General features: G+C 42.7%; 2 protein-coding genes across 5 annotated transcripts; one reads left to right on the top strand and one right to left on the bottom strand.

Annotated features, from left to right (window-relative positions):
- The first annotated feature begins 31788 nt into the window (after positions 1 to 31788).
- Positions 31789 to 49847, top strand: C5AH14orf180 (chromosome 5A C14orf180 homolog). Of its 4 annotated transcripts, XM_030452023.1 has the most exons (6): positions 31789 to 31930; positions 39316 to 39416; positions 40191 to 40302; positions 44033 to 44156; positions 46000 to 46026; positions 48358 to 49847. In XM_030452023.1, the coding sequence occupies exons 3-6, from the start codon at positions 40285 to 40287 to the stop codon at positions 48558 to 48560; spliced, it is 372 nt and encodes a 123-aa protein (XP_030307883.1). In that variant the 5' UTR covers positions 31789 to 31930; positions 39316 to 39416; positions 40191 to 40284; the 3' UTR covers positions 48561 to 49847. The 4 variants fall into 4 exon arrangements, with proteins under 4 accessions (XP_030307883.1, XP_030307884.1, XP_008502550.1 ...); XM_030452024.1 differs by lacking the exon at positions 39316 to 39416; XM_008504328.2 differs by lacking the exons at positions 31789 to 31930; positions 39316 to 39416; positions 40191 to 40302 and adding an exon at positions 41518 to 41654.
- Positions 49848 to 52787: 2940 nt separating this feature from the next.
- On the bottom strand, positions 52788 to 71204 carry TMEM179 (transmembrane protein 179). The gene is made up of 4 exons (XM_008500000.2): positions 70777 to 71204; positions 66595 to 66732; positions 64977 to 65055; positions 52788 to 61718 (listed from the first exon to the last, which is right to left on the bottom strand). The coding sequence occupies exons 1-4, from the start codon at positions 71076 to 71078 to the stop codon at positions 61539 to 61541; spliced, it is 699 nt and encodes a 232-aa protein (XP_008498222.1). The 5' UTR covers positions 71079 to 71204; the 3' UTR covers positions 52788 to 61538.
- Between the last annotated feature and the right edge of the window lie 63611 nt (positions 71205 to 134815).

Genomic DNA, 134815 nt, shown 5'->3' on the forward strand with positions numbered 1-134815 from the left:
AAAAATGATTTACTGTCTCACTGTAATGGGACATGAAAGGATAATGCTGTTTTTCAACATGCAGACAAATGACATAGTGGAACTGACATTTTTTACATCCATTTATACATCTTGATGCAGCTGTCTCCCTTACCCTGACAAAACTCCCAGGGAAACAAATGGCATTTTTACCTGAAAGTGACTGCAGGATTCACCCCTCTTTTACGACTGTTAAAATATATCGACTCTCTCTGGAAACCCAGAATTATTTTGCAGAAGTAGAGAAGATGATTCAAGTATTTCACTAATTTTAAGAAGTACTAAATCATAGTAATTATTTCAGAATATGTCTTTAAGGAGTTATCCTTAATGCTTTCTCATATCTCTCTCAGACTGAAATACTATAAAAATCCATTGAAGAATAATAATTGTCACATTAGATGTATTCTTTTATTAACAGCACTATAAAAATTCAATTATGTAGCAAAGGGCTACGAAAAATCTTCATTTAAATTATGCAGTAAACAAAGCAATCAAAAAAATATATCATTTACTCATGTCATATGTTAAAAACCTCAGCTCCTTTGACTGAGGTATTTTAACTAAATGCTGTCTTTGTGTTTAGAATCAGATTTCCCCTTTCTTCTCCCCCTACTCCCATTTCTCCAAATGCTTTTCTGGGAGAGGTTTATTTAGCCAACAATCTGTGCCTTCCAGACATAGTATTTCCTCTGTCCACTCTGCAAATTCCCATATCTGACATTTACCGTGGGGGGAAAATACAGCTGTACAGATGGATTAATAACAAAATCAAGATCCAAGAGCTCCCACAAACTGTTTCTCAACTGATAAATTTAGAAGTAATTACAGGCCACAGGAGAGTCTGCTGGTTATCAGCAATATTAAGGAGATATCGAAATACACCTCTGTACTGTGTTTAAGTGGTTTTGCTCCTATCATACAGAGAGGCAGAACCATTTTACTTTGCACAACAGGAGATGATCTGGCATAAAATGACCATTTTTTATGCTTATCATGCAGAACTAGATTGTTACTGTCTTCATTTGGGTGCATGGTAGAGCAGTAAGCAGTCCCCTTCCTCATCTCAAACCCAGGCTCCACCACAGAGAAAAGACAGGCACTTAGCAGAATTTTTCTATGTCCTTGTAAGCAAATAAATGCAAAGGGAAAGGTACAGTTAAACTTAGATTTTGCAATCGAGTGGAAGGATGGAATGTGGTATTCTGACAGTATGTAGGCAGATTTTGTAAATTTTTTTAATTCTTTAAAATTTTTTACTTCCAAACAACAAAAAGAGAAGCAGGACAACCTGGGAGCTGGAGCATGCAGTCACTGCTGCATCCCAAAACCAAGCAGTAGCACCCTAATTCTCCTTCCAAAAGAGCAGAAAACTATTTGGAAAAATCAGGTCCTGATTGATGACCACAGTGATTTTAGACACTGCTGTGAAACTGCCAGCTTTTCACTTCATATATCTCTATTTAAAAAATAGACAAAACCAGTTTCTGCAGGTTTCACTGCCACTCTTGGGTTTTGGGGGAGAGATGTTATTGCTTCAGCAGCCCCGACAGCAGTGACAGGAGCATCAGTCTTCAACCTCTGGCTGATTTTGTCCACTTGCTTTCTTCAGCAGTGACATCTGCTATGTGTGTCTTGGGACCACCAACCAGCCCCAGCATTGCACCACTCCCTCCCGTGACCACCTGCACCCCGGCAATGCCTTGGCACACTTCATATGTGCTCCTAAAACCCACAGATTAGACCTGGAGTTCTGATTCTTCTACAGTCTTGTCCCTGTGCTCTGAGCCAAAATCCCAAAGTGACTGACAGTGTTGACCCTTAAGCTAGCACCAGGCACCACTTTCATAAAGCTGCTTTCCCTCAACCTCTGTTCTTCTTCAGGAACACTGAGAGTAAAACCAGACTGCCAGCAGTTTCCCATTGCTCCCATCCCACCTTTCAATCTGCCTCACTTTCTATTTATCACGTGCAATTTTTTCCTCCTGTACCTATTCACATCTCTGCTTCCCGGAGGTGACCGCTTGCTGGAGGCGGAGATGTTCACCCATGTCTGTGCTTCATCTGTGAGTCCTGAATGTGCCACCTGAAAATAATTAATGCATGTAACAAGGAAAGGGAGGGAAGACTAAATGATATGCAAATTTAATCAAGAATCTCCACAGAACTAATTATATTGTATAGGGAACCTGACAGTGGAACAGCCACAGAGACTTCTTCTCCTGCTTTCTAGAAAAAGTCTTGCTCAGATGGACTTTATAGAGCCTGGTGCAGAGCAGCTAGCTGTAAATTTAGGTTTGCACTTAAATGTCACACATACCATGGACCAAATTCCTGCACAACAATCTTATTTAATGGGGGGGACTATTTTAAAAAGTTGAAAACAAAAAAAAAAGCAGAAGGTGTCTGTATACCTCTATGAGCAAAAGCCAGTCTGAGCTGGTAGCACAGATGGAAAAAAACTTCCAGTAAGAGATTTCCACCCTGTAGAAAGGGCTGGAGAAACCCAGTGCCAAACGTCTTCATAAAATAAAAAGGAGGGCAGAAACATAGCCACCATATTTAATATCCAGAGACACAAAAGTCAGTTTCCACACACACAAAGTTTCTGAAGCCCAGTTTTGAATGCAGAGGCAGAAAATGAGCCTCAGCCCCTGCCTTCACCCTGTGCTGGCTACACACTCCCTGCCCCAGCTTCTGCTTGCAGGGTGCAGCCAGGGATTGGTGCATCCCTGCATGGCTGCTCTACTCCAGATGCCTCAAGGATTAACATGATCCAGGCAAGAGCTGTGGTCCTGCAAGAAGGACCTTTTTCTGGTTACAAAATTGTGCCTTGGAGCCTTTGCAGAGCTGATTTCAGCCCTGGTTATGAATTCCATTAATTCCCAGCACATGAGGTGACCTACCCAGGTGTGAACCATGGCTACTTGCAGAGGTACAAGAGCTTCAGTATAGGGTCAGAAGACATCTGTGGTACCTGAAGGACCTCTGTGAATCAACCTCTATCCCTCACCTGAAAAAAGTGAAGGCAGAAGCATTTCTTTATCTTGCAGAAATGCTGGGGAGAGGATGCTATTAAGATTATGATGTGCTCAGAGTCTGAAGCAGCATGTACCATGAAAACATCTTAAAAAACTGAGGTGTGACCTGCCTCTTGTACTGTGTCTGGGGTCATGCACAGCCACCTCCTCTAAATAAAAGGGTCATTATTGGGGGCTGAAGTTTTCTGCATGGGCCTTGACTCACACGCTGATAAGGATGGAATGCCATGGGGGTGGCTGACTGAGATGGACTCTTCAAGGGCACAGTGATGCCATTTTATCAGTTATTGTAGAGAGGGAATGTGAAAAAGTCTGCTATTAAAGACTGAAAGGACATTCACTGTAGAAGCTGCTCTTTCCACACCGCCTCAGTAATACTGTGCACATCATTGGCACAGCCAAAGGCAACTTCCCTGCCTTTATTCCTGCCACAGAAAAATTTCCTTCCATGGTCAGATATCAATTCCCCATGAAGAGGCCACACTCCATTAACCTTCTCTGCTCACCTCCCTTCTTCTCTTTACCCTCATCAGCATCCTGCAGCACCTTGGGTGATTGCAGTTTAATTCACCAGGAGCCCAGGTTGGTGCAAGCATACAGGGAGCCTAGGACAGCTGTGCCATCTGCTTTATCCTGAGGGTATCATGCCCCCTCTAAACCTGTATTTCATGTGTGGAATTTCTCTTAGATATTTCTTTACACTAGATTTACTTGTTTCCCGCTCTCTAATTCTTTCCTCTTACATCTACTTTTCCCCAGACTTCTCTGTTCTCAGGCCTCTACTTAAGTCTTTATATTCCCTGTTCCCATCTCTAAGTCTCCAGACAGGAGACATGATCTGACCCACTGTACTATTCCTCCACTAAGAAATACTTCTCTGTTTAGCTGTGCTAACCCTGGGATTTGCATTGAACTGGTTCTATTCACCCTGTGAGGAAGCTGCAGAGAGGCTGGTACCCACACTGCATGGGTGCCTTTAGAAAGCTGAATGCTATATTCAGAGTACAACAGAAAAGAGTTTTCCCATACACAGATGTGCACAGCCCACTCCTTATCCCAAACACCACCCATAATATATTTTTGCCTAGTGTGCATTGGAAGAATGAGGACTATAATTCATTGTCAGCTAAAATCCAGGAAAGGCAGCAGTCCCCTGTGACTCACTTGTATTTCACATCTGTCACCTTCCTGAACTTTACCCAAACTGTGTATCCTAGGAGAAAAGCAATGCTCTTTCGGGTCAGTCTCTGTCCTCACCACTTACATTATGTGACACAGGACCCATCACCTGGCCTTTCTGTGCCTCAGTTTCTCTGGCAGAAGAATGCAGAGAATAATCATGAGCACTCCTTACACGACTAGTGAGTGCTTGCTAAGCTCCCTGATAAAACAGTGCTGCTTCCCAACTGAGAGTCTCAGCATCTCTGCAGGGGTAAATAAAACCAGCCTTTTCACTCCCCAGCCACATAGCCTTCTCACTGACACAGGAACAGAAAATCAGTTTGAAAATTTCTGTTTTATTTTAGAAATGCCTGGCACCAAGAAGAAATCAAATGAAGAAAGATAAAGCCCTTCTCGGAATTGTCTCTCTTTCTCCCATTCCTATCGTCTTCTGATCAAACCAGCATGAGACATCAAGCAATTACAATGCCATTTGCTCCCTGCTGGATGCAACAATTAGCCTAAGATATCTAATGAGAGGAATTAAATTCTACATGTTTTATACCAAATAGCTTTAATTTTAATTACAAATCCCAAATACATCATCTTCAATAATGATCAGTCCATCACATCTGCTAGGCGCTGGTGAGGATTTGCCTTTTGCATGGTTTGGACTGAAAATGAAACCAGACTCCCTGCACATAAGGGCCCTAGTGAAGAAAATGGAAATTAGGGTACAGCAAGAATCAGAGCCCACAAAATCCCTGCAGAGTTTCCCAGAGACTGAGGCTGTTACCAGAATGCTCTTCATCTGCAGCTGTGAAAAACATCCTTACACATCCAATCTGTAAGAGTTGCTTGGGGATATAATTCATTGCCGAGTGCCTATAACATTTCCCCATTTGGACTCCATCCATATAGTCCATTGCATCTCCAACTAGAGCCCATTTTAGCAATTTGCATTATTCCAGGTACCTGTCCCTGAGCACACCACCCATTGGCTTCCAAGTAACAGCCCATTAAGAGAAGGAGGGGGCTCAGGGCCACTCATTTCCTAAACCTCCTCCTTTCTCTTCCTAGCTGGGGAATAGTTGGTAGTGACAGAAAGGCAAGGAAGAGCCCAGAGCCAAATTCTGCCAGCCATCCCTGACTTGGAGCCAACCAGCTTATGAGCACACAGCAGGGTCTCCAAACCCACACTGTTAATTTTGGATCTTCTGTCCCACCAAACAAGGAAGTCTCTGACAGACTTTACTTTTTCATCCAGTTTAGCTTTTTTTCTGATATCTCTGCATCCATCTTTATTGCCCTGTACATTCCTGGAGGTAACTGCCAAACAACCCATGTCCCTTCTGAAGAGAAAAACCTAATTTCCTAAATCTCTTACACACTTCTGAATGTTTTCCTGAGAAACATTTGGAAAAAAGGTCAATTCTCCCTCACCACAAAGCTGTGACTGTTTCTCTTTTGAGCAGAGAACAAGTATTTTTTTTAAAAAGTCTATCTGTGTGGTTGAGAAATAAGCTGTGGTTGAGAAATTTTGTAATAAAATCTTTGCAAATGCTCTATTGCTTTTTCTGTTTTAATATTTTTATTCCAAAATGCTTTTGTGAAATAAATTAGTGAAAATAAGCTGTGTTGGATCACTGCAACTAAGTCAATATTTTTATTTTTTACCCCAGTTTGAATATAATCATTGCAGAAACATTTGGATTTCATTGCCAAGGGAGATTAATGAGCTCCCTCTGAATCTCCTGTTCTGTGTTTATTAAATCCCAGGGAGTTATACTACAGTGAAAAAAACCCCAAAGCAAATTCTTCCTGCCTGACAGCTACAGACAGACTGAACCCCCCAAGGGGATTTGGGGCTCTGCCCTACCCTGAAGCCATCCCTGGTTCCCATGGGTGTTTCTGAGCATCCCTCTGATCTTCAAGGGCTGCAAAAGGCTGGTAAGTTTTGCTAGTTCCTAAAGACCCTATAATATAGAATTGATCACTCCATGTCCACGGCATTGCAGCTGACTTCCTTGGTGTGTTAGGATATCTCATTCCCACAGGGCTCCTTACTGTTTGCAGGGGCTACAATTTATACCCATCAGTTACTCACAGCTACCCCTGAGAGTCCTGCTGTCACACAGCCTTGTATTTTCAGTTCCATTTGCTCTTCAGAAGCAGCAGGAAATCAGAAAATAAGAAACCCAAGTGATGAATGGTGGTCTTTGCATATCCTGATATATAGCCACCCACATAATGCCACCAGATCTGCCCAGGTCTTGTTTCCATGGCCAGGAGGCTGCCTGACCACACGCAGATTTTGGACAGTGCTGCGAAGCTGGAGAAATGCAACACTAATCCATCATACCTAATCTTCATACCACACATCTATGCTCCATCCACACCAATTTGTCTCCACCAGCACCCCAGCACAACTAATAACACCAGCATTTATAACAGCAGTATCGTGCCGTGTACCTCTTCGCACTCCATAATTCATACAACATGATTTATTTGCAGTGGACATGCCTAGAAAACATATCTGCTGCTCCTCTCCCCTCCCACACACAGTGTAACTTCACTGAGGGCTGGGGTTGTACAACAGAGCTGTCCAAGTCAGGGAAGGGAGCTGAGCTGGTTAATCCTTATGACACAGCTCCAGGCAGGCTCAGCTCAGGGTCAGGAGCCATGTAGTTTTTTGCCTGCATGCCACAGCAAACAGTCTCTGGTGGGACCTGAGTATGCTCCCTACATTTTGGGCAAATGCTGTCCTGATTTGGAATTTTATAGTGCAATGGTTTGCTGGTTGGAATGAAAACTTCTCAAAAAATCATCAAGACATAGAAACAGGGGGTCAGGAGAAGCTTCAGGAAATCCTCTGGTCAGAACCATTGCTGAAAGGATCTTCACCAATCTCTGGAAATCCTTCACAATTTGCTTTCTCTGACAGCATTTTGATCTCTTCTGCAAAAGACACTCTGCAGTCCCTAGCAGCCTCTTTTAGCAGTGTTTGCCCTCCCTCCATTTCAGTTCAAATACCCAGCACTCATCTTCCTTGCTGCTCATTTCTTCTGCTCATGTATAGTAGCCATGGGCAACAGCTAGCCACCATTATGAACATAAGTTTATATACATAACATAGAATATATTTATTTTATGAGTAATCAATTCCTTCTCTTATCTAAGCTTCCTCTTATCCTTTCTTTTTTTCCCAGTAACTACTGAATGAGAATCTACAGTGAGCTGGGAAACATTACTCAATTCCTCACCACAGTGATACAGGTAGAGGGACCACAGCAGCAGTAACTCAGAACAGGAGATGTAACAAAGCAGATGGAATATGAAGTCAAATTTTGTTTCTTAGTCTTACATTTGTGGGGCTCTCCTTACTGAGCTAACTAGTACAACCTCCATAGGAGAGGCTGGCTCCTCAGCTAGAACATCAGCTGGCGGCTGTGCAAGGAACTGACCCTCCATCACCTGCATCTCCTCTCTGGACTTATCAGCTTGCACATGGCAGGATTCCCTCCTTTGTCCTACACTCACACCCACATAGAGTCCAATAGATAAACTATTAATTCAGAAATCCTCAACATTTCTTATTAAAGTGGAATTTTCATTTTAGAAATAATCCTGTTCACAAGAATGTCCAGAACAGCACACATACAACATGGTGCCTTGGTACTGTAATTTGTCCCTCAACTTTCTCTGCTTTGACCATTAATACAAACATTATATAAGCACAGAGCAGGGAGTGTTGTAAGATGTAATAGCTTTACCCATCATCACTAGAAATGCCTGTCTCAGGGAGCTGGGATGTTAAGATTTCTAAAGATATAACTGTCTCCAGAAGGCTCTAGGGGTTTGCTGGATCTCAGGCCTTAAGGCTATGACAGTGATCTATGGAAAATCTATCTCTGATGATTTAAAGGTTTTTAACTTTTATTCTGTTGTCCAACACATATAGGTAGTGACTAGGTCAGAGTGGGTTATGGATGGGTGAAGCTGGAAAAAAGGAAAGATCCAGTAAAAAGATTCTTCAGTTCTAAAGGAAAATATTCCAAACTATTATGTATACAGATACTTACTAGCATGTGTTATTACACATGTGTTATTACATATGTGATTTTGACCTACTCTTGGAAATGAGTAGTTGGTTTATACTGTGCCTTCCATACTGGTGTCTAACAAAATAGAAAAATGTATCACTTTCCTGGAGGCTACTCTACTACCTCCTGTATAACTTTCTTCGATGAAGCAGATCAAAGAGATGGATTTTTTTTAAAAGAAACTGGTTATTTAAAACCCCTATCTTCATAGATTTTTTATTTTTAAAAAAAGACAAGAAAATATTTTTTAAAAATTTGAACAGTTTGACAGGCATCCTATGTGAGTGAGCTCTACTGACATGTGCTCATGGCAAGACACTGCTTCCATTTCCCTCCTGTCCTCTGTTTTGTCTGATAAGACTAAAAATTCTTTGAGAAGATTCTTCCTCAGTGTGGGAACTCACAGAGTCAGGATCTCCCTGCATGTATATGCACTGCCCAGCACAATAATTTAAAGTGCAATTTAAAATTTGATTGCATTTCATTTAGAAGATAACCCCTGAGTGGTAAAAGGGAATAACTTTAAATATTTGCCCTGGACATACTGACCTTGGCAAGCTGGCCACTGGAAAAATGGCCATGTTTTCATTCCAGTGGCCAAAAAGCCATCCAAGGGATCTGGCCACAGAGTAGTCAAGAATGGGAGTGTGCTTATCCAGGTCCAGTGAGATGCAGCCTGTGTCCTGCTGGAAGTCTATCTAAATTAAAGGATTGTTGATGATGCTATATCAAATAAACTTCAGCAAACAGTTATTTCTGATGTTTCTGACAATGTATATAGACTACAGCTCCCTGATCCCAGAATTCCATGGCTTGGGGGGACAGAGACAATATTGCTATTACCTCATGCAGCTGCACAAAATCTTCACTATATGATTCACTCAACCAGAATAAGGTCCTTGAATTCAATAAGCTTCAGCCTGTGCCATTATTTTTACCTGTGTTTCAAAGTTTCTCTGGGTTTCTTTTCTTTTTGTATCCCTGCATGTGCACCAACACAGAGAAGCCAAGCACTGTTTCTCTCTCCTGTACTGCATGGCAATGCCAAAGTGGGCACTTTCTGTAGGTACGATGCCTGCATGTAACGATTGTTCAGGAATAGTCTTTATATATCTCTTTTTATGCGACCTTGATAAATGTGGCCTGCTTAATAAGGCTAAGATGAATGAGCCAATAATTTCTGGGCAAGACACCAGACAGGCAGGCTGTTTTGATTTACAAGGCTATGTTAATAAATACTGGTGGCATATTTTGTTTTTCAGGTTTCTGTATGTGTCTTTTTGCTTCTGGGCTGTTGTCAGTGCAAGGCTGTGAATTCACCTGCTGCTGCTGAGTTATGAGGGGTAGATGGTGTAGGACTGGGAGAAAAGATGGTGAGAGAGCTGTTACCTGGGCCATGCTGCAGATGGAGTTTCTGTCATGCAACATGGGCACTGCATAGACCTGCAATTGGTAGGAGAAATTGTTGGGGAAACAGTTCAGAAATATCCAGGTTGTGAGCAATCCTGACTTACTTCAATTTAGGCCACATTGGGTTAATGGTTATTGAGGCCTAGTTAGAGGCTTTCTAAGAATGAGCTACTGGGAAAGAGATAACTTAATTGGCAACAGAAGAGGAAAATAATTATGTGAGAAGAATCTTTCCGTGAGAATGGTATGTGTAATTGGAATACAAAGCCACCTGCGTGATAAGATGGTGTAAACAAGGCTTCTCTATATAAAGTGAGTGCAAGTTGCTAATAAACGATTTCATACAATCATATTGATGTGCACATGGAATCCTTAAGCCTCCGCAGACTGTTTTCCCACAAGAAATCAGTTACAAGGATTTCAATTCACCACTAAGATGCTTAACATTCAAATACCCCAGTGTCTCAGGAGTGCAACCCTTCTTGTCTTCTTCCACATGATTTTTTTTCTCTTTTATGAAGGGCAGTTGATGTTGGCTTGGATTTTGAATCAGTTATGTCCATCAAAGGTCAAGTTTCTCCGTGAGTTTCTCTCCAGTGGGAAGTACCAGAGGCACTAACTCTCCAAGGGCTTGTGACTCTTCAAACTGTTCTGTGTCAGGCACAGCCACCAGAAGCAAGTGAGGATTTGGTCTTCTGTCAGTAATGGAGACCTCTGGCAGGAGAGAAAACCTGCACCTCAATTAACTAACTATACTACATGCCAAAAGTAGGGTAACATCAGCACTTACCCTCTTCCACAAATGATAGTTTGGTTCCCAATGCTTTTGTAACCCAAACTGTAATAGTTTCAGCCAACTTTCAGTACTTGGAGGTCTCCAGTATAGATTATCAGTCAATGCAACTCTAAGCACACAAAACATAAGTAAATTAATACTGGGTCAAACTAGACATAGGGGAAATGTTCTATGCAATGAAGAATATGACCAGATACCAAACCTGGCAAGACTCTGTGAAAAATCCCAGCTAGCAGAATTTCAAAAAGAAAAAAAAAGAAAAAAGAAAAAAAGAAAAAAAATGCCAGCATATTATTTCATTGGCTTAGTATTATTTTATTCCCTATATATTATGCCATACACCAGCCATAAACTTTAAACTTTGAACTGTGTCATAAAACTGAATTTTGGGGCTGGTGGGAGGGAATAACCGGACAGAACAGGCAGTGAGCGTGACCTCTCTGCTCTTTTCTCCCCATACATGGTGTCAGCAAGATATTGCTACACAAGTGCTGGTAAAAGTTTATAAAGACAAAACTACAGGAAGAGAACTATAATGCCTGAAAGCCAGAAGCACATCAGCAGCATCATTGCACAGGTTCATAATTCACAGAAAAAAATAGACACTGAGTTTTATTTCTGTGCTCTCTTTGAAACTGAACTTTGCCCTTTTTTTAACTACAGTCTTATTTCCTTTCAGCCCTCCAAAATTTCTTCACAGCCTCCATCTCTGTAACATTGATGTGCAATGGGCATTAGGGCAATTTATTGGCAACATCAACCTTTCACTTCTTAGTAAAGCTAACCGGGAACAGGAGACTATGAATCTTGGTTTGGTCATAAAAGCAGGAGTTAAAGAGGGTGCTGTGAAATAAAGGAGGCCCTGTCAGGATGGCACTTGCGTTTTTCTACTCTTCTTGCTTCTCTCCAGTGGCTGTGTTTGACGTGCTATGAGTGGATTTGAAAGTAAGTTAATAGTTCATCCAAGTGGCTTCTCCTAGCAGGTAATTAAACACTTCTACTACTCTGCCTATGAATGACAGCTTGTCCCACATATTTACATTGCCTCTGGCTTTAGCTGAGGCTCAGAGGAAGAGTATGATGACATCTCCATCACTCTGTTATTGAACCTGACATTTGGAGCATTTCCACATTTCCACCTTTGCATTTCTAAAGGAATTGAACGTAGGCTGAGTTTGTAGAGCTAAAGTCTGGAAGATTGTTTAAACCTGTCATATTATCCCCTGCCTCACCCCAGCTTATTTTTTACAGACTCAGGAATTTATCCACAGCTCTGCAGCAGTGGGTCACTACACTAGCATGTTTTCCACCTATGTCATTGACCTCTGGGTCTGCTTCAGGTGCATTCCTGAGCATTGAATGATGCTGATGTGGATTGCTCTGGTACTGTGGCATCATCTTCCTTGTCTGCAGAAATTATATATGTTTTAAGATCCTATAAACCTGCTGCTACTTCTGCAGGGCCTCCAGAGAACCATCAGCACACACAAGGCATCCCTTGGTGCTTCCACTGTTGCTTCACCTCCTTGGTACTTCACTACCATCACAACATACCTTTGTCTGAATGGAAATTGCCATGTAGAAATCCTAGCCTTGCACATTCTGGCTCTCTGGCTTGCTCAGTTCGGCAAGGAAAAGCTGTCACCTGGGTCAGAGAGTAAGGAGATTCTTGTTACCTATACATAGAAGCAATTGGAGCAAGGACTGAAGCAACCTACCTGTCAGCTGAAGTGCCAGAGGAGATGTCCAGGAAAGGAGGACATCTGATAGAGGCAGAGCCATCCTTCTCCAGCACTTCCCTGTAGGCACAGGGGTATAGAGGAATCAGAACTGCTATGCTGAGCTCTAGTCATTCTGATATGGAGAAAGTGATATTCCCATTTCAGCAGTTCTTTCATTTATTTAACTTCAGTGGGAAGTACTCTAATTAACTTTTTTTTCCAAAAGCAAAATAATCACAAGGCTCTTGCTAGAATTATATCCAGATAGCTAGACTTAGCTCTTCAGCCTGCTAAACTTAGCTCCTAACACCAGCAGTGTAGGAAATTCAAGCCTTATGGATAAATTTGAAGAATGTTTATTCTATTTTTCTTAATCCCCAGCTTCAGGCAAATGACTGCACACTATCCAACATCATTTTAGAATAAATATGTTAGTTCTCAACCTTTGCAACTGAATTAAATTTATGCTTTAAACCGGGATTTTTAAATTTTTTTCTACATCCTGAAAATTAATCTATAGTAAGACCAGACAAACTCTTTCACTACAGTCATACACTTGGTCTCTGACAGAATCTCAGCTGAACCCCACAGAAATGGGGCATATTGGGAATCGTGGTCTGCTCCCAGTCTGCACAGCAGAGATGAACCAATTTCTGGCAAAGGTTCCTCTTCCTAAGGTAACTGATCGGCCCTAAGCTCCCACCAAATGCAATTCATTTCTGTTTAAGGCTTAAAAATCTCTGCAATCTTGGTGATTTAGAAGTGTTACAAGTATGCATGGAATCAGTGCTGGCTTATTTTCCTTTTCACAGACAGGAGGGCCAGTGACTCAGCAACAATGAAGGACAGTCAATGTGACCAGGGTGCTGGACCAGCTAATGCTATGGCAAGAGCAGTCTGGCATTGGGCCCTGTTTACCAAGGTTTGCCAAGCAGAGTTTGTTCAGGCAATTACTTGTCCCAGGCCCATCCCGAGTAAAGCAGTCAAAAGTACAATATCCATTTTACCATGAAAACATGCCAGTAGCCAAAAATCTCACTTCTCTTCTTCTCTTCTCTTCTCTTCTCTTCTCTTCTCTTCTCTTCTCTTCTCTTCTCTTCTCTTCTCTTCTCTTCTCTTCTCTTCTCTTCTCTTCTCTTCTCTTCTCTTCTCTTCTCTCTGATCAGGGCTTGACTGGCATAGGGGATCAAGCTGTAACAAGAAATTGGTAGGGAGTTACAAACTATCAGAAGGAAGGAAAGAATCCTTCAAAGCCAAGAACAAAGCAATGTCTGTCAGGAGCACAGTGATGAGCTGATTGAAGCATCTCTCTTCGTTCTTCTCCTCTTTGGCTAGAGGAGCACCTGCTATCACTTAAAGGCAGCTCTCACTGTCACTTTCTCCTTTGGTTCATGTGCACTTGTTCATCCTTTGAGCTTTAATCTTTTGCTATTGATTTCTACCCTGTTAGCTGAAATATTGTCCTGCTCTTTGAGAAAGGCAATCGCCCAGACCACACTATTGCAAATAATATGTACTTTGGAAAACAATGATTGAATTCCCATATTATCCACTGAAGCAAAAAACTCTACCCTGCCAAAGAGAAAATGCTGTGCAGAGATAAGATCATAGAAATTCATCAAACTGCCTTCAGGGGTTTTGTGTGTGTGCGTGTAGGGTTTTTTTAAATTTGCACCACCCCAGAGAGATTCTGAGATTAAAATGTATTCTCCTTAGATATGAGGGCTAACCAATCCAGTGAGTCCTGTTACTCAGAATTCAAACTATAATTCACAGTCTGGAAATTATAGATCCACCCTGAGATAAATTTTAGCTAGAGTGCAAAAGAGCCAGCTACAGTTTGACATGCATTTTTAGTTTGTAACCATGTATATACAAATCTTCTGAATAGCTGCCATAAATATGATACCATATGTTTCATTGATCTAAACGAGAACTGTGTGAACATAAGGGATTTTTTTCATCCCTCAGAATGTCACATGAAAAATAAAATGTATAAATGCCTTATCTGGGTGATCTGTAGAACTTTTTAGACCATAGATTAATTTTATTATTATTATTATTTCACTAAAACATGGCACATTTGATAGCAAAAGCTACTGTTAAATATGAGTGTCTCAGATTAGGTACCTAAATCCTCTGCTAAAGGTACTTCAGTAAACTTAGCCCTTCTGAATGAGTACTTCTGAATTCACTTTCTGAATGAGTACTCCCTGTTTATGGTGCATCTTTACTTTCAGATGAGTGTTCTCCAGATTTTCATGGTGAGACACATGGTGCTCCTCTGCTCAGATGTGCACCAGCTGCTTGCCCTGGTGAGGATACCCCAGCATAACCTTAGATGCTAATGTTAAAGACATTAGAATGAGCAGAACAGACTCCAGGGGGAAAGAAGAGCCATTCAAAGAGCTTCCAAGAGGGACATACTCAATACAACATTAGTAGCAGCAGAAGTGAAATAAGTGAGCTCAGTCCATTCCCCAAGCCCCGTGTTTGTCAGTGAAGAAGCAGCATTTGCAGTTACACGTGTTCTGAAGGCACCGTCACAAGAAAATCAAAGCCTGGGTGAGAATTTCATGATTCTCAAGGAGACAGCATTGCTCCATCCTGCTCTTCTGAATTCTATTTGAAGAAATAAGAAGACAGAAGAATGTCCAGCCCAGGATCTGGTGACATCTCTTACTTGTTTTCCTTTCTGAGGTATTTTCCCTCAGTTGCAGGTCACTATTTGCTCTTGCTTGTCTGTTCTTATTTTGTTAGCATTTGCCTCTTCCTTGTGCCATTTTCTGTTTTTTCTTTCATAATTATGTAGTAGTAATGGCTCTTAAAGCTTCCTACAAGAGTATTACATCCATTACAACAGCAATTCCATTTTAGTAGCAGTTCAAGTATAATAGAAAGAGATATTAAATTGAAGGTGATGTTACAATAAAAATTACACGATTATAAAAACAGTATAGCATTAAAACCAGTATTATAACAGAAATATTTTAATAAAGTCACTAAATAAACCCCACAAAAGAAAACCAGGGGTGAAACAGGAACAACAGGAGTTTTTTACTACCACACTGATTTTGCTTTGTTTTAATGTATTGATGGAATATTTCATTGCAACAGCTCTATAATTTTATCATAAATGTAAGTCGTAAACCCCATTTCTTGCAGGCAGGGTAATTATTGCATTTCCAGCGGTAGGAAAGAGCAAGTGCAGTACATGGAAACTGTAAAGAGAATTGTGGACTGGATGGAAATCCATTTCTGCTTCTCAGGAAGCTGTATTTCCTGCATTTTCTCATCCAGAAGAGGGGCAGGGAAAGCAAGGAAAGCTGGCCTATGGGGACCCCACTGGGAGAGTGCATGGCATGAAGGAAAGTGCTGGTAGCATTGAGAGGAGTCCCCAAAGTGCACAATCTACAGCTATATTGCAAAAATTAAATAAGTCTGGGTAAAGAGATCCCTTCTGGAGAAACAAATGATTGCTAAAATTCTGCTCAGTTCTGTGAAGACAGAGCCATAAATTGCAGTATTGACTTAATCAGCTGCATCTTCAGTTTTTTCTTTGGGAGCAAAGGGCCTCCTCCTTTGGCACAGAAAAATGCAGAGAAAAATCTCTGATTTGATTCACATGCACAGCTTCTACCCAGCATGAAGATGTGCTCAGTGTAAGAGGAGGGATGGGAAGATTTGTTGAATTGTTTCAAAATCATCCCAAATTTTTATTATGAAATTTTGTGAATGCAATTGTGCCAGAGAGATCCAGGAATTCTACCTCAGTTTTGGGTTCCTGTTCCTGGGAATCACAGCTAAGGTGGGGGTCTGGGAATCTGAGGCTGAAGCAAACTTTTCTGCCTCCCTGGTCCAAACTCTCACATCCCCATCTGGATTTATCTCCTTTATCAGCTTCTTTACCCTGCTTTTCCTGCAGCCTCCAGGGACTTCACTACAGTGCTGGGGTGAATGAAGAATTTAAGACATGCAAGTCATACAAATAATCTGTTCACAGATAGTGTTTTTCAGCTTAGCAATGGCATGTTCTTTGCTTATTTAATAAACAATGGAAATAAAGGCAATCATCGGTGAATGTAACTGTGGGAATGAAAATCCTTGTGATAAGCTTTATTTTTAATGAACTTCATTCCACCTCAGACCCTAAATTTTTGATTTCAGAGTATTTTATAAGAAATACTAGTCCTTTAAAATCCTGGAAAGCCTAAGAAGCCACTGAAATCTGTAATTGAAATGCAAATGGAAAGCCCCTGGCACATCAAATCAATTTTGCTCTTAATAAGAAACGGAAATAGAATGTGACACGGAAAAGTCTTGATGCCCTACACAAAGGCAGGGTCTTTTAAATGGTCTGGTGCAAAACAGAAATTCCTGGTTGCTGTAGTCACACTTTTAAATCGCTCCATTATCAAGTCATAATGTGCTACAATTAACAGGCTGCTCTTTGGCCACAGAAACCATTTTCTTTAAGATACCAATCTCCCTTGAGGCCACAAAACAAGCATTTCCAAGCATCTGCACTATCTGGCTTCTCTGTATTTATAATTGCTCAGAACAAGTTTACTGTGGGGTGTCAGCTCTGTGTCTCATTTTACCCTGGTATTAGGTAGGATACCTGGGCCAGACATAACCTCTCTGTGCCAGATTCATTATCAGTGACCAACTCTTATCAGTGTTTGATACAAAGATGATGGAAGTTACTGAAAGATTCACCCTGACTTCCATCCATAATTAGGGTGGAAGAAAGCAGAGAGGATTGACTTGTCAGGAGCTTGATGATTCATGTGATCAATAAATTTATAAATTTGGTATAGTCAAATAAGTTATTCTCCTGAAAAGTTTTAGAGGGAGCTTAACTTTCTATACAGAAATTCCCTAGATAGAAAATGTTGAACCCAACACAGTTTTTTTTACATGTTTTATTTTCTTTTTTTGGAACTCTGTTCAGTTTTATTTGAACTAACATGACATAAATTGATCTACTATAATTTCATCCTGAACACAAACATGAAGCTACACAGTGATATAGATTTTCTGATGCTTCCAATCATAGCATAGATGGTTCACTTCTGAAAAAAAATAAGAAAACAATTGTTTAACAAACACAAAATATTTTTTTTCCAAAATGCCTTCTGCTGTATTGATGTAAGAATCAGGAGGCTGTGAGGATGACAGTCCTGACAAAAAGGACCATGTTTAGTCAGACCAGGGTCGGTGAAGCCATCATGGTGTGTGAGAGTTGCCATAGAGTCAGTCCAGCAAAGTCTTCCCAATTTCTGTCCCTTGCTCTTAATTTTGCTCAGGTCAGATGTGATGCCCCCTCCCTATGTGCCCTGATGATTGTTCTGCCTGAGGTACAGAGCATCTTGTCTCACTTCTCAATCAAAACTCACCTTGAGTGGCAGGAGGGAGTCTGTGGCATGATGCATTTCACCTATACTTTTGTCTGGAAAAGAACAAAATTACCTCACAGTGCTACTTAAGATGCTGAGAGCTGTCTGACATTTGTGACCTTGATGCATAAAATGCCATCTTCACTTTTCCATTTTCCTCGTTTAGTAGAGAGTAATGACATTAGTGGGAGATTTCAATCCAGGAACAGAAATATTCTGGAGATTTCAGTGGCTTTTGGATCACATTTGGGAGTCCTATTTCTGCATGATGCTGATTTATACTTCCCATGAGGAGTCTGGGAAGCTCCACAGCTTCTTGGACATCTGTCTCAGAAAGGGTTGCAGGGGGTTGCTGTGGAAGGTGTGAATGCAGTGCTGGGAGCCACATGCCTGTCTGACCCATAAATCACACTGGCACAGATTTTCAGATTTCAGTACATACCAAGAGTGTCTACTCAGTTGAGCAACATAAGCTGAAATCCAGGCTCTTATCCTGAATCCAGTGAGATGAAGCAAAGCTAACAGCCCTGATTTTATCCGTGTGATCATGCCTTTCCTTGCTTCATCCCCCAAACAGTACAGAAACAATCTTTATTTATTGATCCTGTCTCATACTGATTTGTTAATTATAAGGTTTAGCAGGTATATTGAGTTTATTTGTATAAATTGCATGGAAGTGTTATGCAGTAGAAGAAAAGAAAGAAGGGACTGAAAACACCTTTGTTTCAATGCCACTGCATTTCCAAGATGAGCTGTGTTTTACTTGCTAAATTACTGTCTATTATGAATTGTGTTACATGTCTGTCCCCTCTTAGTACCCATTCAACAAACTAAATATCTTGCTGTGGGTTAAATGCAATGTCAGATCATGCTGTCTCTCAAGAGAAATATATAAATGGGTGGTTATTTCACTGGAAAAAAAATATGCCCATTCCCAGGCCATTAGGGAAATACCAGCAAAAGTTATATGATATAAAAAATATAGGAGCTGGGTTTGCAAGCCAGTGTTCAATCACTGTAGCCTTGAACAGCAGGTTAAAGTCAGAGAGGGCAGTAAATTCAGACATGGCTCTTTATCCAGAGACCCAGAAGCATGGATCTTGTGCCAAGAAATAATTCAAAGGTGAGGAAAATAATTTCCAAAGCTTATTCAAAGATAAATAGGAAAAAAATTACTTTATGAAGAGATTCCAGTCCTCATACATTGACAAGTGTGGATGTGGCTCTGAACAGGCTCTGGGATGTGTGGGTGTGACAGGGAACCAATGCCCTGTGCTTAGCATGATGCCATCGTGGCTCTGGCTTCTCAAATCTTCAGAACCTGGGGCAGACAGTTCATGGGAGAGAGATATTTGGAAAGGGTAAATCTCTGCCATTCCCAAAGCAACCTTTAGCTGAGATACATGTGAGTACTTGTTTCTTCCTCTACCACAGGGAAAGATCACAGGGGAAAGAGGAATAAAACAAAACTACAGCTATGCTGGAACCACTTTGTAATAAGTCTTGAAAGCAGGTGTTAAGTATGACTGAAAGCCTTTCAGAAAAAAAAATCCATTTATTTAGCTAAACCCCATAAAAAGAGTAAAGCTCAGTTTTAGCTTCATAAGCATCCAGACAGAAAACGTAATTATTTCTCTGGCAATACTTGGAAAATCCTGCAAACCTGTAGCAGGAAAGCAGTGCAAACTCTGACCACAGAAACAAAGGCAGGGCTGCAATAACCACCAGACACCAGCAAGGGGAGATGAGGCTACTCTAAAGCACTTTCATACTGCTTTCCAACCACCAAGGTCAGGTTTTGTTTGCTTGCTTTTCACTAAGAAAACAAAACCAATGGTTTGCACAAAAACTCCCTCTTGCACAGGCATTTGGCAGCAGTTTAGCTGTAGCTAATAAGGAATAAAAACAAGTCTTTTTCTCTCCCATTTCTGGGATCCTCTTTCTCTCTCTGAGTGGAAAGAAAGATTGTCGCTTCTGTTTGGAGGGTGACTCTAGGACAATGTCAACCCATACATCCCCACCATCCTGTGCATCTGTGGAGGAGAGCTGTTGTTCCTCCTGCATACTGGAAGTTCTTCTGGTGCACCCAGTGGGACAGTGGGTCCTACATCTGCAGTTCTCCTCTCCAAATAATAGGTCTTGAAGCACATGTACAGCCACACAAAGTAGTTCAGGGGGGTGCCCTCAGACACTGTCCCTCCATGGGGAGCAGTTCCTTTGGACACCTGCAAACAGAGCCCCAGCCCCTGGTCTGCGCTTCCCCAGCTTGGCCAGGAGCAAAGAAGTTTGGCTGGTCCACAATCCCTTCCCTCATCAGCACAAACCTCAGTCCACCTTGAGCATGTGAATAAGAGAAGAACAACAAGGCAAAGAAACACCCCATAAAACCTTTGTAACCTATGAGGGGCTCCTCTGGGTCAAGCAAAGCCAAAGTTGTGGCTGGGCTATGGGTCAGTCTCCATTCCACCAGTTCACACTGCTAAGCAAACCAGGTGAAGGAAGACATCACCCACTAGTGACACATCTCTTTATCAAAGCACATAGGCCAAAATCTCTTCTGGGTTCAGCCTAGTCACAAGTCACACTCTTCTGCATCACCCAACTCTGGTGTCACAAAACAAGTATCAACAAACCAGCAAGAGACAGGACTGTGACCCATCCATAGAGTTTATTGTGCAATAGCTGTCTAAGGACTTCAGTACTTTCTCTCTCACTGATCACTTACAGGATCTTAAAGGCACAGAGGGGCCTGAATGATTTGAGAACAGGCACACAGGATCTTAAAGGCACAGAGGGGCCTGAATGATTTGAGAACAGGCACACAGGAGGCTAGAAACAGCACAAGATCTTGAACACAGAGCCTTAACCTTTATATGCTAATCAGAGGAACCAGCACTGGATCAATTCCTCATAATTGAATTGCACTGAAAAAGTATCTAATTCCATGGCAGCTTCCACAATCTTTGTTATTTGGTTGGTAATGATTGTGTACATTATTGTTAGACAAAAAAAGCAATCAGTCAAGGGTATATCTTTGTTGTCTTGCTCACATTGGTATCACTTCATCTCTCTCAGTGCTTTTATGGTTTTCATAAAAATAGCATATGAGCATCTTGAAATCTTTAATGTGCATGTCTTACAACTGTCCAGCCAGATGTGACAATACTATTACTACCATTGGAAAACTAAGCACCAAAAAAACAAAGTTTCATATTCAATGAAACTGTCTAAAGCCTTACCCCTCACAGCTAACCCCAGGGATAACAAATAAACCATCAGCAGAAAAGTGACATCAGTGGACACACTTTCTCAAGAAGTTCGGTGCCTGAATAGGTGGACGTGACTTTCACAGGCCTCGATAGCAGGTTTCTGAGGGACCAAGACTCAGCCCACTGCCACATTTCAGGTCAATATCTTGTCCCCCAAACCATTGTTGGAGTGCAGGGTTAGCAACCTGCTCCAGTGAGAAGGGGAGGAGAGGGCATGTGGGACTTACTAGGCTTCTGGTGACACTCATGGCTGGAATGGGATGAATATCTCCAGTGATTTTAGCTAAACATCTGATGATCTCCTTTTGCCCAGCTAGCATCCCCACTTGCTTGAAATCATTGGGGAACAGAGGAAACTTCATTATTATTCAAAATCGTCACCATTATTTTAAAAAGTGTCCTCCTGTTGTTCCCAGAGCCAGACCCTGCCATGCTGTTCTTGCAACGTTGCCTCCTGGCTGCCTCACCTTCCTGAGACAATTTGGTTTCATCTGTGAAGCAATTACCCAGCATGAGCATCGGGGAGGGGGGCACAGGGGCAAGGAGCAGGTTCAACAAGTCAGACCTGAAACAGGAGGAGTACAGCTCCTCATTCCTATAAATGAAAGGCAGCAGGGTACCCACCTAATGGGACACCAGAGCCACCTGAACCCCCAGCTAAGCCCTGTTCTCATGGTTTGCATAAAGCAGCATGGCAGAGCAGCCTGGTGTCTGTCTCATTTATTTGTATGGCATCCATTGTAATAGTAACCAAGGAGCCTCATGATCTTTCATGTATTTGTCCATATAGCAGCCAGGTACAGAGGTCTTACTACACTTCCCTTTTATAGGAAGGAGTATTGAGGGTAACAGAGACTGAGGATATGTTCCCAGCAGTAGATTCGATACACAGGCAAGTTTGCATTTTCTAAATCAGACACTTAAAATTATAATTTCAGGGATGGGGTTTTTACTTACTGAAAACCTACCCAATGCTTCAGGTGGAAAATACATTAAGATTTATGCTTGGTTGTAATGCCAGTAATGCGAGAAGCATGGAAATACCTTGAGTTGGATAGATATTGGAAGAGTCTTCTTTCCAGCAGGCATGCTATTAGTAGAGTCCAAACTGCTACAGCCACCCAAACCAGATTAAATCTATTTACACCATCCTAATCCACCTCTGGCAGAATGGAGACAATCGCTTGCCCAGGACAAAACTAAAATTTCCAATAAATTGGAGAGCTGTTCCCAAAATTTCCAAAATACCCAGATACTGCATCTCAGCAGAATCAGACAACCTTTTATCCATGTGCAGTTGGAGATAAGAAATTCTAGAGGTTCAGGTATTTTGAATTCTCCTTGCTGAATGAAGACATATTCTTAAATGTTAAACATTTACTAGATATCCTGTCCAGATCACACATCTGACTTGAACTTTTCCCTTGGTTATAACCTTAAATAGTATAAAAACACTTAGGCCTTCTTGACTGAGCTATATTGTTTAAGGTGATAAAATGGGAGCAAAAGATGTAATTAATAGGCTGGTTGATTACGTGGATATTCCTCCCTGAAGTATTATGGTGACATTTCTTCTCTTAATGCTTGAGTGATTTTGCTGAAGTAGTTTACTATTGTGTTATGCATTAATTGAAGTCTTGAGGGAGGAAAATAAATGCTAAAAAATGAAATTGATTTCCCATTCAGGCCCCTAAAAAGCTTTCTGCAGAAGCCTTACCTCCTCTCTGAGGACTTTACAATATTTAAAGAAAAAAAACATTTTGTGGAGTCTCTAGTTTAAATCCAGGCGGAGTCTCACTGAGTTTTAAAAAGATTTTATGAGGAACAACCCTGATTATAGAGACAGCAAAGTTCTGGATGAATATTCCAAGTCTATAGTTAATCAATTCTGAACACGTATGATATAAGCAGCTCCCCAAGCTGGTGCATGTATAGAATCCAACCTTAATTAACTGTGTGTGTGAATTTTGGATCACTGAAAAACCATGTGTTGTTAATTTAATAAATCTTCATTAATGTTACAGGTAGCAGTGACCGCCACAAGGACTATTACAAATTGACCCTTTTCAAATCCTCATAATCCTGCACTGGAGACATAGACCTAATTGGGCTCATTAAAAGTAAACACTGATTGACAGGACCACTGGGATCTTTAAAAGGGCTGTCCAATTGGAAAGAATCTCTGCATTCCTGATCTCCAGAGCAACATCTGATTGTTTGGTGCTTCTGCCATGGTCTACAAACCCAGCAGGAAAACTGCTGACAGCAAGTGGTGGATAAGGCAGCAAGGGGTGGTGCAGGTTACATCTGATTTGAATGGCTTTGAATATGGAACATTCCCACTGTCAGGTCACATTCATTTCCATGGGGCTTGTGGGGAACGAACTCCTCAAATAAATATGGAGATAAGGGAATTATGGACCTTTGAACTGTGATTGACTCTTGTTAAGACTTTGGAGCCGTTTCTCCAGTGTTTTATATTTTGTAAGTCATTAGCATCTGTGCAAAATGAGAGTGGGAAGACACTGACAAATCAATATTGTATTACATAGGCATCAGTAATTACACAGCAGTGGGGAATTGGGCCTTGGGAGTTCACAATTATTTTCTGCTACAAATGATGTTTAGATACCTTTTGGGAAATCATGTTTTGGTAAAACATCAGGTATTTTGCTCAGTGAGAGTCAGTGTCATGGAGGCAATCAAACAATATGGATCTTTCTGGGCTTAAAAAAAAATCTGTCAATCTCTAATTCTTAATTTCTGAGTCCAAGACCAAAAAAAATTGATTGGCTTATTAAATAGCTTGAATGCCATTTGACTGGAACACCCATGTAATCTTGCATGCTCAGATATTGCCCTGGACATCTAATTCTATTCCACTTTCAAGTGTGCAGTTTGCCTGCTTTCCAAGTCAGTCTCCAACGTTTTCTTCCACAGGATGTATAAACTCATTTAATCTTTCTGTATTCCAGAACTACATGGGCACAATAATGGGCATTCTGATGACATCTAAAAACCCTACTGCACATTAGGGGAGTTCTGGAACAGTCTGTGTAAGCGTTCCTGATGTGCAAGAGATGTACAACAACATGACCTGATGTAGCTCACTCAGAGTAGTGTAGGTAAGTTGAATTACCTCCCATTGCCATGATTGGGGAGAGCACACATGAGCTGTTACTCTGGACCCATGATGTGCAGCCACTTGCTCAGCTGCTGGTGTGGCACAGCTTGTTTGAGCCCTTTGTTTCATCTGTTGCCTTTAGTTCTTGTGCACCAGAAGCCTCTTGGGTGACCAGGAGGCAAAGGAAGTTTCCTCAGTTTGTTCCCTTGCTGTTTGCCCTGGTTTGACCCAGGTCCATGAAGCCCAGGTTCAGAGACATACCCACACATGGATACAGCAGCTCTGCCTCCTCCAGGACAGGGAACAAACACTTCTGAACACGCTGCAATGGAAGCCTGGGAAACACTTCATGTTTCATTGCAGCCTGAATGCAGCAAAGAAGTGCAAGTGTCAAAAAAGATTAGGGTGTCAGTGGTTAAAATGATTGTGGCATGAAGGAACTGAGGGCTGCCAAAACCAAAATAACAAAGAAGTGTCTCTGAAGGCACTCCTGAAGTGTCATTCTGACAGATGTGCACCTCCTCATTCACTATAAGTAATGGGAGAAAGTGGAATCTTCTGCAACAACCTCCCTGGCCTGGGACTGGCAGGAGGTTTGGGATAAACTGAGCAGAAATTGTATTAAAAAAACACTATTTTGATCAGATCAGAGATGTTAATGGTAGTCTGTCACTGCACCATTGCAAGCTAAAGAGATGGGGATGAAAATGCAACGAATACATCTTTTGCAGCTTTAGACTTTAGCAGGACCCAGGGAGATGGATATAAGTGACTATGGCTTTCAGCACAGGAATCCAGACTCCCACTGTAGAGGGGTCTGCACCTGCACTTGAAAATATTTGGACTCTCACATATGGCAAGTTTGGACATTTGTTGCCAGATGCTCACAAAGCCACTGCAAACACTTGTGTGAGGCCAATATTCCCTGGCTCCCTTTGCTGATGATGGGGAGGAGAGATTTTTCAGAAGAGAGTTTATTTCACCCTCTGAACTCAACTCTTTCTTCCCCTGCTTGTGTGAAGAGCACCAGGAGAAGAGATTTCCACCTTGAGCATTCAGAAATACTCCTCTATTCCTGCTCTTTCCAGTTCACTGCCCTTCCAAGGATCCCACTACCAGCCAGCATCTGCTTTGACTCAGACTTACCTCTCCTTACTCCTTAGGCAAAGAGCTGTGGGACTGCAAAGTCTATTTGACAAAGGCACCTCCATATTTCTATTACACTTCTGATGTGCACTATACCTATTTCTCCTGTTGTCTGTATCTCCAACTGCCCGGCAGGTGAGCTCCAGACCACTGACCAAGAATGCAATAGACTTGAATGTCCCCCTCTACTCAGCACTGCTGAGGCTGCACCTTGAATACCTGTGCTCTGTGTTAAGCCCCTCATCAAAAAAAAGGACATTGAGGTGCTGAAGCATGTCTGGAAAAGTGCAACAAAGTTGGTGAAGGTCCTCTTGAAGAACAAGTCCTACAAGGATCTGCTGAAGGATTTGGTATTGTTTAGTCTGGAGAAAAGGAGGCTGAGAAGTACCTTCTCTCTCTCTACAGCTACCTGAAAGGAGGTGGTAGCATGGGAGGCGTTTGCGTTCCAAATAATAAGTGCTAGGACAAGAGGAAATGGCCTCAAGTTGCAGGAGGGGGGGTTTAGATTGGAGAGTGATCGTCACCATCCCTGAAGGTATCTGAAAGACCTATAAATGTGGTTCTTAGGGACATGGGGTTTTGTTGGACTTTTGTTGGTTAATGGCTGGACTCGGTGATCTTTAAGGTCTTTTCCAACCAAAACAATCCTATGATTCTGTGAAATAATGCAAAAACATTAAAACCAAAACCATAAATTTAGTTCATTATTATTGTCACTTGTATTTCTGCCTGATTTATTGGGAGCTGGTTTCCTGACAAAACAGGGTGAAACCACTATGTTAGATGTGCAGCAGAGCCTGTGCAGTGCGCAGACTTTCTGCTGCTTTGTACTTATTAATTGAAGAATCCTTGGGCAAATTGCCATTTGAGCCACAATATTTTTGACAAATTCAGCATTTGCTGGTACTCCAGCAGCATGCAAAGAAGCTGAACAAGACAGATTACACTGTGTAGCTATATCTGCAGAAGGTTGATTATATGGTTCGCTTCCTAATTAAACATCTAAACACTGGTTTACTGAGGAAAGTGAAATTGAGGAATCATTGTTTACAGCAGTCTTGTAAAAGAGTCAGTGTGAAAATTCCTGGACCACAAAGACATTGCACCAGCCAAACCCTCTCAAAAAGCTAGTTGGAGCTCAGGTGCAGTTTAGCATACAGAACATATCCTAAAACTTGTCACTTTTTCATGGGAAAGGGTGAAATGAAATCAGATGTGGAAGAAGCAGTAAAACCAGCTTCCTTCTCATCTTCTCTGAATATAGCAGAGAAGTCCTGAAGCACTTGAAAATATAAAAAAGACCCAGAACACACCCCAGAACACCTCAAATCTCTTGAAAAAATTTATTCTTGGGTAACAGCCAGTTTGTTTCTTCTTTGTGCCCATGGCAAACAGTGAGAGGATGGCTTAGCCTTAGCTGGCTGCTCTGACTGACTGTCATCCTCCCCACTGGCCATTGGAGGTCATCTACTTACTCTGTTCCAGTCCACATTTTAGCTGTGCATTTAAAAGCTAATTTTCTTCCTAGTGTTTCTGAGATAATTTTTATTCCATTCAGGGCTGGAAATGGAAAATTTGCATGAGGCACTTCAAGATTATGTTCATATCCTCCAGCAGACAAAGTCTTATTTAACTACAAAGAAGGAAAAACAGGTTTTCAGTTGCACTTTTTTGTGTGTTTTGTGTTGCTTGGGTTTTGGTTGGTTTGTTTGTTTTTTTGTGATCATACTCAAGTTCATGTTTGGAGATGTTGATCTAAATTTGCACCTTTCATTGCATTTATTGAAGCAACTTCCATTTCTAGTCAAGGCCAGAGGAGGATCTACTGAACTGCTTTTCAAACGTACACCTCCCACTTCAAATATACAATTTAACCTCCATTTTCCGTGTAGCTCTTCATTAGAAAAAAGGCCGCTGTATAAACACAGCCCATCATTACAGTGTCTGTGGCACAACAGATGGTATTTGCAAAATTAAGGGCATGATATAAGCATCGCATGATTAGGACAAGGCACAGTCTGGTCAAGGGAAATGCATGCAGTTTTGGTCCAAATTAATTGGTGAGAAGAATCTGTTGAACATCAGAGATGAAAAGAAATTACAAAAAATAATGAAACAAATCGCAAAGTATGGGACTGTTAAATAATATTACGTTATCAGGAGCCCAAAGTAAAAAAATATTAAGAACTGATTGTATGTGGCTTTCTGTAAATGAAAAGCATATACTTTAAAGGAATCTATAGCCACTTAGAGTTACCAGATTTATGTAAATAAAGAAAACAGATGCAATAGAATCTTAATAGCAAGTTCCTCTAAGAATAAAGCAGGCCACAAATTGTTCAGTAATTCCCAAGGAGCTGGTTGGAGCTGATTGTGCTATTTCAGGGATGTGTCTCGTAGGTTACTAATGTGAGCAACAGTCTGCCTGCTGCATTTTAAATTACCAGCCACTGCCAGCCCATTGTTTTAGGCAATTCCCCCACTGAATAGATACATTTATTCATAAATAGCTGGCTGTTCAGTGAGTCTCCCACTGCTTTATGGAACTCACTAAACGGTATAATTATTTAGTCAACGCAAACGAAACATGCCCTGTATGATCTTCTGTGAGTTTCATACAGCTGCATCAACCATAGGTCACTATTGACAGGTAAAGCAAGAAAGAGAATCAAAAACTGGTTGCTAAATGTTGTGGTTGGTCACCAGACCTCTGTCAAGAGCAGCAGGGCTACAGGGGAGTAGAAAGAAGGAGGAGGATAATAATCCAGCTTGAGACAAGATTCTCTCCAGGTTGAGGGTTCTGGTTAAAAACTACCCTTGGGGACATGGCTCAGTTTGCCACAGGCTAGTGGCACAGTGATGGCACCAGCACAGTCCAAAACTGACAGCATGTTGTAAAATGATTTTGTCTGAGGTTGTTTCCTGCAGTACAGGTCTTGCTGACATCATAAAAAAGAGGACACTTTTGGCAAATTAATGGCCTCAGTGAAGGAATGGGTATGCTACAGAAAAGACCTGATGGATCTCCACAAATGCCCCCATTTTAGTGGCATATTTTAGTCAGTGACCTGCACGGTGTTAGCACTGTAGGTAGCAGTGACATTGATGATACAGGGACACTGGAGCAATGTACTGAGGTGGAGGTGTCTGCAGGGCAGTGAATGTCAGAGCAGCTGAATCCTCACTCTGCAGTTACTGAGAGAAAGCTTTGTCAGGGGGGGTGGGAAATCCTGCCCAGGGTGAAAGAGCTTGTGTTGCTTGTGTTTTTACTCCAGTCAAATGAGTATGGATTTGCTACAGACTATTGCCAATTGACTGAAATGAAGAGGGGGTGACAGGACCTTTTGCAGCTTTTCCAGCTTAGGCTGGTGAGCATGGGAAGGAGGAGAGGGAGGGGGGAGGAAGAGGATGCTGCACTTGGAGCACACTAGTCAATGTGTGATAAATAGAGTGGGGAATAAATCAGAAGTCCTGTCCCATGCCCAGTTCCCCTGCCTGTGCAGCAGAGTAGCCAACCCCTGGGTACCAAGGCAACTAAGCCTTATATGAACCCAGCAATGAAGCCACAGACACTGGCTTTTGAGGTCAACCCAATCTGACCCAGGAGGGGACCCAGTCCATGTGTCTTCTCAGCCACATAAAACTCAGATATTTGACCTAAGGTAGTTACCATGGCTCTCTGGAGAAAGCCTGTCAGGATGTTACTCATTTGTTCTAGAGCTCTTAGGAATGGACAACAGCTGTCTGGGACTGCCTACACCTCCTCTAGCTGCTTGTTCACCTCATTTACTAAGGAGAATAAATTCCCCTCAATAAAATGCAGCAAAATGCTGAGAGCAGTTTGACTCCCCCTAACTGTTCAGAGCAGACTGAGGGCAAATTTAGCCCATCTACCTACAGCACTGCAGTCCTTGTTTGGCAGGGAAAACCTCTGTTCCTTCCTCTTCTCCCAGGCCTTGTGGGGTGCCCGGGAGGTGCCAGGGGCTCCCCAGTTCTCAGAGAGGGAGTTCTTAAGGTACAAGCACAAACAAACAGCACAAAAGGAAAGTAGGCTGTGTTAATGTATGTGGAGTTCCCATCTCTCCCTAATTCAGCATTCTGTACAGTCAACCAGTCTGCTGGCATGTTAGTATATACCAAACCCAAATGAAATTCTGAGAGAAGAGCCAAGTCTCATGCACTAATTCAAGAAACAGCCTGGGTAAAGTAACGTCAGACTAAAGCCCCTTCTTCCTCCACCTCCCCATTTCATCCATCTCCCCCATTCCAGGAGCAAACTGGAGCACAGGCAGCTTCCCATAACACAGGGGCAGGGTATGCAGGGGCAGGGGTGATGTTTGGACCCAGGCTGCGAGCCAGGCATAGACAGCTGAAATGCAAACCCCCATCCCCTCCATGCGCTGGCTTTGAGTGGGTGAGGAGCTGTCGAGCGTGACAGATGAGAGCTGCAAAGCAGGCAGGTCAGCACTGTGGCGAGGGTCAGGGCTATTTTGATGGCTGCAAGATGCTCTAATTATAGTGTTGGGAAGGCTGGAAGCTGCCAGATTTGATAAGAAAATAATGTGGCACAGGACCCACGGAGTAAAGACACTTGTTTTGTTCTTGGTTGCTTAACTCAGGGACAAGGCCTCTGAGGAAGGAAAAGCAACTTTAAGGTTATAATTGAGCCCCAGGAACTCAGAACATATATATAATTAGACACAGAAAAAAAAAAAATCAAGGCAGCCTCGTGCTTATTACAATGGCTCCGTCTCCTGTGCTTTTGGCACTGTGGTTTCTCAGCTGAGCTTCAGCCAGTTAACTGGGCTGTTAAATATCCTTCTCCAGGATAAACAGCTGAGGAAGCCCTGCAGCTCACTCCAGCACAGTGCCTTTGGTGGGTGCTGCTCTTCGAGAGGGTTCAGGCAAGTACACAGCTTTCCATACACTGCAATATTTCTCTATGCTACCTGCTCCATGCTCTGCTTTGCCTCACTACAAAACTTTGATGGGGCTGCCCTTCAGTGTTACAGAATTTATAGCAGCATTTCCTGCAGTTTTTTGCTCTGGTTATCCTTAGCATGCTCTCCTGGGATAGCCGTGAGCTATGCAGCCTGAAGAAGATTCTGTTTGATGCACCTCAGCTGTGCTGATCCCCCAACTGGGGATTTTTTGGCAGGTGGGATGATGAGCAGTTACTTGATCCCAGCACTCAGTTCTGCTAATGGCTTGCTGAATGGCCTTGGGTGAGTCACTTTGCAACCTGTTGCCTCAGTTTCCCTTTCTCTACAGTTGGGAAAAGCAGCACAGAGCCAATTCTGTGAAATGCTCTTGGAGACTTTGATGAACACAGAAATCAGAAATTGCAAGTGGATTCCTCATTATTTCTAATGATACCCTCCTGAAATTGCTGCCTGCTCTTTTCTGCCCCATCTGTCCCCATGCTTTACTGCTACAGTGTCTGCCAAACTGTTTTAGAGACCCTCATGCCTCCACCACATACCTCCACCTCTCCTGTGCTTCAGCAACCTCTGCTCCAAAGCTCAGTGGAAAATATTACCTTTATTTTCCCACAGCAGCTGGAGCACTGTCCATTCCTCCGGGCCAGCTGTAAGGGGTTCCCCCTAGCTATGCCTGCCTAGGACAGAGGGTGTTTATTTTTTTTTTCTCTAGTTATGCAAACATTCACATCATGCACTGTGATTTCTTTTTTTATTTAGATTTTATTAATTGTTTAATTAAATTTAAGCAATGGGAAAGAGCTGGTGTAACGCCAAAGCACCAGAGAACCATTAAGGACACATTTGAATCTATTTGCTGTACCTCTACTTCTCAAGCAGATATCAATCCCCTAAAAACAGAGACACTGCAAACAGTGTGCTGTAAATGAAGCTCAAATCAAATCCATGGATACCCTTTATTTTTATCCCAGACTGAGTTTAGTCAAATCCGGGTCAAATTTATCCTGGCTGTAACTCCAGTACCAGCAGTAAACATTGCACTGGAGCAGAACAGTCCATTTTCTCTTCTTTGCTGACAAATGATTTATGGAAAATGCAAAACTGCAGATGCAAGCCCAAGTAAGAGAGGGTGCAAATGCACAGCAGCCCCTTCTCACTGGTCACTATCCCTGCAGTGCTTTGTTCCACTCTATTTACAAATTATCAAACATATTGACCACAGTTTCATGTTTTGAAATCCAGAAGACAAAGAATCCATTTTTACTACTTTATTAACCTCTTTTATTTAACTGGGTAATAAAACTACTCAACTGTGTAGAAAAATCTCAATTAAAATTTGCCTTAGCTCCAGGAGCCACACAGGGAAATGCTCCAGCAGTTACTTAAGTTGTTTCTCAGTAAAAGCTTTGCTCTGCTATCAGATTCTGTTATGCAGTACATAGATCCCTGCTTTACAGCCAGCATCATTTCAGGAGGTAGTTTGAAAGCTTTCAGGCTCTCCCAATGATTGCTTTGCTTTTATTTCACAGCAATTACAGTCCTTTCATTTAATTTCAATGGAAACTTTAGTGTTTTAGACCTTGCCCATGTAGCTGAATGCTCATCTCTGGATCTTATTTCCAGTCCTCAGGAGGACTGGTTTTGATGACCTAGTCTGATTACAGCATCTTTGACAGCTTTAAAGGAATTTGCTCAGGTGAAGGAGACAACTGCTGCTCTGATGAAGGATTTTTCTGAGCAGGCCTCCCAAGCTAGACATGTCAGTATGAGATGCTGTCAACGTTTTTCTTCATGACCAACAGGTACGTCTAAAAAATGGTTTGTGTTCTTGCCTGCATAGGCCAGTGTGGAGAGAGCCTCTGTCATAAAACTGATTATCCTGCTTCTGTAAAAATGCTGTGACTTCTTGGCTTCTTTTCCCTTATACTCTATATTCAGCTTCTCTGGAAATTGTGGGCCAAATCCTTAGTCTGGTGTAAAACAGCATTACTTTTTTAGTTTATACAGTCTTCAGGGAAGGAACAGTCCCTTTACCAGTATTTCTAGGTTTTATACAGCCATGGACTTACAACAAGACTTACAAAAATGAGCATATTATCTAGGATCAATAATAACCATTATTATGAGCTGCAACAAAATCTCTCAGAGTATTTTTATAGTACAATCAAAATGAAAACAATATGACAACCTGTTGCTCTAGAGCCTGTTTTTGCCATTTATGTTGAAAATTAAATGGACAACATTTCAGGTCCCAAACAACCTATTCTACCTTCCAAAAGGAAGTCTGAACTTCTTAAACTTGTGTGTTCTTCTTAAGCTATATGTTCCCTTCCTAATGACATTCCCAAGCTCAGGAATTAACCTCCAGTTTTCTCATATAAAACACCTAGAGTGAATGGGTCAGACAGGAATGTTTGGCAATAAAAGGTTTTGAAAAATTTACAAGGTCTATATATGCGTCCTGGAGCAGCTACTTTCCTTTTTCAGGGAGCAAATAAAGAAAATATTTCAGACAGGAGGAGTTTGGTTGCACATGCCTAGGGCCAGAGCTACTCAGGAAGAGCCAAAATTCAGGGGGATTCATCCCCAAGACATCTCCAGTCTTGGCTTTGTAAAAGATTCCTGTGTAAGCAGGTTGCTCAAAGGACTGAGGGCACTTGGTACTCTAAGTGCTAGCTTCTCCTCTGCAGGGCAATGTTCATTTCCACCTCTGCCTGCTGCCCCAAAGCACAGCTCTGAATTGACAAGCAAAGGTGACAGCCACCAGTGCTACCTGCTCCAAATTCTCCAAATTCCCTTTCCCTGCCTCCTCTATATTTCTTATTTATGCTGCACATCAGCAGAAAAAAGGATGCGTTGCCACTTTGCTGCCTCCTGGGTGTTTGGTCTCTGGTAACTGCAAGGAGCTGTGGGTTTTCTTTCTGAAATAGCAGTGGGGAGCATGGAGCTGATAGTGTATCAGGGCCACCCAATCCCACCAGCTTTGATTAGCCTGGCACTTAGTCTCCTTATCCAACACTGATGCCAGTTCACACCAGATTCTTCTGCAAGACATGATGGACTGGTGGCTCTAGGATTCACCTTCCTGTGAGTTAGTCTGAGGAAATCCTCTCCTCATCTCAGATGTGCTTTTTGTGCATGCATTAGCCAAGGGTCATGTTTTGCACTCCAGGAAAATTTGCAGCCTTCAAGAAAGCATGTCTTTCTCTATATAACCACCCATCTGAAACAGACCCATCACTCTCTGGTAGCAATCTGCAGCCAGGTCTGTGGTTGCTGCCACCACAACAAATGCCAAGTCAAGACACCCAGCACAGCCTGAAGGAACCCAGGCTGGAGGAGCAGGTGGGGAGTGGTCACTGGGCTTTGAAACATGAGCCAGATGTCATTGTACAGAGATAGGTGGATGTGAGGAAAATTAATTCAAAGAGAGGGAAGTATGAAGCAGAGAGATCCTTTTTTACTCATGTACTGTGGGTGGAATATATTAGTCAGAAGATTAAGATGTGTGTGAGTGAATTGAGAGTGCTGAAATGCTGAAAATTCACCTGTTGTGGATAGCAGACAAGGCAGTGGCAAAGCGATGAAGGAAATTACTTGGCCTTTTGTCAGAAGACAGAAGAGCAATAGCTCAAGAGAGAATAGTGCCAACCTCAGTCAGCTAATGCCGCCCACAGTAGTGTTACTTTAACCAGAGGAAAACATAAATTATTGCTCTAATCAGACAAGAAACTTGTTGTAGAGAGACAGCTTGGCGCAAAGTGCCCTAAGAAATTTAAGTTTTTCTCACTTAATGGAGATCCATCTGTACCATAGATGTGCACAGCAGAGGTGAAATCCTGTCTGGGTTTCGCATGCAGAACTCTTCACTGAAGCCAGTGGCATGCCACTAGCTGGGGAACAAACAAATGTCCTTTTATTTTCTTTTGGAAATATTGCACAACAAAAGACTTGTAAAGAAAATATGTTAGTCAAACAGAAGACAACTTTTCCGCAAAAATGTCCTATACCATGTGTTGTTTAATAACGTTTTGGACTACGAGATACATATCTTCAAAGAAGTTTAAATTATTTCCCAACTCTGGAATATCAGCAAGTGATAAATTTTGCCTGAACCAGAAGTGTCAGGCAAATGTGTTTCATTTATACAGCCTCAAGTTAGTCATAGAAGCAGGAGAGGTATTCTTCTGGGAAGGAGGGGTGGTGGTGTCACCTTTCCATAGTCCTCACTTTAGAGATGGAAAGAGGTTTTTGGTCCATTATGGTCCAAAAAGGGATCTGATTTTTCCCAGCTCTCCAATACACAGAGAAATGCTGACACTGCTAATACTAAACAGAGAGCATAAGAGCACACTAGTCTTAATACTTCTCCCATAAATGCTTCCTAGAGCAGGTATAATGCATGGATGAGAGAATGCAGGACACTGAACCAGTTCTCTGTACTCAGAAGTTTTCCCTCTGTCAGGAAGCAGCCAAGTAGCCAGAATCATACAATAGATCAAGAGCCCAGTGTCAATTCTGCTCCCTTCAGAGGTTATTAATTCACCATAGCTGCCCTGTGAAGTTTATTCCTTGCCTTCGCATTTTTCTGTCTTTAAAAGAAAAGGCAATGTAATTTTCATTGTTTCATTGAGGATACTGATTGAAAGGCTCATACATTTCTGATGATGAAAAACATGCTGATGATGAAAACACTCAACATCAGAAACAGCACATTTGTTGAAAGAGAGATGATTCTAACCAACATATTAATTTAAGCTGAGAGGTTTCCTAGTCCTGAAACAAATTTCCAATAAAAATGAAGGAGAGATAAGAGGACAAAAGAGAGGGGGCTGTGACTGTTACCAGGCAGCTAGTAACCAGCTTTATCCTATGGGCATTGCATTTTAAGGATCTGATCCAAATTTGCCAGGGATCAGAGCGGGACATCGGTTAACCACTTTCCAGCACAAGCTCATCCTTTTCCCCACTGCGCCCCTGTAAGACACAAATTGCCCTGGAGTAAGCAGGTCCCTCCAGCACTCCCGCAGCCATGTCAAAGGATGCTTTGATTTGAAACAAAAACATAACTTAAATCTTCAGCTTGCCTGTGCAAAGCATAATTGGCTTTCAACATGACTTATCTGTATATCCTGATATCCACAAGCTTTGTTTGATGTGCTGCCTGAATTTTCCCTTGGTTTATTTCCTCGCCTCAGTATAAATTAAGATGCAATTGAATGAAGGCTCCAGAAGCAGCTGGCCAGTTTGGGAAATTGTACCGATTACTCTTTGTTAAACCTACTTGTTTTACTCTGTAAACACAAACCTCCAGGGCTTGGAGAGGTGGAGGAAAGAGACTTACCTACTAATTACAAGAAATTAAATCCAGAACAAATATCAGGATTAACAGACTTAGCATTAATAGAAGGTGGCTGACAATGACAGCAGGGTTTGAGGCCTGCTTTTTATATTGTTCATCATCCAGTATTGCTGTCCAAACTCTTTCTAATCCATGCATATTTGACTCATTTGGGTTTTTCTCACACTTCAATCTGCTCTTCTCTATTTTTCTGTTCTTCTTTCATGCCATTAATCTAATCCAATCCCCTTCCAAGGTGACACTGCATACAGTTAGTATTTATATCAATGCCTTCAAATCATTTTATGCAACAATGCCTGCATCTAGGTACTTTATGATTCCTTTAGCATCTTCCCTTCCCATTCCCATAGTTCCCCCTTGCTACCCTTCTCAGTACCAGTTTGGCATTAGTAGCTACCAGGTTTCTATAATCCATTAAGGATAGAGTAGTGGCTCACAGAAGTCAACAAGAGCCTTTTGATATATGGGATTTAGACAAGAATCCTAATCCCTTTTTTTTTTGGGCTTTGTCCTGCAGTCATCCCAGCCTGAATTCTTCTCAGGTCAAAATTCACCTGGGGAAATGAGGAATCATTACAGAAAGCCCCAGCCAACACAACAGAGAGCACAAAGTGATTACGGCTAAAATGCAGTTCCTGAAGATAATTCTGTTTTGGCTCTTTCTGAGATTTTTTTATTTCATGCTTTTCTTGCCTCCCTTTCTGCTTTGTGCTAGCTCAGACATCCTCTTGCTGAAAATAGATTCATCCTTCTCATTCATCTCATGGTTGGTAGCAGCTCTACCATCAGCAGCAGCCTGGATGCTTTAAGCAGAGACTCCAGTTCCACTATTTTTGGTTCCTAAAATACAATGAGTGAGTGATAAAAGCTGACTCAGAATGACCTCACTCACTCCAGCCCTGTTCATCTCCTATATCCCACATCAACAGACAAGAGTGAGCCAACAGCAGATAGTAGCATTTGGTTACTTGGTAACTCTTATTCAATCAATACATACTTTACATTTTAGATCCCAGTAGCAGGATGAACAAAATGAATTAGAAAATCTCAGGTGGAATAAACCTTATGGCTTATGGGACATTTCCGAAATAAAAATGCATGCTGAATCAATAATGATAGCTTGGCTGTAATCTCAGGAGTCTAATTATGAAATGGATGTGGAGTCATTCTGTAATTATTTAGAAAGTTCATTTCAGCAGCCCAGAAATTCTCTCTGTGTTTACTATGTATCACCACAAGTACTCTGTGGTTATTTGTAACATTTACTTGGAAAGATTCATGAATAAGAGAGGCAATTTTAAGAAATGGAGATGGATCCATGGCTTTTATAAGGCAATGGATTTGTGCCAGGGATGAATTGAGACCAAGTTCCTCAACAGAGTTAAATTATCTCCAGGAAGTCTCAGTACAGCAGAAATCACTCTGTCCTGCAGTGGGGATATTCTTACCACAATGCAAAATCCTGCCACGCATTCTGCTCAGTGCTTAGGTCTGTGCCTTAGAGAAGAACTCATTTCTAAACCAGTACAAACCTCTTCACACTGTGGATTTGAAACTGGTGCCTCAGCTTCAGCAAGATGATCATCACTCAGGTGCTCTATATCCACAAATAAAGGGCTTTTCCTTTGGCAATGGATTCTGTTGTGCTGGGTCAGAAGACTGCAGGTGAGATTTTTGCAAACAGCAGCAATCCAGGCCTGCAGTTCCTGAATGGATGGCTCCAGGTCTGCCTACCTGCTTCAAAATGGAGCTGATAAGTCTGTGTGATCCTGAAAACTTCCAGTGCAGTGCAGTAATCTATAAAGGCCAAAGAGAAGGTCTCACTGGGAGAATAACCTTGTGGGTCCACCATGGATCACCACAGGGGCTGTCGATGTTAAGCTTTGTCCTGGTCACAGTGGGACGAACATTCTGTGGGAGCCAACATACCTGAGGACATAGGTCTCTGGGCACCACAGGTATTAACAAATATATAGAAAAGAAAACTGATTGTTTTGGGCCTAGCTGGCTACACAAAGCTAAGTACTACCAGAACATCTTCCCATTCATTGCTCTGTCTCCAGTATGCTTTGTTATTAATCTTTGTTTTTCCCAACTCAACAAAAACACCCCATTTTGGAGAGACCATCAGATGAGAGATTAATTTCAAACCCTCTGGGCATGGAATACACATGGAAATGCACAATCCAAAGAGATGGTCTTTGAGGTTGGGATTTATTCAGTGCTTTCCTTCCCGGATGACTGAGGAACAGAGATGGTGCTGTGTGACACCTCATGGGAGTCCCAAACCTTTCTTCAGTAAATCTGTTTCCCAAGAGGCAGAAAATGGAAGAAGGCACACAGCTAATTATTGTCTGCGGAGCAATTTGCCTTTTTATTTCCTGATGTGTTCCCTCACTGGTGGAAAATCACTCTTGGCAAACACAAAGCTTACCTTGCTGCCAAAAGGCGTGCCTCTACATTATTAATCAAGAGCATACAGAAGCACGAAAGGTGGAATATTGAACAAAGGCTCAATTGACACCCTGGAAGTTGAAGAAGATATGGAAGACTCCCTTCTGATTTATTTATTCCTTTTCTGTTCTGTTATCCTGATATGCTGCTTCCAGTTACCACTGCACCCCACACTGTATGGTATTACGTGATTTTGTTTTCAGATTGTTGGAGATAAAGTTACTTCATTATTAATATATATGAACTGTGCATATCTATAAATATTGAATTTATATGTGTGTGTAAACCTACGGGAAGTGTTAATAGTTAAGATAAACTAAGTCCATTATCACAATGAGTGACTATTTCTATGACCCTATTTGCAATAAAACCAGATTCAATGATATGAGAAAATTGCTAGGTTTCAAAATAATTGAACCAGGCCAGACAAATCCCCACAAAGGCATAATTTACAAAGTACTTTGCTTGTCTAAAATACTTATTCCTGCAGAAGGAAATGGAAAAAGAATTCATATGTTTACACAGCTATCTTCTGAGCATAAAATTTTTTTATCATGTTATGTTTATTTCCTAGACATCTTCCATTGGGGTATTGCAGGAAAATACTGGCTGTGCTATTAGTTCCTTTGTGTGGACTGTTTATTCACTGGGAGTCAATCATGTTTTGTTCATGTTTGCTTTGTTTTTCTGCTGAGCAAACACTCAAGCAACCCTTTTCTTGCAAAAACTTATTTGTATATGCAATGTGAGCCATTCAAAGTCAGCGCTAAGGGGATTGAGATTTCTTTGCTTTCCCTCATATGTATCACTGGAAGTAGTGGGATTTTTCCTGAAAATACTGGTGGTGCTCATTAAGATTTCAGTACATTATTTGTGCTTAACTACCACATCACTGCTTACAGATATTTTCAGTTTGTCTTGTATTGAAAGCCTGGATAGATTTTTACTATTAAATGTTCACAGTGAAATGCTTCCAAGCAATCTACAGACAAAGAATTACTCCCAGCAATTATCCACTGAATAAATCTGAATAATGAATATGTTCACAAAAGTCACTATCTATTTGTGAACAATTAGCTGAAAGAAATAGAGGTGACACGCATCAGCTAAATAATTCATTTATGAGTTCTTTGTCCAGCTTTGCTTCTGACATATGTTGCATGAAATGAGATCAAAGCTTAAATGAAAAATGGCTTTGTAAAGAAGGGCAATGTTAAAGGAAATTCTTCCATCTTCCAAAGCAGAAATTATCTGACTATTGCAACTATTATTTATTACCAGTGATTTCAGAGGCTAGTGAAGTTATTTTCCTGGAATCCTTCTCTTCAGGCACTAAACTGTGTTTTATTCCTAATGCATATCCAATTTTAGGTTGTTAAACTGCAATCAAAAGCACTTATTAAGGATGGATCTCTCCCTTTTTTGAGATTTGAACTACTGACATCTTCATCCACTGGAACTTTAGTGCCCAGGTAACCACTAATTATTGAAGCATTTACAACCCTTACTATGAATACAATTACCACATTTCAGGATAGAAGTGAGAATGGCAATATGAAATGGTCATAAGCTGCCTAGTTATTTCTAGTGAAATGAACAGAAAAATTCTTCATATTTCAGGAGAATCTAGAACTCAAAAGGAATGGTTTGTGGCATAAAAAATAATAAATGTTGTCTCAATAATGTCCATTTCTTGACAGCAACAACTTTTCTTCAAGGATTTTAAATAAAATACCAAGAGATTTCTGATGATTTGTTTAAAATTTTAAATGACACCTGTTTAAAAAGTGACACCTTTTTTTCAATATAACCAGACTCAATGAAAAAAACAGGAACAAGTTTTTCATTCAGGTTTAAAAGCTTACGCTCACTGCTGCTCTCTGCAGGAATCAGAGGCTCCAGATTTCCTTATGTGTCTTGCTGGATGACACTTGTAAAAGTAAATGAGGAAACTCACACAAAGAAAGTGAAAGCTAGATGAAGACTAGAGTTTAATTTCCCTCTTCCCAGCTCCACCAGTTTGCTGGCCAAAGTAGGCAGGTGAAATCCTTCCTTTATGAATGATCAGCAAGAGATCATCACAATGGGAGCCAGGAGAATCCAGGGGAAAACCTTGGGACCCCAGCTTGAAATGCTTTTCACCTTTCTGTCTAGGATCTACTAAAAGCAAAGTTTTGAATAGTGGGTTTTCCCCATTAAAAGCTCATGTTAGATATCCCAAAATAACTTCTGTAAAACACTTGCAGGAGACACCAGAGAGGGGATTTTTGAGAGAGTTTCAGAACAAGCCCTGCAGCTGTGAGCTGGTTGCAGCATGAGGAAAAACCTTCCATCACCCCAATGTACAAGAAAAAAAAGGTAAGGTAACTCTCTCCAGGTGGCTTCTAGATATGATGCATTCAGTAAAGAGTGACAGTCTGCAAAAATGTGTTCTTCTCCATGTTGACACAGCTTTCACCTCTGGAAAGGGAAGGGCTTGAGGATGGCAGCCCTGGCAAGCCCTGCACATGAGTAGTAGGAGGACAATGAAGCCCCAGCTGACCCCACATCAGCTGTGGATGTCTTCCCTTCTGGGCTGGCCCAATTTGTTCTGGAGAAGCATCCCAAACCTTCCCACTCCCTAAATCCCTGAAAGGATGATTAAAATAGTGAAGCCCACAGAGCTGCTGTGCTCTCCAGATCCTAGTGCTGGTGTAAGCATCTTGCAACCCTTACTCTACAGGGTAGGTGCAAAATGGGCCCAGTCTGAGCATGCCATGGGAGAATCCACCCAACCACCTGGAAAATAACACAAACCTGGAGTATTTTAGGCCTGTCACAGCAAATAAATAGTTCCAAGAAAAGAACAACCAAAAAAACCTCAAGCTTGTGCTTGTAAAGACAGTAAACCACCATATTTCAGCAGTCACAGCAGGTATTTCTGACTGGAAATTGTATATTTGATGATGACCAGCCTTCAGCATTTGACAAGAGGCTGTTAAAGCCTCTTGAACAGTAAATCACCTCTCTTCCTATCAGTAAGCTTATTATAATATCTGTAGAAATGTCTAATGTTAAAATCCCACTTTATTACTATAATAATGGATCTAATTTGTAAAACATATAAAGCGAGGCCATTACTGTACTGGAGGGAGATATATATGATCCCACTACATCTATATTATTTCCTGCTGCCATTACCCACATATTTTGAATGGAAGAAGGTTTAAAAGCAATCCCACTTGAAAGATTCTTGAGATTGGGAATGGCTTCTGGAAGGGAGATCAACATGATCACAGGCACACAGCAATCTTTATAAAAAGAACAGCCTTGGCTTCACTCTCACATATATATAAACATGTAGGTGTTTGTGATTTGCTCCATTCAGTCCCTTCCCAGTTGCTTTCCAGCACCACAATCCCCGTTATCACCATGTGCTATTTTTGGCTACCAAGTCCATTTCAGCCAACGTCATCCTTTCCAAGCCAACATTGGTATGAAGGGCAGGAACTCTTCTTTCCAGTCCTCTGCCACTTGCTGCTGCTCCCATCTGCTCAGTGGCACTGCCTGCTCCGTCCTGGCAGGAGAGGGATCTCCAGACACTTTCCCCATGCTCCTTCCCATTTTCTTAAGCAAGTGGTTTTCCAACTAAAGCTTCATGTTGGCATACAGAATATATGTCCCAAGTATGTCCAGCCCCACCTTCTGATCCTAGTGCAAAGGAGCTGATGGTAAGTAATTTCTTGAGGGGCAATAGAGTCCTTGTGTCCAAAGTTTGGATTTTTTCACAAATGGGTTGTTTTTAAGGGCATGTAATTCTCCAGGTAAGACTTTGATAGGTTTCAAGCTCTGTTCACCATATGTTAGCACTGAGTTTCTGTCTGAGGGGAAAATGCATCTTCATCTTTTTTTAGTTTGATTTGTTTTGGTTTTGACACTGTGTATCTTTGATTTGTTAATTTGTTAAAACCTAGTAAATATTGTAAATCCCACTTAATTTTTAAGGTCTGCCATGGCCAGGCACTACTCAACCAGCTACTTGTCTAATGCTTTTCTCTTCTGATGTGATATAACTGCTAGTTCTTTGCAACAGCTTATATGTACAAGAGCTGCACTCAGTTATAAATCTCTGCCAATATAAGGTTCAGTTTCCTTAGCTGTGCCACATGAGGAGCCCTCCCAGCTAAAGCTATAACCACTGCTAGTCTGAGCTGGACATCTTCTGTGTCTCCCTAAAGTTGTTTCATTTTACACAGAATAATTAAATATTCATTATGCCACAAAGTGTGTGTATGGCTGTAACAGAGTGATTAGGGTACTCACCTGGTAGATGAGAGCCCCTGTTCCCAGTGACTACTCCAATGAATATTTAAGCATATCCCATTAAGTATTAATAGGAGCAAGAATAGGGGCAGACTTCTCCCACCCTCAAGGGAGCACCCAAACACCAGTCTGTAAAGTCATTCTTTCTTTCCTTAGCTCAATGAATATTTAATTATTTGAGGCCAAACAAGATGACTTCAGTGACAGAGACTGAGATTCCCTGCTCCCATGTGTGTACCATAGCTCTGATGATGAGGGCATGCACATAAGAGATGTGGGTTCATCCCCTATAGGCCCCTTTGGACTCAAGAAGAAATTGAATCCAGGTTTCCTATACCCTGGATGGGTATTCCAGCTTCTGAACTGCTGTATAAAATCTCAGAACTCTAAAACACACTGTGCCTGGTTGTGAGAGAGAGGTGGTGTGGATGCCTGTATCCCCAGGCTCAGAGAACACATTCTTTTCAATGATAAATTAAGACACGATCTGGTTTGTAAATCCCACAGGAGAGTGTATCAAAGCTGAAAACGTTCCTCGCTCCATGAAAGTTCCTGTTGGCTATGTTATGTGACTTTCTGAGCTTATCCAGAGTATGAAGCACAGATAATCTACTTATTCACTGTACTTTGGGGTCAGACATCCCCAGACTATAATTAATGGGAATTAATCCTGCCCCTGCAACCCAGGGAGTGGGTGTGGGAAATGGTGAGTGTGAGGAAGCATCCAAAGTTAAAAGCTGTAGAGAAAGGGTATTTGAGTTTAAAAATGGAAAAAAGTTCCAGACGTAGAGGAACAGAAAAGTTAAAGCAGGAAGAAAAACATGGAGGAAGTAGTGTGAAATCTCTGTGTGGGGAGACCCCAGGTGAGGGGAAAAAAAAGGAGAAGGGACAGGGAAAAGAAGGAGAAACTGACCATCCAAGAAATGGTCATCCTTTTACTTAGCAGAGGAATAGAGAGAAGGGGGAGAAAGGATAGAGAAGATGACTTCAGTGTTAAAGTGAAAATAAAATGTCAAGTCTCTGCCACCCACCTAGGTCTTTGAAAAGCAGAAAAATTTCCATGTGCTCTTTGCTTTCCGTGGGTGTCTCTGAACCAAGATGCTTTGGATTCACATTGAGGAGTTGACAGTGGGACCATTCCTATGCAAAAGAGGGACATTTTGTCATTATTGCAGCTGTGTTTCTTGTTAGTGAGCAGAATCCACAACAATAGGATTCCATTAGCAAAGACTGAGTGTGGCTTCCAAGCAAAAACCAGAGCAACAACATAATTGCGATATCAAAGTGCAAACAAATTGCCTTCTCATACCCATCAGGACAATGTCCAAGCCCAAGACTGATGCATATATTCAGTTGTCAAAATGGCAACTCTGCATTCAGAAAGGATCTGCTTAGCTCAGAACATTTCTAAGGCCCTCCCAATGACATGGATCATTTATTTCATATCATATTATGCCCATCTATCCCAGGGCTGCTGAGCAGCCACCTTCAGTAACTGTTCACTGTAGTTTAGAAAAATTCTTTCTGAACACTCTGCTGTGTGTTAATTTGAGCAACCTTTTTCTTAAGAAGACATCTTTAAAGTACTGAAGATCCATAAAAATGAAGGAGCATCAGTATTATCTTGCTATAAATATTAAAGTGCTCTTACTAGAGATGTCAATCCAGATACAAACAATGTCCTTTGAGGGACATTTTAACATCGTGACAAAAGCTCAAAGCTTTACCCAGATGCATTACTCCAGTTTGAATAGCCATGTGTTCTGTGTTTTGATCAACCCTTCAGAGAGATGACAGTATCTATCCTCCTTCAATACTGAGGAAAAGGCCACCTGTGGACCCAGTGGTGGGAGAAAAGCGAAAACAATGGAGAAGGGTTCGATTCCGTGAGCCAGAAGTCATTGAACATGGTAGGCTCAAGCCAGTAAGGCTTTTGGTATGACCTTTCTAGCTTGTTACTGTTCACCCTGTCTGCCCACATCAGCTTCCTCCTTTGATAATGCATTTATTATTTTGATCTCAGCACAGAGCAGCAGCCATATAATTTTTGCTCTGTGCTCCACAGAATATTGTCTGATCCATTTTCCTGCCTCCCCTGAGAAGAGAAAAGCTCTGGTGTCAAGTTAGAGCAGTCTCAGGGCTGTTCTTGAGGTGAACTCCTGAGTCAACCCCCACAGGGGTTTGGCTGAGTCCCAGGTCTATTCTAGTAAAAGATCTCTGACCAATCTAAACATGCTTATGTCATTCTGGGAAATCAGGATGTAAACCTTTCCTGTGTCTGAGCAGCATGCATGCCAAGGATACAATAACAAAAGTCTGAGCCTGGCTGGCCCATGTGGGTTAAAAGCAGCTAGGATGTAACCATTTCTGCCAAAAAAAGGCACCCAGATAACATAATGATCCAGATAGCATAACCTCTGGTCTTTCATACATGAGCCAAAACAACAGTTTGCAGGTAGGTCAACCTTTAACAGAGGTCTAGAAAAAGGACCCAGTCTGCACTTTTACACAATATATACAGTTGATAACCAAATAAGTATTGCTTCATTCTGAATTTACAGAATTAAATTTGGTAATTTACAAATTACCAAACTAAAGAAAAATTGTATTTATTGGTAGGAAACTAAAGTTGTATGTTTGATACATCAGTCAGTAAAAACACAGTTGACAGAATGGAAAAATTTCTATGTCAGCCACCTGTTTGGACTGCTACTCAGCTTCTAAAAACAATGCTTGGCATCCACTACTGTGTTTGTACACAGACCTTGCACTGGTTTTGCAGTGCTTTGTTTCTGGTGACTCCTAAAGCAGGAGTGAAAAGCTGTTTCTTGATGAGGTTGTTGACACGGCCTGGGCTTTCCCATCAAAACTGAACTCCTGGAAAGACTCAGTGAGTCAGCCCTACATTCTTCAAAGCTCATCTGACTGCTCAGGAGCAGGATTTTGATGAGATGTAACACTTCTTTCAGCTCCCTGCCAAAGTCCATGCTCCCACATTAGATAATGATGCAGTCAGTCCAGCTCAGGGGACCTGGTTCATAACTCACCAGCTCTGAATTCAGCACAGCCACGATCCAGCTCTAGGGAGCTGCAGGAATGGAGTAGACTCTGTCTCTTTTCTCTGAAGATATGACAAATATCCCAGCCCATAGTTAGTATTCTGTGTTGCAAACCGCTTGTGATTTAGCGAATTTGCTGTTTGGCCATCCAACATTATTAATGTAGAGATTGGCTGGCTGAAGGTCGTTGGCACCACAGAAATTTTTCCATTCTCTGGATTTTTCATCCTGGATTGTGTCTGGATCCCAGCTGCCAAGGGGAGGCAGTTTCAGGGTATTGTTAGATGGTAATTGCATCTAATAGTGGGCTTTGCCTTCTTCACTTTCATTTCTCTCTCATCCTGCTGATCTATCTCCTTTTCCTCCTAGATACAGTGTGGAATTTGGAGGTCTCTTTTCTGAGACCTCACTCCTGACCTCCCTGTTACAGCAACAATCTCTGTCTCTGAAGTACCCCAAACAGTATTTTTTTCTTATTTTTCCGAAGTGCTCCCACATCTGCATTGCTTGCAGGGAGTGGTTGGAGATCATCTGGCATAATTCTTTATAGAAAAAAGGGGTGTAAGAGGGAGCCCAGAGACTATAAGGAGACAGGCAATTTCAGAGACACCACCTGGTGTTTGCTTTTTCATTCATCTGCTGCAAAGAAGCCTTCCCAGGCATGTAAGAATATTTTCCTTTTTTTTTTTCCTAGCCATTTCCTGCTGTGACTACATAGTAGGTAAGTTGGAGCTTCACATTACAACTGTGAGCCATCCATGGCACTAACCTGAGTTTGCTTTGCTGCTGCTGGGATGTTCTGTGCTGATATATCCTCCGAATACAAAGCATTTGATAGTGTCAGTGGTTTCTTTTGCTTCTCAGCATGTGAAGCACAAGGTGTTGAGGAGGCCTGGTGCAGTATTTTAAACAAGACATCTCATAAGACAAATAGCGGGAAGAAAAATGAAAGCCCTGAAGCTATTTTTAATTTAAATATAATTAATATATTTTATGGCAATAGAATAGGCACAGGTTTTTCGCTAAGATATGCAGGGAAAGCACCTCAAGCAAAACAATACTTCTACCTGCTGACTTAGACGTGGGGGGGAAAGACAATTCATTTATGTGCTGGCAGCAGGGTAGAAGTAATAAAAATAATCTGGGGTTTTTTTCTCTTTTGGTTTGCAAGGCTGTTTGAGGCCCTGGCCAACATTCAGCCCCTGCTCTTTGCAGTGCAGTGAGGGGAGAGGGATACACAGACACTTGCGTGTACACATGCACACAGAGCCCTGGCACTGGGAGGCTAAAAGGAAGCAAATGTCCCCATGGACCCCAGCTGCTTCTGTTGCCCAGGGAAAGGAGTTGTATACTCGTGCCAATGGCAGCATTAGCTGAGGCTGTTATTGGGCAAGGAATATGGTACCATAGGAAGGAAAGGTGGAAAAGGAGACAGGTGGTGGGTGGTGTTATTCTTCCTCATTATTTTTATAATGTTTCTGGACTGAACATACTCCCTGATTCAAAGGACATAAGGAAAAGCCAATTTTCCTTGGATCACCAAGAAATTTCACATGGAAAGTAACTTCTGCAAGACTGGAAACAGTTCTAAGCACTTCATAAAGCTGTTTAGCTTTTACAGAGAATTTCACTATTACCAGGTAGGCTTATTAGCCAGATCCCATACTTTGAAAGGTCACCCAGTCAAGACCTGTATCTTGTGGTGTGGAAGATCACACAAGGGAAATATCAACTTTCAAATCACAAATTTCTGCAAAAGCAGAAAGTGGCATATAATTCACTGGCTAAATACCTTTATATAAACCATTCATAGAATAATGCAAAATAAACAAATTTAGAAAAATGCTCATGGATAATTTGTAAACAGAAAGAAGGGATAAATTCAAATGAATAAATTATTTTCTGCAAATAAGTCACTCAGATCTATTATGGGACATTGATTTGGTTTCTGGTTAGCTATAAAATGACTGCCTATTAATATTTTACCTTTTCCCCATACACTTTTTGATACATTATTATGTGTTTCTTGCTTGCTTTTATGACTTTTACCTTCCTCTCTGTACATCTGGATGACAGTTTAATTGACTGCTGTGTATTCCAGGGCTCATAGTAGAAGCTAATTCAAATATGTTGCAGCTAATGTTGGCCCTTTACCCATAATAATACACACCTTGTTTTTATATTCTTACTGATTATGTGCATATGGCAGAAAATAGCTGCACAGTCCACGTTTTCATTCAGGCATGAATCAGGCTTTTTGCTGCATGTTTAATATTCAAAGTGCCTTATAAAATAATACTGATTATGCAATGGCCATGCAGTCACACACAGCAGCCACATCTGAATCACAATGGCTCCCAAGGCTCATGGATGGGTCCACATGGGGCATGTTAGCCAGCTATATGTACCCCACTGATTTCCACATGTGTACTGTGCCTGATCTACAGCAGTTTAAACATCCTTGAGCTACACTTTAAAGGCAAGTGCTGAGGATGTTCCAACATAATCAGCACACCTAGCACTTAGGAAGACTTTAAACCTGCCACAGCTTTCTAAAAATGTCTCTCAGTTAATGGAGTCACATCTCAATTCTTACTGTAATTAGCAGGATTCCTAAACAAGCTAAGTTACCAGAGAAAGAATAGAAATCTAGACCTTCTCTCTTTCATAAAGCATTTGTGAGCATTAAATAATTAGACAAGATAGCTTAATATTGTCCTAGTATTTAACATAACATTTAGCTTAAAGGTATAAAAATTAATTGCTGGAGGGCAACTTGAGATCATGTATTAGGTATGGTAATCCTGCTCTTACTGTATATAATTAAACTCTCTAAGTGCTCCATTAGATGTCATTTATAGTCACCACCCTCCTTTTGGAGGTCTGATTCCCTATCACTTACCTGATGCCTACACAAGTTCTCAGACCGGAGCCCTGTGTGCCCTGCTGTTCCCAGAAATGTTGAACAAAAGCATCAGCAGGGGATGAATTTTTGGAAATGTTTAAGATGACACTAAAACAATGCTTTATTTTTCTTCTCATCACTGCTCAGCAGATGACAGGTCACCATCAGGACTGCCTCTGTTCCTTTGGCTCTCGTTTTGTGCAGTGCTGATCCTGGCTGTAAGTCTCTACTACACCAGCATGAAGCAAGACATCAAAGTCCTGGAGGAATTTCAATCCCAACTTGTTATCTTCTTTCTTCAGCTAAGACATGTTGCTCAGAAATGTTGGACTTGGTTTGTGAGGCAGTAGCAATGTCCCCCAGCCTGAGAGACATCTGCTAACCAGCACAAAGCTCCCAGTCTACTCCAGTCACATACAGAGAACACGTGAGGGTACACCTCAAAGAGCAAGAAAATCACCCCTGTTCTGCACTGTCCAGAAGCCATTTGTTCTCCTTTCTTTTGGTTTGGGTTTGTTTTTTTTTTTCACATTACTGGGCAGTCATAGTAGCACCTAGATGTCCCACAAATCTCATGCTCATCATCCATCATCTATCATCCATCATCAACAGAAAAAAAATAACAGAATTTAGACCCCCAAAGATCTTACAAACTGATGAAAGGAGCAGAAGTAGAGACAGAAATACATTGATTTGTGCAGGCAGCAGACAGCTCTGAATAAAAGTATCTCGAGTCAGGAGGTCAAAGCTCTACATACCAAACCATCTTTTTCCTCAACTCTCCTAAGAGCTATTCTGGAAAAGTGGAAATAAAGCTGAGCTATTGCACAAATGCTGCTCTGGTGGCCAAAGGTTTGGCAAGCTGCTATATTTATGCATCTTAAATGATTATTAGTAAAATCTCAGCAAATGTCTTTCTTGTTTCCCTTCATGCATTTTTTCCTCCATGGGGAAAAGCTGCTTCTAAATGTTTTACTTGACTCCCAGGTGTGAAAAAGAACATGAAAGCTCATTTAAACAGTAAATAGTTTATTTGCCTAACATAATAAATAGCAGCATTGAATCCCAAGCTAATTATCAAATCAGTAGTTTAATCCTCTGGGTTTGATTCAGTCTATAAATGCCATGAGCTGAGCTTACAAAATTTAAGAGACTGCTGGTATGCAGTCAGAGTTCATGCATTTACACCTCGGTGTTCAAGGCCTTATTAATGGTAACATGGGCTAGTTAGGAAGGTGTGGGAGGCAAAGCCCCTTTGTCTCTCCACTGTCCCACCATAGCATCCACCTCTCAGAAGGGAATCCTTTTACTGGAGACCATGCAATATATGTGGAACAGTGCTCTGGGTATCTAAGAGGACTCAAGCAAGTGCAAGCTTATGAGATTCAGCCATGTTTTCTTCCTAGACAAAATGAGTACAATCAGCTTTTTAGGCCTTAGATCCTTGTCAAGAAGCACTTGATGTTTGAAGAAGAGGAAAACAAACAAACAAATAAAAAAGAGAACAAAATCACTGCAGAGAAGATGGAAGAGATGCCTGCAAGACCTTGTCTCAAGCTCCCCTGCCATTGCTGCCCACCAAAAAGAAAAAAATGGTGCTTTATTTTCAGTTGTTTGGGGTTAAAAAAAAAAAAAAAGAGAGAGTAAAAATGAGGACCATTTCACTCTGCCCCAACAAACTTCTTCCAACCAGCCCAAGGGCTTTCACTAGGCCGAGGATAAACAGAAAAATGTTATGCAGCTTTCTCTCAAGGGGAGAGGGAGCAGCAATTTAACTGAGAACAAGTAAAAAAAAAAAAAATTAAGTCAGAGATGCTGAGAAATGGCTTCAGTGGCCCTCCTTGTGCTCCTCCTAAAATTTCAAATGCCACAGCAATTGTGCTCAGCACGCTGCCAGTCTGGGAAGAAGGAGGAGTGTTTAGCTCAGTGGCTCTTGGGCAAATTGGTTTTGTGCCTCCTTTCAGAGGGTAAGTTTCATTACTGCTTCACTTCCCTCTTCCCCCATCTCAGCCTTGCTGCTTAGGTAATAAAGAAAAAAGGTTTTAAACTTGTGTGCTGGTGAATCTTTGATGAAAAGGTTTGGATGGGTTCATGCATGGAGACAGGGGGTCATTATAACTTCTGTTTTCATTTTTTAATGTCCATGTTCAAACTCTGGCATTCCTTTTTTGTCTCTGGACTGGCACATCATCCCAGCATGTAGCAACCAGCCCTATCAAAATAGGAGCCTTTTCTGAAGGGATGGTTCCCACACTACAAGTCATGGCATGTTGCAACAAGAAAGCAGAGCATCAGCTCTCAAGAATAGAGTCATCTCAAGAGGAAGATCAGTAGGGTGAGTCCTTCCAGAACTTAGCAACCCAGTTTGGGTAACTTTAAAACAAGTCAAAGGGTTAAGGTAATATAGGAGTTATTAGGGAGTGTGAAATCCATATGTGTATTGTCTCCCTACACAACTTCCCAGGAGATGGGCATGGGACAACCTTCCCCCCATGCCTGCTTTAATTGAAAATCAGCCACATTCTCCTCACCGGGGCCCATCTTTATCAGTGCAAGTGAGAATGGTTATCACATTTGGGCTGTTGGGGAAATTAAGCAGGGGAACATCTATTCTTGGCTTCAGCCATAGCCTTTGGTTGGAATGGTTTTGGCCATGGTCAAAAGCAGCACTTGACTTGTCTGTTGAGAATTTTCCTTGGCCTTCCAAGGCCTCCTGAGTCACAATTGTGTCCTGCACATAGTCAGATATGTGGCAGGCTGCAGAAAGCCAAAACAAATTCATTACAAATCCAGAATATTTGAAATAAATATAAGCTAAATCCTATCCCTGAGAAAGTACATTTTGCAGGTGAAGAAACTGAAACTGAGAAAACCAATGTGCAAGTGAATGAAGCAGGTCAGTAACAAGGCTGGGAACAGGAATAAAGCAGTCCCAACTTATGGTCTGCAGTTTAATTACTGCTGCACAGCTTCACTGTGGACTTACAGACTTACCTGCTGTATTTCCTTCTCTCACCAAAGCTCTTTTCCAGTTCATTCATCCTGCTTACATACATGCAATCTGCCCCTTCTTTCTGTTCTTTATTCATCGCATATCTATGCTCACTACTGTGAGCTAGCTGGAATTTTTCCTTATTCTTGTTCTATGCTTTTTCCTAGGTGTGACACCTTTGTGAGTTTGGAAGACCTGATAGGAGCTCTAAAGTTACACAAAATTGATTGGGTTAAGTAACAACTGCCTTGCTAACCATGCTGGGTAATACTTCCCTCCAGTACAACTCCTGATAATTACCCATAACAAGGTAAAAAGGAGCTCACAATCGATTACAAATGGCTGAGGTGCTCACCTGGATTCACACTGGTGCCAGTGTGGGGAATAGCTTTACAAGTCAGGAGCCCTGCAGCCAACAGGCTGTAAGAAATTATTTAATCCAACTTGGAAACGACCGTTTTATCTTCAAAGGGCTGAAAGAGGGAGTGATGGAGGGAAGGACTATTGCAGCAATTTTTGACACACAGATAGATTGCAAGTAGGCAGGCTTCCCAGGAGCCATGTCCCAGTGGCAAGGGTCACAAGACAGTGGAAGGAGTCTGTGTGAAAATGGGCCAGCAACAGGGTCTAAGGGTAGAAGTGCCACCTAATATCACTTATGCAATGGGTATTAAATTATCGCACAACAGAAGTCAGCAGACCACCCCCCTCCTGGATAAGTGTTGTTTTGACAGTGTTCAGTACACTCCTGCAGCAGGAACAGAGGGCAGCTGCCAACACTTTCTGCAGGCAGGCTCACCACATCAACAACACCTGATTGCACTTGGAGGAGTATCCCTACCCAAACAATTAGAGTAGATAGAAAAGGATATGGTGAGATGACACTAGATTTTTTTACAATAACATTTTAATGCACTCAGCATTAGTGCTGGTAAAAGACAACCCCAAAGACTGCTCCTAGTTCTGCTCCCTCCATCTCTTGAACTCTGCTGGTCTGGAAACAAGTTAATGGAGCAGGAGAAGCCTGCAGCAGCAATTTTAATTGTCATTTCTGCCTTTTGCCACTTTGAAATAAGCAGAAAAGTTGGCAGCATGTGACTAGAAAAAGGGTATTAACAGCTGCCCTTGAGAAATAAATCAGGAACCTCTAGGATAATAGCATGGACTTGCTTCTTATTAATTTCTCATTTCAGGATAGGTGTTGGGAACCTTTAGGCCCACCCCTGAAGAGGATGATGACACAAGAAGAAAATTAACCAGCTGGCATTTAGAAAATGATCTTCCCATGCAGCCTGTGATCCTCTTCTGCCCTTGGTAACAAGCTGCCTTTCAGCTGCAAGCTACATGGGAGCATCCTCTCCTTGCCTACTATAGCACCAGGGTTCACTGCTGGAAGATGGTATCAAAAAGGCTCAGGCAGCTTAGGATGGTTGGCAATATCCTTGACCAAGCTGTGTTGTGGAGGTGTTGGGGAATGAGTACACAAACTGAAGGGCTACCACTGACTTTGAGAACTGCTTTTTATCTTACATTGCAACAATTAAAATTCACCTTCAAAAAACAGGCACGGAAATCTTGACTTTTCAGATAATTTATTTATATATATCACCAAATCATAAAAAGCCAATGCACTGTCCAGCAAAAAGCATCAATATATAAAACACAGTAACTCATTATCAGTAACACTGAGTGTATCACTTATGCTGAACCCAGTCTGGATCCTGCTAAAGCCAAAGGAACCTTTGTCAGTGACTCCATTAGCAGAAGGACTGGACTCAAAATTTTCATTTACTGGGTATTTACAAAGGGCTATATTAAAATGCTAGTAAAAAGCTTCCCTTTTGAGACTGTATCAAAACAGTAATAAACTTCACTCCAGTTTTGTTTCTGTCAAATGCATGCAATTAAAGCTCCAAGTCAGCAGTCATTATGCTGCAAAAGCTCATAGAAATAATGAGAGATAATATTCAACACAAACTAGGCTGTACTCTCTGCATGTGTGGACTGGCCTGGCTCCAGCATGGCTCAAAAAGCTCACCTATAAACACCAGCAAAAGTTCTCCCCCTCTACTGCTTTCAACAGAGAAAACAATTATGAAAAAGTGTTCCAATTTTTCCCCAATACACAGGATGTGGGGACCTTTTAGCAGTGTAACCCAGCAGTTAATCAGTTGTAGTGCTGCTGGATCTGCCAATGTGGAAAAAAGAGGTTTCCAAAGCACCCCCTGAAAATCTGGCAGCAATGCCAACACCTTTACACTAGCTGCACACAGCTGACACAGATGGTTCTCTCCAGGAGCTGATCTTAGGCAAACATACACTTCAAGGAGATGCTCTGCTGTCTGGGAAGCCACATGAGCAGTCTGGGACTAAGTGGGCCAAGCAAAGGCTAAAATTAGTGTTGGAGCTGCCAGTGCAGGCACTGCCACTCTGGATTCCTCACATCACAGCATGAAAGCTGAAATGCCTCATAGGGAATTCACTAACAGTTCTCCTCACTATTTATTTCTCTCCTGGCTTATGGCAATCTCCGGTACCCCTCAGCAGTCCTTGTCCCTTCTAGGAAGAGATGAGAGATATAAGACCTGATCAGCTTGATGTCAGTACAACCCTCTTCATGCAGCAATGTTTTTTGGAGATGAAAGGGTCTAGGGGACGGAGATATAAGTGTAACTGTTGGGGTTTTGTTTGTTGCTTTGTTTTTCTCATAAACATTCAAAACCCTCTCAGCAGTGTACTTCAGATAACAATATATCGGTGTCTCAATTATGTCACTTGGGCTGAAAAAGAGCATTAGTGTCATTCAGAGAGTATTTGACCAGAACTGCTCTGATGCCCTCTGTCTGCACTGGCTGTGGATGTCATTGCAGTGGTCCTCCCCTTGGGAGGGTGCTGTTCAACATTTAGCAAAAGGAGTGCTTTAAAATTCTAAAACCTGAGGTTTAATATGGAAAGCTTTAGCAGCTTATGAAGCCAAAGGTTGAATACTGTCTAAACAATAATGGTTAAAATTCTTGCAGAAGCTTAAAAAGTGGAAAGGGTTAACTGATGTAATAAAAATCCAGTGTGTTGCAAGAAGATGCGCTCTGTTTCAGACACAAGGTGCTGGGCTTCACAGTGCTAGCAGCAAATAATAATTCCCTCTGCTGCAGGAGTGGGTGGGGGAAGAGGTCTGGACTCTGTTACATGGGGTAACGTGACATATTATTTTCAAACACTTCCCTGCATTAAAATCTATGGCTTAACACAGCACTCATTTAATTCCACCAGGTTCCTCAGACTACTGCTGGCACCAACCTTGGGAACCTCTTAGAGCAATGTGGCACCTGAGTCAAGCCTGGTTTCTGTAAATGGAAGGGTTTGGTGTCATACCTCAGGGAGCCCAAGTGAGAACAGGGAAAATATGCAACATTTTTTCTTATGTTTTAACCAAAGGTAGTTTGCCATAGGAGCTCCAGTTTTTCTCACATTCATAAATACACTTTAGAACCTGTATACAAACTAGAGTCAAATTTGCCCAAATTTGGAGATGAGGGGGGAACACGGGGAAAGTAAGGAGGAAATAAAGTAGTTTTGTCACAGGACTGTTTACTCACTCATGTGAGAGATCAACCAAGATAATAATAAATAACATATAATACTAACAATGAATTTTCATACCTATCTCCTGCAGGTTGTGTCAGCCCTTGCTTTACAACATAGTCAAGTGGAGAGAGGTGAACAAAAATATCTCAGATTTGGTTTCCACCATATACAAATAATTCAAGCTATTTCAGTGAGCAGTTCTTGCTGCCCAGTACTTTATCTTCTTGATAAACACCAGAACCACAAGAGTAAAGCATCACTACTTGGGAGTTTCAAGCCAAGTAGAAAGACCCCAAAAAGAAGATTTGAAAGGGATCCAGGATAACACCATGGTGGCAGCATTTGTTATACAGATGGAGGTTGGTGTTTCATGAGGCAGAGTGGGAGATTAAATGTGTGTTTCTTGGTAACCTGTCTGTGGAGAGGGCTGGGGAAGGCCCATTACAGACATTTTGACAATAGCTCACTGCTCTTTGCCACCTCTGTGAAGTGCAGCTTTTCAGATAATATATAAACTTCCATGCCTAACAAATCACAATTGGTGGCTTTTGGTTTTGGTGAGGAAAAAAAAAAAAATTTGGGAAAAAAACAAGAACAAAAACACAAAATAAAATCAGTATTTGACTAAGCACAAGGGGTATTCACACAGCCCTTCTTGGGTGCCTATGCCCATTTTTCAGGAATAAGAATCTGACAGGAAGCTAATAAGAATTAAATGCTAAATCTTTAAGCCATATATGAAAATAGGATTTGGACTCTCACATGGATTCAGTTCTCTTGACTACTGTGTGCAATAACAGTTGCTGCAGCTATGAGAGGTAGAAAAGTTTAAGCACTCAGGTGAATACATTCATGTTCAACTGCATTCTTTGGCATGGACAAATGAAACTAAAGAGAAAGCGTTGCTATGTAAATACTATTTCCAGCAACAGAATGGAAAGATACTATCAATTACATCTCTGTACTGAAATAAGCACTACTTGCTATATATTAAGTAAGTTGCTGTCTAAACTCTCAGAAACAAATGTTTTCTGACAGAGTGCTGTTGGTTTTTTTCCCTTTTATGTGATAATAAGTGCTGTCTTCTGTGCAGTTGTTAGATTCATAAATAATTGAGTGGAATTTTGTCACTTCAAAACTTTTAAAATGTCTTATGTGTCTATTTGTACATACTAAAATACAGCTCAGATCAAATTTCCTATTTCTTAGGTAGGACAAAAATAGAAACATGCCTTTCAAGGCATGTTTTCTTGAAACAGAAATAATTCTAAAGCTATTTCACTGCTCATGAACCTATATGAGTGTTTTCTCACCACAGGCAGGTGTGGCAACCAGCCAGGCAAAACCTGCCTCTCTTCCCAGATTGCCTAAGCATAAGGAAAGGACATTCATGGTCTCCAAAGCAAACATTCCAATGAGAGAAAAATGGACTATTTCCATCAGCATAGGAAATAGTCTGAGACACAAATTTAGGATCTGGATACAGACAATGGATTCCCATTAGTACTAGGATGTTCACACCCAAGTCACTGATTTAGAAGAAAAGACAAAAGTTTTGTCAAGATCTAGATCGTTGTTACAAAATCCTGTTAAGTTTTACCAGTAGGAATGGCTGTCTCGATTTCTGTTAAATTTATCATTTAAATAGTACAAGTGATTTTATACACAAAATGCTTTATGTGAGGCTTTGGAGAAGGGAGATGATCTACATTAGGCCAAACACCAGGTTTCCACTGAACATTTTACAGGTGGCATCCTTTTTGAATTTGCACATTTGATACTGCATTTTCTGAGACCCCTCACATGGATCAATGTGTGATTTGAGGTTGTACAGAAACCTTGTTTCCAGCATAAAGCCTGTGCAATGTCCTGTGGCTCACACTTTCCTAGCAAGTGGACTCCCTGTCCTGCACCCAGCTCAGCCAGCAAAGACTCCTGCCTCAGCAAGTCCCCCATTTCTCAGGAGATGGTGTCCACCTGTCAACCTAAGGGCTAACCTACACAGCATTTCACAGGTACTAATGCTAAGTAAGAAAAAGCAGCACAGAAAGTTAAGGCAACCTAACAACTACTCCAGCATAAACTGCCTTTCAATAGAGCCTATATCCATACCACAGAAGAGCAGTGGAACCTTTTCTGGCATCTATCTGTGTACATTGTGCATACACACATACACTGAATGCTTTTGTGACAAGGTCTGTGTACTCAGGCATCCATCACTGGTTAATATAGCAACCACTTCTCTAAGGAACCATAGAAACATCGCCACATGTGTCCTGCAGTTTTTAAAGTAAATCATCATGCTCTTATTTTTGCAATTCCTCTTGAGAGTTCACAACTGAAAGATGGCTGACATATTAGTGGGGTAAGAAGTTGTGAGCACTTACGCCCTCATGAGGAAATTCTGTTCCAAAAAAATGGCTTCAATTGTTTCTCTGTTATAAAAATAATACCAAACAGGATTGATGTAAAAGCTCAGATGACACTTGTTAGATCAGATTTTTTCTAAGCCATTGTGGACTGGTGGCAGAGAATTGGCAAGGAAAATAACTGAAAATGGTAGCCAGGACATGGGGATTACATTTTATATAAAATAACAATTGTGTGGCAAATCCCCAGTGCCTTGGAAAGCAGTATCCAGTTGCATTCAACCAAGTAAGGCTCTGCCTGCATTGCTAGCAGTTCTCAGGTCAAAGCAAAGACTTTTTGACTGTGGTTTTAGCATCACAGGGAATACAGTGACTAAACAACTGACTAAACATTCTGCACCAGAATGGCTCACAGCTTCAATGGGCAACAGCAGGAGGGGCTGAATGGGCAAATGCCACAAAGTCTTCCTCTTCCACCATGTGACAGTGAACAATACAAGTATAAATAATACAGGGTCCTAATTCTTTGAAAACACCTCTTGCTAGGGTATAGTTGCATCTTGGAGATGGCAAATCAAAGAAGGCATTGAAATACTGCAGAAACACAACGTTTGACTCAGAGACACTCCTACTGCTGCCACACTCTGCTGGCTGGCAATGAATGACAAAAAGCAGGTTAGAAACACATAAAAGAGAGATTAGGGTGAGAGACAGCATAGGTATGGATGTGTGTGTGTATAAATAATACTGAGCAACAAGGCTGTGAAGGGACTCCAGCACAAGTCCTGTGAGGAAGGGCTGAGGGAGCTGGGGGGTGTTCAGTCTGGAGAAGAGGAGGCTCAGGGGAGACCTCATCACTCTCTACAACTCCCTGAAAGGAGGTTGGAGCCAGGTGGGGGTTGGTCTCTTTTCCCAGGCAACTATCAGCAAGACAAGAGGGCACGGTCTCAAGTTGTGCCAGGGGAGGTTTAGGTTGGATATTAGAAAGCATTTCTTTATAGAGAGGGTGATCAGACATTGGAATGGGCTGCCCAGGGAAGTAGTGGATTCTCCATCCCTGGAGATATTTAAAAAGAGACTGGATGTGGCACTCAGTGCCATGGTCTGGTAACCACAGTGGTAGTGGATTAACGGTTGGACTTGATGATCTCAGAGGTCCTTTCCAACCCCGATGATTCTGTGATTCTGTGATCCTGCTAATCTAACATAGTTTCAGCCTGGAAGCATCGTGTTAGCCTGAGTGACCAAGCTGTAGGAGCAGAGGTTGAATGGAGAAAGCTGAACGAAATCAAAAAGCCCAGATGTGTCCTTTAGCTGAGCACTGCATGATAAATACCCTTCCTCTCCTCAAGTCAGCCAGAGACCTCACTGTGAGCTCTGCTTTCTAATAGGCCCAAGGGCTTCTTGCAAAACTATCTCTGCTTTTAAACATCACTGATGCTTGCAAGCTGGGTGCCAGCCTCACCCCACCTGATCAAGTGAGGATAGCAGGGGAGAAGAAGCCAAGATGCTTGTGGGACACAGAGAAGAGCCTCAGCTTCTTGAAATTTACACACCAGCTCCAACAGCCAAGATGCTTGTAATCATGGGCACTGAAATACAACTGGGGTTAAAGGAATTAACCCAGATGAACAAATTAGAGAGGCTGAGCTTTGAAGCAAAAGTTAACAGGTGAGTCTATATATGTACTTGTGTTTATGCTGGACTTTTCAAAGGCTGAAGTATTTTATTCTTACTGACTGATCTGGCTACCCTCAGTGCTTTAAAGAACCCACTTTTTTTCTATTTAGCTTCAGAATAATGTTGATAGTGTCAGGGAAGTAGTGTCAGGGTTACAACTGCTAATGAAGATGCTACAGGACCAGTATTTGCTGCTTCTCATGGAAGGAGAAAAGAGGAAGACCCTGAGACAGGAGAAAAGAGAGGTAGAAGAGAGTATCAGTTCCAGACAACCTCATTGATGAGCAGCATCTTCTTCCTCCTCAGAACCAGAACTTGAGCCCTAGTACCTCAGAGTAAGGATGAGGAGGAGACACTTGGTATCTTCTGCTTCCTGGTTCTTCAAACCCCCAGGCAAGAACAGGAATGGTGGTCCCATCCCACATGTTACTTTAGCCTATGCCTGATTTGGCACATATATAAAATGTATTATACAAAGCAGCAGCATGGCTCCACTTGAGTTGTAAGGCATGCACTGAAGTAATTTGTAGGAAGAGAGATCACTGCTGAATATAAAATTCACAGTAAAACTGGAAGGAGAAGTAGTGTCTTTCCAAGTTAGATAAACAACTGGGGAAACATAAGCAGCAGGCTGACTTTCAGGATCAAGACTTTCTTCAGGCTATGAAGGGGAAGGTCATCCCCAGGCAAGGGCTTAGGGACCTGCAAGAGTGTATTTCTTTCAAGACCAAATAAACAGAAAAAGGCACTCCAACAGTCCTGATATCTGAATTTGAAATTGGTATTAACTAACCTGATCTCTGATTCCCTCTTCAAGAACTCCTCTCCTGATGTCACCTCACAACTACAGAAAAGCACTGCTGTAAACTTTCAAAAGAATTGCATTCCCTTGTGGACAAAAATCATGCTCAAAAGCAGGACCTCTCTAAAGGCATCTGTGGCCACCTGGGTCTATAAGTGATATTCACAGGACTAGATCACAGTTTAAAGCCCATGGAAGGTTTGGGGTTTTTTTTTTCTAAATCTATTAAAATATTTTAGATGTTAAATGTAATATTAGTTTTTAAGTTTTTATGCCCTAAATGCTTACAAATTTAGGGATTTGCTATGACTTCAAATTCTCTTTCTGCTTAAGCAGGTACTTCAAGAACAAGATAGTTTCCCAAAGAAAACAGTAAATCTGCACAGCTGGGCTAGCCCCAGGCTCCAGCTCTGATGGAGAAGCCAGCTGTCTTCTTTCCCCAGTCTCCCTATTTTCCAAGCAACATAGATATATATGGTTTGCACTCATGTTGCAATAATTTGAATCTCAGTTCCAAAACCAGCTTCCTCCCCAAAAAACCCAAAAAAACTGGACTTTAATGCTTGCTTAGGGTTTCTGCTAAGTCAGGGTCTTCTGTGTAATGTATACTCAGGGATAGCTGCCCAATTGTAGTACAACTTTACTTCTATGCACTGCAAATCACTACACTCATTAAGGAGTGACTCTCCTTAACTGTTGGATCTACTCCTCATCTCTACCATCCACCTAATTTGCTGAAGCACTGGCCAAGCAAAACTGAACACAACAACAAAGTCACTCGTAAGCTTTCTTAAAATATCTGTTCTTCTCCTTTTCCACAGCAAAATTCATCAGCCCTGGAACTCCTGTCTGTGAGTGGGTAGAATAGACCCATTCAACACTGAACCACCTATAAAATAACCCAGTTGTTCAAGCTCCTTGATGTGTTCACAGATATACAGAGAAACCTACAATGCAAATGTTTACAGTAATTTTGCATACTCTATATGAATGGAAGATCACAAGTAAATTCTGATACTCATAACTGAATAGTATACAATATTAGGAACCAAGTTACACTTATAAATGCATAAGCAGTAACACTATCTATTCAGCCTAATTTCTTGGTATGCAAGCATCAGCAATTGCTAGCTACACTACACTTCAGGAGTCATAATAAATACTGGTCATGCCAAAATCTAAGAGGAAACAAAACCGCAAAAGTTTTCCACCATCTTTCCAAATGATACTCAGTTTTTGACAGGTACTGTAATAGTATAGCAGTTCCATGAAATTCATTAAGACTGCAGAATGTTGATATTTAACAACATTAAGTCTGCACCACAGGTCCCTATGTTCTAGATGAAGTCAAAACCAGAGCAGGAGCAGCAGGTTGATCAGCACTGTGCCCACACATAGCAAAAGCAAATACAGCAAGAATCTGTACAAGGACCAGAACTGGAATTACCCAGAATAAAGTGAGAATAGGGACAGCTTTACTGGCAAAAGGGAGAAGAGGGAGCAAAGAGGGACTGGACAAAGCCCCACTTACAACTGTTGTTGCAGAAGTGTTTGAAGAAATAGCCAAGACTGTAGTCTGGTCTTGCTAGCACAGTTCAGAAAATTGACCCCTTTTTCTAAAAGGCAGTGATGGCATGTAGGAGCTCTGCTAGCAAGAGCAGGTTACAGGTTGTGCCTGCACAGGACAGAAAGTTTGCTGTGCAAATGGCACATGGGGCCATTCATTCTCTGCATCTTAAAGTATTTCTGCCAACAGTTTCTCATGGAGGATGTGGGTGATTCACAAGTACAACTCCTTTCAGGAAATAAAAGATCTCACACATTCACTACCCTGACTCAACTTCAGGTCACACTACTCAATAATAAAATCTAGATCCTGCCCTGAAAATTTGCTTACACTTTAGATCATGCCACTTTTCTCATCTTGCAAAGAGGTTCGTGAAGAGGATCTTCCTAGCAACAGCTCCTTCTCATGGATGAGACTATCTAGCAGGTCCTCCTGTCTGTAGTTGTGGTAAACCTTCAGGAAAGCCAGAATGGTAATTCCCAGCCAAGTCAGCCAGGCAGCCCAGAGACCAAACTAGAGAAGAAAAGAAATTATAAAGAGATCAGATCAGTATGTATTGTAAAAATAAAGGCAGCTCTCCAGGTGAGGCTCAAAATCTCAACTGGACTGAAACCCATGAAGTCATACCAAGGCACACCCAGTGAAGTCCTGGCCCCACTGTCCCTCAACTGTCAAGTTATTCCTATTTATGTGCTAGAAAAAAATGAAGCAAAAATGCATTATAGTACAGTAATAAAAAAAGAAATGTGTATAATCCAGGTGCATGCATTGAACTTCCCATATCTAACATTCTGGCTGTCCCAGAATTTCACTCTTGTTACTTCAGAACAGCAATATGTTTTAAGCCACTTCCCAAAACTTTCCTGACAAGTCCTTTGGGCTTCCTGTTACCCCTAGAGAAGTATAAATTTTAAGGTATTCTATTTCAAATATTGTTGAGGAAATCTTACCAACAGAACTCTTACACTCTGGGATAACTGGCTCACATTATCATGAACTCAGACAGCAAGACAAAACACAACTGGGTTTAAAGCCTCAGATCTGCAGTAGGTTCCATCTCTAATTTGTTAGCCTCCTGCTTAACTCCAAAGAAATAATTACACTTTGAATCACACAGGTACTTGGATATTGGTTTCTCTGTCTCAGAGGAAGCTCATTTGTAGTAAGGCTTTCTGGCAGAAATTCCACTTTAATTTTATCATGCCTTTAGCAAAGAAACATTAATTGAATCCCTGTATTTCAGTTTTGACATACTACATTTTTAATTTTAAAAATACAACATTTAGACACTTCCAGATGGTAATACAGCTGTTTACTCTAATAGCCAATTTAGATAAGCAAGGACAACTATTTTTAAAAGGGAGTTTATGTTCCTATATATCTTACGCACTTTGGAAATTCTCTTAAGTACTTCTGCCCATAGTCACAATTATCTCAGTTAGGCAGTGAAGAATATTTTGAATTACTCTACAAATCTTGGAAATGAGAGCTATTATTTTGGCTCTATATGACTATACTTAAAAAAACCCTGGAAGTTGTTGCATTCATTTTTAAAGCACCACTTCATTAATAAAATATTATCTTAAAGGCATTGTGATACCTGCTACTGCTGTGGTCTTGTCAGCTTATTTTATATGAAAGAATCTACATAGATTTAGCCAAATTCAGTGAACTTTGTGGAGTCATTCTGATATGTTGGAAGCATCTGAATGGAGGAAAGTGGACAGAGACTCTGTTTGCACACACGCGCATTCATATGCCAGTTATCCAAGGTTTAATTAAGCTTCCTCTTCTTCCCTTCCAGATTTTATCCAGAGCCCATATTTATGATTCTTAAATTGTCCATTCAGACCACTGCTTCTAAGTGAAACCTACTGGGGGAAATTACTGCACTCAGAAGGAAATTTTAGGCAAACTCATTCCCATGCCTTCATCCATCTCTGCTAACCACACCCCAGGTATTAGAAGACAATGATGCAATATTTTGTTCCCCATTTGGTACTTTCTTCAAAAAGTCATAACCAGGATTCACTTTGGCATACCAGATTCAGCTTTTGAAGCCAGAATTTTCTTGGAGTTGTTATGCTCCCAGGTTCCTCATACATATCTGCAGAGCTTTCAGCCTGCACCTTGCAGGCCAGCTCTACCCAGGAACATCTGGAAGGATGTGGATCAGTGTGGGGACCTACATGTGATGGCTTAGCTTGTCCTTCTGTGCTATGATAGGTAAACTCTCCTTCAACTGAAATGCTATGTACATGCACCTTGACTTTTTTGTCCTGGTTTCCTGTTGGAGAAACACCTTCTGCATATAGATTACAGACTGCCCATCCTGAGATCACGGGCTGGACATGGATGTTTTGGTCCCATGAACTCAAAGCTGTAGACAGATAATCACTTGTAGTGGAACAAAGCAATCAGACGCCTCTGATTACCGAGAAGTGGGTGTGAGCTGGTATCAAATCCACCTGTGCCCAATCAGGGCAGGCCCCCTATTGAGCATGTGCAAGACCAGGGGGCCAATAAAAGGTGAAACTCACAGCCACAGACTAGCTCACTCTCAAGCACTGTATTACCTTTATTGCGCCACTAGCGCTCATCGCCTCCAAGGTGAGGCTCTCTGTGGAGTCTCGAACCCGGGGCCTTCAGCACTGCAGTACCGGGTCTTAACCAGCTGCACCACGAGAGCCTCCCCTTGGAGGTGATGAGCGCTAGTGGCGCAATAAAGGTAATATAGTGCTTGAGAGTGAGCTAGTCTGTGGCTGTGAGTTTCACCTTTTATTGGCCCCCTGGTCTTGCACATGCTCAATAGGGGGCCTGCCCTGATTGGGCACAGGTGGATTTGATACTGGCTCACACCCACTTCTCGGTAATCAGAGGCGTCTGATTGCTTTGTTCCACTACAATCACTAGGAGATTAGGAGTCATATTAGGAGTTAATGGCAAATTCTGCTTTGAAATACAGCCTAGCCTCAGGCTAGAATGATACAAAGGAGTCACTTTTAGGCATGCCTGAGCTAGGTGTTGAGGTGTCAGTGCTGGCAACAAAACCACAAAGCCAGCTTGTGTCCAAGAGGCATGGCTATCTTCAAGGAGTGTCCCAGGCAAACTAATGCCTCTTCCCACTCAGGACAACATAAGAAGAATGTGTATGGGTATGACCATGCACGCACAGGGCTATCCTCCTCACAGAACTGCTTTGTGCTCATATCCAAGTCCCACTGTTCACTGACTTTGAGTGTTGTCACAGAGCTAGCATACTCAATAGAAATGTCTGACAGACTTAAAGGTCTAATTCTCAAAGGTTCATCAGAAAACAGCCCCATCTTGATGACAGTAATCTTTAATTCTTTTCAGTACTCTGATATTTATATGGGCTCAGGCTGTCTCAGACAAACTCATGGAAGGCAAAGCAAATATCCCCATGATCTGGTGCAGGTCAGGTGTTATTCTGAATAGCAAGAAATTGCTCCAGGACACAAGAGTATTGCAACATTTGCAGAGCTCATCATTTGGAGCAACAGTGAATTTCACACCACGAGTAGCAAGATCAGTGGCAGAATCAGGTTTTGACAAGTCTACATTCAAAACTGTCAATCTGGAATTTAAAGTCCATATGTGTCCATCACTATCATCCTGACCCAGCACTTGCTGAAGTCAGTGGAAACATACTCATTGATTTCAGAGGATGGTAGTTCAGCTACAGCAATTCCAGATCAAGGAGTAAGTGGTAAATGAGCTGGAAAAAGACCATGAGCAAGTCCAACATACCTGTGCAATAGCAAACTGGTCGTAGAAAGCAGAATTTTCTACATTCAGCTCAAGATCTATATCCTGTAACTCTTCACAGCTACCCAATGAAGGCATTTGGAGAGGAAAAAAGAAAATTGTTTCACAGATTTCAAACAGGCAAACCAAACATAAAATGAAGCAACATCTTAAATGTGTTTCAGACAGCCATAACACCATGTTCTATCAAAACATATTTAAGTTATTGCAGTAACCAGGTTGCTTGACAATCTTTTCTAAATCTAGGCTAAAAGAGGCATGTAATTACTTTCTTTTAAAAATAAAAAACAATGTAGAATTATGTCAGTGACTACACCAATCTTCCATGGAAGTAGTAGAACTGTAATAGCTATTATAAAACCAGCATACTTAAAACCCTCTTCTCCCACTACCCCCGAGCCTCCCACATATACACATCTGGCATCACCCCAAGTTGGTTACTTCACCCCTCAATGAGCCTCCGTTACCTTTTGACTTCACCAGGAAAAGCCTCAGATGAAGGGATTGTGTGGGTGTTTTTGTTTCGGATGCTCCAGCAAGGAGATGAGACTGATGGCAAGACAGAGGCTGCCTACAGATTTTACACATAACTTGGACTTTTACTGTTGTGAAAAAAATCCCAGGATTTTGAGGTTGTCTTTCTATCTCTTGCTTGATTTCTGCAGCCTCTTCTCTCTCCTTTTCAGTGCTGTCGGTCATCTTGGGTTCTTATCCGAATATTCGATTAGGTGGGTTTTGTAATAGAACTTTTAACCGAATATTCGAATAATTCGATTAATCCTTGCAGCCCTAAACAGAACATTCACTATGGTGTTTTACAACATATGACAGCGTGCAACATAAATGTATGCTTTAAATAGTACCTTCATTCAATATCATATGACATAGAATGTCACCTTTTCCTCTTTCTTCATCATTGTATGTTTAATAGGAAAAAACTTACCTGAATTTATCACGTTTCCCATAAGGAGCATAAGTAGCATGGGACATTGTAGACCCTTTTAGGAGATGCACATTCTGAGCACTCTACAAAGGTATCAACCATCTGTGCTTAGCCCTTTACAAAGTTCTTTCCACTCTTCAGCTCTCAGGACATCCATGGCATCGCTATGAGGCCAGGATCTTTATACCAGTTTTAGGATGATGGTGCATTGTAGCACAGGCAGGATGAGTGACTTTCCCACTGTCACACAGTGGGACAGTGGCACATCCAGGACAGCAATCCACGAGCCCTGACTCCCAGTCCCCTGATCACAAGACCACACTCCCCCCATTCTTCATGCATTTCCAACTCTAGCAATCAGGTGGAAATGAAACTTTTTAAACTAATGGATTTCTTTTGCATGTCACCATGACTCTTTTTAAGAGACCAGGAAATGCCATGAAAACCATACTGTTATCTGTGAGGAACTAAATGGGAAAAAAAGTTTCATTTGCTTTTTTTGTTTAAGATTAAAAATTCTGGATCTTCACATTACAGACACCTTACCCCCCATGCTCACCTTGCGTGTAATATGTAAATCTGTAATACCACCATTCCTTTGTGCATAAATGGGGAAAAAAAAGTGAAGAAATAAAAAATGTTTTCTTTAATACTAACCTGTTTGGCATGCTTCCTTTTTCGGTAATTGCATCACACCACATGTTAAATCCTACACTCACTATAGTGCTAGCAATAAATGTGATAAACACCACAAAGGAGCTGATCAGCAGATTCAGGAAGGCATAAAAGAAAGAGCTGCAATAAAAAGGAAGAAAAATGTAACTAATAAACAGCTGAAACACAACATCAGCAATCTCTCTAAGCAGCATACACTGGGCACAAAGGTATCAGTTTCCATTTGCAACACATGTGCTTTAATTAACAACACCTAATACAGTGAAAAACTATGGGTTATGATTTTGAGTCAAATTATCTTCATTGGAAAGGCCTTTTGCTATTGCTTTTTTTTCATCATAAGAGGACGAGGTTTTAAATCATAAATACTAAGTGGTGGTGATTGTTCATACACAGCATGGCTTTCATTAGCTGTAATGATGAAAACCACCATTGTTAAAATAAATGTCATTAGCTCAAATTATATAGTAACTGGAGCTAAAATTATTTCATGACTAAAGTGATAATTGGGACAAAAATTGTCTAGGAGAGGGAAACTAAAAATAAAGCAACACAGCACTGATAAGTATAATCATTTTAAACAATGTAACACAAAGTTCTGTCATCATAGGACACAAATCTCAGTTTTATGGGCAAATTACAGAGCAGGCCAGCTTCTCCTGGGACTTCTCTGGCTTTGGCATCAGTATTTTATTCCTGCTAGCTGAATGTCAGTTTACTTCAGCCCCACTAATTCTGCCCAAGCAAGGGCAGCCCTAGGAACGTCCTGTGGAGTGATAGGGAGTGGGATGCTTACAGAGATCCTGTAAGGCCAAGGAATTGTCTATGTATCTTCCAACCTCACTGTTTAACTCTCCCGCTTCAGTATCTTTCAAAGACTTTTCTCATTCACCTGACCAAGTCCTTCACTACTTGAAACTGCTCTAGGTGGAATTTGGGAAGTCTCATTATTTGAAAACTGGGCATCTGCTGTAGAGTGGAGAAAGATGGGCAGGTCCAGGAGGCAGGTCATCATATTCAGGTTAGGTGGCAAAGATGAATAGGGCAAATTATCCACTGGTGCCACTTTCATTATGCTGAGCATAGAAAGAATCTGCTCACCCCAGAGAATGACAAAACAGTCATTTCTTTTCCCTAGTGACTCATTAAATGAAAAGCTGAGGGGCTTTTTGAGTCAGTGTCTGAATCTTGGGAAAGTTCTGGGCTGGTCAGTCCTAATTTGTACAGGTTATATGTGGTGAGACATACGTGACCACATATGACTTCTTTAAAATGAGATGAGGAAACAATTACTAATGGGGTTCGGATGTTTGTTTCTGGGTTGATGAGGCTTTAGAGTGGCTGTCCAGGCTCTCTCAAAGTGACAATCATCCCATCCCAATACTGTTAGAAAGGAAGTGAAAAAAAACACCTTCCAGAAGTTACTTACAGACTATAGTGGGATATGGATGCCAGGACACCTGACTCCTAGATAAATCTTGAGATGAATCCTATTCTTACCCCTAGGTGTCCCTGAACTTTGTGTATCAGATCTGCTCACCTCTGGAGAGTGCCAGGGACACCCACAGAGCAGAGGGAGCTGGCACAAGCACACAAACATTTTGCATGTTCACTGTTCTTGCCCTGATTTCACACCTAGCCTAGATTTTATGCTAGGTGTCAATAAAGACATATCCACTGAGTGCACCTTAGCACAGTATGCTGGCCTGAGAGGCAGAAAAGACTTGAGCCATCTACTGAATAAAAACAGTGTTGACACTGGAATTAGTAACACCTACAGAAAAGGAACAAATCCCAGGAACATTCAGTGGATCATGGACAGTGAAGGATCTCTAATCCTCCCTCTGCTTAGACTCACAGAATCACTTTGGTCCCTAACCACCACACCTACAGATCTTTTAAATACCTCCAGGGATGGTGACTCCACCACTTCCCTGGGCAGCGTGTTTCAGTGCCTGAAAACCAGTGAAGAAATTTTTCCTAATATCCAATCTAAACTTCCCCTGGCACAACCTGAGGCCATTTCCTCTTGTTCTGTCACTTGTTATTTGGGAGAAGAGACGAACACCCACCTCACTGTACCCTCCTCCTTACTCTGCAGAATAGAAAAGGTGCCAAGATCCAGAATTAGACTTTCCACTGACGAAGCAGGGCTGAGTGTTGAACTTGGTTTGCATCAGGCAAGTAGTAACCAAGAACATTGCTGGAGGTTCTTTAGGGCAGGGCATCTTGACAGACAACTGTGCTAATTTAGCTCTGTAACTACTTTACTGCTTTGATCAGAATTTCAGACTATACATTCCAGACTGACTGGATGCCCTGTAATGATAAATGTCTATGCTCAAAGTAGAAGTCATTTTGCAATCCTACTAGTGAAATACCTGAGTTGCAGGTAGGCTGAATAGTCCCAGGCCCAGAGGCAGTCAGCAGGCAGTCAGCACTTGGTTCTCTTAACCCTGCAGGCAACTTGAGCTCAATCTGCCCTGAGGCAATGGGTGCTGAGGACCTGTGAAGGATTTTTAGCAGTCCTAACTATCTAACAGCAATCATTCCAGGATATAGCACATGAAGCCTGGTCACTTTGCTAGGATGCATAGGGTGCTAACAGTGACTTCCTCAGGCTTACCAGAGACTTAGTCCAGAGCTGACCCAGCATCAATGATCCTAAAGACAATTTTCAGAAGCCTGCCTAACAGTTTTGAACTCAATAGCCACATTTGGAAGAAGATCGAATACTTGATCCAATTCATAATTGCAAAGTTTTTACTGCTGGTCTGTCCCAAAAATTAACTAGTTCTGGACTGCAAAACTGAATCTGAGCATCTGAATTCAACTAATCCTCTATACCAAATGCTATCAGACCTAGAAGCAGAAACTGACTGAGAAACTTGCTGTTAATTTCAGCAAGTGCAGTTACTTAAAAAAGACTTACCTGAAAGGAAAATTACTAGACAGAAAATTAGTTCTATCCTGACCCAAATCAGGACAGAATCTGATCACCTGAGGGAACTGAATTTAAATGTGCTAAGAAGTCCCTGGTTATATTTCAATCTTGCCAATTTTAATATGGAAATGAGTTTCTGATCTATGCTTGCTATAGTACGCTTTGTATTAGGCAGCTTGAGAGTGACCAGAAAGACCTAGAGACAACACTGCTACCCAGATTATTATCAACATCACAGGGTTGTACAAGCCCAGATGTTTGTAATAGCCACTGATCCATTAAATCTCCAACCCAAATAGACCTGGACATGAGTGATTTACTCTTGGCCTGGTCCCTAAACCATGGGAAAAAGGCTTTCCTAGTCTAGTCAGAAAGCAGTGTGTGCTCCTACTTTCCCACCCATGTGCAGATGAGTGCTTAGAGGTCCCTCACCCCATAGCACCCACAGGCTGTGTTGCTTGTGCCAGGGGCTCTACCCAAGGTGGCAAAAGATGCCACTGGGGAGCCAAGCACAGGGTACAGCACTATTGAGATGCTGTCGTGACCACCAAGCCTCTCACCATTCCTGCTGGTGTCTGATGTTCATTGGTTTGAGCACAGTAACCAGGTGCCAGAGCAGCCCTGCAGCTGCTGCAGGGAGTGCTCAGTGCTGTTCTCTTATTGTAACCAAGCAATAGTTGTTCCCTGCAGCAGTCACCATGTCCATTGAAAAAGCAAGATAGAGGAGGACGACCAACTGCTCCCTCTGCTCCCCTTCACACACAACCACCTTGTTTCAAGTTTTTCCAGGCATCCAGTGTATGTTCTGGGATGGCTCCCCTTTGCAGGGCCATGTAGTGGGCTATGGTCAGAAGGCACCTGTGAGCCTCAGCTCTGGCATCTTCCCATGGCCCCCAGCACCCTCCATGCCCACTGCAGCTGGGCTGGTGGGACACTTCTCCCAGACTGCAAAGGATAACAGGATCATAGCAGTGAACCTGGCCCCACAACCCAAACCCCTGCAGGGAGGAATCCTCCAGACAAGGCCCTGGACACCAGTGGGGGTGCGTGTGGTGTGTGTGCAGATAGAGGCAGGCGATACACCACCTCACCCCAAACCCCTCTAGGAAGCAGAATGGTCTGGATGGTGCAAAGCCCAGTGCTTAACCCCCCAGGCTGCTCCCACTTGCCCCAGCCTGCAGGAGGGATGGGCAGCCCCTACCCTCCCCAGGGGTACTTACTCCTCGTGCCCTTTGCAGAGGAAGAAGAGGGTCCTCCAGGCCTGCACTGTGGCCAGCAGCAGGGAGAGGAGCCCGGTGAAGATGCTGAAGCGGCAAGCGGCCTCAGGCCCCCACTCCTGCACGGTGAAGCGCTGCCTCTCCACCGTCAGGTTGGCATTGAGCCACATGCCCTCGGTGAAGAGGAGGCACCGGCCATGGAAATCGTTGCCATTCTCAGAGAGAGGCACCACCACGATGAAGCTGAAGAGGAAGGCCAGAAAGTAGCAGATGCACTGAGCGAAGAGGAAATTGCTGAGCGCCATGGCTGCGGGCTCTGCGCAAGCAACGGGAGGGAGAGAGGGAGGGATGCAGGAGGGGATGCAGGAGGGAGGGATGCTGGAGGGAGGGATGCGAGGCAGGAGTGGGGGGAGGATGGAGGGAGGAAGCCTGCAGCACTAGGGGGTGGGGAGGGAGGATGCGCAGTGCAATACAATGCGATGCGAAGCGATGCCTCCTCCCGACACAGCTGCTGCCTCCTCCGTGGCTTGAGCTGCCCCCCCTGATGCTTTCAGGGCTTGTGAGGGGAGCAGAGAAAGGAAGAGCTGCTATGGGTAATCCTTCCTCATCGGGAAAATTTAGATGCTGGTACACCCTGGCATTCAAGGGATTAAATCAGTGCCCTCCCAGCAGGGCTGGGTACCATCACGGGTTATTCCCCTAATGACATAGGACACTGATACCACCTGTGATGATGGCAGTGGCACACACCCCTCCACCGCAAACAAAACCCAAACCTATTCATCCTGGCTGCTGGATCCCATCGAGTTTTGGCCCCAGTTCCTAAAACCTAGCCACCAACCTCAGACGGTGGCATTAAAGGGCAGGGTGCACTGCCACCCCAGGGACCTGCAGACTGAGTGGTTTGTTCCACCTGGTCATCTCTCCACCTTCCTCCACCCCACTAACCCCTGCCCCGCCCCTAAAAAGGCTTTACAAGAGGCAGCAAGGGCTCACCAGAAGTGGAATAACTTTTGAGTCTTGGTGCCAGTTAGGGGCTGCCCAGGGTTGGGATCACCTGCATTGTCCCCTGGCCGCCAGGTGGAGCAGAGGTGACAGAAAATACCCATGAGGTCCATCAGGACACTTAGCTTAGAATGGACACACACAGCAATAGCATGTGCATGGCAGGGAAAGTCACTGCTCACTCAGTTCTCTGGAGTGAGCATCCACCCTGTTCAGCACTGTGCAGAGACCAGCCCCTGCCCCACACCATTCTTGACATCAAAGCATCCCTTCAGCTGTAGGGCCCAAAAGTGAATGTCCAGGATACAATAAAGCAAAAGGCAACAGACAGAGGAATGTAACTTGTGTTTAGTTCCCCCTTGGAGCAGAAATCTAAAATAAACTGCCTCTAATTTAGTTTCCCCTGAATCCCAATTTCATTTTTCCAAGTAAACATGAATCCCCTTTCCAACACAAAACACCTTAATTCCTCTCCAGTTTCAGGCAAAGTAATTTCCTAATCAAATTAATTTCCTAATCAAATTTCCTGGCCATGTCCAGCCTGAGATCAATTGCAGGTCCCAGATCAATTCCTAATTCCAGGGTTGTTTCCACCCATTTTAAGCACTGTGTCACGTCCTAGGCAGTGCTTAGAGAAGCAGATGGGGGATTGAGACCCCCAATATACCACACATCGGATTTCAGCTTATGCTTCCATTGGGGAATAAAAACTTTTTCTATGTTAAAAGATACATTACAGATACAATCTTGAGGCAGGAGGTGGGAAGATTCTCAAAGACATTTGTTCATCCTTATTGTAAACCATTTGCAATGTACATGACCTTGCTCTAGCCATACAGGAAAAATATTTTTTGTGCAGATCCTGTTTCTTGAATAAAAGCTGTTGTCAGTATATACAAAAGGTGTCAGGCCATTTTTCTGATCCTTAACCAACTCTGATCATCAAAAATTGTATTTCAATTTTGTAAGATGAGTTATAGAGCACTGACCTGACCCTATGGGGATAGACGTGCCCTCCTAATAGAAAAGATTTTGCTGATATTTCAGTCTGGTAGTAAGGAGGAAAGTTAATTGCTCTTAACCTTGCTTCCTCAAAGTGCTGGGTTCCCAAAGGGTTATGTCCTTTATCTGGAAGGAAATCAAACCTGAGATTAGCTGGAAAACTCTTTTATTTGAAATTTGACACATCAGATTTGTCAGATAACATTTTCTGAAGTTAACTTGGGAGGTCAGCACCAACACAAAAGCTCAGCTACTTCCTACACTGGAGCCCACAGGATGGGGCCAGCAGATGCCAAGGGCACTTTGCCTTGGGCAAGCCCAATGCTCAGATATTCCTGTAGCAACACAGGGCTCTGATACAGGAGGGTTGCTGCACAGGTGAAACGTGAGGGTCACCTGCAGAGCGTATAAAGTTGTCTTTGCTAATGAACAAACTAAGTGAGCATTTACTGCAGAGTTTCAGCAAATGCAGTCAGGCATTTGCAAATGTTAACAGACACAGAAAAGAGCTGCACTGAGGAGGCTGGGAGCTACTGAAGTGCAGTACTTGGTCTGGTGGAGCAACCACACGCTGGAGCAAAGAGGTAGAAAGCAAACCTGTCAGCTGTCACTCGTATGGCAGCTGCCTGTATAAATTAAAAAAAAAAAAAAAAAAAAAGTGCTGGTGAGAAAGACACAAGGCAGGAGATGAATGATTATTCCTTCTTTCTCATATAGGAGGGAATCGATGACACCAAATCTACAGGTCAGGCAGAAATTTTAAAACAGAGGAAAAGATGCACATATTTCACACAGCACATAATTATTTTGTGACACTCATCACAGGACACTGCAGAGGCCAAAAATAAATTGCAGTTCAAAAAGAGATTAGAGAGGCTAATGAAAAAAAAAAGCCCATCAAGGACTGCTAAACACAGAGCTAGGGAAGTAACCTTCAGTTCAGGAAGAAGCAGGTTGCTGCTTGGGAAGCAGTTACTAAATGCTCACTCTGCATTTTCCAGAATCCTCTATTCTTCCCTAAACCAAGTATCTGCATTTAGTGGTGCCACTGTTCTCGGAGATGGGATCCCAAGAGAGATGGTCTGACCCCATGTGGGTATTTCAGGTTCTCATTCTAACAGATGATATTCCTAGTGTGCTGTCCCATCTTTGCCAGCCAAGTAGGGAGAGCTGTTTCTTCAAAGCAACCCACCATGCTCTGGCCTCTGTAGACATCTTTAGGAGGTATTTACCACTGGAGCAGATGCATGGTCAGCATTCAGGTCCTTTTGCACTGTGGGAAGCCAGTGGGGTAGTGCTTGCAATTGCCCAGGACACAGAAAAGAGATGGACACGAGATCAGAGGAGGCTGTACATTAACCAGGCTCTGGTGGTGCCACCACAAGAAGCACACTACAGATGTCTTCCTGCTGCAGTCCCACCATGACCAACATATCTAGAAAACAACACTCCAGACTCCCTACATGTAGGTCAGAAGGACTTGTTACTCCATGGCACCTACCCAGGCTTTCTGCACAGGAATTAAACTCCCATTCCTGTAGGGAAAAAAAATCCAAGGCAACCACGTATTGACATGACACTGAAGATAACTTGCTCGGCAAGTGAAGTTCAATGTTTGTAAATTCTATTGGTCTCAAAAAGAAGTCAGAGAAACCAAAATAAAATTGGCTGCAGGGTCAACAGCCATTACCACCTCAGCGATAAGCATAAAACCAGCCTGGATAAATCAAGATGAGACGACTGATGGGAACTGTGGTTTTGGCTGTGCTGCTCCATGTTCCCTCTCTTCCTGATAGTTCACATTAAGACATGCTTTATCATGGCAAAATTTGCTGAGGAATTAATTATCCAAGCACAAATATTTTTGTGAGCAATTTTATTTATTTATACATTTATTTTATCTTGGATATATCATTTCTGTGGGCCAAGAAAAACAATGGCTGTGTGTCTGGAAGCGTGGCTACCATCTTGATACCAGGAGTGTGCTCTTAATTTCTGGAGAGGAAGAACAGAGTCACATTGGTATCCTGCAGAAGGATGCCCAGGGAGCAGTAAGTCTGTATTCTAGGAAGAGAAAACCAGTCCAAATGGCTGCTTTTGAGCCAGCCCTCCAGTCACCCAAAGGCAACTTCTTCCTGATTTATTTGAGCTCAAACAGCTGCCTCAGCCCATTTTACCAAATGGTTTAGCAAATGCAGCTTGTCTATTTAATGCAGCAAACCACTTTTGGGCTCTGGAGTCTATTTTATTTTGACTCTCTGGTTTGTTTTATTATCATATTAATCCATTATTGTTATTCCACAAGTTTTGACCTATGGTATTTGTTCTCTGAAACAGAAAGGATCCAGGAATCCTGCGTATTACTTTGTGGTAGTTACAGCAAGTACCACTTTTTGGGATAGGCTTCTCGTGGCAATTGTTATCTTTAAGAAGATTACTGCTAGTTCAGTTAAAGACAAAGTACCTCACTGTCAGCCAGCTGTCACATCTGCATTTCTTCACAGCTACTACTGCGTCATAAACCTCTTGGGGCATCTCATCTGGGAACATCTTGACATTTTCCTTTATTTTTTTTTCCTAGTTATTTTTGTGCAAGCATTTTTTTAAAGTACCCATTCTGCTAGGAAAGCTTTCTTGTCTGAGAGGAGGTTATGGGCAGAGAAGGTGCCATGCTGACAGACACTAATGGAGCAGTTGTTAAGAAGCAACTGAATGTCGTTAATGTGTCCAGATGCAATAACCTCTGTATTTTGTTACTCAAAGAAAAACAAATATATTCACACCTATTCACATTCTGAACTGAGCAAGCCCAGACTGTGGCTAAAACATAAAATAAAAAATAAAAATATAAAATACTCTAGATTTTCAGAGCATCATTAACCTAAGTTCTGGGTGACTAGTGTGTGTCAGAATCCATACAGCACCTTCCATCCTGTAAGAACTGTAATAGTTGAAGTGCCATGGTCCCAAAATGGCACATTATTTACTCACCTGTCTTTCCTGTCCACTTTTAAGGGGGCAGAGGTAATAACAAAGGTAGGACAAACTCTAACAAGCTTATATAACAGGTTCTGCATGGGGGAAGAGAACATCAAAAAAACAAACTTCAGGAATGAATGCTTTCTTCTGATACCAAAAAGGTGTTAGAAAAGCATGGGAAAGCTGGAGACTGATTAAAACAATAAAAGGAATGGAAAGGAGGGGGAAAAAATTACAGAAAAGTGAGATCAATGAATCAGAAACCCACAGAGTGCAAGCAATCAAAACCCAGCCTAAGGGCAAATGTAACTCTGTCTTGCTTTAGATTAAATGGGGTCATTACATATTACATCAATATCCTACATCTGCAGCATAACCTGTGACTGACAAACATTGCAATGTCACCAGATCCAGAAGTCAAGCAGTCACTGAGGTCTTGTGCATCTAAACAGTTCTGTATCTGCTCAAAAGTCTGCCCTTTCTGTACCTGACAGTCATTTAGCATCCAAAAGCCCCTCACATGCATATAACAAAGTTTGTTGCTATGTTCTCATCTATTTCAAATGCTTTTTTCTACCTGGACAATTATCACGAGGTGCCATACAATATGATAAAATCATTACCCTGTGCCTATCTCTGATGCCCCTGCAGGCTCTGTCCCATGAGAGGCACTGAGCAGAACAAGCAGGCAAGACTGTGGCCTCACCACCCATACAACAGCAAAACCCTTGTGTTGCCCCCATCCCCTTCTCTATTTCTGCTTCTTGCAGGAAGGTTTGTTTAAAAGGGGTGAATTCTTATGACATGCAGAGGCACCTGGTGCAGGGGGTGCCCAGCACCTGCAACACTGCTGCTCCAACTCTGAGCCTTTTGAAAATCATGCTCATGTGTTGTTTTTTTTCACTGAAGATCAGGCAAACACTTCCTAGGCCTAATATGACTGTAAAAAAGAACTTCAGCCTTCGATGGGTTTTGTTTTCTTTGTAAAACCATTTTTACATGCCACCAGCAAATAATTTGTAGCTTAAGATCAAGTAATTTCTTTGTGAAATTCTCAAGATGGGAAATCAAGGACCCATCACAAAACAACAGAAAAGCAAGAAAAAAACCCTCCCTCTTTAAACCACATCATGTTTTTAAATGAGTTGTTGTGATGAAAGTTATTGTGTGTGAAAGGCTTTATGTTGGAGGGGGATACATATCACAGAGTATCTCTGTGATTAAATTATGTTTAATCACATTTTGTGGAAAAAAAAAAACCAAACAAAAACCCCAAAACATTTCAAACCCTTGTCCAAGTAACTGGGTGCTACAAACCAACATATCTCTGTTTCAATGTTGATGTACCTCTTTATACAGGAGGTTCTGACCCACTTGTCTGCAAGTTTCTGTTCCACTCATGCAGAGACACATACTAAGAGCAGCTAATGGGCAGCATGCCAATTAATAACATGTAGTTGCTTTATGTGTGACATATTGTACCATGCATTGATTTTTAATCTTCTTAAGCTAGCATTTGTCATACAGGGTGAAAGTCTGGTGTGAGAAATAGCCCTTTCATTTTCTCTGACAATTATTAACACTGAGCTCTTCTTCAGTCCTTGTGCCACAGGCAACTGCTTCTGCCAAAAATAAATGCCAAGACCGAGGGGAGAGACAGTTTGGAAAATTAAACTCTGCCTCAAAAGTTAATAAATCAGGACAGAGAGGCACATCCTTAATTCCTGGAGACAGGAGGAACTTCGTGATAACTGTTTACCTCTGATGAGGCAGAGACCAAAAAAAAAAAAAGTCCAAAACACTAAGATAGGGCTTTGCTGCTGCCTGTGGGTGGGACAGTGCATCTTAAATGTCAGAAGGTGATCTTAAACTGATTCTGGAGCCATAGATTAAGGATAAAATACGGGAGGCCCTGTGGCTTCACAAACCTCACATGACAACAGCCCCCACCTGGATAAATCTTGAGGTCCCCAGAAGTTACAGCCTAGCTGAGATGTAGCTGTATTGTGCACAATACTGTCAAGGGCCTTAAAGGTGCTATAGGATGCTATAAAAAAAAAACAAAACAAAACAAAACAAAAAAAAACAACAAAAAACAAACAAACAAGCAAAAGTGTAAATAGTAATAGAGTGAAATAATGATCAGCAAATCAGAGATTCACATGTAAAAAATTAACTACTTTGCAGTAGTTCAAACAGAGGTCCCACCTTGTGTCAGAGACACATGCATTTTACATTGATCAAAGCAGAGCTCTGAATACTTGACATAGGAGATGGAATATAGATCTGTGATTTCCAGAGTAAAAAGACAACAACAGCAATAATGAGACATCAAAATAGATCTGAATGTCACACTCCTGAGTGCAACCATAGTGATACTTTATCTTGTGGCAGAGATGAAAAGAAGGGGATACGAGCTCATTATTGTAACCATTACTTTAATAAGCTTGTAAAAAGGGTCTTTTTTGTTGTTTCTTGTCATATTTGATGTTAATTTCTTTTGTGATTTATCAACAATTGATAAATAATGCATTTTACAATAATGCACAGTATAAGCAAGATTTTCAGAGGTGTCTTGTCTTTATTCTTCTCTACTGCTGTATCCTAATGTCTACCTCTCTTCAGAATGGAAAACTTAAAACATTCAAAAAAAACTCCTTATAGGTAAATGAGATTGAAAATGGAAGAAATGCAGCACTCCAAAGATCAAGAATCTTGCCCAAAAGTTTTCTCTCTGCTCCCTCAATAGCTGCCAACCACAGTGAAAACAACTTCTGTGGGATCTCCAAACCCTACCCTTCCCCAAATGCACATCATGCTAGAAATGGCAGAATATTGAAAGAAATACAAAAAACAAAGCAACTGTCAGTGACTATGGTGTAGGAGCTCGGAAAAAATCGCTTCACATCAATTTATTCTGTGGCAAAGACTACAAATGTCCATTGACAACAGCTGGTTGACACTGGGTTGTCCTTTTCCTGGCCAATATCCATGTAAATTCTCATTGTTTAAGAAAATACCCTGTACTCCCAGTAAGTATAAAATTTGCCTCTTACTTTGGAAGTTTCTGCATTTTTAAAAAAAATGCTATATAAATGTGAGCCATTTTATTAACATTTAATGGGGAACTGAGTGACACTAGAAAATGGACTGTATTATTTTATACTGTGATATGCAAATACACTCATTACTATTGCAGATTAGGAGGCTGAATGTGCTAATGTTTTTTAATAATGTTTATTATATTTCTCTGACTAGAACACCCATTAAAATGCCACTTAAGGAGCATGAAGATTGCAGATATCTGCAAGTAATTCTGATTTTTTAAAAAAATCAAGTTTTAAAAATTCAAATCTGCATTTTGCGGGATTTACAAATAGCCCAACAAATCAATATTTCAGGAGAGTGAATCAATATTTCAGTGTACTGTGATATAAAGTAAAAAAAGATCGGTCTATTAACATATTTTTATTAGCATGTCAATAGCAGTGCACAAAATTTGCACATATGGGTAAAGAAATTGTTTCCTGAAAATGTGCAAATTGCTACTTCACTGAATGTAAATGAAGTGCTAATTGCTCTCTGCAAACAATATTTATGCAAATTATGCCCTATTATTACAGAGCAGTGTGGAGTTTACATTAACATTTGTCGCATTTTTTACTCCATCCATTTGACAGTGCCTGGACAGCAGGTCTTGGACTAATACTCACTTGGCTTTTGAAGATATTTTATGGAGACATGAATGGATGAAGAATGGGAAAGGACCTGCAGACAGTAATATATCATGACCTAGGGGGAGCAGAAGATCTAAATCTGTTCTGTTATTCTGGTTCATCACTCACTATGCAAAGTATTTGCAATTAATGATTTATATAAAATTTGTCTTTTATTCTGTTTGCCTTTTGACCTACAATATGTTGGGAAATTGTCTAGAAAAGCCATTTTATAAAGCTCCTCTACTCTCCAAAATACACAGAAAAATTATTTAAAGCATCAGACACCATTAGACCAAATACTCAATTAAAATTAATACATTTGGAATTAGTTGTTGGGTTTTATTCTGATATTAACCTTTTTTTATTTGGGATTTTTTTTCTTCTTTTTTTTTTCTGCATTAATGTATCATTAATTCTGAGACGTCAACAAACCTTTTCTAAAATTTCCCAGTCATAAGTAAGAACAACCTTTAATAATGTAAAGAATATGAGTTTGGTAATATTCATGAATATAGGCTCTAATTTTTCAATCTGAAACTTTGAAAATTCACTGCAACTTATCAATATTTTATTTCCTGAGATGAAATCCTTCTACACGTGGTATTATTGGTTTTCCCACCAGCTTCAGTGTCGTTCAGATTAGCTTTTCATAATTGAGCTTCGTAGAATTTATTCTCTGATATAAAACAAGTCTGTTTTCTTTTTACAGTGCTTTTGACTACCAGAACTTCAAGATCTTAAGGCTTCAGACCCTGCTGGCAACTTGCTCCAAAAAAAGAGGAAAATAATTCAGTGGAAGGGTTGATTTTACTTCTTTTCAGGTTGAGCAGATGGGACACACTATAGAACTGAGGACACAAAGCACTTTTGAACTGTTGTGGAGGAAAGGAACAAATATGCCTGGATGAGCTGAGCAGGACTCACACATGATAGGAATTAGCTTTTATTGCTCTCCAGCAGCAGGACAGCTGCCTTCCCCGGGGCCTGTGTTACCCTTTCTGGCTCCACTGCTATGCCTGGCTGAGAGTGGCCATGTCACTCATGTCCACAGGATAAAATGTCAAATCCTTCCTCCTTTTGTAGCACTGAGAGGTCGTGCTGCATCCCATGGCCATAGGTTTGACCCCAGCCCTTGAGGAGCTGCTCTCCCAGCAGTGGGTGTGCAGCAAGATGAACCTTTCTGTAACAAGGGCATGGTAAAACAGCAGCACATCATGAAACCTTGCCTCACAGGACAGAAGGAGAAAAGAACAGAAAAAACTATGCCAAGCCCCAAAACTAGCCTTTAGTTTGCTTTCAGTTTTTGGAGAGTTCTTCAAAACTCAGAGGATGCATTAGGCACAACCCTATGTAAGTGGGGGGGCTCCAGGCTTGGAGCAGGGAGCAAATTAAAGACAAGTGGGGTGCAGCAAACATGGGAGCAGGGCTGTGCAATGAGCCCAGGAAAAAATGTAAGATGCACTCAGCAGACATGAAGCACCAGCTTGAAGAGGAAAGCACACACAACACACGTTACACTCGTTCACCAAAACAGGCTGAGATGGAGGGAGGTCTCATAGCTTCTCATTTTGGAGCATTTCTGAAGGTTTCTCTCTTTGCCTCTCTGAGTGCTTTCACACAGGCTCACTTCTTTCTCAGGAGAGTCTGGAAACAGCCATCTTCACAGAGCTCTCCAGCACAGGATACTTGAAGTTCCCTGAGGAAACACTGTCTTTTTCTATATTACAGGTACAGGAATTGGTGAAATACAGCTCTCTTCCTCCAGATTTAGGGATTGCCTCTCTAGGGCTACCCAGTCCACAAGTACTCCTCAGGGAAATTCTCAAACATCCTTCAATTCAGCTCTAGCTTGGCAATGGGAGTTTCATACAGCTCTGAATCTTAACTGCTTTCCTCTGACTCAGTGAGTTATCTCACCCCACCTAAGGTGCAGCAGCCACTTCTCTCCACACCATGAAACATCTTAATTCAAACACCCTAATTTTGATTTTTTAACTTGAACTTTCTTGAAAGAGCTTTAAACTAAGATGGTTTATGCAAAACAAGCCCCCTTTCTTCTTCCCAGTGTCCTCCTTTCTGATGCTGCATGCAAACTGCTGCACCTCTATCTTCATTTGGGACCACAGATAGATGGTGGCCTCTCCAGCACTGGCTTGACTTCAATTTTCTGTAGCTGCCTCCAGCAAAATCAGTCTGCCCAGGTCCTCCATAGTGACAAAGTGTAAACAGACTCCCATGCATCTCATCAAACCTATCTTGCATGAATACAAAAAAGGAGTTAAATTGCTGCAGTTTAACTGACACTTGGAATGGGCTTGGCAGCTCCCAAAGTTTTCCAGTTTCTATCCCCTTAATTTTCTCCACAAATCCTGCCCTGCTGCTGGAGTTGGGTCCCCTGGTAACACATTCTGCCTTCAGTGAGTCAGTCTGTGTTTATGATCACATTTTTAATTACGCCAGAGAACATATGTTAATGCTCATTCATCTTCAGATCAAGGAACATTGCGAGAGTCAAGAGCCATATGGCTTTCATCTACAGAGAGGGAAAAGGTGTGTCAAATTCCTCACTCCGTTAGCTCCCAACAAGATTAAATTTACATCCATGGCTGGGCACAGCTTTGGTGCCAACCAGATAAGGACTGGGACCTGCAGCCAGCACAGCACGTGCATCCCTTGGACCTGCTCAGCTCTGTGGGAGATCATCAGAGCTGCAGGGCACCGCAAGCCCAGGCTGCACCACCCCCCACCACCTCCCTAACCACACAGTGTAGCAATCAGAACTGTGTCTGCCCCCAGGATCTCTTTCAATAAATGCTTCTATTTGAGCATGTCCTGTGTCAAATGCTAGGCAGCTGCTTAAGCACCCTACATACCAGGGTCATCTGGAGCCTGTTTTCTGCATGGGTGTGTCCTCTCTGGGCCAGGAAAGCTTTTGGGTTAGAAGTCTTAGGGTAGCTGCTCCCCAGACCAAAAAGACTTGTGAGGGGCAGTAACAGCAACATCAGTCTGTGATGTTTACCAGTCCTGGTGTATTGAAATGCACATCTTGCCCTCCCAGGCAAAATCAGCACCTTCCCAACAGCTGAATAATACCTGATCCAATATGATCTAGTAACAGAGAGGTACTACATGCAGTCACATCCCCATTCCTTCCATTTTACAAGCAAATGTTTTACCCTTGTTTTTCTTCTGCTGTGGAGGACAACAAGACTCACAGAGCAGTCTGGATTCCACCCTTTTTCAGGCATGCAGGACACACATGCCAGCAGAATTCCTACCCAGGGCCAATCACTTGCAGATAAAGAGGTTGTAGTGGTGCCACCAAGGCACACTGGCACACTCTGATCTTCCAGGTTTTTTTTACTGGTGATATGGGAGAAAACAAGGATGTTGTTTGCTCTTAGGCCCCAGATAGAATTTCTAGTGCTAGTAGATAGGGAGGAAAAAACCCAAACATATCCTTGGGAACACATGGCACCTCATAAGACAAACAGGGGAATACAGAGGCCTGCTGCTATTTTTTAAGTGGATTTTCCAAGTACAACTGCAGTTAAAAGTATCTGTATAAATAGCAATCCCTAGACCTGGCTAATGCCAGTCTCCTCCTCAGCCAAGAGCTTCCAAATAGTTTTGGTAGACAGTGTCAGATTCCTGAATACCTCTCATGCCGGTGTAAACCAGTGTCTCTCTCAAACACACACACACATCCCTATATCAAAGGAGCTGTTTGGGATTTACACCATAGTCACCGAGGGCAAGTTGTTATCCAGAGAGCCCCAGTGTGAGGGTAGTAAGTGTTTCCCAGACACATGGATATTTTATCATCCTGTGTCAAGGCTCTCATACCCCAGGAGCACGGGAGATGCTGCCAGCCCCACTTGCAGAGCTGGTTGTCAGTCTCCCAGCATATGCCTGATCCCCAGATTTCAGTATGGAGGCAGGAAAGGTCTCAGAGATGGAGGAAACATAAAACAGGTCCACTCCACATGGTATTGGGTGGTGCTCCATAATTAGGATTTCCTAATTCTCTTTTCTCTCTGAGGGTGTCACAGCTTAGCAGTTTGGGCAGACCAAAAAACAGAGGATAGAATTATTCTCTGTAACCTCCCCTCCACCCTCCCAAGGGAAAAAAAAGGAGGGGGATGGGGGGAATAACGACGAGAGACTTAAAGTTGGAAATGAAAACGGAAACAGATTCACTAGGACAGGGGAAACGCAGTAGCACGTGGGATAAGGAACAAAAACACAAATTTATACAAATAGATATAAAACTGATCTCGATGCAGGCAGGGATAGGTGCCTGAGGGCCTCTGTGGCAGGGCCGAGTGGGGAGAGGGCTCTCCGGCTTTTTCCAGCACTCGATGGATGCGGATTCTGAAGAGCAGGTGCCGAGCTGGTGGTGAAGGAGCGCAGGGGAACAGCAACGAAGCGAGGGGAGAGCGAACGAGAGGAAGGGCTGCGGCCTGCCCGACCTTATCGAGTATGGGCAGGAAATGGGAGGGAATGGGCCCCTCTGTGTTCCGCCCCTCTCGGAGTCTGAAAGCCCTCGGGCTTTAATTCCTACTACTCAAACTATGACAGAGGGCTACCTGGGCGAGGTGCTCTCCCTCACATGTTTTGCCATCTGCTGCCTCCAGTGCAACAGAAGAGCAACTTCAAACTGAGGCAGTCTCACATTCTTGCTTGTTCTGTTAAAATGACTCAAGAGGAACCAAGACAAGGGAATAGTTGTCCCAAGAGAAGTCCCCTAGTGCCCGAGGCATTGCAAGGGAGGTGTTGGATGCCCAGACTGCGGTGGGATTTACCTGCTAACCAGAGGAGCCGGTGCTCTGTGCTGGGGGATAATTAAGAAGGGAGGAATGGGGTTCCTGAAAGCTGAGAGCTGAGTGAGGAGTTGTCTGAATGTGTGAAAAGAAAACGCCTGCATTTGTTTGTTGTTGTGTTAATTCCTGACCAATGGGAGAAGAATTATCTGGTGGGCAGACAGGTCCTGTCTCCCTGGTTTGATTTGTGCTTATTGGGTGCTGCAGAAAGCGTTTGCATTGCCTTTCCTTCCCCTATCAGGCTGTAACTGTATTGCTTTGTTTTTGCAATGGAAAGTTATTAAAAAAAGATGTGTTAGTAGGAGTGATGCTTTGTTGGTGTGACTCCATCTTCAATCTAGAGATAACCTCTCCAATGCAGGGTATAATTTTGAGGCCAGTTCTATCAAAACCCAGCACTCTAAATTCCATGACATTGTGTAATTAATATAATTTATTCAAATGACAAATTAGACTGCAGGGTTTTATTTATTCCAATAAAGTCTGCTTCTTTTCTCCATTTCTAAGCTGTAAACCTGGGGATATTTTTAAACAACAGTTAGCAAACATTCACTAAAAAACATACTTCATCTTGATTTTAGTCCTAAAGCAAAAGTGGAAATGACCCATTTTTGAAGGAAGGTGTAGCTTTATTTAGTCTCAGCTTATAACATTTAACATGACAATTTTTTTCTGAAAGCCACTATTTTTCTTGTATCCTTTTAAGTTTAATTTCCAGTCATGATCATAGGCCAAATCATTTCCCTAAGCTCATATTTTATTTTATTTTTTCTCAATATTTTGTAACTCTGAGCAGGATCTAATATTGACTCTTCAGAGAAGAGCTTGTTCTTCTCTCCTAAACATCTCCAGGAGAGGTTTGCTGTGGAAGGCAAGGAAGGGCCAGAAACCTCAACAGAGCATCTCTTCTCAGAGTGCTTCCTTTGCCATCAAATCAACTCCACAACAGGACTGTATTACAGGGTGCCAAGTATTGTGTCCTCAACCAATATTTTCAGAGGTCACATTTTTCTCATTCTTAGAGGCAAAGAAAGTAGAAGGAGGGAAAAAAAACGAATTTGCAAATACACAAACTAAAGGAACTCTTAGTGACTGAGGGCCAACTGGTAGAGAATTGCAATAGATAATTTGCCTCATAAAATCAGATTGGCCATAGACAGAAACTTTTAAAAACATCCTGGACTTCTCTTTGCTCTAGCATCCTGCTTGACTGTGTTTTTATTCTCCCCATAGAAGTCCACAGTTGCACTTCACCCCAGCGTATGAAATATTTGAAACTATATCAGCTACAGTGTCAGCTGTCTGGGATTTCTGCTAGATAAGGTTCTTAATCTACATAGTTAACTACTTGTGGAAGAGATCACATTATTCAAACTACAATGATGTATTCAATTAAAAATATCTTCCAGTTGACACAGGTGGGGATTTTGTTTGTTTGTTTTGTATTAGGTAAACTGGGAATGTAGACATCAATCACTTACCTGTTTTAGGTGCTAAAGAGTCCCAGTCTATTTAATTATTCCTTTATTAATTTTTTTTCTTTTTTTATTTCCCTCTATCTTCCTTTCTCCCTAGGATGCAAGGCGCAAATAGAAAAAGCTTTCATGCAAAGTAAGACATCCTCAGATCTCCTTGACACTTGATTCCCCAGCAGAGTGGCAGTAAAAACCCCTGACCAAGAGACAAAGAAAGGAAGAGTTTTGTTTTCACAGAAACTCCCTCACCTTCCCCACTCACAGTGAAAACTTCAAGGCTTTGGCTGCACACTGTTTCAGAACAGAAACATTGCAAACCAGAGTGAGTTCCCCTTCCTGACCTGCTCTAATCAGCAGCTGTGAGGTAACCACCTTTGCTAGCAGGGGACTGACTCCCAAAAGTCTCTTCTGGTACTCCTGCAAAAGGAGCAATTTTGCTGTCATTGTTCCTGCAGCAAAGCTCATGTAAGAAATGCTCAGCAGCCAGTCTCTGGCTGAGTTTGATTTTGCACATTTTATGTCACTGCCTTAATTTCAAACAAAAAACATTTTTGCTGAAAATATGTAGCTGTTCTTTGTGTCTAGAAAACATAATGCTACAGTGCAGTCTTTGGCTCTAAATGAGCACCTCTAAATATCTTTACCAGGCAGTCAGCAACACGCCGTTGTTGCTCTCACAGAAGCAGAAACTGCCTCAAATTTGAACCTTGGAAGCAAGGGGAATGTAGATAGAGAGAGGGAACATATTCTTCTCCAGCTGACAACTCAAGGTTACTTCTGAAGTAAATAAAGTGTTGCTAAAAAGATTTCTCTCTTCTCTGAAAATAAAGGTGTGAAAGGATGAATTTGATGGCTTTTCATTATAGAAGAGCTGCGCAGGTCAGAAGGTGAACAGGTTCAATTTGTAGTTTGGGTGCACAAGTGTCAAACCATTTTATGTTATACTGAGGGAGTTAAAGTAACCTTCAGTCTCACCTAGGTGCAGACCACACTGGCAAGATTTAGCAGAAGGCAAGGAAAATTCTTCAGGCTTCCCTTTCTGCTTCCCTCCCTACATTGTTTATAGAATTTGGAAAGCAACTGAATATAAAAACTTCAGTATGTTAAGAGCCATGGCATATTTATAGAAGAAAAACACTCAGCCCAGGTCATTTCTGCTGCAACAGGACAACTTCAACAGACTGTTCAAGCATACCTGAGAGCATCTGAAGACCCCAGGTCCTGTATCGAGCAGCTGGGCACCATATGACTGACTGACACACACCATTTACTGATGTCCAGGTCTACAGAACATTTTTTCCTTTTTGCATCTTACAGGCTTTCACTGTAAAAGAAGGACTAAATAACCTTTGAGGTTTTGGTGTCATACCATCCCCTCAAAAGCGAAGAGTGCCAGGAAGGAATTAAAGGTGAACATTTGTCTGAGGTCTGTGTAGCAGCACAGTGACAGCATTGAACATGCAGAAAGGCCTCCCATGAAGGAGCTTGCATTGCCTTTGTGTTGATATGGAAGAAGTACAAGTAGCTTTTTCTGGCATCCATAACACTCTACAGGTGTCCCTCTTCTACTTTTCACCTTTCCAGCTAATTTTGTAGTTACTAATGAAAAAGAAAATTAAAATTAGCCTGATAATTTGTTTTGCCCTCTAGGCCAAGTACTGGCCCTCCAGGTGGGTACTGAACTGCCTGTTACAGCAACAGAAACTGCTGCCTGCTCTCCTGCTGGCTCTGCCAGCTTCATGTTAAGTTTCCCTGTGTTGTTGCTGTGTCCTTAATGACTATTCAAAGACCCAGCTGGGCTGTTCTAGTGGTTCACTGCCTTAAGAAGGGTTGGTCCAGCTCCCTCCACCCTGTCACTTATTTTCCCCCATTCTCCTTGCCATTCTCCTGCTGTTTCCCTTCACTTACCCTAGTTCTCAGAGGACCTCTCCCTCACACAACTGGCATAAAACTAAAGTAGTTAAAAATCCAGTTAATTTATATATATATATATAAATCTTTCTGTTTTCTTTCAGATGAGTGAGTGGAATTGGCTCAGTGAAGGATCACAGAGAATCTATCAGAAGAGAAGGGTCAGTGCCACAGCCCTAATCCTGAGGGTAGAGGCAGTAGAGCAGAATGGGCTCTGCCAGTCTTTAGGTCAGTTCAGCCGTACTGGCAAAACATGCAACAAAGACATGCTACCCTTCACTGGGTAGGATAAGGAGTGAAAGGCAAGGAAAAGAGGACGTAAGGACTAAAGCCAGTGGTTAGAAATAGATGTTCCTTTCTTGGCAGGCAGCTGCTTTCTCCACTTCTAAGTTGTCAACCATCGCACACCAGAAGCCTGAAATTGCAATGTGGCTCACTCAGCAAGGGCTGATGCTAACCAAAGCCCTGAAATGGGATAACTGCATTTCCTTCTGGGAGGAAGTGAGATTTTCAGTATAATGCAGAGGTGATGTCTCATGTGGGAGTCATCATCTGAAAGAAGAGGGCCAGAAAAAAGTGAAGCCATGAGGTCACATGTTGTGGATGCTGCTGCAGCCCTGGAAATGCCAGAGTCACCAAGATAGACTCTGTCCTCTGGGTTTCCTTCCTTGTGAGTCCCAGCCCTCAGCTCCAGTGCTGGAGGAGGTGAAGGACTTTGCCTTTTGTGAAAGGTCAAACCAGGAGTGCCTATTAAATTTATGGATAAATGTGAAATGGGGGAAGGCAGGATCACTGAAGGTCAAAGATGTAGAATGAACAATTCCTAATTGAATTTTTTTAGAGCATTCCTAGGTTGCATGGAAAAAACAATTAAGTGGTGTACTTGCAGTATCTAATATTTTAAGTTTGCTTTAATAGTCCTTTACATTATTATGATCAGTGCTATGAATGCATAAATATCTCCATCTCTTCAACATTTTCTTCTTGACAGGTTAGTTTTCTTCCCACAGAGATATTGATGAGACACTTCTGTGCTCCAGATATGTGCATTTTTCTGCATTTTCAAATAGGAACCACCATTATCTTTCTGCAAGCTGAATATTTTTTATACATCATTTACTAGTGACTAATGTGTGCTTCAGCCATGGGCTCCAAGGACTGTCATTCATCTTCCATAATGACCACAAGTTCTTAAACAACCAGCAACATACTGGCAGCAATAATGTGATCACAGAAGGCTCTTGGTTACAGTGAACGGAAACAGAACAAAATGTAACTTGAAACATTTCACTTTGGAAATAAAAAAAACCCAAACCCTTCTTTTCTCTTGTGTGAAATGCAATATAAAGTAAAAAAAAAATGTTTTAAGTATTGTAAAAATATACAGATTTTTTTCTGTTTCTGAAGTCAGTTCATCATCTGGAAAAGCCCATGTAGCTTCAGTGAAAATTAAAAAAAACCAAAAACAAACAAAAAAACAAAACAAAAATTAAAAAAAAACAAAAAACAAAAAACAAAAAAACTCACAACCTACAATAATAAACTTTCTAGTGTGGTGGCTGCCTATGATTTCTTACTGACACTGGCTATTTTCTGTGTAAAGATAATAGGCAATGATATTTGTACATATATTTAGGATAATGCTACTGTGGCCACGGGACACATAATAACATTAATAATAACATTAAGCCAATTCTTCCATACGAGAGCAAGTTGGATTTGGTTTTTTATAGCAAAATGTGTATCCTTTTAAGAAGTGAGATTAGCCATACAGCTTTTCAAAGCACTGACCAGAAGCTGCCAATGTTTGTGCCAGAGAATGCAGCCATGTGCCTGAGTGGAAGTTACCAAGCAATGAAATCTCCCCTTGGGTTAAACATGAGCAAGAGAGATCGCATGACAGAGAGAGCTCACTCTTCAGGCCACACAAGCTGAATTTTAGGAACTCTGCCCAAGCTATACCTGTCACTGTGCTTAAGGAATAAATCCTAAGAAGTTCCCCATGTGGTAGGAAGCTATTTGGTACAAAAAAACATTGTGTTTCCAGCCACTGCCTGAGTCATTTCCAGTTTCAAGATGGGCTCATTTTTTCAGGTATTCCTAATGATTTGAAGTGCTCTATTTAAATTTGATTTTCACGGGAAGAAAGCTTAGTGCTTGTTTCAATGTTTTCTTGTAAGTATTTCCTCGTTTAGAGTTTTACTGGCAGCTCAACAAATGGTTTCCCTAATGCCAAATAAGTTCCAGCTATGCAACAATTTTTCCACATGCTTTCAGATGCTATAAAACAGCTTTCCCTCCATTCTGTGTCTTGGACTTGAGTTATTTTTTAGTATCTTTCTCCCTATTAATAAAGAGCAGTGGAGTGATGAATGTGTGTTTTAGACACTACACATCACTGTGTGTGTACAGTGGTGCTTCCAGTGGTGCAGCCACCTCCTGCTGTATGCAGACTCTGCACAAGCTCCTCCTATGAATGGGCAAACATAAGTCCAGAGAGCCTTTCATCAGCACTAGTGGCCAGATGATGGGGCAGACTCTCTCCAGGGAGCACCCAGAAACAAACCTAAAGAGGAATCCCTTCATCTTCTTTGGCATGAATGCCCTTTGCTTGTGTTCACAGACGTGAAAAATATATTCCCTAATCAGGTGTACTTGTAATTAATAGTATTATCGATAACATTTACCTCAGATGGCTACATCAATCTTCATATTTTATATGTGTAAACTTTGCTAGTATGTAATATCTGATTTCAGGTACCTCACAGTCTGCGGTCTTACCAGTTTCTAGCTTATTCCTGATGTCCCTAACTTCTTGCCCTATCCACCTTTTCATACCTCTCTGCACAAGCCTTTCTGTATTAGGGAAGGGTGTTTGATAAAGACTCTTGTTTTTTCCTACGTGCACAGGCACCTTTCACTGCTTTTGGATGTGGTATGAACATTTTCTAAACTGATTAGTAATTTGGAATGATGCATGTATGGCTCATATACCCACAGTATCTTTAAAAGATCAAAGAGCTCTCATTTTCAGAGACTGAGAATTTGGAAAACTGAAGACCATGGAAATTCAAAGGCCCTGAAATAAACTTTTCCCATCTTTAAAAGTTACTAATTGAAAACCGTAATTGCATTGAAGCATGTTTTCATATTACAGCTTGTGAGTGTGTTTGCCCATGTGTATTTCTTTTAGTCCTCCTAAATGCAGTCACTGATAAAGATGGATGGCTTTTGACAAGTAACATCAGTCATTTTCAGCAATCTGATGAGGCAACTGTGTGCTCAGATGGTTTTGCGTGAGGCCAACAAATGCTGAGCTTGGAGAAGAATATCCTTGTCTGCATGTGTGTTTTGTAGCATCAGTAATACGTACCCTGGGAGCATTTAATCTAAAGTATCAACACTATTTATAGTGTCTAGAGTTTTACATGACTAAAGTAATTACTGTGATAAATGCCAGCAATATTTTAAAATTAACATCGAAGCTTCCTTCAATTTAGAAGCAGAAGACACTAAATTGGCAAAGATGGGATTGCAGTAAATTCCTTTGCAATTTAGGGTCAGAATCTCCCTGGCTGATGCACAGAGAGATTAGTATTTTCATCCTGAAGTCAGCTGGGTTTCTTGACTTTTGGAGTTCTGGAATGGCCACAAGATCAGGTCTGGTGAATGTTTTCCCCTTTCACCTCCTGAGTGATTTCAGTTTCATCTTTTCCTCCTGGTGCAGGAATCAACACTGTCAAATCAAATCTGTCCCTCAGGGGACAGATTCCAGGGATCCAATTCTATCTATTCCTCCTTCACTTGGTATCATCACACAACTAATATCAGTACAGAGGCCCAAGAAAGGTCCCTGGATTCCTTCAAACCTCTTCCAAAGCACATGTGGGTAGACCTAACTTTTTTCAAAAGTTTTTTACTACCTGGAGATCACTAGAGAGTTTGAACAAGTCATGGAGATCTTGGAAACCATCACCACAATCAATAACAGAGCATAGATAAACAATTATCTCTGAAGAGGTTCAGCCTCTGCCATAGACTTCTCTGCTGTTGTATCAGATGATTTGCAGCCCAGGAGAGTTTTGCTTGAGAAAGGATTACAAGATCATAGTCTAATTTATATGTGTCACCCTACTAGATGAAAACACCATCCAAGATTAAAACACCTCCTCTGAGGTAAAGAAGTATTCCAGCCACTGAGATATTAGAAAGTTGTCTAAAAAGTGAAACATTCTCCATTGGAACTGAGATGGTTTTTCTTGTCTTTGCTAAGCTGACTTTGCTAACTCCGTAACTTGGCAGAAAACTAAACCAGCGAGAACAGTTGTGTTGGCTCAGGTAAGGGTCAGAATGGCAGAGCAAGGTTGTGCAGGCGAGGGAGAGGAAAAAGGGATCAATCACTGTGTCAGTTTGACTGTGCTGTATGAACTTGCCCCCCATTAGTGAAGAGAGATTTCTTTGTTTCAGAGAACAGCCATGGGATGTAAGTTCTTCAACTTCTTCATCCTTTCAAATCTACTGCAAAGTCAAGCAAGTTAAGAACTATTTCTTGGCAGTAAGGTAATCTTTGGCACTGCTCCATTTTAGTTGTTATCTCTGCAAAGATACAGATATTCATGTTGGAAAGGTGGGACAGGCAGAGAGCTCTCCACCTCTCTTAGTTCATCTCTCCACGAGCAGTTACATTTGTTTAAACTCAAAAAAAACCCACAATGTTCCCTTTCTTTTGCCAAACACCTGATCTTGTCTGTAGTACAGCTCTGCCTCATCCTTCAGTATTACAGCCTGTAAGCACCAACTAGTCTTTGCAGTCATTGGAGAATTACTAACATATGGAAAGAATTAGAAAGTTAATATTCAATTATATGCAGGGAGAATTTCCCCTTCCCTCTCTTTATCACCAGTAAGTAAAAGGAGCTCATCTTTCATAGGCATGTCAAAGAGCTATAGTTCGTGCCTGGGAATAAAATACAGGATGATTTTTATAGCAATCCAGGCAAGAGGTCTCCACTGTGCAAATAAAATGCAGCACAACCATCAACAAGTCATGGGAGCCTTGCTCAGTATTTCACAGCGAGGATGGGCAGTGGGTGGCTGTGGGGAACCTTCTAGCTCTTGTGGATCTCCTGTGTGTTACTATACCAGTTTCTTCAGCTCATGGGAGAAGGCAGGATGCAAACAGCAGGAGAGAGAGATGACACCTGCCTTGTCCATCCCTTGACCCATTTCTCTGTGATAGGGTGCCTGAGCTCAAACAAGATTTTTTAGTTGTTTAGGTTATGGACCATGCTTTTTACTCAGCTGGTGTACTCTGCCTCTGAGCCTTGCTCACAGCCCCTGATATTATTAATAAAGAACTGTCTGTGTTTCTCTTTTCAAGATCAGAAAAAGTTTCAGTCAGCAAGGAGTCAGCAGATACCTGATATAATCATAAATTCAGCTACAAGGTCTTCATTTAACCTGAACACAAACTGAAGGGCCTTTCCCTTTTTTCCTCAGGAATTGCTCCTCTTTTGCATTCCAGAACACTTGTCACCCTGGTGAGTATTAATTAAAAGTTGTAATTAATTAAAATGTCAATGAATTCCTTTATTTTATTCTTCAGGGTAATCTTGTGTTCTGTGCAAGAGAGAGCAGCAAGTGAACTTACCAGGATGAAAAAAACCAAACCTCATTATGTGTAGCACATTGTGTATTGGGAAAGCAGAGATTGCCTGGCCAGCATTTGGTCAAGGGAGAGAGAGCAGGTCAGGGAGCACACTGATGAAGGCAGACAGACCAGCACATTGAGACAGCTTGGGGACCACCTAAGGCCAATTTATGAATTCCAGATGTGATTTTATGGATGTTCTGCACATTTAGGACTTGTGATTGCCATTTGTTGTAGGCTGACAACTCGTTAAAGAAAGATGGGCTTGCAGCTCAGTGACTGTCTCTCTCACAATAAAGAGTGAGCAGCTGTGCTTGTGAAGAACAACATCTGCTTATGGCTTCAGCAAAACTATTTTTCTAATCCTAAATATTGTGGTCAGTGGTTTGACACCAAAATATTGAAAACAGAGAATCAAAAATTCAAAATGTTGAAAATGGAGATCAGTGACAAGTGGATTTCCTCAGGGGTTGGTTCTGGGACTGATGCTATTTAACATCTTTGTCAGCGATGTGGACAGTGGAACTGCGTGCACCCTCAGCAAGTTCTGACTACAAGAAGCTGTGCAATGTGGTCAACATGATGGAGGGAAGTCAGGTCATTCAGGGGGACCTTGAGAGGCTTGAGTCGTGGGCCCATGCCAACCTCATGAAGTTCATCCAGTAAGGCCAAGCACAAGGTCATGCACATGGGGCAGGGCAATGCCAAGCACAAATACACTGGACGTAGAATTAATTCAGAACAGCCCTGAGGAAAAGTAGTTGGGGGTATTGGTTGATGATGAGCTTGACGTATGCTGGCAATGTGTGCTTGCATGCCAGAAAGCCAACTGTAGCCTGGGCTGCATCAAAAGAAGCATGGCTAGCAGGTAAAGAAAGGTGATTCTCCTCATCTACTCTGCTCTTGTGAAACCTCACCTGGAGTACTGTGTCCATTTCTTGAGCCCCCAACACAAGAGGGACATAAGCCTGTTGGACAGAGCCCTCAGGAGGGCAACAAAGATGATCAAATGGCTAAAGCACCTCTCCTATAAGGACAGGCTGAGAGGGTTGAGGTTGTTGATCCTGGAGAAAAGAAGGCTCTGGGGAGACCTTATAGCCACCTTCCATTACCTAAAGGGGCTACAGGAAAGCTGGAGAGGGGCTTTTTACAAGGGCATGTAGAGATAGTGCAAGGGGTTATGGCTTTAAACTGCAAGAGGGTAGATTTTGATTGCTAGTGAGAAAGAGATCTCATGAGGGTGCTGAGACACTGGCATAGGTTGCCCAGGGAAGCTGTGGATGCCCCATCCCTGGAAGTGTTCAAGGCCAGGCTGGGGAGGACTTTGAGCAAGCTGGTCTAGGTAAAAGTATCCCTACCAATGGGTTGTAACTAGATGATCTTTGAGGTTCCTTCCAACCCAAATCACTCTATGATTTCTCATCCATTTCCAAGATTCTTCCAGCTTTGGTAACTGGAAATGGAAACTGAAGAATGAGGAATTGATTTCTTCATCACTTTTGCCATAGAGAAAGAAAGAAAAGAAATGTCTCACAATATTTGATTCTATCATTCTAAATTCTACCAGGGCAGAACCTGAGAAGGAAATCACCTCTTTGGTCTCAATGATGACAAGGCAGGAAGGGGATAGGAGCTGAAACTAGAGGCTTGTTTCTCTGGAGCTGAAAGCTTTTTGAATCAATGCAAATGTAAATGTGGGATAAAACTGTCAAAAAAAATGACTGACTATAAAAATAGTCAGCAGAAGTGCAGAACTAACCATGATGAGCATGCGCACAGGAAGTAATTTTGGGATAGGAATAACCTTGCTCTGTGGTACAGGCTTTTGACAGGTGTTGCTGAAACAAAACAGACACATTGGTATTTTTTTACGTGGAAATTAAAAAGAAATGAACCAGAATGTCACCTTGGGAATCACTGTGGTTTTGAATATAATATGGAATGCTTATCAATCCTTTCCACAGACACTGCAGATAATCTTTAGCTTGTTTTAGAAGAACATCAATCACAGCATTAGCCGTGGGAGTTTAATAATAATAAGGATGAAAATTCCTGTACATGTAAAATCAACATATTGGCATGTCATTTACCTGGACTTGTTTATCTTCTGTTATTGTTTCGTTTCCTTGCAAAGTTTCTCAGAAACCATAGTTATTGTGTCTTGCTTCCTTCTCTTCCTCTCCAGGGGCAGGTCCTTGCAAATAAAGGCAAACAATGAGTTTGCACAGCATCCTCACCAGACGTTGTGAAATACTGCTTTGTAGACCTTTCCTGTCAGCTCACACAGATGATTCTATAAAGTCTTGGGTTGCTTTGAAAGTGTGAATTTGCCTTTAGTAATAAGTGAATAGAAAATGCAGCATGATATAAATACTTTTATATTTGGAATCCTTGTCTGTTTTGAGTTTTTCTGTAGTATTTTTCCAAACCCAGTTACATTACTACCACAGGCAGGATTTTTCTTACAAAAATAATCCAGCAGTGTGCCTTCTGTGTATATAAACAAATCACCTTGATTCTATCTACAGGCACAGAAGCACTTTCAAGACATTATTCATCTCATTCTAAAATAGATGAGACGAACCATGGCCTTAAATGTCTTTTTTCCTGAAGACCTTAAATACCAGGCACTTTCTCAGTATTGGGGGCCTCGCATGACTAGCCCTGAGGTAGATGTAGATGTTACAGGTCAGGTGGAATGCAGATTTTTCTGGTTTTAATGGGCAGAGAAAATCTGGGAAACCAGCCTCATTTTTTTTTCGAATTTTCCATCTGTAATCTCACTGCTCTAATGGTTTGGTTTCCCATAATACAGCACATTAATTTGGGTAAAAGTACATAATTATTTTTCTTTCTAGAAGTTTTGGATTTCATTCAAAAATTGCAGAGATAAGAAATAATCTGAGGTTTTTAAGGAGGTTTGCCAGACTCTACAAACTCTGTGACACTTGTAAATTCAGATTGTCTAATGACAGGTATGCCTGTGGAAATTATATATGGGATTTATCCACATGCAAATTCAGTCTAGAGTTCAGTTCATCTAACAGAGAAATAAGAGGATATCATAAAGAGGGAAGACTTTGTTTGAGGTGAGGGCTTCTGACTCTTTAAGCTTCAAGGACTGAGTTAGGAGATCTGCTCAAAGCAGCACTGCTGCTGAGGAGGAAGAGCATGAAACTGGACTACATTAGATACTGCTTCTGAGTTTTAGTGGCTGAGCAATAGAAAATGCTGTCTTCCATGCTCCAGAAAGGCCAGCAGGAGTCTGGATTTCCTTAGCAGCTATCCCTGTGGGTTGCCTGGTGGATCCTTCCACAAACATCCACTGTACATCTTACATACAAAGGAGACAATATTTGCGAAGTACTCCACAACATACATCATCTGCCTACAAGCTGGATCAGGCCCTTTATGTAGCTGGAGATCACTGGGGTGCAGCTCAGGCAGTGTCTCACTGTTGCTGTCACCTTCAGACAGTCCTTTCTTCCCTGCTCTTTTGAGACATCCTGACAATGCCCACAGAGTGACAGGGAAGAAAAGCACAAAATTACTGTCTTTTGACAGGAGTCTTTAAATAAGAGCAATTGACTGGAAAAGTGAGTACCTGACTGAGGCTTCTGACTCTGGCAGGACCCAGACTATTTTGCTGCACGTTCTTATAACAGTGTTTGTCCAGGTTTCCTCCTGTGATAGCAAAAAATGACTGTCTAATAGGAGAGGGGAGAGCAGCAGATTAGCACACAGTACACCAAACAACATCCCAACATCTGGTGTCACAGATTTGCTGACAGCTGTTTCTGCAGAGTATCTGGAAAATCTGATAATCCTAAACACAAAATCTCTTGTTATCTGCACAAAGGCAAATGCCAGTCTCTGATATGACCCTAAAGGATGATCCACATCTTCATGTAAATTCTTCCAACTACACCTGGACATCTCCCTCAGCACCTTTTCTGAGAAGACACAGCTGGACACAGCTGTACCAGGGCTGCTTCCCACAAGGTGACACACAGGGAGGCACACTTGGTCTCCAGGGAATGTTTTTCTTACCCCATGGTTTAATTCTATTGGCAGCTTTAGAAAGGGTCCAGGTTGAACACCTCTGCTAGAGTGAACCCATCAAGGAACTCATTACTGGTGCAGATACTCCATAAAAGTTCTAAAGACTGGGATGAGCACAGAACTTTCCCTTCACTGGGTTCCTGTTAGGCTGGATAGAAACTGAGCCACTGCACCCCTGTGCTCTCTGCTTAATGAACCAGTATCCTCTTGGCCTGCCAGGAGCAGTGGCATTTAGCAGAAACCTTCAGCTGTTTATTTTGCAAAGAAGATTTGCTGGCACTCAGAGGAATCATGTGGGTAGGGATGGAAACGAGGAATACAGCTTTATGAAGACTGAATTCTGCTGCCCCCAGTCTGTGTTTAGCAGTAGTGCTGTCACACACTCTGTAATGAGCCCAGCCCTATACTGAGACCTGATACAAAGTTTGATTACTATGACTTCTCTTAATTTCCATGGTTGGGAATGAGAGAAGGACAAAACTGTGAAACTTTTCTCTTAAGTATCTTCTAAAACCTGCTCTCACTGTAAATGACACAAACATGGTTGATAGCAAGAGTCAATCCTAATAACAATTGTGCAGTTTTGCAAATCACCATTCTCTGCATGGCAGCCCACAGTCAGTGGTAACACCAGAGACGTGTGAAATCCTGAGTACATGCATTTCTTAAGAGGCCCATTAAACACAATTCCCATTCTTGGTTTCACAGGTTAGTGAGTAGCTGCTGAGCTCAAACACTATTTCATGGCCAGATAATACTGTGGGAGACGCAGAAGCTATTTCTATGGTGGGTGAACTGAGGCCTGCCTGTCAACTGGGATCATGTCCAACCCTTTAAAACACAAACATCCTAATGAAGACTTAGGCTCAGAGACAAGCAGTGTTTAAAATCACAAAGGACTGTTGCAGCAGGTCTGACAGATAAGTGAACTATGGGAATATTTCTATTCTTGGTGTTTTGCCAGGTAAGGGTACAGTTCTGTGGTGCTGCTTGTTCCCACAGTACTTTAGATTTACCACTGATAAGTCTTGAGGATATTGCTCTGAATGCAAACAAGTTGATGCTTCAGTCATGTCTAAAAGTTTTAGTTTAAAGACATCATTTACATGTCACAGATCCAATTTACACCTCTTCATAACACCCCTCATGGATGGAGACTGCCAGTGCCACGACAACTGGTGGCTTTGGCCCTCCAAACCTTTTAACTCCTGCCAAGAGGCAAATTTGGCCCTGTCCTGACTGCATTGTTAATGAAAACTGCTGTCCTCAGGCCATTTAATTTAATTTCAATTGATGTAAAAGAGACAGCAAACCTAATATTTGATTGCTCCAATGAAGAACACAGGTGCTGGTTTTAGAAGCATAAATGCTGATTTTAGAAGTCAAATGCATGTGGTTGATGTCTTAAATCCTGAATTTCAAGCCAAAAAAAATGCTAATTAAAACATCACCTTTTTCAGGTTCCTGGGTGTCCATGCTATCTACAGCAAATCCCTCATTCCCTCCTTTTGTTGCCAACTTTTAAGCATCCAAGGATGGGGTGGAAGGTGGAAAAAAGCAACTCATATGGGACTGTTCTTCACAGAGCAGGGAATTAAAAGTAGCAGGGAATTGCACTTCAGTCTGTACATACAGAAATCATCATCTCTAAACACAGCTGAATATCTGCTATTCACATCCATGCTATACCAATGGCAGGACAGACCAACACACAAACTCCATGTGAATGGTACTGGAGAAGGTCCTTATTTCAAGGTGGCTGATACAGTTCTCTGACTCCTATGGCCTTACAGTGACAGTGATAATGTGTGCTGCAGGTGACTTGGGGAATCTGTCACATGTAGTGCTCTGTGGTCACCAGCAACAAGGAGCTCAGCTCCATAATTCTCATCACATGGTGCATTTTTAAAGAACAACAGAAGAGGAAGAATCAGCCCTGAAGGCACAGGAGTGGTGAAACTCATGCACAAAATGAGTTTGCATGTAGTTTGTGCTCTTACCCAGGTCTAGCTCACTGTAAATTGGGCAAATATTCCACAACAGTGTGGAACTGGGGGGTAAATTTCAGTTTTTCACAGTGACAAATACATCTGTTAGAAGTATCATACAAATGTAAGGACACATCCCATGTACAAGGAAGATCTGATCTTGAAACCAGAGCAATTCAACAAAAGCCATCATTACACTCACATACCTCAGACCATAATTAGTCCCTACACACAGGTTAACGTTTGGACCTTTCAGCCTGAACAGAGATTATTTTTTTTAATCTCAGCAAAATATATTTTATTTCATTAATTTATTACAGTAATTTTAGTGCTTTTTAATTAAGCCAGGAGCTGTGACAGTGTGAGTTACAGTGCAGCAAGGCACAAGGCACACTTGTGTGTTGTAACCAGGAGCCCAAAGGCTCTGTGCCACCGACCGTGTGAGGTAGGAATTTACTGGGCTGTAAATGAGATCCTTGTGTGCCTTATTGAGAAGATAAACCAGCTCACAAAGCAGAGGATTTCAGAATTTAAGGTAAAAAACTGTGCTGATTCCCAAACCCAACTCAATTCATGAGCTGTCATAGTATATTAGAAAGATTCTGCTAGCCTGGAAACACATTCGTGGAATTCTGTTTCTTCCTTCATTTCAGTGGCATCCACAAGATCCTCCGTGGGTGTAAAGTAATGAAGTTTCAAGACACCAGGTCTTATTTATTAAGCTCTGTGGCTTTTCCAACAGCAGAAACCAAGACTGGCTTTGGCCATCTAGTTGGGAGGAATATGGTGCCGACCTTTACAGCTTAGAAGTGGTCTGATTTCCTAATCACAATCTTGCAGACCTGAGAGAAGCCAAAGGAAATAAACTTCTGAGGTACGTGGACACTTAAATCCCATCTTAAGCATGATGAAGGTTTAAGTGCCTGAGCCTCACTGGCCACACTGGCTTTCACAGACTATTTAGGTTGAGGATCCTGACAGAGTGACCAACACGTTATATGTCCCCCTTTTATTTATTATAAATTTATTTATAATAATTTTTTTATTTATTAACTAGAGGTGTGTTTAGCCCTAAGAGTAAAAGATATACTTTATCCTCTTGATTTAGGAATATTGTTCTTGTTTTCAAAATAAAATCAGTGATCAGTACTTCAGCTTAATGTCTTTGCAGAGGTCAGAAGCAATGCACACTGACTCCCTGTGAGCCTTAACCCATGGCTCATGTGAGTTAAAATGAATGGGTTCATACCTCTTCCAGAGGTAGTTGTGTAAGTACATTTTACTTTGCATTTTTCCCAGGTAAGAGCACACACTCCCTCACGCAGACCCTGGCTTCCCATGGCCCAGCAAATCCTTTCCAGCAACAGCCTCAGTGTACCCAGACCATGGCTTAGAAACGAGGTTTCACTTCCTGGATGATCCAAGCAGTAAATCATCATAGTGCTCTAAATAAAAAGAAAACATTAATTATTGGAGATGCAGCGGAGTTTGGCATCTTTGGAGTTTGGGCCACTTGTGTAACTAGAAAGCAAATTTCAGAGGTCTGCGATGATTTGCTAATTTTGTCAGGTAGCACAGTGTGAGAGCTGCATCCTCATGAGCCACACAGGCAGCACAAGGATCTCCAGGATCCCCTCCAGACAAATAACCATGCCCACGTGCAGAGCTAGCAGGACCTTCCTCCCCATCTCTAGGTCATATCAATCTTCTTACCCCCCCAAAAAAAAAAAAAAACCAACCAAAAAAACCCCAAAGCAAAACAAAAAAAACCAAAACTCAAGTCTTGTCCCTTTGCTGTGTCTGGGGAGGATATCAGCACTCCTAGGACAGAGCTGTCTGTGTGGCTCTGGAAAACAAACACACCGTTTATGTTCTTATGAACTATTCCTGTTTTATATATGATGCATTCAGACCAATCAATCTTCTATCTTGGTGGCCTGTTTAGAGACTTAGGGAGCTGGCATTGACTAAATGCCTATAATAGAGAGCATTAATTTACCCGTCAGTGGCAAAATCACCATTGTAAATTGTCCCAGTCGGTTTGTGTATCACCGAATGAGACGCAGCACATTCTGGGTCTATGTTCTGAACTGCACTCACACATAAAGCACATTCAATTAGCAGCACCAGCATCACTTTGGGAGGCCATAGGCAAGAGATTTGGGTTAGATTCTGCTGCCCTCTTTAGGATTTGTGCTTGAGATTAGCCAGTCTCAAAAGAAATGGATTGCAAGATCATTTAGTCCCATAGGGTGCCCAGAGAATCCCATGGGACTAGGAAAAAATTGGCACATTTCTTCCTTTTGCTCCTCACAATGCACTGTATGCTAGTTAAGATGATCTATTTTTTTATCATAAAGGGGAGGAAAGTAGTCTGTTTTTGTGGAAGTACTGGAGGCCCTGTTGAGATCCTATAGAATGATATAACTATTGTCAGCTGAAATATCACATAATATTCACATATTATGTCCATGGAACACAAGGAAGATCACAGTGCCCTGAGGGGAACTTAGAACTAGCTTCTCTTGAGCACTGGAACAACATTAGATTTGCATTGCCCTAATAAAAAATGTTCAGTCTCAGACCACAGGTAGATATCTCAAGAGGAAACACCCAGCTTCTTGCTGTGGCTGTAGAAAAGAGAATGAGAGTAGGAGAGGAATGAGCTGAGTGAGGAATAACTAGTTCTGGCAGAAGGAAAAGCAAGGAAATGCCCTATATATGTGACCTGGACCTCTGAGGACACAGATGTTCAGGAGCTGCTGTTGGGGAAAAGGCAGGGATAGTGGGTGAACAACAGCAGCAAGGAGGAGGTCAGGAGCAAAAGAAAATCTCATATATGTTTGTTTGCTTAAAAACCTCTCCCTGAGGCTTTGTCCAGACATTGCTCCACTTCATGCCATGCTCATGCCCCCTGGGGCACTCATGGAACCCTCCAGCTGCCACAGTCTGCCTCCCTCCTCCCCAGCCATGGCGTAGCTGCAGCAGCCCCTGGGGACAAAACTTAATTCCTCAAACCAGCAAATACCTAGTGAAAGAGAGATTAAATCCATCTTTCTTTTTTAACCAACATTCCAAAGATGCAGATTCTTCATGTGAGAAAATTTGCTGCTCCTGCCTCAGAATCTGCTTTACAAAGGGTATGACTTCAGATCCATCAGTGTTTCTTTTCGTAGCCGTAACAGCCCAAGTGTTATTTGCCCAACCTGGCAACTTAGCTACCTCCCCACTTCCCACCCTCAGCAATGCAGGAGCTGTGAGAGCCTCAGGTTCGTGTATTGCAGAAGTAAAGTTACAACCCAGACCTCCCAAGGACTCCCTTACTGAAACCTCAAGACGTGGGTGTCAAGATGTGCTCTCACTGTTAGCCTTGCAGAATTAATCAAAGGGATGAAAATCCCCTCTGCCATTCATCACTGCTGATAAAGGTCCTGCCACAAGAACTGAGCTCCCAGTTTTGCTGCTGATGCACAAGGTGGGAAGTGACCCTGTTCACTCTTGCAGAGCTGCAGTGGTTCTGCCCTGCAGGTGCTACAAAAAGTTTGTACACATAAGAGACCTGCACAGCCATGTGCTTCAGGTTACATATGGCTGGTAGGACTGCTTCAGCCATGCAGAAGGTAGCATCCTTTCAGAAACTAAGGTTAAGGTTTTGAAAAAAATTCATGGTTTCAAGCAGGTCTCTTCCTGTGTGAGCAAATGAGCTCTTTTTAAAGGCTCACATTTTCACAAAGGTCAAAAGAGTATTGGTAGCTTCCAGAAAACAGATCTTTTCAAGGGCAGAGTAACACTTTGGGTACAAACACTATTAAGCTCCATGATGCTGAACAGGCAGGTGTAAGCTCAGCTCAAGGGTGGAAGCTGCTAAACATCCTAATTTGCTGGGAAGCAAAGTGACTGGTTCAGTCTCAGTCCCCCAGTGTTATGCCTACAGCCTCTTCCAGGCTGGGTTTGGTCTCATCCTGCTGGCTCTGACCTTGCTTTGGTCAGGGTCCAGCTGGGAAGAAGCTGAATACCTGAAACTCAAATCATGCAATATCAGTTGTTGGGTTTCCATAAGCCCAGACCCAGATTTGAGCAAACACCAAGCACCCAGCATCTGCTTCACACAAACTGCAGCCCTTGCACAAAGGGTTAATTTTATTTGCAGAGCTCTGTGCTGTGTACAAGTAAGTCCCAGTGCATTTTTACCAGCATGATTTATGAACCAGGTTTAGAAAACTCTGGTCTCAGAAGTCTGTTGTCAGAGTTAATGGAGCAAGAACATGAACTGCAGCACCTTCAGGTTACAGTCACCTCTCAATAGCATCCTCTGCACAGTTTCAGTTCCATCTCTCTGCTGTGTTTGTCCAGGCTGCAGTTGTACCTTCAGCTGTGGCATGGAAATGCTTTTCCTCATGGCCTGCAGAGCCACAGTGGGAAAGAGATTTCATCTTGAACTTTCCATTGTAAGGCTGAATCAGTTGCAGCACAGGTATTGCCAGCCCTCCCAGAGTAAGGATCCTACATAATGAGACCAAATGATTTGCTACTAGATGAAGACACTCATGTTGTGTCTCTGTGCATAAGAATAGCTCAAATTACCTTAGAGAAACCCTCGAAACTCTCTTAGATAAGATTATTTCAAAAGATGATAAAGAACCCTTTAAAAGGTTACTAAAAAAAAAAAAAAAAAAAAAAAAAAAATCCTGGGTAATAATAAAGTAATTGATACGTCATTTTCTGAAACTGCTCACTGAGATCCATGTTGGCAAGAAGGGGCAGGGTGTCCAGCAACATGTGCGAGCATTCTCCCTTCCAAGAAGCTGACCGTGCCCTGGGCTTTAAACTCAATTCAGTCCACAGGCAGCAGCAGTAGTAAAATGAGTACATAATGCCACCTTCTGGCTATAGTCAAGGACACAATAAGAACGGCAGAAAGATGGTGTTCTGTCCTTCTAGCACTTGGGTGGATGATATATATCACTTGCTTCTGGAAGTCAAATTTCTTTTGCTGACTTAATCCCAGAGCCAAAATTAATCAGACATCCTAGCTAACAGGATCAGGAAATGCCATAAATTATTCTGCCTGCAACCTAACAACGGCATTAACAGCACGAAGAAGGTGGAGGCTTTTTTTGATTAATTGCTGTTTAAGTTGCCTAAAGGACCTATGAAACCTCCTGCTGGCTGGCACAATGAACAACATTTTATATTAACTGATATAAGGAGATGTCTTTAAAAGTGATGGATTATGCAGATACGAGATGGGGACTGTGTGATGTGGTTACCTAAGAGCTGCAAGCTGCATGATGAGCCTCTTTGCTGCTCCCAGCCCCCAGCAGCCCTCCCCACCATCCCCAGCCTACCCCAAAAAGAACACTTGTCATCCCAGTAACTGAGAACCCTCAGGAAAAAACATGCAATACAATGGGTTGGGTTGAGTTTTCTCCACAGAGAGCTAGAAATTGTATGCAAACAAAACTACTGCAAAAATTTGGATTTTTTTTTTTTTTTTTTTTTTTTTTTTTTTTTTTAAATACTCTAACCAGCCAGCTCAGTATTTAGGGGAGAACAGGCCATGGATGTTTCATCTAGCAGGTTTTTGTGTTACTCTGCAGAATAACATCCCTCTTTTTTTGTGCATGGGGATGTTGAGAAGACACTATGTCTCCCCATAGCCTTGGTTGGATGCTGCTGTGCTAGTAGCACATCCTGCACTGGGGCACACACAGTGGACAGGTTGACTGGAGAGACACAGCAACCCAGCCCCAAGCACATGAATGTCCCCTTCTGGAGCAGTAAATGCAGTTTTCCTCATCAAAGCTGATTTTTCAATACATGAAAAATCCTGGTTCCTTCTGCAGGGGATATGTTGAGGTTCCCGTTTTCTTTGGTCGGGATTTTTCAGAGCAGTTAGCACCAGCCTAGCTTTGCTCCCACCGAAGTGAGCAACCTCCCATCCACTGCTCCTACTGCTTGCTCTCCTGAGAAGCCTCAGCACTTAGAAAATACACATTTATTTTCACTCTCTTGCTTAAAGAAATCCACTTCTTGTGGTGACAGGTAAAACTAACTTCTCAAGCTGGAAAAGCTGCATTTTACACTCCTTTTTCTCTGGCACTATCAACAGTACCAAATGCAACGCAATTGAGAATAAAGTTTCAGAGTCAAGATGAGCAGTTATTGCCTCCAGACCTCCACTACCAGATGAGATCATGGCTGGGCAAGTCCTTTATGGATAATAATTTCATAATTCAGGGATAATAATTGCATCATTTCAGGCGGATGTTGATTAATGCAACCAAGCAGTTTTGTCATTGCTCTTCATCAGTGACAGTTTCTACACAGGCTGAAAATTTCCACCATTATCTTTTTTTGGTAATTCATCTGAAGTGACAGGAGGGAGAGTTTGGCAGCAGAGATTATCAGTGGACTTGAAGTCAGCAAAATGTTTTGGAAGGACCTCTTGTTAAATTTCAGTCTCCTTCCTAATCTCCCAGGCTCATGCACATCTCCCTGTCCCTGTGGCCACAGGGCTTGACTAGTAACTTTTCTTGCTCACTGATTTAGTTCCTTTTTAGTCAGTGGCCCCTGAAAGACATATTCTCCTACTTGTTACTTCTCTGGTACAACACCCTGACAATTATTTACACTTTGATGCCAAGTTCCCACTTGACCCCACTGCCATGTCCATGCCTGCTCTGTCTGATGGGCAGTCCCTCACCAAGCAACTGCTTTTTCCCTGGATCCTCCATCCATCCTGACTACTGCACCAAGCACCCACCCATCCTGCTGTTGGGAGCATCTTAAAATACCTGTGCTTTTTTTGCTTACCAGAGAGGGGACAATATATTTATCCATCATTCCCATGCTGTCTGGACTTAGTGAAGGTACAGGATTAGACAAAGCATCCAGACCTTTCTCCTGCAGCTTCAGGAGATGGCTCTGGGGATAGCCAGAAAAATCAAGACAAATCATCGGTACTTGGGACTTTAATCCTGTGAAGAAAATGAAGTACCAAGAAATTATGTCACTTGAAGCCTGACTACAGGAATTTAACTGGCCTGGAATGATGTGCACCTATTTCAGACCTGACTCATCTTCACGCACCCAAGCACTGATAAATCCTGAAGGCTGCATCCTCCACAGACAAGCATCTGTCTCTCTTTGAGGCTTAGAATGACCCAAGGAGGCAAACAAAGTAAATAAAAAAGAGATACAGCAACTTACCCTTTGCATTGGCATTGTTAGGGACAGAGAAATTGAGTTCAAGAAAAGAAAAATTATTTCAAGAAGCCACTCTCAGGCACATGATGTGATTCTGAGGGACGCCTTACAGAGGGACAGGAGTCCCTCTTGAAAATCCTGATGGGTCCTTCCCAGCTCTGTGACTGATGTAAGGTATGCCTTTTTTTTTCCCTTCCCAAGCCTGGATTTCTAAGACACGCATTTCACTCTGCACACACTCAACAGCTTCAAGACTTTCCAGACCTCATGGCCAAGGAATGTATAGCTCTCAGCTTCTCCCATCACAGGAGCTGCTTTAAGGGGCAGTAACACACGAGCATGGAGGTGGCAGGCTGTGCCACAGCTCCTCTTCTGCAGCCTTGGAGTCATTTGGGCTTGCTTTGCCCCCTGAGAGGCTGAGAGTGCCCATGTCAGGTGCCCTCCTCACTAGCTCTGCCAATTAAATTAGACAGGGCACTGCTCTTGCCTTTACTAATTGATGCAGCAATCACGTAATTAAAGGACTCCCCATTGCTTTGCAATGTTTACCCAGCTATTTGACCAGGTGGAGCCATATCATGCACCTTCCTCTCAGCCTGCTACCTGCTTTTCCAGCTGCCAGTCATTAAATGTCACCCCTCTGCTGTGCCACGGGATGATGAATGCTCTCTCTGCAGCTCTGCATACCAACCATGCAGGAGGTCAGATCCTCCTTCCTGCCCTCCCCTACTTTGTCTGCTACAGCAGATGGATCCCTCAGTGACTTTGCTTGCTCTGACCTACTTCTCCCTTTCATCATCTGTCGGCTGAATCTCTGGGGTGTCTGACCCGAGATAGATGTGGGGATGCTGTGCCTGCCCATACACATCTCTCCTGGTAGAGAACTAACCCTTCATTTTAGGTATCGGGGTTCACCTGCACTGATTTCTCCAGCCAAGTTGTGATCTGTTCCTCACTGAAAGCAACAAATACCAAAAGCACCTTCCCCCAGACCACCTCCAGCATGCTGGTGGTGCCTTGTTGATCTGCAGAATGGGACTTTCAGGGTGAACAGGAGCAGCTGTCTGGGAACATTCCTGGCTGAGGAGTCCCTAGGGTACTGGTATGGACATCCACCCATGTGGGTGTTTACAGAAGGGATGAATTTAGAGACATTTCTCATACCCTGCCAGACCATTTGTTGTCCCGGAAGGTGCAGGGGACACTGAAGACAGCTACAATAGCAGATTCAGGCTGGCCCAGGTGTCTCTGACCACAAGAACCCCAGGCAGAGGTTCCCAGGCTGAGTCTGGGGCATTGTGGAGGATCTGGAGCTGGGCTGGCACTGCTGGAAGTAGCCTGGGCCAAGTCATCAGTGCTGCTGTATGGGTATGAAAGACCAAGCTGCACACACAGCTGGGGCTTTTCTGAGGCCTGCCAGAAGGGTCACTATTATTCACCCTGTTGTGACATCTGCAGGTACCCACTCCTTCTCTCTTTTAGAGACAATAAATGAAAGTGGCAGGAAGCAAACAGTTGCTATCAGCTTCTTGCTTTAGCTGTGCCTTGACCAAGGATCAATTATACAAAGCCTGCACTGAACTCAACCACCTGCCTTTAAGCTGGCCCTAGCTGACAAGTGAAAGCTCTGGAATTATAGAATCACAGAATGGCTTGGGTTGGAAAGGATCTTAAAGATCATCTACTTCCAACCCAACTGCATGGGCAGGGACACCTTTCACCAGATCAGGCTGCTTAAAGCTACATCCAACCTGGCCCTGAACGTCTCCAGGGATGGGGCGTTCACAACTTCCCTGTGCAACCTGTTCTAGTGTCTTACCAGTATCACACTAAAAAACCTAATGTCTAACTTAAATCTACCCTTTTCCAGTTTAAAGCCACTACTTCTTGTCCTATCACTACATGCCCTTGTAAAAAGCCTTCTTTAGGCCCCCTTCAGGTACTGGAAGGCAGCTGTAAGATCTCTCCAGGTCCTTCTCTTCTCCTGGCTGAACAATTCCAACTCTTTTAGCCTGTCCTTGTAGGAGAGTTGCTCCAGAACTGGAAACAATACTGCAGGTGGGGTCTCAAGAGAGCAGAGCAGAAGAGGAGTTTCACCTCCCTCAACCTGCTGACCATGCTTTTGATGCAACCCAGGATGCAGTCAGCTTGCTGAGCTGCAAGTACACATTGCTGGCTTGTGTTGAGTTTCCCATCAACCAGCACCCCCAAGTCCTTCTCCCCAAGGCTGTTCTCAATCCATTTTTGGCCCAGCCTCTACTGTGTAGCCTCTGATCTGTGGGTTGCCAGAAGGAGGACCTTTTTTCCTTGCAGACTCTTCCATAACAGGAGTTCTCCTCAGCAGAAGACTCAAGCCTGGATTCTCTGTGCAGAGAGGGGAGGGTGTGCAAGAATATCTCTCTCCAAGACACTTGTATTAAAAAAGTGAGAGATGGCTCTGAAATGCTGTCTGATGATATATCCTAATATAGAGAGAATCAAGAGAGAAGTTTTACCAGGAGTCTCTGAGTCTTTGTGTGGGTACCATCAAGGGCTGGATGCTGACAAATATGTATTAGCTGAGCTGCAGGCACTGAGCCAGGACTGAAGGATTCAGGCTGAGTCTGGGCTTAATTTCTTCTTGCTGGAGTGCCTGGTGTTGGGTCTTAGCGTAGATGCATTTAACAGGAGAACAACCAGGCACTCCAAGACTTAATGCCAGAGTACAAGCACAGAGCAAGTGAGAAGAATTTTGATTAATTGCTCTGCATTCATTTGCTGCTGCAGCGGAGGGGATATTTGCTTCAAGCTTTTCAGAGAGACAACATGAGGATGTTTTACACAGCTGAGTGGCTTTGCAGTCAAGCCCATTTGCTGTTGGTTAAATCTCAGCCCCACGCTTGCAAGTGAACAGGACAAGCAAAAACATCTTTTCGCTTCCTAAGGCAGCAAAGCTCACTGATATTGCATAAAAAGAAGTGAACTATAACATGAGCTGCTTTAGATAGACTCGGAGAACATGCTTTAAAAGCCTGGCAACTGCTCACATCCTGATTTTATGCTTTTTTTTTTTTTTTTCATGCTCTCATGATTTATGCCCGAAGAACACAATCAGAGGTAGTGTCAGCTCTGGAGAAGGAAGTGCAGAAAACCAGAGCTGAGCATGGGCAAGTACTCTGAAAGCAAACACTTTCATATTGTCAGGAGTGGTTTGTTTGCATCTTATCCAGAACTGCAAGGAACCATAACCACAAATACTTCACACGGTACTTTGAATTTAATAGCTCACATGGGCTACTGTCTGAATTACTGCCTTTTATTTTACGACTAAATTAATATTATATACACAGGAGCACATTTAAAATACCCAACAGGGTAAAAGAAATTATTGCTGTGTTGAAAAATATAAATTTTTATATGCAGAAGTTATTAGTAAAGCTACATTCCCCAGTCCATTAATGTGCCCACATTTAAATTTTCCTTTTTTTTTTCCATTTGACCTTTTTTTCAGATACTAAAGCATGTTATCTTAAAGCTTTAATAAAACAGTAATTCACTCATGCTTTTTATGGCCTGCTAATTTGTCTGTTGTGCCATATATTTGGTTTCATAACTTTTATATGCAAATCAATAAAACTCCTTTGATATTTTCATTTAAATCATTGAATAATTAACACAGCCCAGCCCCCAAGTCAGCTAAACCATGAAACAGAGAGCTAGCACTCAAAAAAATTCAAGTAAAGAAGTAAAGAAGTAATTTAGTAAATTAAAGTAAATTAAGTAAAGAAGAGTAAAACTTAAGACTTGGAGAAATCCCTCTTATTTTTAAAAAGATAGAAAAATTGTGCTTATGAAAAGGGAAAAAAAGAAGACAAAAATCTCATGAATGGTATAACCCTTAACGTGTATAGTATTTGCAAATGGGAAAAAAAGGAAATGGAAGTAGACAAAGAATGCTGGTATAACCTCTTTGAATATGTTATCTGGGTTCTTAGAAAGAGAAAATCAATCAAAAATCAAAATCTTGAACACAAGAGGAAAAATTTTCCCCATGAGGGTAGTCAGACATTCGAATGATCTCCCAGAGGAAGTGGTGGATTCCCCCACTTTGGAAAGTTTTAAGTCTCAGCTCGACAGGGTGCTGGGACATCTCATATAAACAATAATATTGGAAGGGTTGGACCGGATGATCCTTGAGGTCCCTTGCAACCTAACATTCTATGATTCTATGAAAATCAGTACAATGGTTCAGAATTTCCCAGCTTTATTCATTGCACCAGGGTTGTACTGGGGCTTAGCAAGGGCTTTGCAGTGCAGCCCAAGCTTGCAGCAGTGCAGAAACCAAGGCTGCAGATGTGCTGCTCTTTCATGGAATTGTAGAATGGGTTGGGTTGGAAAGGACCATAAGGATCATCCATTTCCAATACTGCTACCATGGGCAGGACACCTCCCACTAGACAGGGTTGTTCAAGACCCCATCCAACCTGGACTCAAACATTTTCCTGGATTTCACAGTCTTCCCCAAATAAGCAAAGCCATGGGGCTGTTCCTGATCCCTCCAGGTGCTCCTCACTTCCTTTGCAGGATGGTTTCCTGCAGAAACAAGGCTACCATCCTACCACTTCCATAGGTCTTCTCCTGGTAACCACTAAACCCAGGGTGTATATACATTTCATAAGGTGGTACTCAAAAATATGCAAATTTCTGCAAGTTTCGTGGAAGCAGTGACTTACTCAGGGGATGCTCATTTAATTTTCTGTCCATCCAGGGTTTTGCCCATTAAAGCAGATGGAGCAGAGAGGAAGCAAGCCCTATGCTGGCCTGCAGAGGCAGGGGAAAAAATACCTGATCTCAACATGCTGGTCCACATATTACTGAGTGCTTATATGGCCTGCAGAGAGCTGGGACACAAGGCTGATTGCTGAGGAGATGATTCAAGGCTGAGGGTGCACTGTTAAGGCTGCCTGGTTTTACATGGACATTAGAAGAGTGCTTGACTACTTTCATTGCCATCTTGGAATAATTTTATGCTAATTCTTTAAATGTCAATTATTCAGATGTTTCTATGCTGCACTTCTAACTTGCAAGTTATTTCTTTTAAATTGTCTTATACACCATTTAACAGGTTTTGTGCTAAAGGTCCTGATTTTCTTAATGTCGATTTTCTTTTATGTCTTTGCACTACAGAATTAGCCTGGGCTCCAGCTCAGAGTTGCTTTGTCTTTATTACTTCAGGTGCATTTTTAGTTTTATATTTCAATTTTTTCACTTCATTTTATTGTACTTATAACCATCTTAATTTATTTTCTGGCTCTGTTGCTTGCTTCTAGCTAAAACAGACACACTCATGGGCCATCTACTGTTGCTGAACCAAAGAACACACATTATCAACTAAGGAGAATTCACTGTAGTGACATCTGGGTCTACAACATAGAAGCCTTATTCATGAACTTGCATTTTCAGACTTTACAGGTTACTAATCTCTGAATTTGGGGTGAAGCCTGGCTGGTTTTAATGAACTCACGTCTCTGTATGCTCCATAAATCTCAAAATGAGTAAGAAAATTGCTTATTAAATTCTTTAACCAGTAGTGTCCCTGTAATTAAATGGGACCCAAGATAAGAGCACTGCAATAGATATTTCATCTGCTCCCCATCCTTATTAAATCCCTGAGCCTTCAGCAACTTACACAGGCACATCCCAGTGGGCACTGGGACTCACCTCATTGACTCCCAAGACCATGGGGCAGGGGATCATAGTGGGACCATACCAAGAGGAAGACCTTGACTCCCCACAGAGATGAAATAGCCTGATGTGCTTTACTCAGGGTTGGTCTCACTAGCTTTAGTCTCTAATTATTGGCTTAAAAGAAGAAAGCTCCCAAGAACAAATCCAAATCCAAACCACAGTGCCACCAGACATCCCTGACTCCCCCAGGACCATCAATGGTTTGCATGAGACCACACAGTGTTCTAGAGCTCTCTTTATATCTGGAATTTTCCTCCTGTCTTTAAAAACTCATAGATGCTTATGAACCAACTTCTGCCCAAAAGCTCATTTACTTCTTAAGGCATCTTGAGCCTGTTTACTCCATAGAAGTCTCCTGCACCACTCAGCAGTTTCACCTCCAGCACTGCTGCTGAAGCCACAGCTCAGCAAAATCACCCCCTCCCCAGCTGTACCACTGGCCATGGCCTTGAGTTGCAGGCCCCTGATTTTGGGGACTGCTTTGCCTGCTTCCCTCTCCTGACACCAAGGAAGCCACAATCCAGGGGACCCGAATCATGGCAAGGCTCCAGCAAGAGCCCCTCGGGACCCAGGAGAGCAACATCCAGCCTGGATCACAAGGGACAACACCTGGTTTAACTGAAATGTTGGGAAACCCTCACAAATGCCCCAGAGCAGTGAGATGATGTGGGGAGAACAGAAGCAACCAGAGCAGCTGGAAGAGAGTTTTGAGATGCTGCAGGGAAGATCTAGAGCTGAGCCATGGCTCTGAAGGGCTTTTCAGCCCCAGTGTCTTGGTGGAGGACAAAAGTTCATCTCTGTAAACTTCCCTCCCAGGTGGTTTTAGCAACACACACTAAAAAGTGATAAACAGGGATGTTATGGACCTGAGGACCCAAGACTTTAATATAGAATGACTGATGGCAGCTCGTAACAATGGCGATTTCAGGTGAGCCTTCAGGCAGCCAAAAGACATATAAAGTGCAAAAGTGCTACCATGGGCCAGAGAATCAGCTGAACTGAGTCCAGGTGCTGCCACCAGCAGAGCTGTGCTGACTGGCTGGGAATCCATCCTCTTCCACTTTGTATTGGAAGTCAGTCAGAAATGGAACAGGGATGCACAACTTGGAATACAGCTGTAGAATCCTGAAGAGTATTTGTCACAAAACAGCTGCCCTGACAAAGTGGACACTGAGCTCAGGTGGAGGCCTCATTCCACAGCCATCTGGACTCTGTTCTCACCCATTTGGGAAACGACCCTGATAAACAGGGCCCTATTCTCACAAGAGCATCCCTTCCTTTAGTGGCCATCCCAATAAGCTGAACACTGGCCTGGCAAGGGGAGCTCTGTTTGATGGCCACCGTGGCAGGCAGGACACTGTCCTTACTTGATAAAGGGACAGGGGCAGGCACCCTGCACCCTGCAGAGGCAGAGTGACATCTTCAGTGTGCCCTGAGTAAAGCCACTGGACAGGGCACATGCACAGAAATAAGGGTTATTTCTGTGTCATCCCATCTGGAGGGGTCCAAGTGAACACCTGGCTTTGCAAGATACACCAAAGCCCCCCCCCCCCTCCTCAAAATGGTGGGGTCAGGCAGCATAAAAGAGGCACATTCAAAATGCAGGATGCTTGCCCACCGTCCAAGGACCTGAACTTCCTACCAAGGTCATCACAGGATCCAAGGCTGGTGCTATCTTCTCCATCTCTTCTTTATCTTCATCTCTCTCTCTTTCTGTGTCTGTCTCTAACCTTATCTCATAACATAGTTTCTAACTTCATTAAGTTTTACTCCCTGTTGCTTTATGAAGTTTTGCTAGTTGGAACCTGTTCTCTTGACAACTTCCTTAAATTTTGCTAAATTGTAATCCATTCCTTTGAAAATTCCATCATTTATAATTCTGCTAGTTGTAATCCCACATGCTTCATAATCTTACTTTTAAGTAACGTTGTGTTTTTATACAAACCTCCTGAGTAATAACCTTACTCCTGAGTACCGTGCAGAGAATTCCCAAACTCAATCTCACCGAATGGGTTGTTGAAAGAGATTAATTAGAGGAGGAGAAGGATTTGGCCCAGCCGCCCCTAGGCTCCTCTCTGAAGGAGTTTAGAAAGCAAGAGAGTCCAGTCCTAATCTCCTTGAGTCAACCCCCACTCTGGGGAACCCTACCCGTGCCCACTTTGTGGGATGTAGAACTTTGCCTACTATGTGGGATGTGATATTTTGTTTGGCCCCCACATCTGGGGAGCTGTGCTCACTTTGTGACAGGTGACAGTGCCGCACCCACCCTGTGGGGTGTGACAACAGTGATGGCCCATTTTTTGGCTGAGGGCTCTTTTTAAATTTGTTATTGCCTCCTCATGGGAGGAAAAAAATAAATGAATTCACCCTCCCTTTGAGCAGATGCAATCAAAGCAAAAAGCAAGATTAACTCAAGTTGTGTCCTGCTCTGAAATTGTATTCTTGTCACTGCTTGACCACAGTACCAAACAAAACCAATTCTCCAAACAAATAATGATGGCTTTAATACATACATTTAGAAAATGCAAGGGTTTTGCTTTACTATTAAAGTTTAATTAGTAATTAATATTTATGCAGCCATTGGCTGCACTTCTGCGAGTTACATAAATAAATATTAACTTGTGGATGATTTAAAAAAAAACCTTGCATCTGAAATTTATTTGTGTGACTCTGTATTACTTATTCATTAATTCATGTATAATTCCAACTCCTCTTCATTCCAGATGGAGTGGGAGGGAAGGAAGGAATTCCCTTGGGACTGATGTGCATGGTTTTAATTCTCAATTTAGTCTCAATCTCTTTAAATTAAATGTTTAAAAATTCTAAACAGAGCATTTAGTGATCCTGACATGTTCAAATCCATCAGTCTGAGAGAACTGGCCATTCTTTAGGTATGTAATGGTACAAGTTGAGAGCAGTATGCAGGACCTGAACAGAAAGGAAACCTTTTGTATTGTGCTTTTGACCAGTGAAAGAGTCCCTGAATCTGAGATCAGTGAGTACTTCACCTTCTCCAATGTATGGGTCAGAGGAAAAATCAAAGTTTGAGGTAGCATCAAGCTTCTAAATTTTGAGCAATCAAAATGTCAAAGGAGAAAGTTTAGGGGGGTTATTTTGCCATTAATTTTTAGCATGCCATCAGGAATTCCCAGGGCTTTTGATCCCAGAAACACAGAGCTGGGAATCTCAGGGTGATGGTAGCAGAGCATTGCCTTGGCCAGGCAGACGACTCCATTTCCCAACCATACCGACTGCCACGCATGTGCATGCAGCTCAGCCTTGGACACCACGTGCAGGGAAGGGTTTCTGCTTTGCTGCTATTTGAGTGGCCCTAGGAACCACTTTTCCATCATCCTGTTCTCTTTGGTTAGACACATTTTAGCAAATGATGCTTGATCTGGTTAGCCTGACTCCCTGGGAGGTGCATGCACAGGTCCAATGAACACTGGAGAAACAGGAGCACCAGCTAAAAAGCACCATTATGTACCAGGTTCATTCTTCCTGGCTCAGTATTTTAAAACAGTGGGTTGAGAATGGTTTCTTCCCCCTTTCTTGGGCCACTGCCAAAGCCCAAGTCACCTGTGATTCTTCTTCCCTGAGGCCCCCATAATGATGTACGATACCTCTCAGGAGTGCCCAATTCCCAACAGGTAAATATCAATTGAAAAGGAACAACAAATGGTGCACAGCTAATTACTGCAGGGACTAATTATACAGTTAGGGAAGAGAGCTTGGCAACAAATAGTGTTACAAGGGAAGTACAGGTGCTCCAGTGACCCTGCTGTATTCATCTCACATCTCCAGGACCACATGAGGAGCAGAGGAGAGGAGCAGCTCTATGCTATGTACATCTGGGTGGCAGGGATATCTTCTTAATAGCAATGAAGCCAGAAAAGGCTTGGACAAGAAGTCTGGGGCCAGATAACTGAAAGAACACAAGCCAGGGGAGGTCAGGAGATCTGCTGGTGGCTTTTAAGCTGAATTTCTGGCAAATAAGAGTGACATCAGACCATTCATAGTGTTCACACTTACATGCATGCTGTCTGAAGTGCCTTTAGAGGCTCCACTCCCTGTGTTGCAAGACTGGAGGGAAGCTACATCTCTGTTTCATAGAATCACTGAATCAGAGAATGCTAAGGGCTGGAAGGGATCTCTGAAGTTCATCTAGTCAAGCCCCATGCCAAATCAGGTTCACCTAGAACAGGTTGCTCACCATCATGTCCAGGCAGGTTTTGAATATCTCTAGAGGAGACATCACAACCTTTCTGGGCAGCCTGTTCCAATGCTCTGTCACCCTCAAAGTAAAGAAATTTTTCCTTATGTTCAGATGGAACTTCCTGTATTCCAGTTTGTGACCATTGCCCTTTATCCTGTTGCTGGGCACCACTGAAAAGAGCCTGGCCCCATCCTCTTGCCATCCACACTTTAGATATATGTAAGCATGGATGAGATTCCCTCTCTTGTCCATCCTAAACAGACCCAGGTCTCTCAGCCCTTCCTCACAACAGAGGTGCCCCAGTCCCCTAATCCTCCTCACAGCCCTGCACACCTGCCTGAAATGCCTTTGCAATTGGATGAGGAGCTGGGATGTGAGAAAACCTTAGGGTCTGAAGTGCACCAAAGCCAAACTTTTGCAGGCCAGAGAATGGGGGGGAACACATCACAACTCTTTTAAGATCACAGGAAGCAAAGAAGCAACATATATTTTAAATTTCTCCTGCTGTCCCACTCCAAGAACTGGCACCTTTCAGCATCTCTCTGCTGCTCTTTCTGAGCTAGATTTCTGAGCTAACTGCAGCAATTGTTAAGTAATCACCTCCTGCTCTCAAAAGAGATACCTTATGAACACAGTCTTGTGTGACCTTAAGATCCCAATAATTGAGGGCTATAAATTTTTAAGAAACAGAGATTCTTCCAGTTTAAACTACGCTGCATAAGCTGCCTAATAATCATACAGCACCACAGGACATTAGACAGGAGAGATGGGGGGAATTAAGATACGATACTGGCAAGTTTTTAGGGTAGATTTTGTACATCTTCTGAAGTGTATATTAAAACCCTCAGCCAGCCATTCAAAAATCCTGCAGAGATCAAAACCCCAGCAGCTAAAATGATACCTCACCTATATCTCTGCTCCTAAGGGAATGGAAGTAAACTGAGGTGCTGGCTTACACCTGCAGCAATCCTGAAGGCACTGACAGCCCTTGATTCTTTCTTAACCTAGAAGGAGAGGAATCCTTAAAAATAACAGAAGACTACACACATTTTTTTGTGATCATTTGCCTTTTTTCTCTGTAGTTGAAGAGAATTTGTGTCTCCTGGATTGTGAGGCTCATCAGAGTAATGTTAGTGTTAAGGAATATGAGGAAGAGCAGAACTGTTTATTTTAGAGATGAGTCTGCTGCCTGGCACAGCTGGCTCCTCTCTCTGTGCTGGTGCATTCAGAAGCTATGTGGATCCAGACACAGCTCTATTTTCTGCTTTTTCCATCCCATTTTATCTAGGCAGTGAAGGCTGGAAACACTTGTTAGTAGCACAATTTCTACCTCACACTACCCAAATTCCACCAATATGATGAAGCTTTAGCCTTCGGCCTTACTGATTTATATTTCACAGCTACCAGGCTCTTCCCAGGAAGCAGGTTTGATGCTATATGGATTCCCTCTATCACAACTGGACTGCCAATAAGAATGCACAAGTGCCTTAAAACAAAGCAATCTGAGGAGATGTCAAAGGAATTTCACCTAGGCCTGTAAAAGAGTTTATATATTACAGAGGAAGAGATAGCAAAGCTGTAGTGTTATCGAGCTATTTAAATAATAGCTCCCATTACTGAAGAGAGCCCACATTCATCTGAGATTTTTTGGGGCCTTACAGCAGCTATGTCTTCATTCTACCAAACACTAGCAACTACTCCCTAAAACATGGGATGTGAATGTACCAGCCTGCAGAATCATGCAGCTGCTGGCCAGTGTTTTGGAGTGGCTGCAAAATCTAGGGAAAAGGATGCAGAGAGCACCAGGGCACCTCTTCCTTTCTTGGGTCCAAAGCCAGCTCTACAAGGTTGTGCTTCCTGAGCTTCCCTGTCTCTGCTGTGATTCTTAATCAGCAGCAGCTTTTTGTTTATTGTGTGGAAGGTGCTCCTTCACAGAAGCAGCAGGCTAGTAGTCTGTACTGCCTCCGATTTTGGCTCCCACTGGTCTAGGAATTTCAATACTTTATATAACATTGTGGACATGGTATTTCTCTACCTGATAAAATTTCTAGAGGAATTATGCTTGGCACTAGAGACAACCTGAAGGCAGTCCATGCCTGAAAAGTTAGGTCCACCTTTATACATCTCCCCACTTCACCCAGCTGGGTATCTGATTTGACTGGGTAGATTATTTCTCTGCCTCATCAGCAGCTGTTGACAGGAGACAGAAATTACTATTAAGGCAACATCTCCTACCCTAAAAAGTGAATACTTTGGTGCTCACACAACCTGAGATGAGTCCAAGAACTGCAATGTGCTGTCGGGAGAGCTCATAATCCCAGAAAGGAGTGAAAACCACTCGGAGTCGGGAAAAACCCAGTGGCACACTCAGCCTGGGAAATTCCAGCCGATTTGTGCCTCAGTTTCCCCAAAGGAGAGCTGGGGACCGCTGCACCACTGCCATGCCCGGCACTATCCGTGTCCCCACGGCAGGGCTGGCTGGGGAGGTGCCGATGGGCTCCCCGGGATGCAGCAGCCCCGCAGCCGGCGACCCACGGAGCGCAGGGCACAGAGCCCGGTCCCGGTCCTGGTCCTGGCACCTTGCCGGGCTTTCGGCTCCCTCTGCTGTCACAAGGCGGCTACTGCTGCTGGTGCGGTTTTGCCAGGGACCGCATCCAACCGTTAACATCCTCCATCCCCTCCCGGGATAAATTAGTAAAATATATTTATCAATATCTGTAACACCATGCCCACTAGAGTATGTCCTGACATGCCTCATCTACATAGTTTTTAAATGCCTCCAGAGATGGTGACTCCTCCACCACCCCTCTCAGCAGACCATTCCAATGCCTAACTACTTTTTCAGTAAAGAAATTCGTCCTGCTGTCCAGTCTAAACCTCCCCTGGTGCAACTTCAAGCCATTTCCTCCAGTCCTATTACTGTTCACTTGAGAGTAGAGGCCAGCACCCACTTCCCCACAACCTCCATTTAGGTAGCAGTAGAGGGCAATAAGGTCTCCTCTCAGCCTCCTCTGCTCCAAACTAAACATTCCCAATTCCCTCAGCCTTTCCTCACAGGACTCAATCTCCAGACCCTTCACCAGCTTGGTTGCCCTTCTCTGAACTTACTCGGGCACCAGAGGATGGGGGAGAGCTGCATTCCCACCAGGACTGGCTTTACAGGTAACTTTCCAAGGCTGGAAATTAAGGGGAATTTAGAAAAGCCCATACATTAGATCATTTGCTAAAAAGTACTTGGGAGGATAAGAAGGAGAAAAGTAGGTGTCAGTGTCTGGGCCAGGACATGGACCTGCAATGTCCCTGTCCCACTTAAAAGATGGATGTCTCCATGACCCACTCACATCTGCCCACAGTGTTGTGACAGGTCTGTCTCAGCCTGGAGAAACAGAACTCATCTGCAAGGGCATTCATGTAGGCCCATCCTACACCACTGCCAACACTCCCTACCCCTGGCTCACCCAAGGGTGAACCTCAGCATCCTGACACAAAATGAAACTGGCTTGATGTTTTTCCTTCCTGAGAGGCAGCAGCAGAAGCTCCTACAGAGTTTGGACAGCTTGAGAAAGCCCAGGCACTTTTCTGGGGGCATACAGGCACACATGCTTACCAATTTAAAAGCAAATCCAGCTTGTTTCCATTTATTCTACAAACTGCAAACAAAAGCGGAGTGAAAATTGATCAGTCAGTACCAACACCTCAGCAAAGGACAACCTCACCTGAAAAGTAGTAGACAAAAATCTGCTGCAGCCAGGCAACTTGCAGAGTTGTGGAGACTTGACTTTAGAGCAGCAGCTCTGGGCAAGGTCACTTGGTGAAATGTGAATAGAAGTTCTTGTATCACTTAGAAAGCACAGGGATGTCTCTCAAGAAATGCTTCACAAAGCATTTCCCTGCAGGGTGTGCAGCTCCTGTGGAATGACGTAGCAGCAGCTTGTGGGGCAAAGCCTGCAGAGCTGTATGACTTCTGTAGGGAAGTAATTACAAAGACACTGGAAACAGAATCAAATCCTAAAAAGAAAAAAAAAATAAATAAAAAGTATCTACATTATACACTTTTTTGATCCCCTTGAGTCTGAAAGTGCCCTTCTGCTTTTACTGTGCCCATGCCCTCAGCATTCCTGGAGGCAAAGGAAGCTATGTTATCTCTGTGCACACCACAGGGAGACAGAGGATGTAAGGAGTGACTTCTCAGAAGCAACTGGCAACTTCAAGTCCTGTATTTGGGATATGCAACCTGAGAGAGACCTACTTGCACAGCAATGCTGGCAGCTTTGGCTTGAATCCATTTTAGTTGCCCCAAGCAAAACAATCAAACATAAAAGTGCTTTAAAAAGACTAAAAAATTGCCAGTCACTGTTCAAATGTCAACCCAAGTGACTTGCCCCAGGTTATACAGGGGAGACTGGGATAGGGCCAAGTAACTAAACTGCCTCTTAAATTGCTGAATAGAATCTGAAAAGCCCAACTCTCCATCCTTTAGAACACTGTATGTTCCCACAGGATTTGTGTCTGGCATCCAGCACCCAGAGCTCAGCTCTTGATTCCTGCACCTGTGTGAGTTTCTAACAAAACATTAATGTGAGGGGTGGTGGTGTCAGTTTATCATCAGAATGGCAACAGATTAAATAATCTGTAAAAAGTTGGGCTCCACCAAGTGCACAGAGAGATACCATGAACTTGAAAGCTCCCATCTTCTTTCTTTTCTTTGTACAACCTTAACAAATGTTAACATTCAGGCTCCAGCACCATGCTGCCCACCACTGACTAAAGCTTACCTGTTATTGTAATATCTTTGCTGTGTCATTCAGAGTTGACCTTGGGAAAGATATCTAATATATATTCATAACTCAATTTAATTTCATCATTATCTCTTCTGTATACTTAATTTGTCACCATAACTATGTCAAAATGGAAAGCCTGCAATTTCCTTGCCAATATATGTTGGTGTAGCAAGAGGACATTAGCGAAGCGGTTACTAACCTGCTCTTCAGCCTTCCTGACTCCCCCACCTAGGGTAGCTGCAGAGGAGGCAGGAATGCCAGTCTGCTAAACTGAATGAAGATGTTGTGCCATCAATTACTCTGCTTATACCTTAAACACATTAATAAGACTGGGCTTGAGGGGTACTTCACAGAAGCATCTTTATTAAACAAATCAGAAAGTTGTTGAGAGAGTGTAAGTGTCATAAATCACAATTTGGATGAGATGCCATGTCAGCAAGGAACTGATGTGTAAATCTCCAGGTGATTCCAAGACAGTTTGGATCAGTGGTTAGCTTAGAATTAGCCTGATGCAGGAATCAGGTTGATAAAAGAGTGAGGCTTATCTATCAGACAGCTGTCATTCCGCTGATCTTAGAATAAACCACAAAGCCACAAAATTCCCATGTAATGGACAGAGAAATCCCAGTCTGGAGAGCAGAGAGACAAGTATAAGGGCATTCGGCAAGGTAGTACCAGAGCTGAGCCCAAATCCCATCACACTGTCCTGCCCACAACATAACACAGCTTCCCATCACCTCCAAGAGCAACCAGCAGTATTTGGATCTGTATTTGGGTCTAGCTCACCCATAGCTCTGATCTGTACATCTCAGGACCACTTCAACCACCATCATGTTCACAACCACTTTCCAGCACTGCAATGCCTGATGCAAACAGCATCCTGGTACTCTGGAGAGCTTCATGTCTCTACCCAGCCAGCCCTGCTCTCTCCTGAGGCCAGTGACCAAAGTCCCTGCTTGCAGTCACATCTAGGAGAAAGGGGGAGCAGCTGCCAGCTGTGAGAGGCTACGTGCAGAGGGATGTGCTGCAGCTCCTCAGCTGCACACACACAGCTGGCACTTGCACAAAGGCACCATGAAAACATTCTCCTGGGACCTAGAGGGTAAGGCAGGGGCACAAGCCACAGCTAGGAAAAAGTCTGTCATTTGTTCTGGAGAGACTTACAATGCTTGTAGACTCACAGTAGAGGGGAAAGAGCCTGTACTTGACAGGCTCTGTGACAGTAGAGACAATACTGAGATGCTAGGACAGTGCTAAGAAGTGCTCAAAGAAATTCCATTTGCCACCCAAGAGCTGAATATGTGCACAGACATAGTTAAGAAGAGCCCCTACAAAAGCAGCCTGTGTGATGCAGGCGAAGAGCTAGTTTAGTTAGCAGGCCTGGAAAAGCCCAGAAACACATGGAAAAACAGCACCAGAAGCTATTTACAAGGAAATGAAGAGGAGGACAAAGGACAAAGCAGAGGAGGAAAATCTGGTGAAAAAGAAAAAAAAAAAAAAAAAAGCACTGCAAGTGTTTTATTTCTGAACGGTGAAGGGCAGACTATATCATCACATGCCACACAAGGTCATCAGCAGTAGTTACTGCAGGAGAAATCATTTTCTCAAAGCCTTATGAAAGAGAGGGAAAAACGTATTAGTGATTTGAAGTGATACAGATTAAAAAGAAAGCAGAGAATAACCAGTCACAGGAACCAATGGGAAGCGGGTTGTACTCCCAGGCATCTCACAGTATCACACAGAAAAGAAACCAAATCTGCAACTAAGCAAAGCAAAATTAAAGCTTTTCAAGGTAGATCCGAACACCCCTGAGGAGATTCTAAATTAAAACAAGATGTTCAGACACTCTGGTGCCTTCTCTGGCAGCATGTGAGACAACTGGATATGTCCCCAAAGGTGAGAGGGGCCTGGAGAGGTGTCCCAGAACACTGCGAGCTGCCTGAGAGACAGCTGCCACATGGCACCAAGCAGAGGCTGAATGAACAATCCCAGGTTTGGGACATGCCAAGCCTGAGAAGAGAGGAAGAAGCAATAGGGCTGCCACTGTCATTGGATACAGCAGCTTCAATAAAATTGTGTAATTTTGTAAACCAAGTGAGGCCAAACTTGGGATGAAACGTTCACATGGTAAAAAAACAGGCAGAATAAAAACATGCAACAAATGCAGGCTACATTCCCAGTCTGCTCTAAACTGCTAAAAGATTGCTAAAAAACTCCAGTCTTCAAGCACATGAGCATTCAGGAGGCACCTCCCTGACTACATTGTGCATTAAGAGAAAATACAGTGAAAGCAACAAGTGGCAAAAGACAGTTCAAGGCAGAGTCTCCATCCATGGCACAATTATCAAGTCAGCAAACAAGCTGTGCATTTGAGCAGATCCAAGCAAGCTAAATTGTGCAGTGCACAAACTTCCATCCAGTGCCTACCATCGAAAAAACCAACCTGACTTGGCAAAGGGGAAAAAAGTTATCCTCAGTGTTAGATGCCAGCTCTGGAGATTAACAAGGGAAGCAATCTCCTTGCCTTGTTTTGAGCACCAGGACTGAAGGACAGATGGTTGAGACTGTCGTTTGGGATCAAAAGTAGAGATGCCGCCAGCAAGACACACTAACAAGACTCTCAGGGATCCATGTCACTCCTGATGACATTCAGGGGCAGAGATGAGCAGACAGCTTGCTGGAAGCTGCGACAGTGAAAGGGTACTGCTGGCTTTGCCAGCCAAAGTAATAGGGAGGCAATTGAATCTGTTCAGTAATACCAAGCTGAAACTGTACTTTGCCACACTTAGTGGTCATTCAAAGGTAGTGTGGGAAAAGCTCAACCCAGGGTAAAACTACTCAAGGAGAATTCAGTTGCTAAAGAGTCTTGAATAACTCATGTAAGATGCCTCCAAACACCCTCAGCACTTGCTGCTCAAGGGGCCACATGGAGCAGTGACTCGTTTGGGTCAGCATTGTGAATTATCCCAGCTAGAGCCAAACCTGATTGATCCCACAAGTGTTCCTTTGCCACACTGCCCAGGTCACCAAGAATATTGTATCAGGCAGGTCTTGTGGCCTCTCAGCCCCATAACAGAGCTGGCAGCCCCAGCAGAGGCAGGCTTGTTCCATCACTAGATATTCCTGCCGCACCATGGACTGGTCTTGCCACAAGCAGTTAGCCCCTAAGAAAAAGGTTCACTCAGCCAACCCTCTGCCAGGGACAGGGAAGCTCAGGACCTTATCATCACCCTAACGAGTTTCAATCAGTGGAGAGCAGACCTCAGCAGCATGGTGCTAGAGATTCCTATGAGCACCATGCATAAGAGGGGACACCCTCATAAAGGCTGGGCCCCTCACCCTTTTGTTTTAGCAGCAGCAGGTGAATCAGTTGAAGTTCCTGCTCAGGACTGCTATACATGAAGGCATGGGAAATTTTGCCATGGACATCCCCTGTGAGCAGAAACAGGTTTAAAGAGGGAAAGCAAAGTCCTCTAACTCAGCTTTGTTGGTCCAGTATTTTGGTCCCGTGGAAGGAGCCACAGCACATCCCAGGGGAGATTGGCAGAGCAGCTGGAGAAGGGGTGAGGGTCCGAGCCCCGCACCACAGAAGGAACCAGGGGAGACGTGGTGCCGGGGGGAGCCGGCGGATCCCCCTCACCATCCCAGCAGAGGATGAATCTGGGTACTTTCAGCGGAGAAATGCCAGGGCCAGCTCCCCGCCCGCTTCCCCGCCTTCCCCACAGAGTGGAGCTGCGCTGCCTGGTTTTAGGCGAGCCTCGGGCCGAGCCCAGCAGCAGCAGCTCTGGGAGCATCTCCCGGGGCTGCCGGGCTGCATCCCAGCACGCAGCAGCAGCAGCAGCAGCAGCAGCAATAGGATCTGCACCAGGCTTAGGCACCTGAACTAGCCAGAAAGTGCAGGTGGAAGCCTAGGCTGATGCTTCTCCAGCTGCAGGAAGGCAAGTGACAGCCGATGGCAACACCAGCATTGCCTTCAGTACACACTTGGATGGAGTTTATCCAACATCAACACTTTGCGGCATAGGATACTGGTATTGTTATTTTGGCACCCTAAAACTGGATTTACTGTATCATCAAATCACAATACATAGGAAGTCTGAAAGTCTGGGAAGTTCTCACACCCCTACCAGGAATGCTGGGACATTGTCTTCTCAGTGAACAAATTACAGCTGCGCCCTGAGTAAAGCAAGAGATGCTCCTGAACTGAATCTGCACTGCAAATCTGCAGGAAATTGAACCTTTGAAATGCTTTCCCATTAAACCCATTTCCCATTTATTTAGAGTCCTGATCTCATTATTCTAAAATAAATCTTGGTGTTTGAGAAAAACAAACAAAAAAAATCAGAGGGCTGTTTACTGTCAGGGTTGGACCCTGCGTGTGTATAATTGCACCAGCCTCAGCTGAGTTGCTTCTGCTCCACACCCTCATAATGGAGGCAGTAATCTGCTTCCCCCTGCATCATAGCTATCACATGCACCCATATGGTGGTGCTCTAATATGATTGGAAAGCCAGAAAAGTTTGCTTTCTTGGGCTGCTGCAGTGGAGCTGAAATCACAGGTGGACACAGCAATACAATTTCTGAGATGACACTCTATTAATTTTTAGCTGATCTGAGTCCTCAAAAGCAAGGCAGAAATGACACACTGGAGAGCTGAAATGCTCCCTTTGTGAAGCAGGAACAGCAGAGCAATGCAAATACACGTCCACCCCATTCACCTCTGAACACTGCTGGAGGTGGAGGAGCTGAGTGACAAGGGACCTCCTGGAGCATGACAGCACCAACTGGGGTGGCTCCAGTGGATGGGGCATTGAACAGGGACACTTTCCTGTCATCAGTTATGTGACCACTGGTAACAGAGAATCAGACTGTAACAGGTGGATTAAATGCAGCCATTGATCTGTCTGTCTTAGTACTCTGGAGAGCAAGTATAATACAGATGAATTTTCTTTTTCTTCTGGAAAAAGAGAGAGAGAGAACCTAAAGGAAGCATTTCAATACTTCAATAACACCCCATGCACACATTTCATCAACCAAAAAACCCAGAATTGAATCTTTTTACAGAAACCAGACATTCAAAAGACATCTCTTTTGTGAAAGATGCAATTACCCTTTGCAAAATAAAAAAGGCTTTGCTGGAAGTTTTCAGGCAGCATCATAGAAAGAGCAAACAGCATACATACAGGAAACACTTGCTTTATTTAAACAGTTTCATTTCTTTCCTCTTCCTTCTGCATTGTTCAATGGGGAATATTCCTGTAATAGACTCCAAAAGCCACAGACATGCCCTATCTGTGAACTGGAAGTTGTCAGGCTTCCTGTCTCTCAGCATTGTCCCTCTGCACTGGGTGATCTTCTGAACAAGTAAAGTCTCTGTGCGTAACAGCAACACCTCTGGCTCTCACTCCCCAGGGGAACTGCTCTGCCTCTGCCTCCTCTCCATCCTTCTCCCCAGAGCTACTGCTCCTATGTAACAACACTACCAGGAAAAAGTTATTTCCTTTCTGTAAGCATCCAGATCCTTCTGAGAGCAGGCAGGACAAAACACAGAAATGCTTTTTGATATCTTGGCATCTAGTAGGTGATAGTGATAGTGGCAGTAGCTGTGATGAGTTTGCCAGCCTCTCTCCAGAACAGTAGAGAGGGAGTCACTGCCCACAAGACAGTGAACTAAAAACGTACTAACAGGTTCCTGCCACAAGTAGTCTGGGACACCACTGGTAGCTGGATATTTGTTTGGGTTCTCACTAAGAGTCAGAATGAGCCCAGGTTGCCCTCTCTCAGCATCTTGTTCGCTGTATGGAAACAGCTCATCTCTTGAGATGTTCCCATGATGATCTGTGGTTCTGTCAGCTCCAACCATCTGTAATTCAGGTGTCTGCACTAGGAATGTAAAAAAATACACTATAAGTCAGGTCCTACAATTGTGTCTTTGCCCATCCACATTTTCATGCCCCCAGCCAAGTATGCTGTACCCTACTGGACCCAACTGGTGGCAGGGGCTCAGCATCACCCAGGATCATGCTCAGTTGGCTTTTTTAATATTTTCTTCAGCTAGAAAAATGCTCTTTCCTGGCCTCAGATACACATGGCATGGCATTTGGAATAAACACCTGCAGCTGTCTTTTTCATTTTTTTCTTTCTCCTTTTCCTGGTAACATTATGTTCTCCTAGGGAGGAAAAACATTAGCTTGGTGCTTAGGATGATTCAATTACTCAGCAGTAGGTCAGAGAAAAAACAAACATTGGATGCTGCTTCTTGCATCCTGGAGTACAGATGAACTGGCATTTCAGACAGCATTTTAGGACTAGTAATCCTAAACTACTGAAATAGTTTGTATCCCTCTTTAACATCCTTTGTTTTAAAAAGGGATTGTGTACAACCTGTAGCTATGCATTTGTCTTCTAACAAAACAGCTGGATTCATTACCCTTATTATGAGGCCAACTATTTTTTCCCCACTTCTTGGAGGGAGGTGTGAAATTCAGTTAACACATACAAATCTCAACTTCCATAGTAATCATGTCTGCTTTTGGAGAATCCCATTCTTCTAGCAGATGTTTGGATAAACTGGAGGCAGATGCAGACATCTCCCACAACTTTCCTCACAAGATTCCATTCAAAGGAAGACTGTGTTTGCTACCTCAGCTTTACACTTTCCCTGGATGTTGGCACACATGAAACATTGCAAAAGCTGGTGAGAATTTGCATTCACAGAAACATTCACACCAGGCTTATTCATGTTTTCATCACACCACCATTGGAGAGGACGAGGGGGAGGGTCCCAAACAAGGAACAGAAATAATGCCCAGGTGATTAGTTAGATGAGATAAATAGCAAAGAAAAGTTATGGGCTTCTAAGAAGTGTGAAAATATTGAAGCATAGCAAGGACAGGGTGTAGTGAGACAGGACCAGGTGCACTGAGTTATTGATGAGTGGTTGTGGGTTCACCTGTGTCTGGCCTCCCTCCTGAGCATGTGCAGGAGCAGGGGGCCAATAAGAGAGCAGCTGACACCCATGGAGAGAGCTCTCACTCTTCAGTGAGGATGGAGAAGCCCACAGCTCGAGGAGCCCCAAGAGCAGGCAAGAAGGGGTAGATCCCGAGGCCTCAGAAACAGCCCTAGGACATTGTCCAGGAATGGGCTAAACCCCGAGGCCTCAGGAGCAGCCCTAGGAGCAAGAAGGGCTCCTCCCGCTACATCTGGTGGAGAATGCAGGCAGCCTGCAGAAAACCTAGCTGGCACAGAAACTGCAAGAACATTCTCCCTGTAAGGTATGATCAACAAGCTCTCTGGACAGGAAACCCCAGAGCAGAGGGGAAAATCCCATGAGGAAGGGTTAAATCCCGAGGCCCATGAGGAAAGAAACCCCGGAACAGAGGGAAACCAAGCCAGAAGAGCAGATACAGGAGGTAGAATAATAACTAGAAGAACAACTTGCAGAGACTCTGTGAAAAGTGCCTGGTGCAACTTGCAGAGACTTTGTGAAATATGCCTAGGCTAAGCCCTTGAGCAGAGGGAAATCCCATGAGGAAGGGTTAAATCCCGAGGCCCATGAGGAAAGAAACCCTGGAACAGAGGGCAAGTACCTGGGACAATTTGCAGAGACTTTGTGAAGAGTGCTCAGACAACTTGCAGAGACTTTGCCAGAAAGGGGCTGACATGGAGCGAATATATGGGTATGCTTAATTCCCCTTACAGAAAGAAGGTTGAAAGAAAGAAGGTTGAGAATTTTCCCCAAAATATGTGTAAGGGTTGAGAATTCTCCCTAAAAATATATGTAAATTGTGTGATGTTTAATTCCCCTTAAAGATGTAAATGTTTAAAGATAAGATGTAAATGTAAATGTCTATGTCTAAATGTCTATGTAAATGTCTGTGTTAAAAAAAAAAAAAAGGGGGAAATGTAGTGAGACAGGACCAGGTGCACTGAGTTATTGATGAGTGGGTGTGGGTTCACCTGTGTCTGGCCTCCCTCCTGAGCATGTGCAGGAGCAGGGGGCCAATAAGAGAGCAGCTGACACCCACGGAGAGAGCTCTCACTCTTCAGTGAGGATGGAGAAGCCCACAGCTCGAGGAGCCCCAAGAGCAGGCAAGAAGGGGTAGATCCCGAGGCCTCAGAAACAGCCCTAGGACATCGTCCAGGAATGGGCTAAACCCCGAGGCCTCAGGAGCAGCCCTAGGAGCAAGAAGGGCTCCTCCCGCTACAATAGGGAGCTGAACTGTGACCAGGATGCAACGAAGGGTTTAAACTAAATTCTGGTGCAAAGCCAAGGTCTCAGCTCCGAAAAGTCTTCATTTAGCTGTTACCTGACTACAGAAACACTCAGACTTTCTTCTTTGGCACTTCTAGCCAAAGTTTAAATGTATCTCTGATGGTTTGTTTTCCAGCTGTCATATCTTAAATCAAAGGGGATAAAGAACCCAGAGTATGAGACTGCCTGAGAACAGAGATGAAGCTTAAGATCTTAAGATACCTGCTGGTTCAACGTGTGTTTAGTAGAATTTGCAGATATGGACTATCTAATCACAGAAGTGGAATGGTGCCTACCCACAAGAATAGCAGAGAGAAGAACACTGAGTAATACTTTTCTATGGACTGAAGGTTGCTCTATGCCTGCATGGGCTTTGTTCCTTATGTTCAAATGCTTGTTGTCTGGGCTTTAGTTTTATTCACTGTGTACATATTCCAGGCTGAACTTCTGGGAAGTCAGTCTGGCTTTCAGAAACACAGCAGAACGGAATTTCTCTCTTTCAACAAGCCCATGCAAAAAAAAAAAAAGTCCCAAAATTTTCTTCTCGTGTGGGTTAGGCCCAGGATGAGGAACTAAGAGGTCATGGGTTTTAGGTCATGAACATGGGTTTTCCTAGGACTGTGAAAACCTGTTCATATTAGCTCATTCACACATTACCTCTTGAATTTGCCACTGCTTGCAAAGGGACAAAGAGACTGCAGGAGGAGAGAAGATGTCCCCTCATTAGGCCTTTGAGCACCATTCCCAGAAATTAGCTTCTGTCCCTGCCTCAGCCATGCTAGATCATTTAAGCAAAACTTGCCAAGTGTAGTCACTAATTGCACGTCCCTTCTTTTCCAGGTGCTGTCCCGGGGACCCTGAAGCCAGACAGACAGAGGAGCCAAACACTCCCAGCTGTGTCAAACATCCCAGCTGGCAGCTGGGCACGCTGGCCTCTGAGCAGGGACACACTACTGACAGCAGAGCCCTTCCAGGCATCTGCCTCTGGGCATCCCATATTGGAAACCCAGAAAGGAGAGGCTTCAATCTCCAAGCCTCCCCACCTGTACAGCCTTTCTTCACTCATCATTGCACCTCCTCACTCTAAGCAACCTATTGCCTAGGGGGAATCACAGCCTAAATGCAGCTCCCAGACTCCCAAGTTAACCATGAAGTGGCCTAGGTTATTAAGGAAAAATTAGCAAGAAAAGGAGCACTAGGGTGACCTTCAGTGTAATGCCAGTGAAGCCTTGCCCTGCCTCTCACTGGGTTTCTTGCTTTCCCCAGGGAGAGCCTCAAGGTCACTGAACTTAGCACAGTTCTTTGCTTACCCTTAGAGCTTCTTAAGTCCTAACTGAAGCTGCAGATACTGCTGGTTGGATAAAATCCAAGTTCCTGGCAAAACAAAAACAAACAAACAAAAAAGGAGGAGGAAAAAAAAAAAGCAAAATGTTAGGAGGCTCTGTGGACATATGGAGAAAGGAAAGGAGATTAAAGACCTGAAACCTCTGCAGTCTCCTTACATTTAGGAGGTATTTCTGTTCAAAAAGAAGACACATCAGAAAGTTGGGGAATCATTATTACTGCAGACAGAAGAAAGTATTTGAATTAATTGCCCAAGCACTCCTGGTGAGCTGTCGAGCTGTCACCCTCACCTAGAGCAGGGCTGGAAGTTGGGAGTGCCAAAGAAGCAGAGACAGGCAAGTGTACAAAGTGGGAGCTATTAGCAAGAGCAGCAAGCTACCAGAATTTTTCTTTTCTCCCTTCAGCAAAATACTGTTTATTTACACAGCTAATCCATGTTTCTGAGTAGAAAAATATCTCCCCGGGCAACTGAAAGTTTAGTTTTCCCAAGCTGGTCCTGCAAGCCAATGTTTTCCTAGGAATCTAATATAAAGCTGAGCACATACTTTCTTGCTGCCAATCAAGTTCTTGTTGAAATTATAAAAGCATAAAGAGATATACACACAGAAATTATCTCCTTAGTGAAGTGCATATATTTGTTGCACCAAGGGTCCATGCACCTAGATGGGGGAGAGCAGAGCATTTCTCTGCCTGACTCACCATGGTAAGCAGCATATGCTGAGGTGCCAGAAGTTTGGAGAATGTGTGTGGGTAACACAGGGAGGACTGATAGATCTCAGATGGTTTTACTTCCTCTTTCTAAGTGCACAGGAGAGCAGAGCAGATCTGATTCATACCTATTTCAATTCAATGCCCATTTTCCCCAGTGTTGCCTGCAGAGGCAGAACATTCAATTTGAAGGTATCACTTCTCTAAAAACCATAAAATAACACAGAAATAGATTAAAAATTCTCATAAATATACAAAAAAAATAATTTAAAAGTCTAAACCTAGGTAAGCAGAACCATGTGATAAGAAGGTGACATGCTGTCACCAGGCTGACCCACAGTGAAGCCTGGCCACCAGAGCCACCTTGCACTGCCCAGAGCAGAACCCAAAACAGATCTACAGGCTTTTCATTCACACTTGTCAAGACCATTTGCACTGCCAGTGCCCAAACACAAAAAAAATCTGTTTTCCAAAGGCCCAGGCTTCGGTGCATGTTCATTTAGTATTTCTAAATAAATGCAAAATGACAAAGCAGTAATCACATCTTCTGCTCTAGCTGTCTGCAAAAGCAACATCCCTTGTATCTGATAGTCACTGCCTGCTTTGGAAGGCTTTTATACAGCATCCTCCACTGAAACCTTGGTCTTATGCCAGTGCAAACACCAGTGTGGCCAGATTTGTGTCTGGTGAAATGAAGGAAAAGAATGAAGACCAGAAAAGGTAGTCATGGCAGTGGTTGGACAAAGTAGTGTAAAAGCAGTTCTGGCCTGGTCAGTATAAGAATACAGTCTTGCATGGTAATGGTAAATTTGTTGGCACCCAACTGGCCTGACAAGAGGCAGAGTAAGAATTACAAATCTTATTTGCAAGGGATCCCAGTCTCAGTTTGGCAAGCAGACACTGAATCTTGCAACCCACCTCAAGGAATGCAACACAAGTAGGCAAAACATGTTCAAAACTAATAAATCAGCACCTGCAACCAAGGATAGTGAGGATTAGAACCTCCTAGCCCTATCTCCTTGGGATTCAGAGGAATCTAGAGCAGGATGATGCAGTGTTCCATGGGGATGTTTCACATACAGGGTGATGTGGGATGGAGCTGTGCCTGTATGGCTCCACTGGGTCATTTTCCTGAGAAGAGCAAAGACCATATGGCAACTAGGAAATGCAAGTAAATTATAAACCAGCAAATCAAGTACCAGTACCATCTGGTGTGATCAGTGCTATTCACTCCCTGTGCATAATCCAGGTGCAAAGGATACAGATAGGAAAGAGCTGTTACAAGAGTAGTTATATTTTGAAAATGCAGGGTTATGATTTAAGAAGGGAAGAGGTCATCCTTACATCCTCTCCCTGGGAAAGGGTTCAGAGATGGAGGGGACACTTGGTTCTTTCTTTTTCTGGTGCAGCTTTGAATGTTCAACCCCCCAGACATGGAAAGCCTTAGGATGCTAATGAAGCCCAAAAACCTAAGAAAGTGCTGTGTTGTCTGAAATCAGCACTCTCACCCTTTGTAAGAGCAGCCTGGGTAACTATCTAGACCTCCATTTAACACTTTAAGAAAGCTGATTTTAATGGAGCTCTGCCAATTCTAAGGTGCTCCACCCTTCCAATGAGCACCCTTTCCATGGCAAACAGAACCTGAATGAGCCTCTATCTATTTGATAGATCAGGCACTTACTGTTTAATTATACAGATGAGTAACACCAATGAATGGGTGCTTTTTCTTCACGAGTTTGTTACAGGGGAATGAACGCAAATTAGGCTGTAAAACAAAACAACTGTGGTGTAAATAGTGTAATTGCTGTCTTCTCATCTGTGGCAATCAATGATCTGTAAGCCATTTGACACAGCTGCCCCCAGCCACTTCACAATTTTGCAGCCTGGGGAGCAATAAATAACTCCCTTGCAAATGAGAGAGGAAGATGTACTCCAGTGTGGTACCCAGAGAGAGCTGCACTGCATCAACAGGGACACTGGCAGTGTGGAAAATTATCTGGGCACTCACTTGTTGATACAGAGCAGGGATGGGTAAGTTCAGGCACACTTAATGGAGGCAGGTCCTCATTTGACAACTGTACTTAGTGAAGTCCACGGAGAGGATGTGTACCAGAGGTCACAACCAGTACCAAACTGCCTGACTTTAAGAGAAGGCTCATCAGTCACCACTTATCTTCAGCTGATATCACTTATCCAACTCCCATGTATGTCACTTAGACATGAGGTTGAAGTTAAGCTGCTTTACTGTCCCAGGGTCCAGAAGAGGACTTAGGTGATTTGCAGGATCTAGAGGAATATTTTGCAAGTGAGGTGGTTTCTTAATACATAAAATAAGACGAAGGTGCAACCCTGAACCCCTCTGAGTGCCTCGTGTCTCCATGCCCTGGCTTCCTCCTGGAGCCTTATATGTGCCCTGAATGGCAAGTGGGAGGATTTAGACCGTGATTTAATGACCTCATTAGTCCAGTGTTCATCCTGACAACTGTGGCAAGGGCCATCCTTCTTTCCCTTGGGGCACACATTTGGGCAGCTCACTGCTGATCAGGGTTGGGGTTCCCATCCTTCTGGGCACCATCCCTGCCCTCCCCACACCTGTGCAGCCAAATTGGCACAGGTATTAGGGAACACACTCAAACTGAAACTCAGGCTGCCCCACAGAGAGCTGCCACAGCAGGTCAGAGGCAAAGAAAAAGTGTGTGATTTCAGATGTTGCCCCAGGGTTGGTGACCTCAGTTGGTTCTTTCTCAGAAAAATGGAGAAATGAAATAGGGTTGTGGCTGGTTTGTTCTGTATTGCTTTGGGGTGACTGTGCTTAATCAGAGCTGCACTGAGGGCCCCAAAGGTGCAGACTTTCCTCTTAACCAGCTGAATGTCTGAGCCTCTCCTCTCTCTGTGCAGATTAATTTTGCCATGCAATATAATTTTGATGAAAAAGGTGATGCATGGTTCTACCAGGCCAAGGAGAAGGGGCTGACACATTGCCAGCATCACAGGCAAGTGTGGAGTGATTTCTGTTCAGGCCTGAGATATCACATCCTTGATCTCCTTCTTAGGGGGAGGAAGATCTTTCACCCCAGTGAAACAGGGCTCTAACCCTTTCTCATCAACTGCATAATCATGTCCTTACCCTGCAGCTCTGGCTCTAGCTGCCATTAAACAGCAGCCGGAGTTCCTCAGGGTGTCCATAGC

Source organism: Calypte anna, chromosome 5A (genome assembly GCF_003957555.1).
Source record: "Calypte anna isolate BGI_N300 chromosome 5A, bCalAnn1_v1.p, whole genome shotgun sequence".
Lineage (NCBI taxonomy): Eukaryota > Metazoa > Chordata > Aves > Apodiformes > Trochilidae > Calypte > Calypte anna.

Bases quoted from the DNA above. Each gene is read 5' to 3' on its own strand.
- C5AH14orf180 (XM_008504328.2), top strand. From the start codon at position 41,601: ATGTCCCAAGTATGTCCAGCCCCACCTTCTGATCCTAGTGCAAAGGAG. The intron at 41,655-44,032 runs GTAAGTAATTTC...TCAACCCTTCAG, and splicing joins CTAGTGCAAAGGAGCTGATG to AGAGATGACAGTATCTATCC. The intron at 46,027-48,357 runs GTAAGTTGGAGC...ATCACTGCTCAG, and splicing joins CTGCTGTGACTACATAGTAG to CAGATGACAGGTCACCATCA.
- TMEM179 (XM_008500000.2), bottom strand. From the start codon at position 71,078: ATGGCGCTCAGCAATTTCCTCTTCGCTCAGTGCATCTGCTACTTTCTG. The intron at 66,733-70,776 runs GTAAGTACCCCT...TTTTTATTGCAG, and splicing joins CTCTGCAAAGGGCACGAGGA to CTCTTTCTTTTATGCCTTCC. The intron at 61,719-64,976 runs GTATGTTGGACT...TTTCTTCTCTAG, and splicing joins ACCAGTTTGCTATTGCACAG to TTTGGTCTCTGGGCTGCCTG.